The sequence below is a fragment of the Numida meleagris genome, chromosome 3 (genome assembly GCF_002078875.1).
Source record: "Numida meleagris isolate 19003 breed g44 Domestic line chromosome 3, NumMel1.0, whole genome shotgun sequence".
NCBI lineage: Eukaryota > Metazoa > Chordata > Aves > Galliformes > Numididae > Numida > Numida meleagris.
This window is the reverse complement of record NC_034411.1, coordinates 27,823,756-27,928,475: the sequence shown is the minus strand read 5'-3', so window position 1 is coordinate 27,928,475 and position 104,720 is coordinate 27,823,756. Positions and strand designations below refer to the sequence as shown.

Sequence of the window (104,720 nt, the reverse complement as noted above, 5' to 3'; positions counted from 1 at the left end):
TGGCCTGCATGGAAGGCCCATGCCTCTGGCCTGCATGGAAGGCCCATGCCTCTGGCCTGCATGGAAGGCCCATGCCTCTGGCCTGCATGGAAGGCTTTAAAAATCACTCAGCAGTAGGCCTGAGGCCTCTGCACTACGCCATTGAACAAGATGGTGAGGATTTTTGAGTGCAGATCCACACCTCAAGTGGGATTGAAGAGAGGGAATGAAAAGTTATCTGTCTGAGTACTGGGGAAGTGCTTCCCTTTCACCCTCTGCAGAAGAGATATAGATGGTAATAGGCAATCAGCACTGAAGCAGGTTCAGTACAGTGTCCGATGGGCAATAGAGAAGACATTAATACAGCGTGATGACAACAGTTGCTGTCTCAGAGTTCATAGTACTCATCATTACAGTCCCTGGAAGCCCTGATGGGTGGCAGAAGAAGCTGCATGGTCAGAAGAGACCCTGGAAACTCAGTCCTCCACTTTGTTTGCTACAGAAGGCTGCAGCAGGAGGACTGCCACAGAGATGCTCCCAGCAGCAGGAAGGGTTGTGCATGCACTGCCATGCTTCGGCTCTCACAGGGCCTTTCCTGAGAATGCACTTCAGCTCTTTCCATACAGAACTGTCTGCAGCACTTCTACCCTCCCAGAAACAATGTGATTTCTCTAAGATGTTTTCCGTGCCACTGTCTGGCACTTTTTATTCTGCCAGGAGCTAAGCCTTGACACTTCTGCTGAATTTTAAAAGAAAATTCTCTCTTCTTATTTTTCACCTGAATGAGAAGGCTGTGACAGAAAGACTGCATGAAAGGAATGAGCTTACAGTGAAAGGAGTAGGGGGTGGGAAAGTGGTTGACTAATTTAAACCTTGAAGTGGCCTTTCTCCTCCTCCCAGTAGTGAAGGGCTGGTCTCCACTCCTGCCATCCCAGCCACTTTTTTTTCCCAATACTCCTCATGCCAGCACATTCTAAAAAAATCTCCTAAAGCCCCCCGTCCCCACTTCTGCCTTAATCCACAGCACCCCAGAGCCTGCCCCGCTTATGGAAGAGCAGAAAGTGCAGCTGATGCCAGCATTAACTCACAGCGTATTACTGTCTGGTCCAGCAGAGCTGACCTGAACTTTGTGTGATATGAAGAAATGAAAATCTCCAACAGTGGCTCCAGAACTCAGTACCCACAATGAGGCAATTGGCACAGTGAGCAACGAGACTGATGCCATCTGTACAAGACTCTGGGGTACTTGGAGTAATACATTAAAGGAGCCTTTTTAGTCTGCCTGTCTTCACTGTCTATATTAGCATGGAAAGGAAATCTTGGAATAAAGTCAGCACAAGAGCAAGCTTGGAGAAGAAAGTCTTTGGGGGAAACAACTTTCTCAGTCTCTTCTGTCTAATTCTGGACTAAACCACGCTCTGTCTGGATGCTTCATTTTCAATTGACTGCTCTGAATTGGCAGGACTTTTCAGAGTGAGACAACGTGCTGTTTCCTCACTTTCCTGGAAGTTTCGATGCAGAAGCCTTGATTCAGCAGATAACTTTTTGGCTGTCGGCAAGGAGTTAGAGACCATTCTGGGATTTATGGAGCAAGAAGAGCAGAGTCTTTAACACACAGGCATGGGATGAATGGGAATGAATTTTGGTACTTCTGCCTCTCCCCTTCCTGAATAAAAGAATGATACAGTCAAAAAAAAGTAAGGTTTTCTTACCCAGACCAGGATCAGCTCTCACTCTCCTGGCAGGGACATATCCCAGCCTCCAGACCTGGCTTACCCCATCCTGCAAGTGGTCCCATGACCCAGCATTTCTGCCACAAGAAAGACCCCAGGGCCATAATTGCCTCCTCCTGTGGTTTTTACTGTATCAACTGCCCACACATACACAAATTCAACTTCTCTATTCTGCCAGGGCCAGTTCTCCATGACCCTCATGCCACATTTGCCCTGCCTCAGTTGCTACTTGTGGCCCTCAGGAGCTGCCTGACAGATACCACACTCATAGCCACACCCCCCAAAAACTACCCCACACACATTCTGTGTTAATGTTCCAGAAAACCCAGTGCTTTTGCCCTGCTTTCCCTGAAGCCATCCCAAGCAGTTTTCCAGGTCATACTTTTACACATCTGCCTAACACCAGACTCCTGCGCTAGAAACTCTGCCCTCAACAGCACCACTGTCACTTGTGGTGCATCCCTTTCACATATCCACTGTACAAAACACTCCCCACTTTTCCAAAGAGCCTTTTTCCCCACCACTATGGAAATGGATCATCCACCTATATTATTAACCCATCTACTCCATCTATGATCACCATGTTCCTAACATCTCATTGCTTCCTGAGATCACCCAGGTATCTCAGGTGCTTCACATACACTCATACACACACACGTGGGACCATGCTACACTTGCTCCTGGCAGTAGTTCAGGTCAGAGTTCCCTGAGCTGTAGAGATCAGCTGCTTCCTCTACTCCCCTCCACAGAAACTGCACTTTCAAGTAAGAAGGCCACGCCATTCCTGATATCACTGCCACAAATCTCCAAGTGCTGACACTCAAAACAGTTTCCATCTGCTTCATTAAAGAACAGAGCTGTGGGTCAGGCCGTTTATTAGGTACTAAAATTTAAATTGAAGCAGTTTTCAAAGAGCAAACTTTCCCAACGCGGCATAAAAGTGCTTAGATACAAGAAAAAAATCACTGCATGGACAGATTTAGAACCCATCTCAGGTTTTGTTTGATTATTTATTTATAGTATTGTTCTTTTTAAGACAAGAGTAGTTTATCTCGTATGTTAGCTCCAGTTGGCTGGGAGCATAGGGACCTACCTATGAGTATATTCACCTGCCTCTGAAACAACAAAGGCCTTTGTACCTCTCCAAAGCAACTCTGCAAAGGGGCCTGTGGACAAAAGTCCCAACACTTAAGACTTGCTAGCATTTCTCATTGAAAAGCAGCTTCTACTTTGTGCGCGTAACTGGTCTAGACTGTAATTATCTTGACAAAAATTCTCCTCACAGATCTCAGCATCAGGCTGAGGGGGCCAAAAGAGGACTATGCACAGTTCAGTACCAGTGGTAAAGCTACTGAATGACTGGTACCAAAATAGGATGAAAGGGAGCAAAGGACTTGGCATAGCCACTTTTATTTCTATTTATCTTGACTTTTGTGCTTTTCTCTGATTACAGAGTAACAGATTGTAGTCTTTATAGTAATGACTTTTTCTTTAGTTTCCTTTTAGTTTGTCTTACTTCAAAGCTTTTTGGCCTGCTTTGTTCAATGTGTAAAGCCAATATTTACCTACATGTCCATTAGAAGACAATTTCTCCTCAGTATTTCCAAAGACTGTTTCCCACAGATATGCCAGTATTTTCCACTTCGAAGGAGCAGCTCAGACCTAAGATTCCTATGCAGAAAGTGTCTGTTTCTCTTTTTTTTTCCCCTATAATATTCATAATCAATCTGGGTCTTATGGGCTGGAAGCTGTGCCTTGTCCAGCCTTTGTTTTTCATTCTAACCTACAGCATAGTTTCTGTTTCCTGTTACCCCCTATATTCTCATTTTTTCCTGATTGACTTTAAAGTAGGACTTCTGCTCTTGGTTCTAAACTCAGAGATACATATAAGGGTTAGTCCCACTTTAAAGCTTACCCTCTCTTCAAAGATCAATTTCATTTCCATGAGTAGAGCAAATGCCAGAGTGGCTAAGGGCTAGAACTTGGGAACAGGACTCCTCTGAAAGCTCTGTTGAGCAAATTCACTCCTTTCCCAAGATCCATCCTTTCCCCGTTCTAGCCAGTGAAATAAGCAGATGTTTTAATAGTTTCACCCTGCCTTGAGACAGACCTCTATGCCGTAGAGTTACGCTGATGTGCAGCCAGCTACCCAATGCTCCTGCCTCCTGCTCTTCCCTAAGGAAAGCAGCTTCAGCTTGCTTTGAGCAACAAGCAACAGATGTGAATGTTAGCTCAAGCTTGACCACTTTTGGCAACCAACATTAACTTGCAAAGTCACCTGCACAGATGAGGGAATTCAAGGCTGGGTATTAGGACCTTTTCAAAGACATTTAATTAGTCTGACAATGGCTTAGTTTTGCAAAGTGTTTTTTACCTAGTGGCCATTATAAACCCTCCATCATCCATAGCATTATCATTTATAGTTATGGTTCTGCGTCCCAGTGAATAATTTAAGCTGCACGGACTGTGAAAGTTTTATTACTATGTTAACTCTTCATATTTTTTTTCTCTGGCAGTTCTTTGAAACATAAGCTACTGATGCAGTTACTGGTGACTCATCGTCTCAGCTAGTATTTTTGATGCAAAAAAGATCAATTATTAAATTGAACATTTCTTTTCTTGAGAAACCAGTCCTTTTAAATTTCCTACACAAGGCAGGCACCTAGCTATTTACGAGCAGGAATCACATTCCTTGAATCTTCTGGTATCTCTAAGCACCTGAATTTATTGGATTTGAGCACAGGAAAATCCAGACAGTCTCAGTTAAGAAAAAACAAAATCCTATTAGGGTGCTCCTTCAGCGAATGAAATATATATTTTTTAAATAGGTCAGGTCAGATGAAAGGTTTGACCCTTCTGAGATTGAATCAAACAAAGCCTTTGAGCTAGTGTTTGCAAATTTTTGTACCCACCATAAAAGCATCATTTTCTTCAGTGTTGGTAGCAGCAGAAACAAGAATGTTGGCACATGGAAGAATGAGAATGCATTTAGCATTCCTGTACTCACGTGCCACTATTTGGCATAAATTTACCATAGCATGCCACTTACATTGTGTGCTAAATACCTGGTTTCGGAAGACATGCATGCCAGTAGTGAGACATCCTGCATGGCTAAGAATTCACTGTTAGTAAATAACTTCAGTAATTCTCAGTGTGCTAAGTGACAGAAGCCAGAAATTCTAACACAAGTTTGCTTTCCTCCATCATTCTTCTATCTAGTGCCATTAAAGCTTTAGTTACATCCTTTCAGAGTGCAATCCTATTCTCTTCTCAGCCTTAGGGCCTTCTACTGGATTAAATGGAATTTCTGGTTCACAATTGCTGTGAGATACATATAGGGCTAAATTGCTCTCTCCAAGGAGCAGCTGAAACCCATAACCAGAGATTGCATCACTGTAGTGACTGGAAAACAGGGTCATTTCTTCTCTGGAGCAGTGATTTGAGTCAAACTCAGGGAAAGCTGAGAGGAGACAAATTATGGGTTGAAAGCAACACATCTGGTGGCTCTACTCATCTCAGCAGATCTGTGCCAGCTCTCCCACAATCTAGCTCCCCTGGCTTTAGTGGTTAGGAGTCCAATCAGAAGCAGACACCAACACTGAGCTCCCCTCATCCTGGGAATAAGCAGGATGGCTGAGGGTGTCTGTTGAGCAACTGTGACAGCACCTGCCTCCATCGGTGCCATCCAGGCACCACGTGGCACATCTCAGAGCCTGAGAGCGTGCATGGGGATATTGGTGTCTGGGACAAGATGGCACACACTCAGGTCTTGCTTTAATGAAATATCTGAGTGTACCTGAGCCTCCGTAGAGGTCATGCTCATCCCACATACCACCTCAGTTCTGAGAAGAACAAATTACTGTGCCACCCAACCTGTCATTAAAGCACTGAGACTTTTGCAAGGGATCCAATTGGTCAGAGGCTCTCAACGCTCTCTGTCCCATGAGTACAGCCCCATAATATTTCTAAGATGCAGGAAATGCCTTACCTTGGAGAGGACAAATTATGGGTGGGACAGTCATAGCTGGATGTTCAGGACTGTGACCCACCGGCTCCCATAGGAAGACAACATGGCAGACCCTGCTGGGAATTTATTGCTAAGGCAAGCTGCCAAACATGCAGACCAGTGATGAGCTTTGTTTGCAGTAAAACAGATAAAAACTTTTTTTTTCATCATGCTAATCCCTATCCATTTTATATCTTTACTCAAGGACTGCTTCTAGGATATTACAAACAAATGGAGAGGCTGTACAGATGGGGACAGGCTGATGAGAGCGCACCCCGAACATAAAAAGGATATAAGCTTCTCAAGTACCCAGACCTACAGAAGGAAAACAAACAGGGACACAAGAGCTGAAGAGCCTGTGTGTATTTTTGGATTTCACTCTTTTTCTCTGAAGCAAATGCTCTCTGGGATATAGATTAAGTTCTCTTGTTCATTTTTCCAGCTGCCTCAAAAGCAGAGATGACAAAGTCTCTCATAAACTGATTGAAAGGTCATTTGATTTCACTGCTACTGTATCCAAGTACCTCTGTATCCTCCACTGAAATGTCATCGTGTGCCTTCTTCAGAGACACTACTTACGATTACCAGTTAAGATACATTAGGTGTATACGGAGCACTACAGATCGCAGGCCAACATCTGTTCTTAATTACAATAGTATACATTTAATAATCCCATCCCTGTTCACAGAAATATAAATGAAAACACAATATGGCCTTACAGTTTAGACCTTAAATATAAGGTCTATCTGTATTGTCTGCTGAAAATTAGGAATATTAGGAGCATTGCAAATATTGGTAACTCCGTAAGAAGCAATTTCTAAGTCACTAGCATTATATTATTGTTCCCTACAGTACAACCAGTGTAGATAAGAGACAAAGGTTAACTAACAATTTTTCAGTACAACATTTCCCCTCAAAATAAAATCCCTCTTTAATCAGAATTCAAATTTTTTTATAAGTATGAACTTACCATTACGTCATTCTGACTGTTCTTCATTTTGAAATGGTTTTTATTTATCCCATTATAAGGGTAAAAAAAACCCACAATATTAAAAGACATTTTTATTTTCTCCTGTGTAAACTATTAATTGGTCAAGAATTAATTTCACAGTTTTAGATGTTTCTCATCAAGTCCTAACAATGAGAGTTAGAAATGTTAAGACTTCTTATGAAAAAAGCATTTCTTTTTTATTTCATATAAAATGTCTTTATCAAAATGTTGTTATCTAAGGACTTTACCTAGATATCAGGTGCATTTTTATTAAAAAGAAGAAAAGAGTGAGAATTAGACAGAGGAGCATTTTCACAGATTGTCTATATACCGTTGTATGCTTTGCCAGCAAAAGAAAACCAAGATCAAGTTGCACAATTTCCCACCTCAAAAGCCTTGTCCTTGCTCACTCAAGAAACCAGGTTAAAAAGAATCTTATCTTAATTTAAGCACTGAAGATGTTGCATAGCAGCAAACAGTAGGAACTCCTGGGAAGCTCTTACCACCTGAGACCCCTGTGTGAGCTACCATCACCAAAGTCTCCTCAGCTGTGCTCCCAGCAGAGCCGGAAAGTTCACAACATGTTAGAAAGTTGACACTGGTATTTATCTTACTGGCTAATGCAGAGCAGCATCCATCAAGAGGCTATAGACAATAAGTTTCTTCAATGCTAGCAAAGAAAAGCATGTAATAGCAGGAGGGCTTCAGTAGCATAATTGCTCAAGAAAAATGTTGAGGAATATTTTTGGAGGGATCAAATGCGTTGAGTAAAAGGACTAAGATGCTTCTCAGTCACTCTCCAAAATCTTGTTCAGTCTCTTAAGACCCCGAGGAACAAGCACTCCAACTTGAGGTTCAAGCGTGAAATCAATTTGGAAATAAAATTAGAGGCATTATGCAACCTGTATGAAAGTAAAGGACTGAAGATACACGTCAGAATGAAGCCTTTCATTCGAGTATAAATAACATCAAGAATGGGAGGAAGCTGTGCTTGCAGAGTTATAACTTCACAGTGTTTGCTTGCAAGTCACTGTACTATTCTAAATGCTTTTCACTAAGTTTTATTTGAAGAGTAAATTTTAGGAATTTTATGATTATTTCTTATCTAAGTTTGACTGAGAAATGTTGCTGTCTTGGATTTTGGTTACAACAATGATTTTTAAAAGTCCTGGAAAAATAAAAAGGATTCTACTCTGTGCTTTACAAGCTATTAAAATAAAATACAGTGAAAAGAAACTGTAAAAGAATTATGCCTAGTACTGCTTGTCACCTCCTTCCCTTTTGTTCAGAGAATGAAGAAAAAAGGATGATGAATCTAAGGTATGTTTTTTTTGAGTCAGCACAAATTTTGTTTGCTGCAACACAGGAAAGACACTTGGATAATTCCTTATTATTTCTGTGACTTATTCTATCTATTTATATGTTTATCTAAATGCCCCTCATAACCACAGCACTTAATATTTGAGGATTCATTCTGAGTCCTTGTTCCAGATAAGAGATAAGAGAGTTCATCTCTGTTATAGGTTTGTTTACAGGTGATTACTTTAATACTACTGCTGCTTGATATCTTGTAATGCCCTGAACCAAGGATCATCTGTTACATTCATTCTAAGTTAAAAAAAAAAAAAAAAAGTTACACATAGGGGCTATGGAGACAAATAATTATAGAAAGAGCACCATCTATTGTCAGGTAAAAAAATATTAATGCTGTTTATAGGATTAGAGCTTCAATAGCGTGGTGACAGCTGTGGGATTGGGATCTATGCCAGCAGCTAAGCGGAAAAGTATTCTGAGTGCTTTTGGCCCCAGGATGAAATGGCCTAGGCGACACAAATGTCTCGTGTTATCTCTCATAGAATATGAGCTGCTGAAGCTCACATGGGGCTGGGAGGTTTTTATGCAGCTTTCTTTATAGGGACCTCTTAGAAGAAGCGAGCCATGAATGAAAATCAAGTGGTAGCACACTCTGCGGGGACAGTGTGGTATTTAATGGGATATTCAGATGACGTGGGGCAGAAAAGCAAGGTGTGAGATGTGCTGGCTGACTGCAGGCAGCACTGGGCATGGTGCAGAGTGGCTGGTGCCCAAGGCAGCAGGAGCATAGAGAGGCAGCAAGGCCTACCTCACAGCCAGACCCAGCTCCGCTCCCACAGGGCCAGGGCACAGCTGGCTCTCCCTGCCAGTCTCCATCACTTGGCACAGGACAGCTCAGGCTGCTCTTGCTCTGCCCTGCAGACATTGCTGATAAAGACCCTGGAATGGCCTGAGCTTTTGCCAGGATTGTGTCTGGAGAGGGTCAAAATTGAAGCGAGGATATTCCTCGGTGGCTATTTGGAAAGACAGACTCATCCCTGGCAGCAAGTTGTAATGCCAAACAATTCGTAAATCATTTATTCAGCTCTCTGAGTTTTCACTAGACAGATTCATTATTGTTTTAATACCTTGATAAGAATGAAAGGCAGTGACTCCCCAAACTAGGTTCTGTGGCCTTTCCTGCTGCAGCCAGTGGCAGAGGTGACAGAAGAAGCTAACAGGAATGAATTATATTCATAGAATATAAGAAATAACTTCCTCCCCCTTTCCTTCTCAAGCTTTCCCATGTTGCTGATCCTACACTGGGTCTTTCATTTTGAGGCAGCAGATAACAAAATAGAATAGAAGGCTGCAGTTAGTGGAATGTCAGACCAGCAGAAAGAGCATCTCATCAACTGAATGCAAGCTAATAACTCATCGGCTCAACACAGGCAGTGGTGCCCCTTGGAAGAGCATTTACCATTAGGAAGGGTATTCAGCTACAGAGGCTAAAGGAAGACAAGTAGGTGCATTTGTAAAAGAACTTGACTCTACTTAGAGTGCTGGACTTGGAAGTAAAATAAAAGATAAACAGTGGCCCAAACCATTAGCCAGAAGTGAGCTGTTATAGGTTTAACAGACAGGAGGGGACAACTGCAGGGATCAGGGAAAGCAAGTACAGGATAGTCCAGAAAGCCAGTGGGATACTAACACCTACCTACTCTGCAGGTATGCAAGCACTGTATCACGTGGGCACAGAATAGATGAGGGATGTGGAGATGAGGGAAAGATTTATACTTCATCTGTAATTGCACTGATGGACTCCTTTTTCTCCAGTGGCACTGCTTTTGGAGAAATATGTGAGTGCAAATTAAGGCAAGGCAAGCAATGAGTGAAAAAAAATATGCTCTGTCTTTAGCACTTAAACCAGGCAAAATATAAGAACCAAGCAAACTCCCACTGTAGGCAGTGACAAGCGAGTTCTTAACCACTGCATCAGCATACATAATCCAAAGAAGGATTATTGCAGTGGAAATATTTTTTTAATTTTTGTATATGCAGGCTACATAAAGTCAGATCTTGTCTTTCCCTCAAAACTTACTGGACCCAAGGTAGAGTGGGATCAATCTGCTTTAATCTAGTAATGCTTCTTTCTCTTTCACTCTCACCTTCTTTTTTCCTCTTGATTATATGATCGACTTACACAGCCTTTTTCATCAGTAGATAGTAAAGTTCTCGACAGTGATGAGGAGCGTTATAGTCTGCATTTATTGATGAGCGAGCCAAGGTAGAAGGAACTGCTGAAACTCCACAGAAGCAGAGCTGAGAGTAATACCCAGCCTTCCAGTCCCTGCTTGGAGCCACTCATCTACATCAGCTAATGTAATGGGTTGTAAAGCAATACAATGGAAATATTCAGGCTCTCATTTCCTACCTATTGTATGTTTCACTTGCAATTGAATTATATAAACTTGACAAAAGAAACATCATACTGTAATAATAATAATAATAATAATATAGCCTCTACAGAGGGAAAAAAAAAAAAGAGGAAAAGTAAGAGCAAGGTTCAACTCAACCAGAAATATTCTGATAATTCATACATACCAGAAATAATACAGAGAAGAAAACAAAAATTTCTCCTCTATCAAGTGGAGCAAGCTCCAAGCACACTATATTCATTTTGTCAACTGAGGTTTATAAAGGAACTTTTTTGTGCGTGTGATAAAGAGTGAATTTTCGGTGATTATTATTTATTTGTTTGCTAACTCATTAATATTTCTAGATATCATTAAAATGCAGCATTCTTTCTGATGGAACTCCAGAATGGAGTACTTGGGATTCAGGGGAAATTACGGAGAAAGGGGACAATAACAGCTGAATTCTCAACTTTGCACAAAGCTAAGTGAAGCAGTCCTACTTGGAGTTTAAGTTCTGATAAATCATCATTCTGAGAAATTAACTCCAGTGACAGTGAGTGAGTGCCACAAAGATCTCCGTCAGTACAGCTATGGGGCTCTTCACACTGAGAAGTCAGGGGATCTGGACTGTTCCCTAGCTTCAAGACAGAGAAAGATAAAGCTGTTATGGAGCATACAGATGGGAAGTGTAATGTTCAGAAAACCTGAAACCACCTCCTGCTTCTCACCCAGATTTTTCAAGGGTTTGGGGAAGTAAATAACATGTTCAGTTCTTTTTAAGTAAAACAGCGGTCAAAGACTTCTTTATCTCCCCATATTTATTATTAGGAGCATAATCTCACCACAGCTGGACTGTCTCTCACTAGCTATTGCTGCAGAGTTAACATCCATTGGAGAGAGGCTCTGAGCACTCCTGCTGATTACTGCAGTGTAAACCATAAAGACAAAGAGCACATTGCCAAAAGGGCTTTCTTTTCCAGGGCTGCCAGCTCAGAACCTTTTGCCAGCGTGGACTTTGTCTAAAAAGATAGACACCAAGGGAATGGCATAAGCCATCATACCTCCTGGAAGCATGAGTGAGCATGGACCAGATCCCAGATGGGAAGGCAGCTGGTAACAAGTCCTCCAGGAAGCTGTGTTCAGCAGCAGGCTCGTCTAGTGTGAGAGGTGAGTGGTGCGTGACACCTCAGAAGACCTTCCCAGAAGCAGGCTGTCTTTATTCCCAGAGAGACAACAAAAAAACTTATCCCCTCTCCGCATCCACAGTGCAACAAGCCTCCACCCATTGGGAGGCAGAATACAAAGGAGTACAAGACAAGCTACTTGAGAAAGAAGATATATTTGATTTTCAAGACCTGTTGGATATTGCTTCTAGTGTCTACACACAGTGGAGCTCCTTCAGGAGGATCTGTCAGGTGGAGCTTCCACTAGCACAGTCCTATTCTGTTCAGGTGGATAAAAAGCAGTCAGCCCTTTCTGAAGGGCCAGTTCCTCAGCTTTCCAACAGCTCTACTCACCTGGGCAAATTTCTTCTTAATCCTTCTTCAACTTATCTCTCTTTAGCAATGAAATTTCTTGGTTTTCCCTCCCTTTAAGTGTCTCAATGACTTTGCTTAATGACTGGCACGAGAAGTCATGTCCCACTACAGCAGAGAGAGATATGACCCAATATATTTGGAATGCCTAGCCTGGAAGAAAAATGGCTGGAAGGGATGTTTCACAAAATGCCAACTCTTCTGTGTTTTCTAAGCTTATCCAGTACTGGCATACATGGTGAGCACTTGTAGGAGCAAAATGTCATGTCTACAATCTTACAGTATTTCTTAAAGCAGCGCACTAAATAGCATGGCAGCCAATGGTTCTGGACCACCTCTGGCGGAGGAATGTGGCAGCCATTTCAGCAGCAACAGCAATAAAGGCAAATGTTTCAGGAGAAGAGTAATAACTCTCACACGCTTGGTTCTGCTTGCTTCTCCAAGCTAAAACATTAGCTCTCTGTGGGATATCTTGAAATAAAAATGTGCTTTCACAGTGGAGTCAGCTATTCGGAAGGAACAACATCAAGATTGCATAAAGGAAGATCTTAGAAACAAAATCAAGTCATGCTGATCCATATGACCAGGGCAGAGGTATCTTCCTCTGCTGGTGTGACTTGTGAGCAGGGCGATGAGGAAGTCAAGGACACCATCTGTAAAGAAAAGATAAAATTCCCCAGTAAGTCAGAGATGATGATACACAGTTACTGCAGCCAATGCTTTTTGAGAGCAAAGTATCAGTAAGGCATGAATGAGACCTGCTTGCCCTGAACTCCCTGAATTCCTTCTCTTTCTAAAATAAATAAATAAATAAATACCACTACCCTATCTTTCCATACTTCTCCCATAGCTAAATTAATGATAAAATCTTCATGATTATGTTCTGGCTTCTGGGCTAAGGCCCAGTTCCCATGAGCTGGATCCTAGCTGGGAATTACAGGGAACATTTTGGAACAGGAAAGGTATTCCCCTCCTCTTCATTTCTTCTTTTTCTTCTTTTTTCTTTTTTATTTTTTTAGAATATATGTCTCTCATTTTGAAGGCTGATGGAAGGGAGAGAACGTGGGAGGGGAAAAGAAAGAGAGGGAGCTGCAGCTGAGATGAGAATGAATGAAAGGTTATGGACAAGGTGATTTGAATAAATTTTATGTCCAGGACTGGAGGAATTATGGCATCTCTGCACGTCTTCAGGCCTTGAGGGACTGAATCTTTTGAGAAGAAATTCTAGAGACTAGAGGCTTAAATGGGAGGGGAATGAGAGCTTTGCAGTGTGAGGGCTTGAGCATGCATGACTGTGTGCGTCTGGCATGAAAATAATTGTGTCTTTCTCCCTCCAAAAAAGAAGAAAAGGAAAGCAGCCCAGGCCATGCCTTTGGGGAAATCAGCATATGGACAGAGCTAGTATCTTGGGCATCTGCTCTTTCCAGCAGGGAACAAATTTATTCCTTCGGAGCTGCCTGGTGATTTTCCTCTTCAGAACAAAACCTCTTCAGGGGAGGGGGATTTGACATGGTAAAAGAGCGCTCTACTACTGTTTCCTCAAAACTTGGATTTGACATTCACTGACCATTTGACGTATTCAAATATTTCTCTTACCTCCAATAAGTAATACACACGAATGTAATACTTTTGCTACTCCTTTCTTCAATAATACAATTTATATGAGGATTTCAAGGATATTTATGAAGAAATGCTGATATCACTATGGGGAAAGACTAGAATTCAGAAGATAAGCCATTTGTTCAAGGATATACAGTTTTGCTGCAGCAAGCTCAAAACTTGATACCAAATTTCCAAATTCTCTAAACCTGCTCCAGATCACCATTTTGGGCTCAATCTGCAGCTGCAGCCTGCTTTGAATTACAACAGAGCCAACACCAAACAGTGGCAAACATTTTGAAACCATCACGTAGCAAACATTTTAAAATTCTAGTCATGATGAACTGGTTTGAACTGAGCCATTTTTAATATTCTCTTCAGCATTTTCACAGGTTTTAATTTTATTTTTCAATATTATTTTGACACATAGAAATGGTTTTTCTTATTTTTTTTAAGGGAGAACCAAGTTTTTTTTCTCATTCACTTAAAAGGGATAAGCAGAGAGGGCACAAACCTACAGAAACAAAGGCCCCAAAACCACATCCTTGAAATTTGTAACAAATAACTGTGCAAGCAACTCCATGCTCCTTGTAACATATGCATGGTTTCAAGAGCTGCAAAAATATCCAACAGCCCAAAGGACTGAGCTGAGCCCACTACTCATTTCAAGACAACTCCTCAGAGTGCAAATGTTGACAGCAAGGTGAACAGTCTAAAAAATCACCTTTGTTTTTCAATACACCTTTTTCATGACAGAGAAAAACACCTTGTTCTTCATATACCACTTGTTAGTTGTATAACTCTGCTGGTTTTCACATTAAATATCTCTGAAAACATGTTGGAGGTAGTTGTGTGCCCACCCCATGCACTGCTTGGTGCTTTGCCCTTCAAGGAGCAGGGACAGAGACTCCTAGGGCCACAGCTGAAGGAGACATATGTGGGTGGCTTCCACCTGTCTCTGAAAACGCGTGCCCAGTGCTTAGGCAAAGTAGCTCTGCTCTCTTCCCTGATGTTTCTTGAAACTCCCCAGGCCTCAGTGTGTGCAGTTAATTGCCAGCCAGCTAACAGGATGGACTCTTTAGCAGGAGCTGGAGAGGCTCATCCAGTCCTGCCCACAAGATGTTAGTCATATCTTCAAGCACTGCCAGCACAGGGATATGATACAAACCTGTGCAGAAGCAGTTGTACCAGAGAAAGGAAAGACATAAATTATCACAGTCATGATGCAAACATGGCTCAAAACCCCAGTAGGGTAAGGCTCACCACACAGACATGGACTGCATCAGCTGTAGAAACGTCTCAACCCAGAACAGGCTCAAAACTGTAAGAACATTGTAAAGAGAAAAAAAGAAAACCATATTCCCACTGACAGTACAGGCAATAAAAAGGTCTCATGAAGCCTTCTTGTCTTTTGGATTCAGGAATAATTTAAGCTTGAAAAGAGAGAAAACCCTTGCACATATCAGAAGCAAACCACAGTCTCTCTGTGTCCTTGCAGACCCCACCACAGGGACCTGTACCCAGTTGTGACAGCAATGAGCACATCCTGGCCATCCTATGCCTCAGTAACTCGGTGCAACACAGGGTCCCCTAGCTCCAGGGAAATGCAGAACAGCCATCCTCTGGTTTTCCTTCCAGCCTATGCCTCTGCCGGGGTGGCTGGCACACTTCCACAGTCCACACCACTGCTGCACAGAAGCTCAGGCAGCCCAGCCCCAGCCTTGGCTGGAGCCAAGGCACCTCCAGGACAACACTGTCATGCTGGTACCACATTGTCCTTGTTGGGTCTTCAACAAAGGGTGGGCATTTGTAAGACTGAATGCTACAGGACTGTTTTCCTTTGTCATACACAGTATTTGTTTAGCTAGATCCTAACAGTAAGAACCCTGCTGGAGCATGACACTTAGTCCCAGCTGGACATGTTCTCCAGCATGAAGAGTGTGCAGGAACACTAACTTAGCTGCCCCAAGCAGCTGCTCATAACCTCTTTCTTCTACCTCTCTTTGTGTATTTGTGTCTGTTCTTACTCTAGGATTTGCTTATGGTAAAGATTTTTTCTTTTTGCCCATAAGTTTGTAAATTGTTGCTTCTTCAGAACAGTCAGGACTGGAGAAAGGTTTGGGGGAAAAATTTGCTCACCCCAAATGTATAAGTAAGGAGAAGAAATGTCACTGGGAAAGGAATGAACAGAAAAACAGAAAAGTTGTATTCTTTGAAGAAGCAGTGGCAAACTCACAGCATCGCTTGGACTGTGGAATAAGCCTTCACAGTGGGATCCAGCTGCCTACAGCTGGAATGAGTCCAGAGCCTTAAGTAAATGTGCAATAGACTACAGGCTGTATTGACATAGCTGGGCAGCCCAGGATGGTATCACCAGAGCAGCCAGGTGAAATAAGCTGTGAGGCCTCTTTCCCACTTTGAGATCCCATAATGCTTGCTTTTAGCCTGCACTGAGGCATACCTCTGTTTTTGCAAATCACCGACCCGAATTGCCCTGAATTCCCATAGAGTGTTAGCTTTATTTCATAAGCCCCTTTCTGAGCAGTGACTGGAAGCTGCCTTTCCTCCTCTGCGTTCACATGCCCTGTAGAGCCAATTTTGGGACAGGGAATATTTAAGGTAGTCATGCAGAAGCAGAACAGCTTGCACTGGAGGGGCAGAGAACTCTCTCCTGTATACACTGGCATCAGCAATGATGATGGCTAAAACATTGTGGGTTTTTTTTTTTTACTGTCTTGGGGAGAGGGATTCAGTTCCACCCTCTGCCTGGGGAGGTCTGTGTTCCCTGCCTCCAGCACAACTGCTGTGATGAGCAGCCTACAGCCAGCTTCAGGGAGCAAAGGATTCCCAAATCCCAGCTGAGAGTGGCTCCTGTCGCATCCTCTGATGAACCCAGCTGGCATCAGCTTGCAGGAACAGCCCCTGTTCCTTGCAGAAGTAATTTCTGAGAAATTATCTCACATTCTCTTAAGTGTTCACACTGAATTTCAAGTATTGGCATTAAAAGATTTTTCACTATCAATCTGTACCTGGAAATCATGGCCCTACCTGGTAATCTATGTCCCCATTGTCATTGCAGTGAAGTGGGTATAATTCTCAGTTGTTACAAAATTGTGACTGCAGCTTGGGGGGAGGGGAGTGCAAGTTGTATCAACTGGTTATATATTGTCTTCCCTTTTACTTTATGGAAAAACAGGATTTAATGCTCTACCGCAGAAATAAGGCTCCTTGGGTTTGCAGAGCTCTCCAAATCAGGAATTAATGACTACACTCTTCATCCTTAGGTACCAAAGCACTCTGTTTAGATCACTGATTACATTGTTTCCCTCATCTTACCGATGGAGTCTCTTAAACCTCTCGCTGTGATCTGCTGAAGACCAGACATCAGGTAAATGGCAGATGAGCTAAGACTCCTAATTCCTAGTCTGTGCTCTGTTGACTGATGTTATGTGAGGGTAGGAGACTGAGACAGGGAAGAATAGGTGAAGAGAACTGAGGCTACGTCAAGCATTTAAATCAGTCTCCAAACACTCAGGAAAATACACTCTGCCAGTGTGCCCACAAGTGCTAAATGACAGCTGAGTGCTTTGAGGGAGCCTGACAAATATGGGCATAGCCATCCCTTAATGGCAATTAAAAACAAAAAAAAAAGTGGTGTGCAAGTGAACTGCCTGCCACTTTGTAATCAAAGAGCACTTTGGAGTGTTTATCAGTTCTATGGCCAAGAACATATGAATTTTTTAATAATAGCTCTGTTCATATCCTCACCACTGCATAATGAACTCAGACCATTCTAAAGCCATTAATTAATCATTTATTACTGATTACACTTCACAATGGCACCTCAGATTGCTCCTCTGGTAGTGGTAGTAAACATGTCATGTTTACTACCTTTGCTACCCTTGCTTCACATTCAAGAGGCCAGCACAACAGCAATCCCTAACACCTCATTACCCGGAAGGGCTTCTGTGACTCTTTATTACGGTAGCAGCTCTGAAGTTCAGGGTAGCATAAGCTCATGGTATAATCTTGTTCCTGAGGATGTATAACATGGCAGTAAAACAGTCACAGATTGTCCATTCCACCACTGTGGGTGCCTTAGAAATATCTTTTAAAGCCATCTGAAACAGCTTCCTGAGTCTGCCTCTTCCATTAATTCTTCAGACCTCCTCTAAGACCTTCTCCCCTTTGTTTCTTCCTCCAGAATTGGTTCCTTCTTGCTCTGTTTTGGTTTTTGTAAATTATTCACCCTGCAGCATCTCTCACACCACCATTTCCTGTAATTTATTGTATCTACTGTGTTGTATTATTTAACAGTGAGAAGCATTTCAGGATCCAGCTTGAGATGTAGCACAGAAGATGTAATAAATCATGTTGTGTTGTGTAAAAGCCTAGCCAATAAAATGGAAAACTATTAATAGCTTAATGGTTGTTGTCTTGCTAATGTCTCTGTCTTTTGTGTTGATAACAAGCTTGTCACATTCATTCCACTGAAAAGGGGGCAGGAGCTTTTAAACTTGTTTGCCTCCTCTCAGGGAAATTGCTTTGTTCTTTTCAGTTAACGCCACATGCTTGTTAATGGAGTATTAATAATATCCATGCGATAAGCTTCCTCCATCAGACAGTGGAGTCCACTAAATAATCTCCAGCAAAGTCTTAATTCTAGATCAGAAGTGCAGAAGGTAAGGACACAGTTGCTGGCAGCTTATTCGGCTTTCATCATAATGTCATATCAGACTAAATTATTGAAGATGACTGGCAATTTACTTATCTCCTCTCAAAATTCAAACAAACTAGAGTTCCTATCATCACATTACATCTCAATGCATTTATAAATCTAGACTAGTAATCCAACCTATTTGCATATTATATAGTGAGATGAGTGTAAGATAAAGTTTTATTTGGCAGGTATGGAAGAATGGACATTTATTACCGGCGGCATAAAGACTATATCAGCACCTCATGCTTGGTACAGGATATATTTTTTAAAGACTCTTAACCCCTCTCTATTCTATGGTTATATCACCGACACCGAGTGAATTTGCCCAACATTGTGCTATTAATTTTGGTTGGGGGGGGTTCTCTGTCTTTACATCAGAATAAGAAAGAACAGGAATAAGTTTATTGCCTTATATTGAAAGGAGCAAATAAGAATTATGAATTCAAGCTAGATTCTATCTCAAATAACAACAATGATGTATTAATTATGCTGTAAAATTCTCACTGAATCTGTTATAAATGTAAAGTGCAAACACCTTCTGAAGGTGGATCAGGTATCCTCTTTGCTGCAGCTTTGACAGCCCGAGTGTCAGTAGCTTCTATTCCATACTCATGTTCCAAAAGTTTTCATTTAAAGACCGGGATAAAAACACATGTATTATCCACAACTGAATAACAGCTTTCACCAGCCATAGTGACGGATAGGATACGTGTGTTTTTTACATGCATTGTAAATGTTTGGCTCAACTCCAGGTCTTCAGTAAAAATCTTTACTGAGAGATGAGAAACAGAATTTCAAACCCAGCTCCTTAATGAAGGTATCTAAATGCAGAACCAGCATCCCTGCTTAAGCATCCCATTACATGGTTTCATTTTCAGAAAAGCAGATCACACTGGATCGGATTTTGTCTCATAGATTCTGAAAATGACTGCTTCTGACATGCCTTCTAAAGATGTTTTATGGTTTTATTCATCTATTCACTGCTTTCATTGGGAGCAATTCACACTGACATTTTGAAAGAGAAAATCTAACCAATGTAGTCTGAAAAAAAGATCACCTTTTTATGTGACTGTTTATCAGAAACATTATCTCAGATTTTAGTTATTCTGCAACAGCAACACTCATTCCACAGGGAAGTTATGATCTTTAGTTCCTCAAAAACAGCATGAGTCTGTTTTTCATGTTTTGAGCCACAGTGAGTTCCTTTTCATTCCTTTAATAATACGCTAGCCTCATGCTTACCGTCCCAATTGTGCGTTGCTTTGGTTAACTACTTTTGGTTAACATGTGAATGACTACTCATGATAAGAATACACTATCTAATATTTGTTTTAGCTTGAGATTGCTGTTATTTCCCTTTCTAAAGCTAGGAGGCATAAGATTGAATTAAGTGATGACTATCTTATCCACAAATAATCTTGAAGAAAAAAGCATTGTAAATGTACTAAAATGTCTTAAATATGTTAAAACAGAGTTGTGTAGGAGAAGGTAATGACAAGAACACAAAATATAAATTATTCCTTTCCATAGAGATTTCAAAACTCGCCATCTTGTAGAATATCCCACCTGAGCCCTACCTTCAAAAAAATTGAGATAAATAGACACAAGAATAAAGTGCATGAGAAAAAAAAAAATTAAAATCCAGCACACAATTACACTAGGAATGTGCATTAGAAAAGTGGTAATTTCTTACTGTTAATGCTTAGCAAATTATAAAAACTGGGGACAGATAAATCTAGCATTATCCCCAGAAGAACAGCAAGTAAGGAAATTACAAGATAATGAAAATTAAAAGTAAACAACACAAGGCCAGATAGGTACGTTTCCCTTGCTTTTTTGTCTATGAGATTGTGGGATATTATTGATTACATCGTATCATAGTACTGGGCTGGGAAAATGAAATGAGTCAGCAAACTGCAGAATCAGACAATAGCTATCCCGAGCAGCCTGAGCCCTCTCACTGAAGGGCATCCCAGTAGGAGATTTTTCCCATGTAGTTTCTCTTTCCAGCTTTCTAAAGCAAAATTGTCGGAAGAATGATGTATTTAGAAAGTGCTAGGACATGGAGGTTTGTGCAGCCATTTGTTCAAGCAGTTAGTTTAGGGTTGATGAAATCCCAACAGTTTATCCAATTTTTCTGACTAAATAGGCCAGTCTAATGAAAGCTATTACTTATCCTACCAGTCTGGCCTCTCTTGTACCTGCATGTCCTCCCACACTGTACCTCCAGTGCAAGCTACTGCCCCTTCCACTCTGAAGCATGGGCTGGACAAAAACAGGCACAGTTCTGCTGCTGGTGATGATTTTGCTGCAGAAGGCTGAATTGCCAGAGGGCAAGAGCTTTCATGTTCTTCTCAGTCTGTAACTGATGTGCTCTAGAGAAAACACATACAGAAAAATATCCTTGTGCATTTGGTGTGGAAGAGAGGGACTCAGGAAATTTCTCCTCGAGCAGAGTAGCAGTCCTCCTTCACTCTCTGCCTCCCTCCTCTTTGAAGCCATTACTGTCCCCCTGTTCTTTTCAGAAAAAAAAAAAATGCAGGAGTTTTCTGGAAAAGCCAAGGCTTAAATAAGCCGTCATATCTTCTCAGATAAACTTAACCCAGCTCCTTTACAGGTAGCACACAGAGTCATTATCAACACAAGCATAAAAGCAGATTTCACTCAAATGGGTTATAAATCAAAATCATAAACACCGAGGAATGCCATGGTACTGGGAGTTAAATCTTTTGACTTTGTTATGCCATGTCACTGAGGTCAGTAAATAAACATTTTTTTTTTTTTTTAAACCAGAAATGATGTATCTATTGAGCTTTTAACATAAGGCTAGGGAGATGCTCAGTCTTTGGTAAATGCAGCTTGTAGTCTTCTAGGATCCTGCTCTCTACAACTATCTGAAAGGAGATTGTGGCAAGGTGGGGGTTGGCCTCTTCTCCCACGTATCTAGCAATAGGATGAGAGGGAATGGCCTCAAGTTATGCTAGGGGAGGTTCAGGTTGGATATTAGGAAAAATTTATTCTCCTAGAATAAATAGTGGTCAGGCACTGGAATGGGCTGCCAAGGGAAGTGGTGGAGTCACTGTCCCTGGAGGTGTTCAAAAAATCTTTAGGTGTTGTACTAAGGGACATGGTTTAGTTAGGAAATATTGGTAGGTGGACAGCTGGGCTGGATGATCTTACAGATCTTCTCCAGCCTTGGTGCTCCTATGATTCTATACAAAAAGGCAATAAGCAAGAGGAAGAAGGCTTACAAAATTTAGTTGTCTGTCTTTTAAGCAGTGAAGTGATATTCCACAAAGTCCACAGAAAATCACTTTCTTGTGACACTGTACAAATAATACTGGTGCAAATATATGATGTGTTATGATGATGATCTTCAGTGTAAAAGCTGTTTTTATCGTAATTTTCTCCTATATGTGCATCAATTATTGTACATTGTCTTCATTTTTATCACTGAACTGAACCTAGACATCATGACAAATAAGGAATATCCTACTGCATGAGATTAAAGGAACCCAAATTGAAAAAAAATCACTGTGTTACCATAGATTCTCCAGTTCAGGTTCAGAAGGACAAAAACAAAGAAAATCCCAACATATCAGAATCTGAGATGCTTCCTGATCAAAAAGGAGAGAATATTGCTATGGTTAAAAAGGGATTGTATTGCACCTGGTTAGAACAACAGAATTATCATGACAAGAACAACTGGCATTTCCACTGGGAGCTGTCTGTTGGCTGGCAGTTTTTCAAGAAGGCATCTTGTTCAACAGCATACGTTACAAGCATTCCTGAGAGAAGGGTGGAGATTTCAAGAAAACTGAAGGATTTGATAACCTATATTCAGGATACTTTGGGCACTATACAGAGAACACTCTAATACTGTTTGATGTAATGATACATGTTTACTCCACTGGTGACAGTGCAAGACATCAGCAAATATTTCAGCCCACGGATCCAACCAAATGATCACTGCTCGGCACTCCCAGAGCAGGGAGACAGATTTAGCTGTGTCTTGGTATGAAGACCTCGATAATGAACAGCAAAGCCTTTATGTTTCATAAAGGACTAATTGCTTTTCCACATCTGAAATCTCTAATGCACTTTATAGCAGTGATCAAAATCATTCTGGTTCTTGAAAATATAGCCTACTCTCTAAAAAAAAAATTCTAGGTAGCAGGAGTTTAACCAGACATTGTTTAACCTCAAGCAGTAAGATATGTAGTTCATTTTTATGAAAACATACCATTACGTTCTATTTCTAGATAATGTGAAAAGTCCTTGACAAGCTACATTACGTAGAAAATAGTATAACAACAAACTAATTTTAAAAATGCTAATGGAAAGCAAGTTGCTGGAAGCTGATGTTGCAGTCTGCTTTTCCTTTTAGTGAGACACTTGAAGATGTACCTACTCTTCTACAATGAGAATGCAGAAACTGAACAGTCACCTTCTTCAGCCAGCACCCTCCAGTGCTACTCCTCCCCGGAATTCAATTTCTCTCAGGAATTATAAGACATCTTGCCCTTTTGAAAAGAGAGGTAGCTGTGGACTGAGTTTGATGGGAAGCAACATTTTTATATCCTACTGCATTTCTCTAATTCAGTTCCTTCTCTTCTTCATAGAGAATAATAAAATAAAACAAACCAGAGAATGCAGGAGTTGCTACTACAGGTCAATTCCAGGTGATTTTTTTAGGATTATCTGATAGGTAACATTAACAAAACCCCTCATAACACCTAGTGATACATTCATGGTGAAGGAAGCTATTGAGAAGTGGAAATGGTCATGCTTGTTACAAAAGACTTTCAAGAAACTGATAATTTAACTGAGGCCACATAAGGTTCAGTAGTTACGGGAGAAAATGGCAGCAACAGAAGAGGGAAGATAAGATCAGATGAAAGGAGAAAAAGCATAGAAAGTGACAATAACACCAAAAAGATGCTATAATTGGGCTTTTTGATAGCTATTACCTCCAAACTGCATCTCCCTGGGACACTCTGTGGCTCACCCAACTAGAGATTTCTTTGTAGAACAATTTTAGCCTGGACCTTTTTTTCTTTTCCAAAAGATTTACAATATTTTGTGGTAGATAACACTTCTGCCTTGGGTGGAAAAGGCTTAAAAAGCAAACTTTCTGATAAAAAAAATAAGTATTTCAGCAGCATCAGCCTCACCTCTTGGTTTCTTTTAGGTTCTTCTTAGTTTTCCTTCCCCTAATTTTTTTGTCAGAGTGTCTATAGTATCTGTGTTGTTTCTTTAGCCACTGATTTTGCAGCTGAACAGATGTATTGGTTGACTGTATGCTGGGGAAGGTCAGATCATGCACCACCCAGCAGAAGTCACTGCAGATGCCTCCACTGGCACAAAGATTTCCCTCTTGCACCTGCATTTTTATTGTGTTTTTTTCTGAGCTGGACCTTCATATGGTAGAAGCACTGACAGACAGACTTAAGCTAAATAAGAACCTTTGGGCATAGTCATCAGTCCCTGACTCAGTCTGAGTGTACTGTGACTCCATAATAAGCTGGCATGAACAAAACAGCTGCAGCTTCTGGATCCCACTTCTGGACAACTGAAATCCATGAGAGATGGAGGCAGGTTTTTCTTCCCTGGTGTCATGGTTTTATGATCTTTGGTTATTGGGCATATGTACTGCAAGTACACTGCCCTGGATGCTCAAAAATCAGCGATGTGAAGGACTACCTGGGACAGAATAAGGACGACAGGTTCGTGCATTAACATCTCCAAGCCTCAAAAAAAAAAAAAGAAAAAGAAAAAGAGGAAGCTTTTGTGCAATGGCTCACTGCTATTCACAAGTACTAGAGCCTGATCTCCTACGACATCTGTGTTTGAATTTGAAATAGATAATGAAACAATTCCTCTTCTTTGTCTTTTTTTTTTTAGTGGGATTTTTGTGTGTTTTTGTTGTTTTTTTTCCCCTGTAACAAATACTGTTAAGTTATACGCTAGAGATTCCCATGCTTTAGTTAAGCAACACAGCCATTACAGCCAGTCAGCTCCTTCCTCCTGAACAAACTCAGTATTTACCTCTCCTTGTGAAGATGAAAGAGACAGTGTTACTTTTCTTCAATTCTTTCACCAAAGACATGCATTTAAGAAAAGGAAAAAAGGAAAAAAAAGAAAAAGGGAAAAAAAAGAAAAGGAAAAGGAAAAGGAAAAGGAAAAGGAAAAGGAAAAGGAAAAGGAAAAGGAAAAGGAAAAGGAAAAGGAAAAGGAAAAGGGAAAGGGAAAAAGGAAAAGTTAAAAAAGAAAAGGAAAAGGGAAAAGGAAAAAGACAAAAAAAAAGAAGGAAAGGTAAAGCAGAATATTTTGTGTGTGTCAGGCCACCATTTCAGGCTGTCAAAACTGTATGGATTTCATCCTTATTGCACAGAGTCTGATAACATATCAGGGTTAGAGTTATCTCCCTATGGGCTCTTTTTTCTTCCTTTAGCTTGGTGCTCAGAACAGCCCATGGCATTGAAGAAGATGGCACCATTTCATATGGTCTGTGCCTCAGCTGTCAGAATGTTACAGTATGTTTTAGGACTTTGGGGCTTCCTAAGCCTTACAGGCTGGAGGTGTTATAATGAACCAAATGCTGATCCACTCACACATTTACACCCCAAACTTGCTACTTTCAATCTCAAAGAATGAGAGTCAGAGGTAGAAAGTCTTAAAGTTCAGATTCCTTTGGAGGGTTCATCCACAAAAAAGTTTCACTTGTTAAAGGTGAGAATCACCTCTCTTAACTGCAATAACTTAAAATCCTTAAACAATCTGACAGAAACAGAAAAAAAGCACTTCAGGAAGCAAATTCATTGCTCTTGCTCCAGGTACCAGGTTGTTGTCTCTCCTCACTGTGTACACAAGTCCAGGTCATGATCTGAGGCTAAATTTTAAATGGATGACATTAAGGAATGTTATTCCTACACTTTAAAAGGCGGTGGGAAAAAGAGGTTTAGAGTGAGGAGGAGAGGGGAAGGGGGAGAAGGAGAAGGCTCCACTTCCAAGGTCCAATGACTGTTTCTCATCAAGGGTTGTCCATATACAGTAACTCCCTCTCAGGACATCTTCCTGATGGAAGCCTACCAAAGGCAGCAGTTTTAGCTTCAAAGCAGCCATTTTGTAAAGACTGCTTCTGGGATCCCTGTCTGCCCTCTGCCATATTCTGGGTCCTGCCATCACCCTCATATCCCTTTCTCCTTTTCTCTCCTTAACCCTTGGGTGCTACATGTCTGGTCAGGATTCTATCTGAAGCCAGTGCTCCTCTGGGTATCTGTCCCCATGAAGAGCAGATCTTGTTTGAAAATCATTGTGCTTTTGTAATATACTTGATAACAGGGGACAGACCTAGCTTTTCTTTAGCAAATCAGTGCTAGTTGAAGGTAAATAAACAATAGAAAGAGACAAATCTTAGTAGCTGCATTTTGTCTCTGGGATGGTATTACTCGTTTGTATCACAGTTTTACTTGAGTATCAGCAAACGTAGAAAGCTCTTTCTTCTGTAAACACCTAAAGTCATAAGACCGATTCAGCACTCCACTGTGCTGCAGTAACTCTGCAGAGTAAATATAGCAAAAGTCCCGTATTTTAAAAAATGGGAAAAAATGCTCACTAATCTGGATTCTTATCCTGTATGTCCCTGGTACACTGAAACTGAGATTTGTTTTGGCATAGTTGAGATCAGTTCTGTTCTGGTTCATAGTGTGAATCTTTCAAGAAACTACTGAATAAATATTAAATATATTTTTCTGATTATTTATTTTCTTCCTTTCACATTTTCTTGTAACTATTCATAGGCATGCTCAGGTTATTCACTTGTTTGTTAATGACTAAATGTAGATGAATAGGTTTCATCTGGCAGCTGTGTGTGACAGGCCAGTGCATTCTCCTCCCCTCTCTATTCCTGGTCATCTTTCGTACTTAAAACCTTTCAGTGCTAAATCTTTCCACATTCTGCCTTACTAACTCAAGGTTGCTTTGAAAGCTGCTGACAATTCTGCCATCATCTTTCAGCTCTTCCCTTTTGCATCTCTCAGCAGAGATGATCTGTAATAGTGACTGCAATTAGAAACCACTCCTGGGCACTGTGAGGTTACAGGGCTTTGTTCTTTTGTTTTTTAGCTCTGAAAATCTCACAGTTACTTGTGTTCAAGAATAGAAGCTGATCTACTTTGCTAAACTATACCAAAATTATATAAAAATGCACTTCATCTATATTTACATATATATGTGTGTGTGGCTTCAAAGGCGTGTAATGCATGTATATACACATTACACATCTTTGAAATCACACATTCAAGTAATTGTATTTATATGTATATATGCATGCACATAAATATAAATATTTGAATGTATTTGTGTCACTTTATCTACTGCCACATATGCATACAGTTTTATTTGTATTTAAGACAGCAGAAAGCAGACAAGTTCCAGTGATTTGGGGCCAGCCTTAATCTAATGAATTTTTTTTGAAACTGAAAGTAATTTTTATCCACATTTTGGTGTTTTTTGGGTGATTTGTGTATTTGTTTTCTTGTTGCACCTCAGGCTGTTCTTCAGTCAGCTTGCTCTTGCCTGGCATTAAATATTTGGTGAAATTTGTGTTGAAACACAGCAGTTGTTTTTCCCACGCACAGGAACTGGCAAAGATGTGGGACTCCAGTTGTAGCCTGGAGGTTCCCATCCCACAGGAGTGAGAACAAGGTTAGCAAGGAGCAGGCTCTAATGCTGCCTGTCCCAACCACTCAAGAGAGACACAGGCAGATGACCATCCCATGCATAACTAGCACACTTTTCTCTTCATCAGATATATCCAATAGGGAACATTAGATATACAGAATTGCAATGTAACAGTTTGGAGCACTGCAAACTGTACAGCTTCTGTACAGACAGAAAGATGTGTACTTTGAGTGACACCTCATTTCAACAGGACTTATTTCTCCACTGCTATCAGACATTTCAAGGTGTGGCCACTGCCTCCTGCAAGCTTTTAAGGTTCTTGTCTGTTCTATTGACTTTTCTTCTCTCTCAGAAATAATGGCAAAACCCTCAAACACAATGACTCTGATAGGTGACAGGAGCTATGCTCTTCTGATTTGAAATCTGTAACAAGAGAGTACACAATACTGAAGTCAGATGCCACTTCTTTACAGAACTTGCTCCTATACAGACATGAGGACAGCCATACATCACAGGAGGGTGCCCTCAGAGGTTTTTGCCATAACCATTCACAAAGGTTTTCAAGACCCAGTTGCACAAAGCACTGAGCAACCTGCGGGCAAGCTGAAAGCTGACCCTGTTTTGAACAGAGGGTTGACTGGAGATCTCCTATGGCTCCTTCCAATGTGACTTGTCCTCTGATCCTGTGACATTTCACAGTGTTTCTAGTTAATAGGTTGAAAGAGGGGAACATCTTAGCCTTTGGTAGCCATGCTGGCAGGGATGTTTTGCTGAATTGTTGGTATGGAATATATTGGAAGCTCTGCAGCTTGAGCTCCAGAAATAAACAGTCTGGTAGCTCCTTGGGTATGCAGTGAGGAGGAAAAGCAAGTGATTTCTGAGACACTAGCTAACAAAATATCATTCTGTCTTATTAATCAGATGAATTCAATCTGATAGGGGATCATGGCTTTACTTCTTTGCCTTTCAAACCTGAAAGACCAAGGACTGTCATAAATGTGCACTTATCTATAAGGAAAGGAAAGGCAGGACACTGTGGCTTATGGCAGACATTACTCAAGGGGTGTGGTTTAAAGAGAAATCCGCAATGTGTTCTTTCTCACCACACCTAAGCGAGGGAAATCCAAGCCTAGCATTTGCAACAAACAAGGTTCCTGTTTGGAATACAGATACATAAATAACTGAGATTTGTGGACCATTAAATTATAGGACCTAATCTCTACCTGAACTCTAGGACTAGTATTCCGCTCTAATGTGTCACCTAAGCTGATCCTGCAGGAGGAAAGCTGTCATGACATCATAGCCTCTGTGGGATCAAAAGCCAAAGTCAGAGATTACAGCAGGAGCATGCAGAAATGACTAAAAATGGGGACACTGAAAGCTGGAAAATATAGAGAAAGACAGCTGCTCATGTTGTGACACAGAAGAAGCATTGCATACACAGCACTGCAAGCACTGTAAACAGTGGTGCTTTCATTTTTTCATGCAGGAACATTGTGCAGACTCCAATTCCAGCCTACCACGCTCCTTCTGCACTCTGGTGCAGGTGTCCATGGTCCTGTATTTTCCAAAAGTAGGTAGATGTCTCCTGTGTCCTGCTGAGGACATCTCATAGGAAATGGTTGAGGCAGTTTATCTCTGAAGTCCACAGGTGAGACAAAGAATGCAGTGGAGTTTGACGTAAGATCTGTCTGCACCAGAAGAGGAATCTTACCTGAAGCTGACACCAGCTGTACTACTGTTTTGCAGAAAAGCAGTTTTGAGGAGGCACATATGCTGAGTACCAGAAGAAGAGATTTTAACTAGGCGTACGGTGCATGATGAAAGCAATTCACTAAACACAGGCATTCCAGAGATGCAGAGACTAGAACTATTAAAACAAACTGCAGTATTGGCTAGTACTGCAGTACTGGGGCTACATGTGTGGCCTCTAGGGATGGAGACTGGGAGAAAGGAGATTTGAGGAGAGCATATGGCAGCACTTCACCCCATGAGCAAATATTTCCACCATCTTGTGAAGAAGAAATGGTGAATTGAGAATTTAGTGATTCCCTAAAAAGAGACTGTTGGGAAACATTGCATGCCTGGTGGCGCGTAGCTGACTTTTCTCAAAGATTTACGGTATGACCTTAGATAAGAAGTAAGCTGTGTATGTGTGGAATTTACTGCTTGTAGTGCTTTAATTAACAGCAGGTGCCGTGCTCAAAAATAGCCTGGGAAATGATATTGTTTTGAGACACTTCGTTTTGAGACACTTTTGATATTTGTGGGGCTTACCTATCTTGTAAACAAGTGTGCTATATAAGGAAGGGCTGCTGCCCTAATAAATGAAGCTATTTGAACTCACACTGAGTTGCTGCTTCCCACGCGGGCGGGCGGGGGTTTGTCTTTTCCCTTTGCCGACTGTCGGGGTAACTCTGTGTCCAAGTGTTTTCCTACAGAGACTGCAAATCCACTCCTGCACATAGGGCTGAAATTCCACCTTGAAATGAATTGAACCATGAATGAGTTGATTCTGAACATACGACTTTTGGCAGATCTCCTATCATTTTTAGCACGTGAAGAGATCTGTAAGCGCATTTGAGGGGAGGCCATCAGCCTGAGTCATGGAAGACGCAGTGTGCGGGTATTTGCTAATGACTGCTGGAAGGCACTATAGATTTCATGGTTCAAGGTGTTCAGCTCTACCTGTTGGCTCTGAACTAGCACAACAGAACTGATTTTGTTTGACTTCCACCCTTTCTGGTTGGTCTCAGAGCACCTGCTGTCTGTGTTCAGGTCTGTAATGTTGCTTGAAACAGCACCCTTTGGGATCTGTGTGCCGTCACTGTCTGTTGGTTTCTTGAAAAAAAATCTGCTATTAACAATGGCTAAGTTTATTTTGGTATTTTGGGCACTATTTGTCTGCTTGTTTTCACTGGGCAGGGATGAAGACAAAAGAAGGTGCTCTGGGGCTGTGTTTGGATGCAGCTTTTTGGCTGAGCTGTCTGTATCAAATCCATATAAGGATTCCCACATGCAGGGGGATGTTCTATTTCAAACATGTTAAAGAGGAAGAGAAGAGCACAAAATGCAAGTGCAAATTCCATACTTGTCTGACTCCAAATCTCAGGAATTCTTGAACCAGAGATTTTTTAATCCCTCCCTATATCCTTGGCTTGAATACAGGCTGAACGCTGAAGCACTGTGTAGCAGACAGCAGTGAAGAACATTATGGAAAGATCTGTTACTTGGGACATCCCAGAATCTTGACATAGAGCTAGGTGCTTTCTCAAGTGCTCAGATCAGCTCCTACTTCCCACTGACTTCCAGGAGATACAATTGTCCTGATAGCTCTCAGAGAAGTTTGGTCCCCAGCTGTGTCATAAGGCAGCAAGATTGAGCCTGTCCACTTTGTTCACTTTTGAAAGTGTACCCAAGCAGCCCTGGCTCATGCAAATCCATCACATCTACCACCCTTTTGAGCCAGGAACATAATCCCAGAAGGATCTGAGGCAATACCTCCTCATATCAGGTCAGACTACGAAGCAAGTGATTTGGAATAGTTAAGCAGTAATCAAGAGATCCCTCCCCATATGGCACCTACCATCCCAGTGTTCATTTCATTTGTTACTAAGGACGTATAAGAGTCAAGGACTACCAAGTTATCCATAGTACCACAGATGACACCTCCCTTCAAAGAGAAGTTGTCGTGTAACTAAGTCAGGGAATGGTCCAAGCACTTTCTAATGACAGGTAACTCTTGATGTAACACTTGCTGTATACAAAGCAGAGGAAGAAAAGATTGGAAGCACTGTGGAAATAGGTTTTTATCTTGAATCATAGGTGATTAGTTTTACCTTATCTTGTGTAGCTCAAGTAGTCATGAAGTATCTGTCCTTTATCAAAGTCTGAGCTTGCCTGAGTGGCTTTCTGCAACAAAGTCCCATTGGACAGCTATACGCTCCTGAGACAAATAGTCATGTCAGGATTTTTGTCTTCCTTTAATATCATTGAGCAACTTCTTGTGCTTATGTTACTGACTAGTGTTGAATGATCCAGTGATCTGAAATTGCAGAATGCTCTCTATTATGTATAAAATAGAATACATAATAGGGTACTACTGTCCTTATGTTACTAACATTTGCATTGCTAGTACTGGGATTCTAAATCAATGGATTTTTGACATCACTGAAAGGAGGTGTAACACCTTCTGCTCATCCCAAAGATTATTCATCTTCTGCAAAAGAGGCAGACATCACTTTTCAAAACATGCAGTGTTTTCGGGCAGCAAGACTTTTGGTACTCTCTACTAAAAGGAGCCTAATATCCAGAGAGTACTTAACACCTGGCAGCTAGAGAATCATTATTTTTCTATGAGATTACCTATTCTAGATCCCTAGATGGAGGTCTTTATGGATTTAAGTATTTTCATTAGAGGATTTTACAAACTAAGGCTGCTAATGTTTGGTCATACACTGGTTACAGCCTGAAACATCAGGAATTAGTTTTCCTCCAGAAAAATGTATTTGTGGGTACCATTTTCTTCCTTGCCTCTTAAACAAGCACCACTGATGTTTTTTGGGAGCATCACAGTAACAGACTAGATGGATCATTAGATAAGGCAACGGCTTGGTCAGTAGGTAAACAGACAAGTGTTTGCGGAGAGTCTGCAAAATGTAACTATGTAATGGTTTTTTTTATAATATCTACACAGCCCATTCATTTCTGGACTCATTTTTAGGTTTCCAAATACATGACCATGTTGAAAATGGTTTTTTAGAGTCTCAAGAAATATTTTCTTATGCACTTCACAGCGCTGTCTTTGCAAATGCAGAGCACTGTGTGCCATGCTGCATTTATGCACTTCAGGTTTGATAGATGAGGGATGCTAATGGAATATAAGCTATTAAATTAAAAACTTTCATATTAGGGATGCCAACAGTGTTTGCTGTACCTAGGAAAGTGGGATGGTGCTTGCAATTTTTCTCTGCTTTTTAATATGATGTAATCTGCACATTCTTATATGACATTTTTTAAAGAAAGGTAATGGTACAATTTATCAGGAGATGTTCCAGATCCACAAGAAATTGTGCATTATTTTTGCATTAAGCACATTCATTCTGCAGCCTGCAGAAACTGCCAGATGACTGTACTTTGCACACAAGCCTTAAACCTTATTCTTTACTCCCCACCTATGTGAACAGTACTATATTTTTACATAGTTTATTTCAGTGGATACTTTGCTCTTGTCCTGCAATAGGGACTGAGCCAAAAGTGCTGCACGTGTCTGAACCTACCTATATGCAGGTGCGTGAGCAGCGGATTTCTGTTCCAACCATCTCCCCGCATTCCTCACCAAACTAGTGACATCAGGTGCATCTGACTCTCTCTGCATCAATAAGTATTTACTTATTTTACTTTACTTTACTCGAACCCCTCTACTCTGCTCTCATGAGATCCCACTTGGACTACTGTGCCCAGTTCTGGAGCCCCTAGCACAAGGACACGGAGTTGTTGGAGCAGGTCCACAGGAGGGCCACAAGGATGATCAGAGGGCTGGAGCACCTCCCCTACAGGGACAGACTGAGAGAGCTGGGGCTATTCAGCCTGGAGAAGAGAAGGCTCCAAGGAGACCTTACAGCAGCCTGCCAGTACCTGAAGGGGGGCTACAGGAAAGTTGGGGAGGGACTTTTTATAAGGGCAGGTAGTGACAGGATGAGGGAAATCGTTTTAAACTGAAAGAGGGTAGATTTAGACTAGATATTAGGAAGACATTCTTTACTGTGAGGGTGGTGAGACACTGGAACAGGTTGCCCAGGGAGGTTGCGAATACCCCCTCCCTGGAAGCACTCAAGGCCAGGCTGGATGGGGCTTTAAGCAACCTGGTCTAGAGGGAGGTGTCCCTGCCTATAGCAGGGGTGTTGGAACTACATGATCTTAAAGTTCCTTCCAACCCAAACCATTCTATGATTTTGTGAAAAAAATATCTTAAATGTAATGATTCTGTTCACATAAATGTACTAGGAATTGTTACCCTGGTATCCAGCTAGGTTTGCTATATAGCTATTTATCTTTAGAGTAGAAGCAGAAACAAGAGGAAGATCTTTAATGATTCTATGACACAAGTTTAAGGTTGGAAAAGACCACTAGGATCATCTAGACCAACTATCGATCCATCACCACCATGCTCACTAACCCATGTTCCTCAGTGCCACATCTACATGTTTCTTATGTCCAGTACTGTCTCTCCTGTACATGCCAGGGACTGCTATGGAAAGTCAAGAAGTGATGAGCAGTTCTGAGTCACAATCTCAGCCCATGAAGACCAGATCAGCTTCATCCTTGGTGGAGAAGTTGGTCAGATGCTATCCAGGATAAGAAATGGGATAAGAGATAGGACATATGACTGACATGGCAAAGCACAGCCTCCAGATATGCCACCATGCAAGATGCCACTCATTTGTATCCCATCTGGAAAGAGATAAGCAGGGAGAAAAGGGTAACTGGGGCTGAAACCCCCCTGTTTTTGATCAGGTCTCTGATTTCACTCTCTCCATCTTTCTTGGCCTACAGTTTGCTAATCAGATTGCAGCTTGCTTGCTGCTCGCCCACCAGAAGTCAAAGGAAGAGAAGTAATTAGTGGAATCTCTTTCAATAAGTGTTTGCGAAGGATGGTGAGGAGTGAGCAGGTAGGGAATGTTGGCTCTGCAAAAGGCTCCACAGATCAGCTTGCCAAGGACTCCAGAATGGAAAGGGACGGTAAACATGTTAGCAGTGTGATGTAGCTTTGGGCATTTGTTCCTCCAGCTGTCACTGGGGAGGGTAATGCAGTTCAGCACAGCTAACTGCAAGATTAATGGAACTGTTCAAATATTTAATCCTATAAAGGTATTACATGAAATGCTGACAGTAGACTCTATGTTTTTCATCTTGCCAGCAATGCATGTATGTGTGTGCACACATGGCTTTAATGTGAGGTCAGGGTAGAAAGGGAAAAAGAAGAAATCTCCCACGGTTTTTGATGAATAAACATGGTCACAGCTTCATATTTCTTAAATGGAGCTGGAGTAAAGAACTACCAGCTGCGATGTGAGCAGTGGGGAGGCTGGAAAGAAAGAGATATATAATTCTCTTTCTCTCTCAATATATTTTTTTTAATTTCTGGTGTAGAAGTACGTCCCTTGTCCAAAAAAAATTTTGTTCAGTGTAGGAGACAGGTGTAGGCACAAACAAATAGTCCACTGTTATTACAGATCTTGGCTTCCACACTCCTCAACCCATCACCAATCTGTTTTCTCATCTGAAACACTCTCACTCAGCTGAATAATTCCTTAACTTGCCTCCATCAAGGATGCCCTGAAAATGCTGTTCTTGCCAACAGTTAGGGCAGGCTGTGTTCATGTCCCAGTCCCAGCCAAGCACACCTGAGCAGTGTCCCACAGAGCAGCCACAGCACAGACAGCAGATGCCATTTTATTACACCATCAGTTCCTCAGCTGTTGCCTGCTGTGCCACTGTCACACTGCCAACATCACACCCACTTGCTCACAGCCTCTGCAGGAACTATCCTAAAGCCAGGGCATCAGAGAGAATGACTTACTTATAGGAGGCTAGGAAGCAAGCTGGTGATGAAAGTCAATAAGGAGCATCTCATATCTTCCAGTCCTGTCAGAGGAGCAGAGAAGTAGGAAAATACAGAATCATAGAATCATAAAGTCTGGAAAGACCACTAAGATCACCTAGTCCAACCATCAACCCATGCCTGTGACCGCTCTAGACCATGCCAGTCAGTGCCACATCTGCCCTTTCTTGAAAACCTCCAGGGATGGTGACTCAGCTACCTCCCTGGGCAGCCTGTTCCAGTGCATCACCACTCTTTTGGAGAATAATTTTTCTCTAATATCCAGCCTGAACATCCCCTGGTGCAAGTTAAGGCCATTCCCTCTCATCCTATCACTGTTACCTAGGAGAAGAGGCCTATCTCCATCTTGCCACAACATCCCTTCAGGCAGATGTAGAGAGCGATAAAGGTCTCCCCTGAGCCTCCTCTTCTCCAGACTGAACAATCCCAGTTCACTCAGCTGCTCCCCTAAGACTTGTGCTCCAGACCCCTCACAGATGTGTTGCCCTTCTCTGGACATGCTCCAATGCCTTTCATTAATGAGGGGCCCAAAACTGAAAACATCTTCTAAGGCAGAAGATTTTCAAGTAAACAGTAGCTGATTGTAGCCCTTTCATATTTACCACATGCCTTCAGTGAGAGGCTGGCCCAAAGCCTCCAGTCCATTTCCCAGAAGGGGACTGATCAGCCACCAGGCTGCCATGGTTTTGGACTACTCCTGAGCAATCAGCTGTGCTCTTATTATTTGCAAAGTGGCCTGGTCTTGCTTTGGACTTTGCTTCACTGCTTTTCCAATTACCAACACATCACAATTTATTGCATTTATTCAAATGCCTCATGCTTGACAAAGCAGAGTTTTAGGACGGCACTGCTCAGCCATCCCAGACTGTCACTTATATCCTGCATAGAGCAAAGGCCTCCAAGAGATGGGAAACTGCTTCTGGTGGTGAGAAGCAGCTGGGGGATAAGGCGTTTCCATCCAGAATGACTCTGGTGAGCATTTTGGTTCTCTTCCTGGCTCCACTTAATAAATAAAACCACAGATAAATGCAAAAGACTGTGATGTATTCAACAGCCCTTAACTCACAGCAGGTAACCAGCCAGAAAGCCCTGGTCCAAAGTCTGGATGAGAACTTGATGTAGCACACATACAATGTGACCAGACAGGCACAGAAGCCCTTTGCTCAGAACTTCTGGATTTAAAGCAGTCCAGAAAACTCAAGATGCGGTTCAGCTTCTCTTTTTCCCTACAGAAAATTTTCCCATCAAATGGAGAAGCCAGCCATGACAGGTAATGTTAATTGGAAGAGGGAATGATATTCCCTCTCCACTCACTATCTGAACCCAGCAGTCCTTCCCACACAAAGTGAGCTGGGCAAGTGTTCCTGTGGAATGAAGAGAGCACAGAATAATTCAGGTTGCAAGGGGAGGCTGATGCTGGCTGCTGCAATCCCTGCTCTTGACAGGGCAACTTCAAAGCAGGATGCTCATGGCCTTGTCCACTTGGATTTTGGATATCTCTTGTGGTAGGGATCCCACAGACCCTCAGGAACCCCTCTTCCATCACTGCTCTTTGTAGAGCGATAACTGCCTACTGCTGCATTAGGGGTGAGAGAAGCAGAGCTTCCTGAAGGCAATGGGGATGCATCTGGAGCCACAAAGAAACAAGGCAATCCAGGGTGGATATGGGAAGAGTAACAACACCCAAGGTCTTGTGCAGACAAAGAGAGGGTTACTGCTGGGTGGGGAAATGCCATTTGGAAAACACATTTGTCATCCTGTTTATGTAAGTCCAATAAATCAGTGTGGACCCAAACAGGCAGGCAATCAGAAAGCTGCAGAAACCTCAGCAAAGGGCAGGGCAATGACAGCCGATAGCTCTTTAAATAATAAAAAGTGTTTTTCCTAGGGGACCCCTGGTGCATATCACTGCTTTCTGCAGCATGCAAAAGATAAGGTTCCCCATGCCCCACAGATGGCTCCAGTTTTCCAAATAATTGATAGCTGCAACTCTCCTTAGAGAAATGAAAAGGAGCATTATAATGGCTGTGTTTTTTGTTTAGCACAAAGCTGGGCTGGTTTGCACCCCAGCATAGGCAGCATTGACTGTACTGAAGCAATGGAGAAGGGGAGGACTGACAACAAGACTGGGTCCTGAATCTCCCAGCCAACAGCCCAGGCCTGCGCCTATGAACAGCTACGTAAATAGCTCAGACAGAATGACTGTGAAGTAACAGGAATCTTGATTTACTTCAAGGAAAGTAATGTATGGACTCCTCACGCTGTATTTCACACCTGCAGTCAAACTGTCTTTAGAAGAAATGAGAAGAGATGTGGAAGGAGGCGTGGGGTGAAAGCCAGCTTAACATGAATATACAAGAACAACTTTTTCCTCCAACTGTAAAGAAGACTTCCAATCAAACAAAAAAAAGAAGAAAAAAAGGTAGAGAGAGAGAGAAAAAAAAAATCTCACTATATCTTCAAGTTTCTCTGCAGATTATGATGAGTGTGGCAGCAGGAAGATATTCCCACCTTGGAGCTATAAATCCAAAACCTAGAAGGACTGCAATGTCAAGAACAGGCAAAGACTATTCTCAGAAGTGGGATGTCTGTTTTTGTGTTGCAGAAGTATGAGGTGTGTAAGGCACAGCATTTAAGCACATGAACAAGGACAAGTCTTGTACAATGGCTACAGAAAGAGAACAACGATAGTCAATTTTAGCTGCACCGGGACTGGATAAAAAGCTATCCCCAACTTACTTCTGCTGACTTCAACACTTCCACTTGCCCATAGACTAAGAGGAAAAAAAGTCTTGCTGAACCTGATGTCTTTGCCTAACTAGATGGTTCAATTCTACTTTTGTGTTGGAAAGGTAAAGTACATAGGGACCAAAGGTAATAGCTTGCATTAGATCACATTATTTTTCTCTCTTGCTCTCACCAAAGGAAAGAGAGTACCTTCATGTTGAATTTTTGTTTGTTGCTCTCTTCAGATCTCAGACTTTGGAGCCTTTCTTCCTCAATGATTCCCTGAACAACATCATCTCCTTCCAGTTACATTAGCACTATTGTCACCATGACAGTGTAGCTGTTGGGCCCCAGGGCTGAGACTGTGATCCCACACTTCTGGAAGTGGATATTCATTACCAACCTGAGGAATAACTTGCACTGGCAGCAGGTGACATCAGTAGTGGGTCTTGTGTTACTGCCGGGCACAAAGGTTGGCAGGCAGCATCAGTCCACATTTGTGCTTGCATGTGTTACGCAGCATCCAGTACTGCAACCTAGATTTGCCACAGAAAATAGCAATAAGATCCCATCAAGAAATTTCTGTAGAATTTGGAGGGGTGATGAGCAGAAAGGAATGTTTCTCTGATCCTCTTTCTCCTTTATGGCTTTGATGCTGCTGGATGCAATTTGCCCACTAGAAACTGAAAGGTCACTCTGACCCTACACTCATTTACAAAAAAAAGAACAAGATGCACCCAAGTGCTCTCTTGTGTTTCCATTTCTCTGCTCTTCTCTGGAAACAGCAAAAATAGATGTTTTATTTCTCAGTTGAAACCATTTGAGCAATATAGTTTAAATGGCTAGGACTGCTGCAAAGCATCTTAGAATCATAGAACAGTTTGAGTTGGAAGGGACACTTAAGCCCACCCAGTTCCAATCCCCTGCTGTGGGGAGAGCCCCCCACCAGCTCAGGCTGCCCAAGAACCCATCCAACCTGGCCTTGACACCTCCACAGATGGGGCACCCACAGGCTCTATGAGCAACCTGTGCCAGGGCCTCACCACCCTCTAAGAATTTCCGCCTAACATCTAGGAATGGGCAGGATTATGTGGGAGGAGCCATAGGCGAGATGCAAAAGACTTAATACAGTGGAGACCTCATGCATGTCCTAGCAGGAAATCAGTGCAATAGCTGGAAAAAAAACAAAAGCTCTTTCTCCTTAAGTGTAACCCAGGGTTGAATTTGTACCACAGAATGAGCAATGCAGCAGGAGACTGATGGGGATAGTATAACACAGGTTGACTCTTTCCAGATGCCCGTACCACACTGAGTACCTTTCAAATATTGCCAACACTCAGAGAACTTCTAAATTGCACATTCTTGTAAATACAAGGAAGGAGAATCCCATAATGATTTCTGCCTATTACAGCTCATGGAAGGGTATTGCAACAAAGGCTGCTGTTACAGGAACACAGTAAAAGAAGGTGAAAGGAATAACCAAAGTGTTATTCCTGTGTTAACACTGTAAGTGAGTGTTAAGGACAGTGGGAGTTTTAGTAAAAGGAGGTAGGAAACCTCAAAAAGCTTTTTCCCCATTTCCTTTCTTTTTAACTTGGGTTTTCTTCTTATACTGGCTCTGTTTTAGAAGGAATGCCTTTGCTCCACTGTATCCAGACTGGCTTGCTAATCTGTAGAGACCAGCACTGGTGGCTGCAGCTCTGCTCACAGCATCCCAGCTTCAGTTCTGAAGCACTGACTGGCCAGCAGCTACATAAAGGCGTTGATCCTCTTTCTGAAATGCCTCTGCAGGTCAGGCGCTCCAAGCAGGCAGTGAGAAGTATATAGGAACACCAGACGATATAGTTTTTCAGGCCTCTTAAAGTAATATGACATTGATAATATTGTCTGCATGCTTAATCCCTCTAAAATCCCCTGGCTGAAAGACAGCCATGGCAGGGGTGTATGGGTGGTGAAGGAGCACCACAGAGTGCTTAGAAAGAAAATACTTGAGGAAAAAAAAGCATGGGAAAGAATAGACCTGGAGTGAGGAAAGAAAGAGACAGATCTGGTTTTATCGCATGGCATAATTAGAGGGAAAAACAGCCAATGGCCCTGGCAGCTTCTCCAATCTGATACTGTGCCCAGGAGCAGCATAGGCTGAGGCCAGCAAGCAGAGATCCAGGCTCACGTTCAAACCGTTTTAGCCCTGCTAAAAACTTGGGCTGCTTGCTGGTTGCTCAAACATGCTTTGTAGAGGACTTCTTATCCCAACGGGAAAGTGAATGGCTGGATGGGCAGAGAAACAAGAGGTGAAGCTGACCCTTGGTCCAGGAACTCACTGCTGTGACATTTGTCTCTAGCAGGAAAACAAGCTGAGGTCTCCAGAAAAGGATGTTACTGGCTCTGTCTGGGAGGAGATTGCATGGCTTGGATATGACAATCACTACATCTCCCATAGTAGAAACATTTACATATGAGAGAGATTATGTATTGCAACAATCAGTAAGAAGAATAAAGATAGAGCTTGTTGAATTCAGCATGTTAGAGACTGAAACAAAGTAATTGTCCTTTTTTCCAAGGGCTGAGCCACACAACAAAGTTAAACTAGCGGAAAACTATTAGACCATTTATAGGACTGCTCATTCACACGGTGTGCAGGACAATCCCCAGAGAGCCTAGTCACGTCGCCTCGGATTATTAAGTATATGAGCTTAGCTCCACTGGATCAGCAAGCAAAGTAAGAAATGGAAGGCTCAATCAGGTTTGCCGAAGGAGGAAAAAAAATCCTGCTATTATACGTGCTCCTCAAGTGGAGAGGCAAAAGTAGAAAGCAATAATAGCTCAAGGAGGAATGCAGCGTAGTGAATAGCAAAATGAAATCCAAATCAACAGGAGAGATCCTCCTGGGGTAGGCTGACTTACGGGACAAAAGTTTTCTTATGGCACATTCCTGAAGCTAGTATAGGTTTTGTGGTTTACACCCCTGGTGGAGCTGGGCCACGAGGCCAGCCAGCAAAGGGAGAGCATTCATGGCTGGGATAATGACAGCTTAAGAACATAATCAGCTCTGCAGAAAGTATTTTTTTCTGTAATGCTAATGAAAACTACCACATATGTAGAGCTGGCCAGAATATTTTTTGATTAAACATTTGTACTGAAGCGCTGTGTTTTGAAACATTTCATGGAAGCACTAGTTATAGCTAAGGGTTTCTTTTGGCAGGAAGATCTCTGAGAGGCAGGCTGGAACCTCCCATCAGACCAGAAAATAAACGCTAGTAGAAAAGGGAAAACAAAAAGAACTCCATAAGCTTTTCCAATTTGAAAAGAAGTGTTCCTATGCAATAGTTTATACAGTTTATAGTGGGAAAAGTATTCACAGGGCTTTGTTTTCACCCAACGAAGAAAAAAAAACATTATTTCTGAGTCTCTGAAGGGTGCCTCAGAACAGCATTATCCATCTCCAGCTGCCTTTACATACAGGTCCATGTGCAACTTGAACCACATACTTCATTTTCCTAGGAGAGGCCATAGAGTACTGGCAAAGCTCCATCTCTCGGTAATCGGCATACTTGCGGGGATAACTGAGCTGCCATAAATTTTGGAAATAAGAACCACATGCAGATACATGCAGGAGTAACAATTCCCAAAGAAAGAAAAGATACAGGGCACATGAGATCTGGGGCTAAACTTGAGAACAGCCTTTGTTCACAAATACCACCTGTTGATGACATTAGCAGCAAACCACATCAACCATAGCAGTGCCAAGAGATCTTGCAAAACCTACTACAGTGGTGTCTGGGGCTATGCTTGCTGACTATCCTCTCTTCCTGGCCCTTTTCACTACTCCAGTCTTATGTTCTAGCACAGTTGCACTTCCTTCTTCATCCTGACCATTTCTCTCTCTTCTTGGCTATTTGCTATGACTCCCTCCTTTAGTTCACTTTATTTCCCTTAGTATTTCATTTAGTATCACTTTATTGTCCCGAGTTTGACACAAATGTTTACAACAACCTTGAGTAAATAGACAGGATGAGATTCATCAATGGGAAAATGTAATACTAGAAATGTGTCATCTTTAAAGGTTACTTTGGGGAGGAAAATCTTTTCTCCCTTATTTTATTACACAATAGTGTTTGTTATTCCAGGGGTCAAACAAACACAAGGGTTGTATGAATATGCAATGTGTAGAGATTCCATATATGAAGACAGATTTCCCTGTTGGTAACTACTCCCAGAACTCTCTTTTTTGTTGGCTTGGACCCTAAGTCCAACAGGTATGAATAAAATGAATCAAACTTCTGTCAGTATCGCCTTTTGTTTAAGAGATAAGACTTACACCTTCCTCTTCAATCCAGTCTCAAACAGTTTCTGCAACATATGGGCACTGCAGGATCCAGGGGATGCAGTCATGGCAATGGTTTGAGAGGATGCTCTGCCTGGAAATCAGCACCCTTCTACACCAAGAGACAAATTTAAACCCTGATAAATCAGTGCTGCAGGAAGATTAGGACGGAGGTGTTCCCAAAGATGGTCAAAGCCCACTTATTAGCACCAGCAGCACAATTCTAGTACATGTGAGAAGGAAAATGCTCAGTAACTATATGGACTATATTTTCATGGGGTTTGCCCACAGATTTTTCTTTTCAAAAGGTGTTGTCATCTGTCACACGGCAACAAAATGTAACAGAATATTGATGGGAAGGTTCAGCCTCTACTGCCTCAACATCCACCTCTGACATTGTGGACTGACATAATAAAACAGCAGGCATTACCTTCGGAGTAGTCATTGTAAAAAAGTACCATTTGAGGGGTCTGTTTTATTAAATAAATATCCGTTCTTTCCTTCAAAAGGCGTTTCAAGGAACATGCTCTATGTCTGGCTGGTTTAATAAAAGTATACACAAACATTCCACCCCAAGAGTGAACTATGGCTCTTTTTAGATTGCTTTCCATGATTGTCCCTCCTTTTTATATCATCTTTTCTATATTCTCACCTTTGCAGTGCCAGTCATGCTGCCCTCACCACTCATTCATTCATAGTGCCACAGAAGTACCTTTACTCCTCTCCCTGCACAGCAGCATCACTTCTTTCTTATCAGTACCATTGCCCCCCTGCTTCCTCAGGAACACTAAGGCACACTCTGTACCTGCTCATCTCAGCGGTCAGAGATTTTAAAGAGAACATTTATCCCCCATGGGGGTCCCACTATCATACATACAAGCAACAACAATGTTTTTAATGGACTGCCTTGAATGGAAGCAATTCGGATCCTGTGCCTTCAACAGCCCCTCTTGAGTTGAAGGGCTGAGCCTGCAGAGTTCCTGCAGTGGAAACACTGTTAGAAAGGACCTAGCAAGAGACTCTTTTTGCAGCTAATAATAATACTGCTGAAGAACTAAAGCAGGGAAGATAGAAGTCATTAGGAAGGAAGAGAGTTATTTAAGTACAATAAGAAGGTATTTTGGAGAACTCACATTAGCAGGGGGAATGCTGATGAAAAAAATGCATCTACGTGAATAGGCTTATGATTAAAAGCTAAATTAGTGAACACAGTTAAGAGGATTAAAAAGAAAGAAATTAAACTGAAGAGTTGAGTCAGGACTAGGGGACTGTAAGCTGGCTGTGATCTACCAGCCTACAGTGCTTGCTCCGCAGAGCGAGTATGCAGAGGAGCGATTTGGACAGAGCATCTCCTCAGGACTTCTCCCACAGGCACACTCTGGCAGTAGTGGGAATGCACCAGGTTCTGGAAATAGAATTCCCTCTTTGTAGGGTCTGTTCATTTCATTCTGCTGGAAGCAGCATCTCCATGCACAGCATCTCAATAGGAATCAAGGAGAGCATTCTCAAACATAAGTGTTTGCATTTATTGCCACACTCTTTCTAGGTGGCGATTTGGACACTTATTCTATTTGAGCATGTATCAACAGCAGCCCCCACACAGTATAGGGCTGCTCCAAAAGTAATACCTCCTATTTTATTATGTCAGCTGACAATGTCAGAGGCAGACGTTAGTGGTATGGCAGTAGAGGGTGAACCTTCCCATCGATATTCCATCACATCTTGAGGTTGTCTCAAAGTCACCACTGATAACATTCAGTTCAAGGATGTTCTCTGGAAACCACCCCTGGATCCCAATCTCATGACACAGACCACTGATACCAGTTAATCTGTCTGCACTTCAGCATTAGGACAGAACGCATGACAGTGGTGAAAGACAGTTTGAGAGCTGGAAACCCTTGGCAGCATATCTGACAGCTGCCATGAAGCCAGGCTGCATGGAAAACACTGGCACATTAGCTTCTGTCTCAGAAGGACGAGAAATCTGCAGGATTTCTGTTGCTGGAAAATGTCACTGATACCAAAAGCTAATTGTACAGAATTTCACCAAGGGGTTTGTCAATACTGGGATTTTCCATCCGAATCAGGGCTTTTTTTCCCCCAGAAGTAAAATTGATTCAGCCAGCCAGTTCTATTAATTATGATGAAATTCTGCTTAACCTGTTCTGCTGACAGAGACAAGAATATTTCTCAAGAAAATAAGCACATTAGCATGGGAAGGAGTACAGGTGAAGAAGTAACTAATGTGCTTCTCCTGGAGAATCACCACACCAGTGAATCATTGCAGACAGGGGTCCACTGCTGACACAGAGCTATTTCATGAGACACAAATTCAGGTTGGATAATAAGAAAAATTTCTTCCCAGAAAAGTGGTTAGGCATTGGAACAGGCTGCCCAAGGAGGTGTGGTGCCACCACCCCTGGAGGCATTCCAGAAATGTGGAAATGTGGCACTGAGGGTCACTGTTAGTGGGTATGGTGGGGATGGGTTAGGATTAGATTAGATGATCTTAGTGGTTTTTTTCCAAGCTTAATGATTCTATTTCTATGAAATTCCAAATTTTCTTACCTCTTTAGTACCACTAAATGTCCCTTGGCACATTTCTACAAAGAATATTATTTACACCAGCTTTCCACACAGAGAATTACATTATTTCCAAGCTAAGTTGTTCAATCAATCCACTAGATAATCTGTTGTTCTTTGCTTGGACAATTGAGCAGCATATGCTATTCAATTGTGGCTCAATTTCTTAATTTGTGATTATATCTTATATGGGCTAATTGTGTAGCACCTGTAGTACAGGCTGCTAAGGACACCACATACACAACCTGCAGAGCCAAAGAGTTGCCTGGGGAGAGCTCTTTCTGGGTACACAGCTTGTAAGGAGACCTTCAAAGAACAAAACAAACTACTGAAATAGCAGATGTTTGTAATTCTGAGTGTGCTCTGTGTTCTAACAAGATCAGAGCCTGTTTTGTTTGCTGAACTGATCCTTCGTATTCACCCAGTACAATTAGGCTCCCATTTGTTTCATTTATGCACCATAAGCACTCCAAAATAACTGTGAATAAACTCCAACCCTCCAGTACAATTTGTTGTGGCAACTGCTTTCAGACAGAAATCACATTCAAGAGCAAAAAAACTATATGACTGCTCTTTCAGTTGAAAAGGTAGAGTTGAACTTAGTTAAGAATAAACTCTGACTCAGAATCACCATCATCTTTGGTCTTGAAGTGGACATGCGCACCACTACAGAGGGACATGAAGCAGAACTAAACAACCTCCTTTAACTGCTGAAGTCCCCTCTCCTTTCCAAGGCCAGATCACTATGGCCATTGAGCCAAGTGGCATAACTACCAGACCAGAGGAGTCACTCGTGCTTCCATTCCGTAAATCCCTAGAGTCCAGGAGATCCCCCAGAAGAGAACACTCCTTTCCCAGAGGAGCACAGAGAAGTGGGACAGCAATCCCACCTCACTTGCTCTCCCAAAAAGTCACTTGATTAAATTTTGGAGGTATGATGCCATAGCTGCAGGCTGGAAACCAGCTTCTCATTTTACTGTCTCTTTGCTGGGGGCTGTGGAATCAATCAAATCTGTCAAGGTTGGGGTGGGAAGGCAGGACTTCCTGTGCAAGTACAGACTAATTTTCACATGCTTATCATTCCTTCTAGTAGAGCCGTTGATTGTTTGTGCATAGATTTTGAAATGGAGCTGCTAAAGGAGGGAACCTCCAGCACATCCTGGACTAAGTAATTGCAGTGCTTGACAGGCACATCCAGGCCCTTGTATACATACAAGTCACCCTCTGCATACACAGTCAGCTTGGCATATCGTGAGCCTGTAGTTATCAAAGCATGGATAACATTTTTTGTGCATTTTAACCTAAAGACTAAGGTTTCAATAAAGTTTATTGGAAAAAAGAAGAAAAAAGGAGGTTTACACTGCTATTGCCTGCATCAGCTACTGACAAGTAAGCTATGTCAAGCAATAAAATTCATATGAAAACAAGTTCTGTTAACCAGAGGAAAAACAGATGTCTGTAATTCATGGTTCTGTGTACCCAAGCAGACATTATGCCACCCCAGAATCATAGAATCATTAGAGTTAGGAAAGACTGCTAAGATCACCTATTTCAACCCATGCCTGTGACCACTCTATACCATGTCACTCAGTGTGATGTCGATTTTTCTTGGAAAACCTTAAGGGATGGTGACTCCATCACCTCCCTGGGCATCCTGCTCCAGTACCTCACCACTCTTTTTCAGTATAAGCCTTTCCTAATATCCAGCCTGAATCTCCCCTGGCACTACTTCAGGCCGTTCCCTCTCATTCTACCACCATTATCTGGGAGAAGAGGCTGACTCTCACCCCACCACAACCTCCTCTCAGGTAGTTGTAGAGAACAATAAGGTCTCCCCTGAGCCTCCTCTTCTCCAGGCTGAATAACCCCAGCTCCCTCAGCTGCTCCCCATAAAACTTATACTCCAGACCCATCAGAGCTTCATTGCCCTTCTCTGGACACGTTCCAGGGCCTCAATGTCTTTCTTGCAGTGAGGGACCCAAAACTGAACACAGTACTTGAGGTGGTACCTCACCAGAGCTGAGCACAGGGGGACAATCACCTCCCTGCTCGAAACACTATTTCTGATACAAGTCCAGATGCCACTGGCCTTCTTGACCACCTGGGCACACTGCTGGTCACATTCAGCCAAGCACTGACCAGCACCCCCAGATCCATTTCCTCCACATAGTCTCCCAGCCACCCTGCCCCAAGCCTGTAGCGTTGCCTGGGGTTGCCTGCACTGTGGCCAAAGTGCAGGACCTAGCACTTGTTTAACTACATCCCCTTGGCCTCAGCCCAGCAATCCAGCCTGTCCAGATCCCTCTGTAAGGCCTTCCTACCATCAGGCAGACCAACACTTCCTCCCATCTTGATGTCATCTGCAAACTTACTGACGGTGCACTCAATCTCCTTATCCAGGTCACTAAAAATATTAAATAGGATGGGCCACTATATCAACCCCGGGGAACATCACGCATGACCAGACACCAGCTGGATTTAACTCCATTTACTGCCACTCTATGGGCCTGATTATCCAGTCAGTTTTTTACCCAGTGATAGAGTGGATGTCACTGATGGGTACACGGGGACCGCCCACCACTCACACTCTGTGGCATCTAAAACATACTACTGTGTTTGTAGGCAACATCAGCACTTCCCATGGCCAGTGAGACGTGCAGCCAGATCCACACAGAGGCACATCCTGCTCTCTGACAACAACACCCAGCCCTTGTAGAGATTTGTTTTGTAGCTTTTCTCCTTCTCCACTTCTCGGGCAGTGTTTAATGGAGACTACAACAAAAAAAACCGATCCACTTCGTTGCTTTTCAATTAGATAAAAACTCCCATTAGTGATGCAATTAAGGCGCCGACTTCAAGACTGTTGTTTAACAGCCTCCTTGACATTTCACAGAGCTCATTTATTTTGCTTTGTTTTTCCATTTTCACAAAAACAGATGCAAAAAATGATTCACTCGCAGAAATGCAGACAAAGCAGAAAGACTCAAATGACTAGGAGCAGGGTGAGGTGGGCACGCTGCAAGAGCAAAGGAGGAAAACGAGAGAGGAAAAACAAATGCTTATGCTGTCCTTAAGGGGAGGTCCTAGCTAAGAGGAATAAGATAGAGAGATTGAAAGAGACATTTTCCTGTGATTCTAAAGGACTGGTAGCTGCTGGAAAACAGCAGACGTGCCAAACTGTTAGAATACAATAACAGAGTATAGAGCCAGAAATTTACTCCGGAAAACTACGTATTTCCATTACATTTCTTAAAGTAAAATGTTGAATAGGTTGAAATTGTGCCAAAAGAGGTCGTATTTTCTTTTGAAAAATAAAGTTTAAAAGAAGGAGCCAAACAGTGTAAATCTATTTGGGATTAAGTTGTTGGGTTTTTTTGTTTGTTTTGTTTTTGTTTTTTAAAGAATAAAGCACTGATCTTTACAGTTGAACAAATACCTCTAACAACAAAAATGGTGTTTTATGAAAAATATTTTGAAACTAAACTGAATCTGAGCCTTACAAAGACACAAATCACTTCCCTTTACACTTCAGAGGAGGAAGAGGAGGGCAGAGCCCACCTGAGCTCAGTGCCACAGAGGTGAAGAGAAGCAAGCACATTGCTCTGTGGCATACAGCACTTAATAACAGTAGGGCTCAAAAAGCATGCCCCTTTCTGTTCAGGCATACCTAGAATTTATACATGGTTGTGCTGTCTTTGCATCCCCAGCTTTCTATCTGACATTATCTGCTGTTTTTCTTCTTCATGCAGATGTATGAAAAATGTTTATTCTTGTCATTCAGAAGGAATTGTTTTGCATGAATTCTGACAGCTGATACTTGCATCCCTCTGGGAAAAAAAAAGGAAAGGAGCTTGGTTTCAGCACCTGCTGCCTTTAAACTTTTATGGTGCTGCAGCTTCATCATGCCAAAAAGCAGCAAAACAAAAAAATCCTGTTCTGAAAACAGTTTTAGATTAAAGGCAAGTGTTGCTAGAGCACTTAGTGAATATAATGCACAACCACAAAACTGTAAGTCTGACAACAGCTCTCATCCACTTATGACCCATGGTCCAGGAGATATGAGGAACAATTTAGCTTTGAGCATGGACCAGCATTCCCCTCTTGGCTCTGTCAGTCATTCCCTGATGATTCTAGGCATGAGATTCCTTCCCTAGAAACACTAGGGTCTGCTGCCTTCAAAATCCTTCCTAGAAATATTCACAGTTTTGCAAATCCTGGATGGCCTCAGACTCGTCTCCAACACATCACAGGGGCCGAGACCTCAGTTCAAAGCTCAGTGCAGCTCGGGCTTACCTGTCTCACAGATATCTCACCATCGCATCTCAGCTTAACTCTGCACGGCAAACCTGGTGAGCAGCCCAATGAAGCAAAGAGACTGGTGTGAAAGCCAACACATTCTGCTCACTGTCTTGTTCATTGTCCATCACTCCAGGCAGATAGGGCTTCAGAGCAGCTGATATTAGTTCTCAGGGTGATCTATAATGGAGTGACATTTTCTCCATTCTCTTTCTTCTCCTCCAGTCATGTAACATTACAATATTCTTCCCTGATTACCAGAAATAAGCAAGAGTTCCCTTTAAAATCCTCAGGCAATGGAGTGTGGGAGGTACTGAGCAGGTGGCAGCACTGCCGTTACATATCTGTGCCCTTCCTGATCAGCAGGACAGGAATACTACAGGTGAAAACTAAAAAGCAGTTCTGCTCAAGTAATTACCCCATTTCTCTATGCATGGTACTCCCAAAAGGGAAAAACTACACCCTCTTTGGAAACAGAAAAGTCCTTTACAAACACATTGCCTGTGAAAGAGGGGCTGAGGCAAGGACCTCAGTGACACTGGTACAGCTCTTTGCACTGCAGCCCGCTCCTCCAGCTTCTCTTTTCCACCTCTGAGGACTTGGTCCCTCCTTCTCTTGGCATACAAAGCCTCGTTCAGCAGCCAACATCACCCTCCTCCAGCAGTGACAGGAGGCATTCCCACTCTGTAGCTCTTTTATATGTGTCTGTAGCTGAAGGGAATGATGGACTTCTCAGGAGCAGTTGCAGTAGCTTTGTTGAATGCTTTGCCTGAGGGCTCTTGCCAAGCCTCGCTCTATCTGGCTGACTAAATCCAGATTAAAGATGCATGGCTCTGCCAACTGCTGCTTTTCAGTTTAGATGCTTGCACCATATTCTTATTTATTTATTTTTAGAATATTGATTTTGTCAGAAGGCAAAGCAAGGGATGCAGGAAAAAGCGATAAGTCTGACAGTCGGAGGTGTTAGACTTTTAAGACACTAAGGAGATTCATTTCTTAAACGCAAGAAATGTCAAATGCACCAGTTTATTTGAACTACAGCATCCTGAGCCTGCTCTCATTGAGGTCAGCAATAAAGTGTCATTGACTTTGTTGGGTGCAAGTCTGGGGCAGGAGGTACTGCTAATGAGTAACAAGGCAGTCGGTGTGGGAGTGGATTATCTGAGTCCCCAGCTGCGTGAGCTGCCTTTGCAGGGTTCTTTTAGACAAAAGTTGTGTTGATATGCATCTCCCCCCATTAGCTTCTCTGAAATGAAAATCAACATGAATTTGTTGCAGATGCTTAGCTGGTGGTGGGAAGGAACCCTACACACACACACACACCCAGGGCTGCACTTCCCAGAGCTGCCAGCAGCAGACACAGCATTGACAGCACAGTACCAACCACACCATGTGAGCTAGGGCAGCTCTAAGGGGTCCTGTGGCAATAAGATAAGGAGTGATGTGAGTAAAGCAGCCTAGTTCTCTTGACATGTATTTCAGGATAACAAGACCACAATTCTACCAGTCCCAACAAGCATCACCACTTTACCTACACCTTTTGTAGCACTAATTGTACAATTACTTCCTTAATATATCAAAAGAACAAGAAAGTACTTACATTTAGCAGGCAGCTGGAATCAAGGTTGTGGGCTTCTTCCTTCAAACCTTTAGAACTATATTTGCTTGAAGTACTTCAGATGTTTTATTGCTCAGACTACAGTACATAACAAAGTAATTGTGTAATTAAGAGATAATGTCAATGCAATAGAACATTGTTGACAAGATAATAGTCTCCTACTGCTATAGAAAAACCAAAGCAATGCAGGAAGAACACACATACAGAAAATGAAATGGGATCATTTGTTTTTAAACTAAACTGGCAGGCTCTGATTGGCCTAACTATAATTCAACAGAGGTGGGACTCCCTCCACTGCAAAGTGCTAGTTTATGCAAAAGGGGCCTCATACAGCAGGAAAGGGGGATGAGAGGAAGAAAGACACCCTTGCTAATTTGGTATTTGGTCTTCAAGGACAGCTGAGGGAGTGTTACCAGAGAAACAGCACCTGAAAACCCCAGGTGATGAGATGCTCCATTTGCTATCCTGTTAATGCTCTGTGAAGCTGGTACAGCACTGGGTGGTTTGACTCTACATTCTTCACGTACCTGTAAAGAAGTCAGGATAGAAAGCACTTAAGCTTCAGTTGGATTGTATCCTAGTTTCATTTAGTCCTAAACCTCAGGGTTATACCACCTACTGTTTGCTAGTTGGGCACAAGCCCAGACTGCACTTCAGAGAAACCTGAGCTATTCTGAATTATTTCCCCAGGATGTTCCATCCACAGCACCAGCTCAGGTGCTATGTCCCCAGCAGAGAGAGAAGGGCATGGGGCCAGATTCTGTGTGACAGTGCCTCTTTCAGCTGGGAAGTCCTCATTGTAGGCTTCCTGAGACATGCAAGTTGAGCCAGAGAGAATGGCCAAGAGTGTTAATGCTGTTAGAAGCCACAGGACTCTTGTTCACATTAAAATACAGCCCAACTGCCAGAAGTGGGAGGAAAGTCCAGCTGACATTTTTGCCCCCAGATTCTGAAGCAGACAAGATGGAGGAGAAAGATTCTGTACTTCCTCAACAAGGCAGCAGATGGATCAGTGGTGGCTCCTTGTCCAGGAATACTGAGATAAATCCTATATATATCCAGGGCTGGAGGTGGGAGGGGTAGGGCTGGATAGGGATGCTACACAGTGTGACCAGGGAAAGAATATTACATCAGGGACTGCTAAATAGGGGCCACCTAGCCCACAGTGTTCACTGCAAAGCTGCACTAGCATGTCACTACTAGTCATGTGATTTCCAGCATTCCCCTTTTATGAGGGTTGTTTTCTTCTTTTCTTTGAAACCACTTTGTGTACCCAGGCACAAGTAAATTAGTTCTTTAAGTTGTGTATGTGTCTAGGTACAAGAAGTACATTAAAAAAAGCCCATCACACATAACGAATTAAAAGATTACAAAACTGTAAGCTCAAAGACAACAATGAAAAGAGGTCTATGCAAGCTTTCTTCAGTCCTGTGTGGGCAAAGCCCATGGCTTTATCTCTAATTTCACGCCCAAACGTTCCACCCTCACCACTTGGAGTGTGCAGTGGATCTGCTCCCTGTAGAAATAGCTGTTCAGTAGCTCATTTTATCTCCATTTTTCTACGAACAGCCCCAGGCTTTATTTATGTACATTGTGAAGACCTAGTCTGAACACAACATTAATCACAAGTTCTTTACAACATTCATCACTGCAGCATCTGGGTGGTTTGTAAAATCTAGTTAATTGATATATCAAACAAATCTCGAGAAATTAAGTGATATTGTTACTTCGCATGGATACATTAACTGATACACTGAGAAATTACATGTGAAATGTCCTCTAGTGCTGGATGTTTCATACTAAATGGTTGATTTGGTAGGGTTTTGTGTCACTTTGATTCCTTGGAGCGCAGCTGCTGATTTCTCTTGCGTGTTTTACAAGGAAGAGTCTGCAGCTCTCATTGTGTGCAGGCAGGATATGGAAAACACTGTGTTAGTAACTCTCTGCCTGGCATCACCTATGAGTCCTGTGGGTGCAGTACAGACAGCATCAGCTCCATTCTTCCAGGTATCACACTGACTAGACCATGATGACCCCATCCACCATCTTCTCCAGTTCCCACTGATATTTGCTGTGAACTTTCCCACCCAGTTTCAGCAACAGAGAAAGACTGAGCTCATGTAAACTGCATTCTGGACACAAAGTTTGTACTCAGACCCACAGATTCAGGAGCCACCAGAGATTAGAAATATAGCCAAGAGGATCCCACAAGGCAGGCCTAATCAAGCTCACTGATCAAGTGAAAATCCTGCTGAAAAGCACAGCAGTCCATCCTGCAATACATTGTAATACACAGAGGGACCAAATTAGGATTGTAAATCACAGCAATCCTGAATCATTAGGGTATTTCAGCCGTAATATCCCCAAGGCTTCATAGGGTTTAGGGGCATAATTCAGACTCAGGCAGAAAAATTTGCAGGAGTTAGAACCAGAAGACATCTACCAGGCTTGGGAAATAAGGCCAGTGCTGATTGGCAGCCAGAGAAGTCACGTAGCAGCTTACTGAAGGGATAGGGGATCCCAGCTGTCATCAGTGTCACACAGGGGCAGAAATGTGTTTTGAATGCGAGTTATTCCTGCATGTAGAGCAGGCCCAGCAAGAAAATGCAGCTCTCTCCAGTGCAGGGAGCAGCAGACGGCAAAGCGAGGTGTGGTACTGGTGTCTATTCTCCCTACACAAGTCCCATGCTGGCCACGAGATCTCACCTGGAGTGAGGAGCAAGTGGTTTGGCAAACCACCAGTAATAGCAGCTGTCAGATACACACCAGCCTCTCCTTGTATCACCTTCAGCTACAGACCAGTGTCTCTGTAGTCCTTGATGGGAAGCACCTCTTTTTATTACTATCTGCCTGAATTCACGCTCTTTCACTTTACAGTGCCACCACAGGCTGTATGCATCTAGATAACCTGTCCTCAACAACTGTGTTGAATTCTTATTAGTACAGTGCAAGAGGTTCATTCATCTTATTTCCTCCTTGGCACACACTGACTTGCAGTTTGGCTCCTAATTAAAGAGAGAAAATGTCTTTCATTCCAGCAAATGACTGAACCTCTTTTTCTCACATAGTTCATTAAAAAAGAGAGGCTGATATTTGTGACCAGGCAGAGATAGGGAGAATGTTCATATGATCACAAAAACATATAAAAATAAACCTATTATAGAGCAAAAAGTGTTTTTAACTTTCCCCCCCTTTTTTCTTCATTTTATTAAACAAAGTTACATTGGTTTTTTGATTGCTAAAGTGCACCAGGTCTTGCAGCAGATAAAGAGATTGGTTTTTCCGCCAAACCCTGCTACATGAAACACCCACATGTTGAAAGTCTAAAAGGATCATCATAAAGCCTGTCCAGGTTTCAAAGGTGGTTTCATTTATTTTGTTTTCTTTTCCTTAAGAAACTTATTGCTCTAAATCAGCAATTCTCAAGCTCCTTAGATCAGGTTTTCCTCCCTTAGCTCTATAGCAAGGTTCCTCATTTTCCCACTTAAAAAAGTTTTACAACCTCTATAGATACATACTGGGCAGCTGTCTGCCATTCAAATACCTTTCTGACAATAAACAAAGGACAAGCACAAGGAAATCAGAAATACAACCACACAGAGCTTAGAGTAGGATGCAGAAGGCAGGATGAGAATGCCATGGTAACTGAAGACAGGTGGTGGACATTGGTGACACTCACACCAGCCACATCCCTACTTGATGACAGATGTCCTCTAACACTGCCTTGAGCTGAAGATGCCATGCATAGATCCTTGAGTACTGCAACTGCTACCAGGGGCCGGCTCAACACCCAGTGAGATGCCCAAAGTCCGGCACCAGACATCTGCCACCACCCCCTTTCTCACAGCCAAAATGGTATGGGAGCCTGAAAGATTTAACATAAATACTCTGCAGTCAGTGCTCTTACAGAGCAGCTGAAGTGCAGCTCCAGTTAACCAAAGAGGAAAATCCATTCTAAAAGTAGATCATAATGGGGACTACCTCTGTTAATAGATGTCATAATTTTGGTATTATTAATGGTACCTTCTGCTTCGTTATTTCATATTTAGGTTGGATTTGTAGAGGGTCTATTAAAGCAGTAATGAATTAAGTGCCAGTTCAGCTAAACTCCTAAGAGTGGGCTTTAGTAGGATTTAATCATATATTTAAAGGCTCTATTAAGTAGGAATGTCCGTAAATGCACACCTAGGTTAATGTTGAATCAGGAACATAGTCACATTTTTAAATGATGTAATTATTATTACCTTAGAAGTGGAAAAGGCCTTCAGATTATAAATTAACTAACCTTGGAACCAACAGATTCATTGCCTAGACTTCGTATCTGTTTATAGGTTTGTGATTTTCTGCATGTTTGTCAGAATGCTTCTTAAAAGATGTTCACTTTAGGGAAAGAAAGTTGCTTCTGGAGAAACCTTAACAAGGACATTTCTGAGGGTTGCAGCAACTTACAATGAAAGGTGAGCAGATGAAGCACCAACAATGAGTTGCATGGGGGGTGAGACAGTGAGAGGAACCTCTATTTGTGTGGCAGTGGCTCAGTAATATGCAGTTAAACTGACAGCACATCTGCTGCTTTTTGCAAAAGCTACTAGTGGATGTTAGATCAGCAGGTTGCATCAGGCTTTTCCGATGGTTTGGAGCTGTTCTCCCAGAGCAGTCTGCAGCTCTTATTCCCACTAAAAACTTTGGTGGAATTTCACTGACAGTTGGTTCAGACACCATTTCACAGATACTAATGATGTGTGTTCATCTTGTTTATTGACCCACTTGCTATAGACAGGTAGACTGCTTTGCATCCTGTATGCAGAAACCTGCTTAGGAAGAAATATCTGCAAATATATCCTGAGATTCCAAGGTAGATAGATAACGTCATACATTTCTGCAACTACTAATTATGCAATGTAACTTAAAAGCAAGACGGCAAGGAGAATATCCAGTGGGTGGGCAATGATTTCCCTCCTGTATCAGCTCTCATTTTATGGTGTGTGAGAGTTTCCCTGTGGCTGAGACATATCCCAAGGCAGGGTTTTCAGTCTGATACCCTATTAGTCAAGCCATGTGTCATGACCTGCATGACTGTGTTTGTTTGATAAATTTGAGGACTAAGTGCAGTGGTCTCCATCAGCTCCAAATGAGTCAAGACCTTTGGTGAGTTTTGTAATTAACCTCAGGAATCATTCCAGTCACTCACATGTATACACTGGGGTGTGAGTAGGCACAACGCCAACATTGGCTAAATATGTGAGCAGGGATTTTTTTGAAACATGCAATTTACTCAGTTACTACATCATACTTGGGTGCATGTTTTAGAGTTATTTAGCTGTGTCTGTTATTAACCCCTCCAGACCTCTCTGTCAACACTCATGAAGTCGGTACCTCAGCAGACTGCAACTGTCAGTTTTCAGCTTCTACCCACATAGCCCTTTCTCTAATTCCATCTTGAATCATTCCGGGACAGATTAAAGGAGCAGTGTGTGCAAATCCCCTGTCTACAAAAGGTGTGAATACCATTTGCAAGAGTGGGCACAGAGCCTGCAGGGACGCCTGGGGACGCAGGGCCTATGGGAGGTGAAGGCCTCTGCTTTTGTTTCCCTGCTCCAGGGCTCAGCTCTGGTTGGTGCTGTGATCCTTCAAGCCTACTGAATCTGAAGCCAAAGTCAAAGTGTAGGAACTTGGGGGAATCCAAAGGGAACGATTTTTCCAGTGATGTGTGGCCTGACCTTCAAGGCCAAACAGGGAGGCAAGCGCTTCCATCAGACGTCTCATACAAACTGGTTGCCTGGAGCTCCCCATTTCTTTCAGAAAAATCTATCTTATTTCTCCCTGTCAGAACCAAGGGGCTGATCCTGCTGCCCTTTGTAACCTGCTCAATTTGTACACTAGGTTGCAAAGCACAAGGTTGTTCTTATATCAGTAACTGTAAAAGAGTTAACAAAAATTTTGGCAACCATCTATTACTATCCCATAGCTGCAATCATCTGGTCCTAAAAATAGGAGATCCCCTCAAGATGATCAATATTCTATAAGCAAACACCATCTTATGCAATAAACCATCACAGCTTTTATGGGTTTATTTCACTCAGCTCAAGCAGAGGTCCACATGAGCACTACTTTCTGGTTTCCTGACCATTTATTTCAATGAAAGCTGAAGAAATAGAGAAGATATAATTAACCAACAAAGGATAATTCTTCAGGCGAACTAAATACAAGTTTAGCTTGCACATCTAACCACCTCTCTAGATTTGTTTTTCTGCTGTAATAACACCTGTATTTTAATCAGAATCAGCTCTTGACTATGAAGTCACTGAAAGTGTGTCTTTTATGACACTCAGAGCAAAGGGAGGTTCTGTCTTTTCATTTGTACATAAACCACGGAGACAATCCTATCTTTTTGTTCACTTCTTGCAACATAATAACATGCTGATATGTATGTTTTACTTTCAGTGCTCCCTGAACTGTATCTTCTACTGTTTTGCTACAAAGACCTTGATCTGATAAACATAAAGATTGCTATGGCAACCCTGACAACCTGCCTCTGTCTGAGGCCATGGCCAGAACACATCGAGTCTTCTCTCAGATCTGACACGTGGAAGCCCAGGCTAATGTTCCCTTTCAATTTCAGGAGATTATTTCCCCATTATAGGTGGCTTCTTCAGGCTGCCAAGCATCTGTTACCTAAAGCGTTATGCTTTCTGAGTAGAAACAAGGCAGGGGTCCAGTGAGGAGCTGGGATCATCTGCATTCACTGCAGAGACTGAAAAGGAGTGAAATGTTTTGACAAGCACACACTGGAAACAGAAAAGAAAATGCCATATGAGGCAAATCTCCAGACAAAGAACAAGAATGGATTTTGCCAGTTTTCATAAAAACTGTTTTAGTTAATGCTCCAGCTGCTGGAGCATTTTTTTTTTCCTTCTTGTCTCTCTAGCTCTCATAGTGGCTGAGATGTGACAATATGACCCCTGAAATACACAAACTTCTCAACAATCAGAGCCAAGAATATCAAAATCATCAAAAGATCTAAGATTTGTTATTATAAATCAAAATCATGACTTTAGGGTAGGTTTTTTAAAATACTTTTTTTACAGTTTGGAGCCGTCCCAGAGAGGTAGAGCTGATAGTCCCGTCAAGGTATTCAGAAGCTGAAGAGGTAAGAGGGGGGTCTATCGACATTGTTGACAAAGAGGCTAAGCAGGGCCATTTTAAGTTTTGACGATCACTGCAGTGTTGAATGTCCATATGTTACATGTCACAAAGGTTTCTTATAGGTCTGCTGCAGGATCTTGTTGGCATGTTTTACTTATCTCCAGCCAAACAGGAGAAATAATCTAGGACAAATGTAGGTACTGATTCCACTTCAGCCCTAGGTGTCATCCTGGTATTTCATTGGAATCTTCAAAATTCACCAGGTTTCAGAAGGAATCTTATAACTGCTCAGTGTGGTTTCCTAAAAGAAAGCACACAGACACAGATTGGATGTGATGAAGAAATAACTGGGCACCATTAACTTCTGTTTAGGAAAGATCTTTTTAAAGAAATCTCCATTCACTTTTATTTTCCTGCTTCATCTGGGGTCAAACAGGGACTGGGAATACTAAAATGCCATAGAAAGGCCATTCTTCTTGTATTTCCTGGCTAAATTTGAAAAAGGAAGCTTTGGATATCTCATGAGAAAGTCTGGTTTGGTTCCACTGCTGTTGGCTTGGAGTTATAGGCATGGAAGAGGAGCCAAGCAAATATTTCACAATAAATAAATCATACAGTGAGTGTTGCCATTTCTGTGCTTATGAACTGTCCAGGGGTAAACTGGAAAGCTCTCAGATGTACCTGTTATTCACAGTCATCCAAAAACTTTTATTAAATAGTTAGTTGTTGACAGTTCACTCCAGTTGTGAGCAGTGCACAGTTAAACTTACAATTTGCAACTCATGCCCTAACTTCCATAAACACATACAAAAGTAGAACGAGTGTAGGCAGAAGGAAATATTAAGGAGGGCAGAGCATACTTCAAAGCTAAATTCACAAAATTTATACAGGACTTTGGAGGTATGCAATAAAAAGTGTTTGGGAAGCAGAAGGAAATACCACTGTAAACAAAGTAAAATTCACTTTGCTTGCATGGATGCACTGACATCTTTGAAGATGTGCCTAATGCCAGAGCCTCCAACACTAATCCATGAGCCATGACCCCCTAAAATAAATGATTTATTCCAGTGTCATTAAAATAACAATACAATGTTTCTTTCTTGCATCAGATCAGATCACTCAACAGACAACTGTGGCCATGCAGCTATGTGGTTCATCTCCAGACATGGCTCCACTTGTGTCTAAGGTTAACTACAAACCTGCTCCACAGTAGGAAGGTGAGTTAACAAACTATTCCATCCAGTCCTATGCAGAAACTCTCATCTCTGTCCTAGGAGCCACAGATACACCATATTTTACAATTTATTTCAGACATTCCTCTTCCACTGGCACTTCCTTTTCCAAAATCACTTGAAAAGCAGTACAGGGAAGGAACATCAGCTGTTATCCTCACTTCTTCCCTCTCATTGCTAATGAGAATTAGTGAACTGACCCAATCATCTAGCAGTCTGGTTTTGGTTTTCTGATTAATGGAGTGATTAACTGATGGCTTAAAGTGCCATAAACTGCTTTATCACCCTTTTCCTCCCAATTCCTACAGATCCACTTTATCACATTTGTCATTTATTTTCCCCATTGCCACCTGTTCACTCCCCATTGAACATGTAGCTGCACCACAGATCTCAAAAAGAACCCACATATCTGGTTTTTCCTCCTATTTTTCAGTGAATTATTGTCTAGCTAATCAGTCCAGTACAAATAAGTTTAAAGATGAAATCTTTGCATTTCATCAGGGTTAATCTCTCATTTCATGAATAAAACTTCACAGGTTCATGTATAGACGAAAACAGTTTGTGCATCGCTGTTCCACTTACTTCTTGGCAATCCTAACATAGTCCAAAACCTTTTCATGAAATAGAGGCAGCAAAAACAGCACCAGTGAAATTCTCTCTTCCTTATCCTCTGTGCAACATATTGCTTTTGTAATAGCAATCAGAGGCAGTAAGAGGATCAGCTCTCTTCAATGATCCAGGCGCTCTATGATTGCAGGAAACACTTTCTGTCCAGAAATCTGACAGAGAAATCCAAAGCCAGAAAGACACAAAAAATAGGGAAATAGGAAATGCTTGTGCCATGAGGTGATAAAAGCTCTTGGCCACTTGATGCACACAATGTCACTTGCTGCAATGCATACAGTATGCTAGGAATACTTAGCGAAAAAATAATTGCCCCTCAGTCTTCCCAGAAAGTGTACCACAAGGACTCACATTTAGGATAGTATTTACATTAACCAGTTCAGTTGATTAATCCATTTAGGCTCACTACAGAGACCACAAAGAAAGAGGCTTCTCATTCAGGCAGTGCAGAGCTTTCCAACACTAAAGGTCTCCAGGGAAGTTAGCAGACAAATTAATCCCTTTTACTAGGTGTCCCTAGTGACATGAGTATTCTCCCTCTTGCCCCTAGTGTATACTTTTGTGGTGCAATTTGCTACTTGGGTTTCTGTCTATCCTTCCTATCCCTTGTATTTCTGAAAAGCAAAGAATTTGCCAGACTGGGCTAAATCTGAATGGACGACTTTCAAGGTGAAAGCCTTTGTTCACTACTATTAATCAGGCTCTTGAACCATCCACTGTTATGGACAATGATCCTTTTCCATGGTCATGGCTTACAAACCTTCATTTACAAATGACTCTCACAGAAAGCCTGCCTGAAGGTTCAATAAAGAAATCTGTCACAGGCTGGCTTCTGGGCCACGGCACAAGGAATACAAAATCAGATTCATTAGTTCTCAAGCCTTCGTCAGGTTCCTTGCTATTCTCTTCAACAGGAGAAATTATGACACTATTATGTAAAAAATGCTTTAAAAATCAATGTTGATTAATAAAAGTAATTTCAAGAAGCTGTACTGAAGAGTATTCAATTTCAAATTAATTTCCCCTGCTTAATTGTCTGAGGATACCTGCATGATGGTATGGGAATATGAATGTGTTGCCCATTCTGCCCTCAATAAGCCTATCTTCTTTGATGGCAAAAGTCCCTCACAATTCACCAACCCATTTCTGGTCTACAGCTGGTCAAGGGCATCTGACAGGAATTATAGGAATTTTGTTTATCCTGTTTTGCTGGTGAACAGTATTAAAACTCACTTTTTAGGCGAAGCACGAGATATAGGTATAGTTTTAAAACAGCCCATGAGAAACGAATAAGCACATCTGATAACCTCAGAAACTGTAGTTGGCTCATAGTAGTCATGAGATTCTTAAAACCAAAAGCAACAAAAAACATGCATGGTCCATTGATTACCAAGAGACCAATTTAACGCTCAGTTTCCTAAAAAAAAAAACACAAAAAAACAAAAAACCACTTCTTCAGCCTTCTCCCTAGTATTAGTACAGATCCTTCCACGTGATCTTCTGAATGACAGTGATGGCTCTTTTCTAGTTGTCCAAAGTACACAGAGCCTTCCAGCACTACCAAAGACTACTGAATCAGCTACAGTGAAGGGAATGTTCTGGAAATACTCAATATATTTATTAGCTTTTGTGAATATCAAACAACAACAACAACAAAAAATACGAGCATAAGATATACAGACAAAGTACCAGCAAGATCCACAGTGTTGAAAATAATCAGAAAGAGACTCCAAATGCAGAAGCTGGAGCCGAATATCAAAGTTTTGGAGGTTATCAAAGATTTGGCTGATGTTTATTCTACTGCATTATAACCCTAGTAACATTTGAACTCAGAAATGCCTTCAAAGTCAAGCCATTTTGACAGGCTCCTATCTCCAGAAATAACTTCAAGAACATCTTTTTTCCAAATGCTTTATGGAGGTAGGGCATACACAGGGACAATTTCATGAGCTGAGCGACACCCCTCAAGGAAGGAATGTGTTAGCTGTTTAATAGTGCATCAGAACAGAATACAAGAATATATGATAGGAAGGGAAAATCCATGGAGGAAGCAGAGAGAAGAAAAAGAGAGCGCTTCCTGGGAAGGAAATATATATAGCAAAAGGCTTGAAGTTCAGTCGAGTGTTACCTTTGAGTTTACCATTTTTCTCTTTAGTCCCACAGTTTTTATCTATAAAACATAAATGACAGCACTTTTTGATCATATTTGCGCAATAGTATGACTTTAAGTGTGAAGTCTTAGTATAATCAAAATCAGGTAAGAAAATGATGGTGATTTTTTTTCCATCGAACGTGTTTTAAAAGGCATACAAGCCCATCATAAGTCTTATTGACTCCTTAGGGCAAAGTCGTTGACTAATATTTGTTATTTTTTCTGAGTATAAATTTGACTAAGATAATACATCCATCAAGAAGGACAAAATTGCCACAGAATGTTCATGACCACAGATATTCAGGAATGGGTTTTATTTCTGAAGTCTGTTCAGTTATGGCCAAAACTGTACCCCCACAGAAAAGAAAGACAACAGAAAAAGCTGCCCTTAAGTTTTCTCTGCAGTTAAACATTTCCTGTGTTGTATGGGATTGTGCCTGGCTCCTTAGTCTAGTTACAGAGTGAAGACCATGTCCCTTATCGTGGCATGTCGTCTGCAAGCAATGGGTGATATGTTGCTTTCATCACAGGCAAGTAGCTTTCCTCAGATTGGAAAATAATGCTCTAGACTCTATTACCAACAGTTTTTTGTCATCCACACTGTGGGGAGAAGGATGGGGGAACAGCACCCTGGAAATACAAGCTCTGATGTACTCTACGAGTTATCACTCTTAGCTCTTCAGAAGATAAATTCCTTGAGAGGTTCCCTTTGCTGCCTTAATGGGGAATGCAACAGGAACAGAAAACAGCTGTAGAGAACACAAAAGAGAGTCAGTATTATGCAGCATGAGACTAGAGGAGAAGAGACAGGAAGCATCAAGGCTACACGCTTCTGTCAGTGGTGTGATGGGGAGTAACATTCATGATGAGCAAGGCACCAATACAAGGAGTCTGGAAACTCACTGCAGCACACCAGCCACATTGTTATGATTACCCATGCATATGTGAGCTCTTAACCTGTGGTAAATGAGAGGCAGCTTATTCCCTGTAGTAAGAGGGGCACATTCTTTGCACATGCTGCAGGGAAGAGAGGATGCACACAGGCACCTGCTGTGAAGATGCTACTGTGCAGTGGGATGTAAGGTGTTTGTGTGCCCCTGCCCTTAATCTCTGGTGTTCAAAAGCATAAGCAGTCCTTTGCTTTGCAATCTTTATCCTTTGGCAAGCTCCTTAGCAGCCCCTTGAAATTTTCCATATGGGAAACTGAAAGCATAAACCCTTTGTTTTTTTGCAGCGTCCTTGACCCTCAGAATAGCAAGATGCTCAACAGAGAAACAAAAGCTAAGCAGGAGGAAACACTGAGTTCAAAGGAGAGATGAAAGTGGCTGAGAGGGAGGAGGTTCCCCAGTGCTGAGTAGCACATACCAAAGAGTTTTCTCAGCTATACAGAAACTCAAGGACAGAACAGGTGAAGGCACGGCTGGGATCAAAGGATAAGGGGGAAGCATGAACATAAATAGGTGGTGGTGCTTAAAGAGAAATGAAACTGAATTCAGGCAATCCAGCTGGGCCTCTACAGGAACAATTATCTAATCAGAACTCATTCTGAAAAACAAACCAAGATTTGTTTTCTTTTCAGCTCCCACCAGCCATTCTTACCCCCATTCCTGTGCAGGAACACGGAGTGTTTCAGCTCTGGCACCCAGCTGCACATGAGAGGCAGCCACACAACAGCCATGACTTGAGAGCACTCCCAGTTGACATCACTTATCTGCTCCGCACCACCACTTACGTGTTTGCTGAAAGGGAGAGAGAGGCAACTGCCAAGCTAAACACTGCAGAAAAAAAAGATCTCTATTGCAGCGACTTTCCTAAGGGACTGTTTTCACGGGCTCTTGTATTCTTTGTTTGAGGATGATAAAAAGTGAGACAAAGTCAGGCAGTTCTTTGGGACTTCTGCAAATGTGCATAAATCACAAAGCACTGAATGTATCGCTGAGTTGTTTTACTCCATCTCTGTTCTAAGGATCCAGTGGTACCGCGGATCCCATGTATAACTGCATACTTGGAACCTCTGGTCATTGTCTGCAGTGAGCAGATTTAGTAACGACAACAACAGCAGCATGCAGTCTGCAAACCTCTCTGCAATCCTTTGGGATAAAAGGAGCTTTCCAACAAAGTTTATTGCTTTTAATTATTGATTGTTCTAAACAGATTAATAAAATATGACTCCAAAATCTCTTCATGTTAGGCAAACAAAGCTGTGAATCTGAGACTGCCATGTTCAGAGCTGCGACGAGTTCTGACAGAACTGCATTGAATATTTGAGGTAATGATTCCTCCAAGAGACATGAAGCTAAGGAGAGCCGAGTGCCTGGATTTCTCCTGCTTTTATCTAGGGAAGAGGAAACATTAAAGAATCATTGTACGCCTATTGGGATACCTTTATACATCTTTAGCTTTCCCCTGAGGCATCCAGTGCTTGTGCCAGACCAAATATACAAGGCTAGATGTACCTCTGAAAATAAATCATTGATTCCTACTGGCTTTAGTAGCTTTTTAAAAGACCAAGACACCTTGGTCACCTCAGTACATATACACCTACTAAAAAGCCTTCTGTATGCACACTTCATGGCATTAAATAGCATCAAATGGTTGTAAAACTAGTTGGTGCATTACAGGTGAGTTTGGCAACTCTGAAGCCCCTAGGAATTTTGTCACTGATTTCACATGATTCATTTTTCAGTCCCACATTTTTTTCCACCAACTATTTTCTAGAGAAAAGACAGTGAGTTTGATGTCTACTTTTGCTTACTTGCAAAATGCACATCTCTCTGATAGAAACCAGGAGCTGTTACACATCAGCAGTGGTGAGTGGTGAACAATTACATTTCAACAACCTTGAAGACAAAGCCTTTTCAGTCACTCTCTACCTGGCAATGAGTTTGATTCTGTAACCCATCAGCACAAGCTCCTACATGGCTTCAGTTTTGGATTAAAAGTCACACTTCGTTATACAAGGTAGGATTTTCAAGCATTCAGAACATCCATAATTAAGGTCCGATTTTCAAAGCACGCACACAAAGTACAATACACTACAACCACAACACCAAGCAATTCTGCAATTTTTTTTCCAAACATGGTGCGAAGAGTCTTTACCCAAATATTTCTTCAGGACACTTGAAGAGCTCTCAATCAATATGGCCTTGCTCTACAACTCACAGTTGAGTAAAAAAGTAGAAACACTTTCCAGTGTGGCTGATTTGCAAGGCTGTGGGTCAGCCCATTATTTAGAAACAATAAATCCAATAGGGTGTTGGTTTGTCTTTCTGAGTAATGTAGGCCCAGTAAACACACTGAGAAGCTGCATTTACATTTGAAACACTTCTTGAGCAGGAGTCCACAGAAATCATGGAACATCATTTAACAGTGCATTTTCCTGGCCTGTTTTCTTCCTCCAATTTTAATTTTTTGGTAAACACATAAATCAGCATCATCTATATTCATTAGGTTACCCAACTTATTCTGTGCAAAATTAGTGGTTTTGCATGATTTTTTTTCCCCCTTCTGATTAATATAAATGACTTACGTTAATTGTGCTTCTCTTCATAGAAAAATATATTTGTCAAACTGAGAAAGCATCAATAAAAATAAACTTGTAGATTTTACAAGAGGACAGACGTGCAAACAAGATCCACATGGTTGAGTCCCATCCCCAAATCTTATTTCAGAAGTGGCAACACTCTCTTTTCTCTGCCAAGGAGACCTTACCCTCACTTAGTTTAGAACACTGGATTGACCTGAGATTGATGAGGCCAGCAGAAAATAATTAACCCACTCACTTCTACACCATTAGACTGGAGCAAACACAAGCCCTTTGCCTTCTTTGACTTGCATTAAATCTACAAGATTTAACCTGAAAATATCCCAGAATCTTGCTCTGATGCATCTGCAAGGTCAACTTCATTTCTTTGTTCCTCATGGTCTTAAATACGGATAGCTCCTGAAACTGTCTCTGAAAGCTTACACAGCTACATCTGCTTGCTCAATTTTCACTCTCAGGAGCAGCCCATAGAAGAAAGGAGAAAGAATTACAGCCGAAATATTTGAGCTTTCTCCAGGCAGTTCTCATTCAACATTCCTTTTCCATCCTTCTGAAGCATAAACTTCAAAATATAGTAAAGTATAATTAAATATAAAAATAAAATAAATCTGAGGAGAAGCAAAAGAAAAGAATAGACTGAGAAGGAAGATTTTCCATTGCAGACATGGAGCAGGGAACAAATCAGCCATGGCTAAGTGTTATCAACCCAAGGTCAACTGTTTTTCTCCTGAATACTGAATACTGAGAGCTGGAAGGTCTATAGTCTGTAAATATGACCTATTCTTGCCTCCAGATTTTCACAAATTGCAACAAAGGGAGAAGAGAATATCATCTGTGCTGCTGAAGAGATGTCTCTATGTCCTCAAGCCCTGAGAAGCAAAGGAAATTAAGCAGGGTGTTTGCAGGATTGTGGACAACTGCATCAAAATCCTTTCAATATTCCATTCCCCAGAGGAAGAATCCCCTAGGCTGTAAGTGCATCCAGATAAGAGCTATGCCCTATGCAGCAGCATCCAGTATAAACTGGAGACTGAAAAACCGAGCCTAAAGCCTCTTTCTTGTCACACCTTTTACAAGTGTGAAAATCTGCACTCAGATCCCATCCATGCACTGAGCAGCATAAAGCTGTGTGACAGGCTCATGAATCTGTTTCTTCAATTTGAGGCACAGCACCCACATAAGAGGCATTGATTTATCTGCTCACCAATGGACTCATATGGGACAGAAAACTGAGGAGCCCTTCAGCTGTGGGGATATGCAAAAGAACATTTATTCATCTAAAGACTGCTCTAGCCTTCAAAGCCAGTCAAGCCAGGCTGATTATTAAGTCCGAGGGTCGGGACAGTTTCCATTTGTTCTAACTCCACTCTCCCACCTTGCTTTATTCCACGTGGCCAAAGCAGCTTTACATCTGAAAGGTCAGTGTGCCTGACACTGAATTTAGTCAGCCCAAAGCCAAAATAATTATTGAAATCTGTTAAGGGAGAAAAAAAAGCATTGGCACCTGATTGACTTAATCTGTTCAAGCAAAAAGTCTGCTGACCTGGACTGGAAATCAATCTGGCCTTCTAGGAAACAAGACCAGGTGTGAGTTGCCAGCCAGGCTCTTAAACGGGAGAAATCTGCTTCAGAATCCTCTGTTGTAACCTTTCAGCATCCCTGAAAAACTGAATATGGAAGATGATGAGCCTCATACACCTGATAACAAATCCATTGTCGCTGCTGTCTTAGATACAGGTTGTCCTTTCTTACCATGAAGTGATGATTTTCCATCTCTGACTGAGTAAACTATTCATTACAGGTGTTCATTGTTTACTACACACAACTGCTTGCCTCCAGCTGCTCTAAAAATAACACAATGGAGCTGGTTTCTTTTATTTATTTATAATTCAAGTCCCATTCTTCTGTGCTGTCATAGGTGAACCCAGTACAGGCTTTGCTATGATTAAATTGCACACAAACCTACTGCTGCCACCACAGTCAAAAGTGGAAGTCCAACATGTACCACAGTGATTGCATTTCATCTGTACAGCTCCAGTGCCAGATATGCCAGTCTTGTTGCATGTAATAGAATTCAGCTCTGGTGTTTCCACAGCTACCATCCATCCTGAATTTCTGGATAGCTTCTATTACAGAAGGAGGGACAGACGAAAGATGGGAGCTCATTGACTGTACCAGTAGTCTGAAATATGACTTCCAGAAAGAAAACAGTTTGGTTTCCAAATCCACATTTACTCAAAGTACAAGATTAGAGCAAGAACCATCTGGCTAACAAAAGGAAGGTTTCTGGTTCAGAGCCAGGAAATGACACACTGAACTTTGAAATGCTACAGACTGGGATTTCAAAACAGACGTTCCAGCTTTATACCCCTGGTCCTTGTAGACAGTTTTCTCTATAGCTCTTCTTTTAGAACAGTGGACATTATTACAGCATTTTACAATGGAGAGATTTCGGGGCACAGCAATGCAGGGTGTTTTTTCAAAAGTACAACTAAGGGTGATGCACCAAATTCTCCATTAATTTCACCTTTCCAGGAGTGACTTGTCCAATCACACAAAAAATATCGGCATTGAATCTGGCAGCAGGATCCAGCATTCTTTGCTCCCTGTCCAGAGATCTCAGCACAAGACCACACCCTTTCTCTGTCTGGTTTCTACCAGAATCCAAACAGCATGTCTCTGCAGGTTTTAGCATCCCTCCAGCTTCTGATGTAATTGATATTAATCTCCCAGTGTCGTAGATACTTGCAATGCACCAGATGGGCCATTGTTTAATTAATAGCACTGCTTTTATTCAGTCTGAGCTTGATTAAATGAAAACTCCATCTGTGGGGAACCAAAACCTGCAGGCAAGATGCAGGAGAGTTATTCTGCTATCAGTTTTGATGATCTTGAACAAAGAAAAGTTGTATGGGGTGAGGCTACATTTCCAGTCATTTTGGGGTAGGAATAAGGGGTTTTCACTTTCTATGTTTACACAGAGTAACTTGACAGGACAAATGTTCCAGTGCTAAATTTTAAATCTTTCTTCTGTTTCTGAAGCCCAAGAAAATCTACTTTATGGCAAGGAACACAACAGAACTCCCAGGACTCACCATCTTCCTCAGCTTCCCACTACCAGTTCTGCTCTGCTGCTCTCCCACAGCTTCCGCATTACTGGGGAACAGACAGTTTTTCTCAAGCTCTTTGGTCAAGATAATACTATCTGATAAGCAAGATCTTTCTCCATTGCTGCTCCTCAGAAGAGAGCATTACCTGCTTGCACCTGCTCAGTGATTCATCAGCAGACAACCTAGCAAGTGAGGATTTCTGAAGATGTTTCACAGCAACATTACAAGATCACAGGATCTGCCTGATGATAAATACTGTACAAGAGAGAATAAAAAGGAATTCTTCAAAAAGATATTGTGAAAGTCTCTATGGCCCAAACACTCACTATGACCAACAAGAGTTACCAAAATTATTGTATTATGAAATTGTGTTACGATATTTAAAGTGAAATTAAACAGGTTGGATACCAGAATGACTTAGGGCCATGCAAGAGATGCTATTTGTCAGTGTAGGAACTTCAAGAATGTACTCAGCTCCTATATTCCCCAAACTTTATTTTATAAACCAAACAAACGAAAGTTCTTGCTGTAAGAAGATACGCATGGCACAGACATCCATACCTCCGTGTGTATATGGATTTCCAAATTAATGAAAATTTCAGGCATTAGCAGAAAAGTGGTTTCAACCTTCATTTTGCTTCAGGTAGTTCCCACCTCATGCTGAGCATGATCGTGTTCAAGGCAAGGCTGGACATGGCTCTGGGCAGCCTGGTCTAGTGGTTGTCGACCCTGCATTCAGCAGGGGGGTTGAAACTCAATGATCTTTGAGGTCCTTTTCAACCCAGGCCATTCTATGATGTTGTACCCAGGCTACCATGTCTTGATACTAAAAATCAGTGAGACATGGGAGAGCAATAGGGAAGAGCAGCAAAAAGCTCTGGGCCCAAGTATCTGGAAATGTACAGTTTTTTCTTAGATCTGTCATGAAACCTTCATGATGAAATCTCTTAAAAACCTTCTCGCTTGTTTCCTACATGCATGAGTATAGTTGCTTAGTCTGAAAACTTGCCCGAGCACTGTCAGTCCTATGTGAAAGATGCTCTGAAGATGTAAAGCATGTTGCAGAAGTTAATCGCTGTTCAAAAAGGTGGAAAAATTCACGTGACCAAAGCTTTCAGAGGATGTTCGTTTTCCCTGTACCCTGCAGGTGTGGACAAGGGGAGCTTTCCAGGGTTAACAAAGCAGTCAGTGTGTCTATGGGGAGTGCATGGGAGCCAGCAGGCTGAGAGCCGCTATGGTTTCCACAGCACCTTCCTTGGTACGGACACCCCTCAGCAGACTGAGCAGGGGGATAGCTGGTTGGTATTCCTCTGCACACTCCCATAGTCATCCTCTGAGCTTCCCAGCTGGCTTAATTCCCAACACTCCTTCTTGTTTTCTTTCCCCCTCTTGTGGAATTTTATTTCAAAGAATTAATTACTGTCATCTTGCATTATCCTTGACTCATTACTTCCAGATGGTTCTATTTATATTTTTTCCCCAGATACATATGCATGTGTTTGGCCTTCACTGAAATTAAGCCAGCAACAGTAGGGTAAACAGTCCCTCATCTATGCAACCAAAGAAGTTAAAAACAAGAAAGGCCTTTCTAGTTTTTATCAGTTTCCCAGTGTTTTCCTCTAACTGACCCTATACGCTCCAAGCCTCTGATTTCAGTATCTTTTTTGCTTCACTTCTACACTAGTTGCTCATGAGGCATTCCCTGCTATTTGTACTATTTCTTTGCTTGCTTGCTCTTCCCGTAGTCTTGTTCCCATCCCTTCTCAAATGATGGGTAATTATCATTTCTCTCATGGTACAGATGGGTTGGCAGAGGATGAGACATTAGAGAGCAAGGTAGATAAGACAAGCTACTAAACACAGGAGAAGATATCATAGCTCATGTCCACCAGCAGCAGTATTCAGACACAGTTCTGCCACCTCTCAGCGTCACTCAGTATTAGCAGACTTGTGTTCCATCCTAGGGCCATGGGAGGCTCTTCCTGCCCTTAACAGCTCCTGCAGTACCATTACCCTTTCCTGAAAATAACGAGTGAGCTTACTGAGACAGAGATAGGATACAAGTGTGATACAACTCTGTTGCAACAGAAATACATGAGTGAATGGACATTGCTTGTAGTGCCACACTACAAAACTCTCAGGGGGGTAAGAGGTTCACAGTACTTCTGCTTAAGAACTATCTCCTTGGATGATCTGTCCTTCAGGGCCCAAATTCATCACTAGCTAGTCCTAGAAGGAGGAGTAATATTCAAAATTAAGCTTCCCATGGAACTCATAGCAGCTACATCTCTTCGGCAACTCCTCTACATACCTTGAGTTCTGTTATGTCTCAAGTAAAACAGTGGTTAAATAAAACTCACAAAAGCAAACACTTTCTCAGTTTTTCTGTGTGTGTGCTTGTGTTGATGAATTATTCATAAACTAATCAAGGCATTCAGTATTCATAAGCAGGGATTTAAGAAGGGAAACTCAAGTGAAGCAAACATTCTCAATCTCTACTAATTTTACAGGCTCATCCTACTTGTAAATTGCTGCTCGCTCCAGGTTTTTCTGGTCTATTTTCCGGGTCTTTCACATGTGACCATCCCCATGCACACATCTTCTGCAATCTTTAATAAAGTATTGAAATGAAATACTATTTTGGTCATCACCATTCTCATGCTCATTATGTTTCACATGTAGGGTTCAACCGAGATGAATGAGATAACTCGTGTCTTTCAGGGATTGGGCTATTTGTGGGTTCAGGAATACACTACTATATTGGATATATCTTGCCCATATTTTCAAGAGTGGCACAGGTAAGAGACTACAATGTTATGTGTTTATATATAATGTATCTTAATGGAAAACAAGATTCTTGGACAGATGAAGAAAGCATCAAGGAAAAGTACTGGCTTGTTCTGAGCATGCTCAGTTCAGCTCATGCTTTTTAATAAATCTTTGCTAGTTAATACAGATACATAATTTTCAGGATGTAATTTGTTCACAAATGGCTCACTTTTATTCCCAGTCATTCATGAAATGCGAACAACCATTTGGCATAACTTTTCTTCTTAGGCTCAATGATGAGAATTGTGAGATATGTCTCCAAACACGAGACCGCTGAACAACAAATAGCAAATAACTCATTTTCAAAATGTGTTCTCAAAACATTTACAATTTTCAAGCATTTTCATAAATTCCCAGCAGCCTCTGGGATATTGGTGAATAATGAGTGGCAGTGCCTCCGCAAATAGCCAATGAACCTCATTCTGGACAGCAGAGTCATACAGGTTTTCTCATTATTCAACAGCCATATCACACAATATCTCTGGATCTATGTGCTAAATTCCAGAGGAAGGTTAATCATTACTGGCAAGGATGTACAAAAATATCTGGGTTAAATTATCAGATGCTGGGTTAGCTTGGAGAAGATGAGCCCAGTTTCCTGCATCTGGAAAATTAATTTGCAAAGCAGAAGTCAAACACTGCCAGATCAGGCTAAAAGCTGTTCACGTCCACATGTGAAAAGGAGTTAAAGAGGTCTTTTTGAGTTGAGTGCACATGAATTGGGTGCAGAAACCACCTGAAAGCCTTTTTCCACATACATCCCCACGTAGATTATGATAGGAGCCCATCATTTTTTATCCTATAGATATGTAGAATATATGTTTTGCTTTTTAGTCCCTAATACATCCTCCTGTTGAGCAACACTAACATGGAAAATATAGACAATAATGAAATAATGAAGTCTGAACATCACCAAAGAATATATGTCCAATGGCAATTAAAAAGGAAAAGGGAAAAGGAAAAAGAAAAAAAAAAAGAAAAACATCTTCACTTAGAAGTGATTGTAAAAAGATGAATGTGCTATTATAAAAACATACACATGCCAAATCCTACTCCCACATCTATCCCACAAGAGGCAGAAGCAGCGGGATGCTCCAAGATTTCTGGTATTGCTTCCAGAAATTCACCAGAGGCTGATACAACAGCAGTGTTTATTTAATAACGGAAGCACTCAACCAACTGAGCTAGGCAGGGTAATTAACACAGAAACAGCTGCAATCACAAGGGGGAAGGTGGAATCACAGGAGAATGTGGTGCTGTGGCTGTAGTGTTCTCCATGGGACCCCAGGAAGTGGCAAGATAAGAATTACAGCTTATAAATGTAGGAAAAAATTATTTGAGTCTTTATTCTTTAGTACTACAGAGACTGAAGAACATCAAAAGTCACTTTCCTGAATGAAGTGGATGGCTAAACTTACCATTCCCTAGAACAGGGAGATAGCAATGGGGTAGAGAGAATGGTCCAGTTCCCCACTGGAAATCAGGATGCTGGAATCTGGATTGAAATCTCCCAGCCTTGTGCTGTCTGTGGGAAAAGATGGTAGGTCTGGATGCTCACACTCCAGCTCTGTTCCATTGTACAACTGCTGCAGGAAAGGGTGTAAATACTAAGAGACACTTATCATAGGAAGATAAAAGAGGGCATGGGCTGCACGTGCAGGTGATGTTGGAAAGCAGGGAAGTCCTGAGGGTAGGTTACACTAGCAGAACTGGGCACCAAGGAATGCCCTCACCTTGCCCAGTACACGGCATAATTCTCCATTTGCTGAAATCTCTCCACCAAACTGGCCTTGTGCAGCATAGAGGTGATCTTGGAAATAGTCCGGGCTTTTCTCTGCTCCCAGTCACCACCAGCACACACTGCCCTCCTCCAGACCCAGCTGTCTTTGGAAGTGGAGAAGTACAACACCAACCTGAATAACTGCTTCTACCTCCAAGGAAGAGAGCCATTTCCCTCTCATTCTCTCCACTCAGTAGGGACATGACACATTGGTCATTAATGCAGCTGTGTATCCTGCCTGCCCTCCTGCCACATAGCTAACCTGCGGACAGCAGACTTCATTAAGCATCCAGATATATTCAGGCTCAGGGGATCACGCAGCCTGTACAGCATGCAAGACTCAGATGGCCTCAAGATGCAGGGTGAACCTGCCCAATGGAACCATGGGGCTTACAGAGAGCCAGAGTGCAGAGTAAAAAAAGTGATGCTTGTTTAGCTTAATCTTTAGCATTTATTTAAGAGGAGATAAATTCTTTCACAAACAATACTAGGGGAAGCAGAGAAAAGAACTCATGCTGCCATACAAAGCATGTAAGGCAGTACAACAGCTACCTTTTCGGGTCTTGCCCTTAAGCTGTCGAGATAGGGATGCTACCATAAAATGGTATTAGTGCCTTCAAAAAGTAGCCTGCATTTCCACTGGGGTATGGATCTCTTTCATTTTGTATTAAAGCAAGAAATGACTGTGGAAAAGGTTGTTGTAACTGAAGTCATCTTGCTTTGGGATTAATTTACAAGTTGTTATTTACCCCTACTCCATTGCACTGCCTGCAGCTTACTTCCGTGGTTCAGAAAGTTAAGCAGGGACTGTGGGGAGAGCAGGAACTTTAATACGGAAAATAAAGCAATTTAACAGCAGAAGACTGAGAATACACTACGGCTCACATGATGCTCTGCAACAAGAAGAATGAAAAAGTAAACTTTGAAATGAGAGCTCTGAACAGCACGAGGATCTGATCTTGTGCTGATTTGAAACAAAGATGCATCCACAGGACAGACCACTAGCTTGTGGGACACAATGCAGCCACGGATGGATACGAAGGCCTGAAATATTCCAGTAGAATAGGAAAAAGGAACTTGTTTAAAAAAAAATAACTAAAAAAAATCCTGAACCTGCTTTGGACTGAACAAAAAAGGTGTGCCAGTGGAAACCTGAGCAAGGAGGAAGTGATATGGGGCACCATAATAAAAACAGGCAACATAATTAAAGCATTACATGGACTGCTACTGGCATCCACATCTGCAGCTCACTGCCCAGAACTGCAGCCTGTGTCTGAGAGTGTCAACTCTGAAGGGTTTGTTCAGCAGTTCTTCCCTGCTTCTTCAATTTTAATTTCTGTGCTACTCAGTTTTACTCCAATGGACTTTCATTTCTCTTTCTGGTACCACATGCTCTTTCAGGGGCTGTCACAGGGCACCTGGCTTGCCACCTGCCTCCAGAGGCAGGCAGGAAGCGCTGCATTTCTGGTGCATCTGAATTAGCTTGCTTCCCTCATGGTGTCTCCAGTTCCTTTGCACATCTACCCTCTGTTTTCAGGCAGTGACAGCAGTCTCATGTGCTCCTCAGGAGAGCTGAGGTGCATCTTCTCCTCTGAGTACACAGGGGCAGCCCCAGCCTGGGCTCTCCTCCTTGTTGCTGGAGCTGGTGTCCTGTCAGGTACTGATGCTGTACACGTGCACTCTACTGCAATGTACACCTTTCCTTAGGGATCCTCCTGCAACACTCTGCTCGGTCTGAGCTGCAGGCTGACAGCTGGCAGCCAGTAACATCCACTGCCCTCCCTGGGGAAGCACAGAAGCACAGCTGGATGGCTCTATTGCTTGCCTGTTAATTTTTCAATAGAACTTCTGTGCACAGACAGTTTGAATTTTGAGCCTTGAGGAGCTCGTATGCGGACTGCTCTTCCAGTGATTAAAATGCTGGTGTTTACTCCACCTTGTAGGTGTCAGAAAAGGCTTATAACTTGCACCTAGACAAAATAAGACAACGGCCTTCAAGTTTTTTTCTCTGTAATTAATGAGATGGCTTATTTTTCCGGGCAATGTGAGTGGCAGGATGTAGAGACCTGCCAATCAAAATGTTAAAAGGATGTAGTCAATGTCACGCTTCATCCTCAGCTCTCTGTTGGTTTGAACACAGAAACAGTGTTCAAATTACAGTGCTGCTGCATGCCAGGTGAACACAACAGGTCTGTCCTATGCCTGCAGAAGTCTGGAAAAACTCAAGCTGCTGTTTTCAGATGAAAATACAAAGTACAGTTGGAATACTTATTCTCCATGCAGTGAACACAAAGTAAAGTTTTCTCCTGATGGTTTATCTTCATAAAAAATGCCATCCTAAGCAAACCGAGCCAACAGTAGGCAACATCCTGCCACTGGATAAATCAGTGCTAGACTTCTGATCAGCTTCATCAATGGAAATTTTTGCTGGTGGTATATGACACCTTCTGGAGTTGTGTATATGTTTTCCTAGGGAAACCCTGGGGTAAACTCAATCAACACATGATTCAACAGTCTTTGAGATTTCTTATGCTTTGTAGATTAATGGTTAAATTAGTCATTTCTGTCACAACCTGCTCTGCAGAAAGGCCATCCACATCCATTTTCATAGCTTCATAGACACAGGTTGGGCAGAGAATGGCTTGAGAGCAGCTCTGAGCAGAAGGATTTGGGGATGTTGGTTGATGAAAGATTCAACATTAGCCAGTGCACTTGCAGCCCAGAAGGCCAACTGTATCCTGAGTTGCATCAAGAGAAGCATGACCACCAGGTGGAGGGAGGTGATTCTGCCCCTCTACGCTGCTCTCGTGAGATTACACCTGAAGTACTGTGTACAGTTCTGAGGCTCCCAACATAAGAAGGACATTGAGCTGTTGGAGCAGGTCCAGAGGAGAGCCACAAAGATGATCAGAGGGCTGGAGCAGCTCCCCTACAAGGACAGGCTGAGAGAGCTATTCAGCCTGGAGAAGAGAAGGCTCCAAGGAGACCTTACAGTGGCCTTCCCGTACTGAAGGGGGGCTACAGGAAAGCTGGGGAGGAACTCTTTATAAGGTCATGTAGCAACAGGATGAGGAGAAATGCCTTTAAATTGGAAGAAGGTAGATTTAATCTAGATATTAGGAAGAAATTCTTTACTGTGAGAGTGAGACACTGGAACGGGCTGTCCAGTGAGGCTGTGAATACCCCCTCCCTGGAGGCGTTCAATGCCAGGCTGGATGAGGGTTTGAGCAATCTGGTCTAGAGGAAGGTGTCCCTGCCTATAGCAGGGGTGTTGGAACTAGGTAATCTCAAAGGTCCCTTCCTACCTAAACCATTCTATGATGAAAATACATATTAATGAAAAGTATTCAGTGTAACACTCCAGAAACATAGGTGCTATGCGGCAAGCTCTGATTCCAGAACAAGCAACACACACAGAGTTTTGGATTCATTCTGAGGAGCAGAGACTCATGCTAGAGGCATAGTATCACAGGCTACCTCACTCCCTCAAGAGGGTAATATTGGAAAAAGGAAAGAATAGTGAACAGCCTGATCTAGTGGGTGACAACCCTGCCCATGATAGGGTGCTGGAACTACATTAGCATTAAGGTCCCTTTCAACCCAACCCATTCTACAATTCTATGACAATGAATGAATAGAGGCCAAAGGAGATGCACATGCTTTTTCCAAAACCGACAGCTCCTCCTCATAGGCAGGCTTGTAAAAGTATGCTCAGAAACAGCATTTCCTTTTCCAATATGTAGCAATTGCTGTCATTGCTACAGGATTGTGTCAATACCACTAGCAAGTCTGTGACAATTCCCAAACAACATGCAGATTTGAATACAATTCCCAAAAAAAGAAAGCTCGGAAGTCTCTAAGCACTGTTGAGAACAACATTTTCCATGAAGTTTTTATGCAGTAAGGTAGGTAACGTACATCTAAACCATTAAGCGCTGCAGTTCAGCCCTCTCTTCCACACTATGCTGAACAGTTGTTTCTGTGTTAGCATTCAGGAAATAAAATTTATCTTTTAATGGGTCCTGAATGTGTCTTTGCAAAGCAGTGATGCTGCCACGGTGACACCCCAGAGTGGGGTGTGCAACCAGTCCTGCTATCCTTAGTAGCTTCCAGCCTGGCTGCAGCCAGCTCTCACTCTTATTTTGGGAACATATAGAATTCCTCAGCTGCTAATAGAGTTATCATGTGCTATAATGTGGCCAAGAGTACCCTGAGATGGTAGAAACAGTGAGATAGCAGATTTAGGATACAACACATTATTAAAAGAAATTATATTTTCTTAGCATCCACATTGCTCAGGCTCTGTGAATCTCAGAGAAAAGTAATCCATGTCCTTCTTCACATCCATGTCTTGTGCAGCTCTGGAGATCAGTTTGCAATTCCTAGCACATGTGCAGCCCTTTCCATCCTGCTGCTGTACATCCACACCTTGCAGCTGGAGCCTGCTGGGGACATGAGCAGGTCCTGTCAGAATCATCTCTGTTCCTGTGAGCTTCCATTTGTGAGCTCTTTCCTGAGGAAGAGTCACTGCTCTTTTTAATCTTTATTCATTTTGGTTTTGCTTTTTTTCCAGAGTTCTCTCTTTAAAAGGAGTGACTCACACTGCCATACTGCAGACACAAGTTGGTAAACTGTTCATCTCTGGTTTGGCTCAGGGAAGCTCTTAAAACTATTGTTTTTCTCCTGACCCTTATCTCTCCTTTTCTAAAGGGATTTTAAGCCACTCTGTTGCCCCATCAGCCAAAGGTGGCTCACAAAGTGGTGCCTATAATATCAAACACTATCGTCCTTCCATTCGATGAGACCCATGTTTCCTGTCTGCCCGAGATTTTATGATTATTTTTTCTTGTTTTCAGCAAATCACTAGCACAAAACACAGACATTTTTGTAAGTGAAAACTGGAAAGAATTTGAACAGGTCATTTGGGCTGCACCAAACGAAACATTTTTAAAACCAGCATCTGATCAAATATGAAGGAATTTTAACTGCTTTGCCGGTCGGATCCCAGCTACGCTCTCTTAAAAAATGCAAACAGGGGAGCTAAAGAATGTGACATCCTGACTATCTGCAACGAGTCAGAAAATAAATGACACCAACAATTAGGTTAGATTGATCTCTAGGTCGAGGATTCTCATTCCCTGTGTAAATCACATCTCTTCCTGTGATGGGACGTGCTCCTCTGAACTCTGCCATGTAATTATTGCTACTGATATTAACATTTTAGCTACTGATCAATCCCAGACAACATCCACCACAACCAGTCCCTCCACAGGAAAGATTCTGTCAAGGAAAAGTACGTTAGAAGTATGGTACTGTCAAAACAAAACTGGTAGCTTATTTCTTGACATCTGTCCCTTTTCAGGCAGCACTATTCAAGGTCTCACAGCTTTTATAACATCCTGATTGATATCACACAATTTTATTTTCACTCAAACATAAATGAATACTAGAGGAATCCTAATGGAGCTGACCCAACCTGATCACTGTGTTTGGCTACTGAGAGCATTTTTCACAGAGGAAATAAAGCAGGAGTGATGGAAGAAATGCAGGGGCTGACTGTGTTAGCTTTATCTGAAATGGAGTTAACAAGAATGGTAGGCTGCAATGGAGCAGGAACTTCTTGGATTACTTCTTCAGTGAAGCCAATGGTACTTACTGCTGGCACTGAGAACTTAGGTATAAATATGTACAATTGCACCTCCACTGCTCCTGTAACTGTCAACTTCCTGGATGACCAAAGATGGAGGTTAAAAAAAAACACAACAGCACAGCGGCCCTTTGAGGTATGCAAGGCAGATGGGAATATTTTTCTCCAGTATTGTGCCTAAAGATCTACTGTCATTGCACCAGGCTTTCCTATTTCTCATACAACAGCACCTTGGGAGACCAAACATGACCAGGATTCTGGGTCAGCGAGTCAAGTTCACACTAGTTTTGTTGGGCCACGTTCTGATTTACACACTGTTCAAGGCCAGGTTAAATGGGGCCCTGGGCAACCCGATCTAATACTTAATCAAGTGGTTGGCAGCCCTGGCCATTGCAGAAGGTTGGAATTTGATGACCTTTGAGGTCACTCCCAACCCAAGCCATTCTATGATTCCAGTATTCTATTATTATTATTATTATTATCCTTTTCTGTCTTATTAAGTTGTCTTTATCTCAATCCACAAGTTTTACCTTTTTTCTGACTTTCTTCTCCATTCTAAAGTCAGAGGGGTAAGTGAATGGCTGTGTGGAGTTTAGCTGCCTGCCAGGTTAAACCACAAATAAAGAAATGGAAACAGAGAAAATTTATATCAGGTAAGACAGGTGCTGTGGATGGAGCAGCAAAATGTTGCCAAGATATTATTTACTGCTGGTGACTTTCCAAAGGCACAAAATAGCCTTCAAATGGTCTGGGAATAACTCACTTCCTCCTAGTATCAACCACAACTCTAGCACAGCCACAGAAATAAGCTGGACCATCCCTTGTTCTAGACTTTCTGCAGATAATTCTTCATTGCTCTAGAGAGCATAGGGAAAATGAAAAGTGAATACACGCAATTTGGAATTTGGGGTGGTGGTTCACAGGACTGCGTTCCTGTTCATTTCTGCTCTGAGAAGGAAAATGCAGAATGACTTTGTGCTTGCCTTGTACATTGATCAGAACGTCATGAGAAACTAATGTGCACAATGATAAATTTTTTTGTTTCCACTCTGACTAGCGACCTGAAAAGCTGTGGACTCATTGTGAAAGAACGGTTAGATCAAGCTGCTAAAATGGCAAACAGTTGATGTGAAATTCAGAGTCTATTTAGACAATGAATATTCATCTTCTATCAGGACAATTTCACATTCATGCTTAGGTAATGCAGATTTATGTTCACACACAACAATGATTTATGAATATTTATAAGTGAATACCTGGACAGTATTTGACACAGCCGTGACTATTCACGATTACATCTGAAAGAAAGAGAAACGCTCTAATGAAGTCTGAACTACAGACACAAGAAGCTAATCCTTAATCTGCATTGTCTCCTAACAGCAACACAGAACAGCTGAAAATGGCATAAAAGAAGAAATTAGAGGTCTAGGACTCAGATCACCCAAAGGATCAGTAAAAAGTCAGGAACATTTTCTAAGCTGCTGAAAGAATTCCCTTTGGATTAGTCTTCTGTCAGAAATCAGGTTTCTGGAGCAGTGGTTTTCTATATGAGAATTACCTGATTGCTTTGTTTTGTTTTCGCCCAAGACAATTTTTTCAGGCAAAAAGACTAAAATATTTGTCAGGAAATAAAAACCAAAACCACAAAAAGCACAGGTGTGAGTGAATGTCTGTACCCCTATAAGTGTGTATATTTGAGGAGTCCTTACATCTGTGCCTTCAAGTTTCATGTTTAAGTCTCTGCTGCTCCAAGCCAGATCCACAGTTCTCATGGAGAGGTTCTCAAAGCCAGCTGAGATGAAGCCAGATCATTGCCTGAGGCACAGGTGAGTTCTAATAGACTCAGTTTAACTTCAGACAAGAGAATCACAGGATATGGATTGGTTTTAGTGATAAGGGGTTTCAAGATAGAAATATAGACTGGGACTCCAGGAAAATAACACTGGTAGCAGAGAAGCTCAGGTCAGGGCAAAGGCAGCTGCTAGCTTCACATGTGCTTATTTACATGAATTGTCCTCTTTGCAGATAAAAGTCATCTGGCATTGGAGTTTCCTCTAAGGGAAGGAGAACAGGAGACCTTACCAGGTGTGACTGCAACAGTAACTTTGCTGACAAACCTGACGTGTAAAATCCCAATCTTAACCTCAGTGCTGTCTTCAAACTCCAATCCTTAAAACTAATCACAATGTTCCGATAAATAAGATCCTCCAAGTCTTCTTCTCTATGTTATTTCCACAGCTGCTCACCTCCTTCTATAATATCTCATTAATGCGGGAGAAATTAAACTCACTCTCCCCACGTTCACTGGGATCAAAGGAGTGAAGTCCAATTTCAGAGACTTGCTAGCAACCAGAGCATGGAGATTGAGCTGTGCCTGGTCACGAAGCATTTGACCATGCTTTGTCACATTTCATCCTGTCTCAGTGACTGCAATGAGAGGTGGGACAACAGAAATTCAATAAATGCCATCACCTTTACCCCAGTGACACCCAACAAGCGTTTTCTATAGCCCAGTATTGTCTGGACAAAGCTGTATACCAGACTCTTTGACCTAAATTTACTGAGACAGTTGAAAATTACAGCAGTTGAAAATAAAAGCATCTCCAGATGGGTAAATAGCTCACTTCTTTCAATTTCATCAAATTATCTCAGCATCTGGTACTTCTCTGCTGAGACTGCCTCCCCATGAGAGAAAAATAAAGCTCAGCTCTGCTGGGCCACTCAAGTAGACGGTACACAGCAGTCAGATGTCAGGCCTGGGGACTCATTTCTGCCCCAGGCAGAGATGAGCTGCCATGCTCCTCTCCATGCCTACACTGAGCTTCTACTCTGATGCTTCCAACTGACTCCAGCATTACCTATGCTTGCAATGACATCAGTCAACCTGAAGAACTACCCCTTAAAAGTGTCTGTTCTCAGCTTGTATTGAGCAGTGGGGTGTATTGAGATAGACTGTATCTCTGTGGTGGGCTGTAGCTAGCTGGGGAGGATGGGTGGATGGTTTGGACTCACTTGGCCCCAAAACTAGTTCCTCACAGCAGCAATTGGGCATGGAGCAACCACCAGCTCTGATCGGGCTGATTCTCTCCTGAGAATGTAGCACAGCCTTTCTACACACAGAATATTGACAAGATGGGGGGCTGCAAAAGAAGGCTGGGCTGTCTGCACCAGTTATTGTCCAGAATACAGTACGTATTTATATTCAATCCTGTATTTAATATTGAATATTAATCACAAAGGATTATACAACTGAAAGCATATTAAGAAAACCCCCAACATTAACACTTCAAAGCCCCCTGATTTTTAAGACAGTCTCATTATTACAGGATAAATTTCACAGTGTTTGAGTAGTCAGCACTGGAAATAAAACACTATTTGACGAAAAATATTTTTTCTAGAGTCTTCAACTATGTTGTACTTCCTATAATCAAAACAGAAGAATTTCTGTATCAGACAACAGAGCCTTTTGTCCAGTCTCTAACAATCACCATCTGCAATTTAAGAGGAACAGTAACATCCTTTCACTACTCCCTAATTTCTGAACATACCTTGGATACATTATTTACCTAGATACCTAATCCTCATGAGGCAAGATTCTTCCCAAGCTTCCTCTTTTTTTTTTTTTTTTTTTTAAAAAGTTCAAATAGCAGTATAGAAAAAGTGAAATACAGTGGCATTTGGTTACCAATATCCCCATCCTTTCTTTGAGCATGTATGTAAATTTTTAATACCTTAGAGCCGGAATTGACTCTCTCCACATGGTCAGTACATCATCTGCGGCAGAGAAACTCCAGTTAAGGACATAAATTGCTCATTGATAGATGCTTAGTAAACAATGGATAGTGTCTCTGACAGACTCAACTCTGGCAAAAGGACAACTTTATTTTTTACCAATGATTTTATCTGTCCTTCAAACTCTTTTGCAAAAATCTATCCCACAGCAGTTAATTTAATGGGTCTGTTACATACTGTAGAATAAAAGTATATGCTTTTGTTGCCTCAGTAAGTGCTGCCCTTTAGTTTCCCTGTGTGTTTTCGATGTTTCCTGCTGCGAAGCTTATAATGGGAATCCTTGTGTTGCTCCTATTTAGGCATTTTCTTCAAAAGAGCCCTTCACCTGACACCTTGCAAACATTGTCACCTTGTGATCACTCAGGGTCAATTCTTCACTTAGGTGCACAGCCGAAGAATTTGTCTAAACCCTCTTTTTCAGTGGACTGCATCAGACTCATGCTTGCGGAATACAGCAAACAGGAGCAAGTGTCAAACACTTCAGTGCTTGAATGTTAAGTCTCAGCACATGGGGGCTCTTTTTCTATTTATTTTTTGCTGTTGTTCTTCTGTGCATCTCATATGCAAAGAATTAGCAACATTTCTGCAGTATTCATGGTATCTTTTAGAAATGGAAGAGGGAAAAAGTGAATACTCACCATGATCTTATCTTTCCAAGCCCACAACATCCAAACCACAACAACATTTGAGCTTGCACTGATCTCTGGGGATTCCTGAAGACCAAAGGGAGATCCATTACCTTCAACTTTAATAGGAAAGCCTAAAGAAAGAGGTTCCAGCCTACAACACTCTTCTGTTCACAGCAGCTGCCAGTTATTGCAATAACATCTGCCTTTACTTCTGGTGGATAAAGGCTTGGAGAGGCAAAGCCATCTCTTCTCAAAGAAGGACCACAGAGTCATAGAATCATTAAGACTGGAAATGACCTATAAGAACATCTTGTCTAACCACCAGCCCATCCCCACCATGCCCACTGACCATGTCCCTCAGTGCCACATCCACACAGTTCGCAAACACCTCCAGGGGCAGCCTGTGCCAGTGCCTCACTGTTCTTTCTGAGAAGAATTTTTTCCTAATATCCAACCTGAACCACCCCTGATGCAACTTGAAGCCATTCCCTCTTATCCTATTGCTAGATGCACCACCACTTCCCAGCCATAGATCCCCCCCCACCTGCTGCCTTGTTAGACCATGAGTGGCAGTGGCTATCAGCCACCTCCAGCTACCAAGCTCCTGCCTGGATCTCCACAATCACATTCTGTCTCAATTCCTATGCATTCCCACTGAGCAGTAACTGAGAACATCATCTGAAGTGGGAGAAGTTGTACTGCATTTATCTTCCTATGACACCTGAAACAAAGCAGGCTGGGAGGCATATATTAATGACTTTGTCTTCAATACAGATGGTCTGGAAATGCTTTGGTGCAATCAGCTTTTCATTAGAATACACTGAGTTGTCAAAACTGCTATTTTTTCAATAAAGTGCTGGGCAGGAAAAGTTTTTGAAATCTAGAATTAGAGTCTCTGGAAGACAAAGAGAAGGAAAGATGGAGAAGGTACAATTTTCATCCTGTTGACTTTCCAAGGCCAAACCCCCTCTGTGAGTAAACATCTACATCCCGGGATGCTGACAGTGCTCATATGGGGCAGCAGTGTGGTGGTGGCAGGAATAGCACACCATAAATGACAGAATTCAGATTCCATTACTGCCAACACGCTCTGCAAGCATTAAAATCATGTGCACACCGGGAGGGAGATAAAGTACCACATTTACTCACAGATTCTTAATAAAAATGTCGTTCTGAGTTTAATTAACACACTTTTTTTTTGTTTACAAAATCACCCCACAGCTGCAGCAAAACCTGCTTTTCTACAGTGTTCCAGGGCCAAGCTCTGCAGCAGGTTATGCCCAGGTGCATCTGCAGGGCGGCTCATTCGGGCCAAGTCAGTATTTACAACAGCACAACAGAGCAGACTCTGTCCCTTTGAAGTTCATCAGCTATCCTTTCCTTCCCACAGTAGAGTTTTTATTTTTAGCTTGTCAGCAGCAGAGGTAAATATAATAAAAGCTGCCAGCCAGCTGGCAGTTCCATCTCCTCTTGTCTCTCTGGCTGCACTGGTACCTGTGCTTGTGCTCCCTTTCCTCAGAGGCAGATCTGCTGAGAGCTGAGGAAGAGCACCACCAGACATTTATTATTTTGGGGTTGCTCTACTGAGATAGCCAACTGTGAACTCAGCTTCCTCAACTCCCTGACCTGCTCTGCCTGGAGGAACAACAGCGATCTGGGGGGAGCTGACGGGGGGAAAGGGATGCACAGATGAAGGAAGTAAGATGCAGGTTGATCATTTCATCCGTATTGTCTGGGTGCCATCGGAATACATTAACTCCTTCATTTATCACAGCACTATCATTAGAAATCTCAATTATTTCTGAATGCCACACTGACAAAATGTTTAATTAGCTACTTTGTTGTTTTAATCACTTCTCGGATACAAGGAAGAACTGGAAACACCAGTGCTGGGCCCCATTATTTCTTATAGAAATGTGTGGAGATTGAAGGAAGCTGTAATAAATGTCCCCATCGTTACACAGAGATAAAGGTCAAACAGTAACACAGCATTCATACATCTTAAACCTTTCACAAAGAGAACATACCCACCAGCTACAGCCTTCTGTACCATTGATGTGAGCTGAATGTGAGCTGCCTTCAGAGTAACTCGCAGAAAAAGCTTGGGGGTTGCTATTTCCCCTCGGGGGGTAATGTGGGGGGATCAGCAAGCTAAGCAGTTAAGCAGTTCAGACATTACCATCAGGAGCCTGCTACAGTTAGATTTTCCCAGGCTTTTTGCAGAATCAGACTGAAATTGAAGGCAACAATTTCATAGTCTGACTGTATTAGGAGTTTCCTTCTTACCTTGAAGTCACTCCATCCACTAATGAAAAGGCAGCAACCATGGAGAAGCCTGATCAGTATTCTCACATGCCCCAGATCCAGCACAGGATGAAGAACAGCACACAGATGCCCCACCAGCTTGTGCAGATGTAGAGCACCCCAGTGGAGACAAGTTTGCTTTGGTGCCCTGATCTACAGAGCCTTTCCCTCTGTGCAGAGGCAGCAGACATTGGAAATAGCACAGATTTTTCTGTTTGTATTATGTTGGTCATACTGAAAATAAGACAAAAGGTCACTTCTTAACATGGAAACATATACCTCTGAACAGAATTAGGTTAACATTTCATATAAAACACAGCCTTCGAGTGACTTCAGATGATGACAGTGCACCTCGGGGCAAGACCATTTAGCCTACAACCCATTTTAATGTGAACATTTGGCAATCAAGGCTGGGAGACCAACACAGACAGCACCTCCCAATGCTTAAAATCAAAGAACACAATCATTTTGTATGACCAGAACTTTCTAGCTGCATGGGTTCTCCAAAGTGTTCTGACCAGGATTAACGGGGGCGGGGAGAAATGTCTGTATCCTCCAAGGGACCCAATCCACCAGGTGTCTTCCTCTCCAACCTTCAGCTATGGTGGTGTCTGCACAAAGCACAGCAGTCACAGTGATAAAGAGGGGAGAAGGACTTGGTGGTGACAATGGCCAAGTTCTCTCATAGAGAAAGCACTTCTAGTTCCCACCACTCAGCTGAAGATCTCCACTTACCCTATTTGCTAGGGTCATGTCCTTGCAAAGTGTCTCCTCTCTTCCCACAGATAGGGAGCCAAACTCTACAGCCTATTTCTGAGACTCTTCCCTAAGAAAGAGGTATCTTAAGTGCCAGACCCCTCCTCAGTGCTGTTCATGCATCCATACATTGAGTTTATTATAAGTTTAACAGGCCTAAGGTGTCTGACTGACTTATCAGCAGTGGTTAGTAAAAAGTGTCTAGCCTTTTTTCAAACCCTAGTCAGCCCCACACATCACTGATGCATCTGTAAATTACTCATGTCCATGTTGCACCCAAAATCCTTCGTGATGCCATCAGTCTTCTTTGCTTTGAGGCATTAAGACCCGCCAAACTGGGAGAGGATTAATGTCTAGAAGTGGTATGTCCAGCTCAGGATACTCCCGGGTATCTGAGGAGATACCTGCAATGTGCTTTACTGCCTGAATAGGTGCTTTTATGAAGTCCTTAATTACAAGTATTGTAATCATTTCAGGAGAGATCTTTAGAAGAGTTTTTGAAGAAGACAGATATGGTGGTTTAGCTCAAGCAATACAAAACATTGAATCCACTGAGAAACTTCCAAATCATTGTTTCAGAAGGACAAAAAATGCAAAACTGAGAAAGACTATCCACAAGGAAAATGAGTTACGTTTCAATTTATTAGTCATTTCCACATATCCTTCTTTAAAGCACTTTCTCTCAAACAGCCTCAAAGTAAAGCCATTGAAAGCATCTGATTTCTGCAGCAGACATATTTAATGCAGGGAGATGTTCTGGCTCACGAACTCCAATTAGTTCTAATATTAGGCCGGCTCATAAAACAGGCTCCCTTGTTTTCCACAACCACATCGATAAGTATTATCATAAGGGGATATAAATATAACTCATTAGTTTGTTGACACTCAATGGTTTATCTATATATGTAGTGCCATCCTGCCATTATTGATGCTTTTTTAATGGCACAGTATCATTAAGCAGTAATGTTGTATTTCTATTATTATCATTTGGGCTGGTTCTTAATAACTATGCCAAAGTGACTGCAGGATCATCCACAGGACGTGGATGAGTGCCTAATATATTTCTCAGCACATCATCTATAATGTTCACCATGCTCCACAACCAACAAATCACAAACTTTTTACCACTCCAGATGCTCACTCTGGGACATGTGGAGCTCTGCAGAGAAATCACCTGCCCCAAAACTTATCTGTTTCCCAGAATCCACCATGCAAAATTGTAGCAGCAAATTACCACTGTTTGGTGGACAGTAGTCCACTTGCACCACAAACAGACTTGCACAGGTACTAGCTAGTGGCTGGTGGGGTGCTGCTGTACAGCAGATCTTCTGTTGTAAAATGGGAACAGGACTGGAGTTGAGCTATCTTGGTTGTAAAATGCAGGACCTGAAGGTCCCTCTACCTGGGTTTGAACTTCCAGGAACAAATCTTTGCACCCAGCTGCTGGCAAGGAGTCAACTTTTTCCCATTAGCTACTCAGCAGCTCTGGTGGGAGCCAACAGACAACACGATCAGGAAGCCCGCTCTTCAGCAGGCAGAGCATTCACCTGAAGACTTCTTTCAACTACCAAAAGGAAGACAAATAGAAAGGCAGGAAGCAACAGACAATATCCCCCACAATAACACTTCAAATTACAGGAACACAGATTAAACGAAACTGTCTACTAACCATCAGCTATTTAATTACATGCTCTGGGCAGTGTACAAAGAGGTTGATTGCTGATATCATTTACCCCACTGAGCCCAGTGAGTTATTCCTGACCTATACCAGTTTAAATTAAAAGAGTTTTAGGCTTCTTTTGCTTTTTCCAGGAGGAATACAGGCACCAAACACTATCAGGTTTTGCGTTTTGTGTCGGTGGGACTGTTCAGAAAGGGCTCCAGGCAATCTCTTCTCCCAGCACCCACCCACATCCAAACAGTGCTGAGAGCAAGCTAGGGTACCAGCCATTGGCCAGTGCTAGTGTGTGCTTTGGGGATATAGCCTCAGAACCCATCTACAAGGCTGACACTTTGCAATTACCACAGCTAGTATTTACACTGAGTTCAGCTGTAATCCCTCCACAGCAGATCTGTAGGTGAAATATATTTTGCATGGCGCTGGTGTTCTGCAGTTAAAATGTTTCAGTCCAATCATTTAGGTCTAACATTTCCCAGTGCAACATGGGTACGGTTAATAAAATAGCCTTTATTTTTAAACAAAGCTTCTTCTCATAGGAAACTTTGCAGCTTTGTACATCATATCGTGTTTCTTTTAAATAGCATGGGAGATAATACTCTGCTCATTCTACCAGCTGAGGGAATTGCTCTTTAGCTCAAGTTGTAGAAAGCTGTACATTGACATTACAGTCTGTGCTTTAAAACCTGTCTCAAAACCTGTTTCTCTGCCAGGCAGCGTGGGATGGCATTAAATAAATCATTTTCTGTTCCTTAAAAGACAAACACTCGAGCTGATGTAAAGTAAAAGCTATAAGAAATGCATAAAATGTTCTTTAAAGATGAAAAGAAAAAGAAAAAAAGAGAAGAAAAAAATGAAGATTGTTCACACCTCCTATGGTAAAGCACATTCATAGGAGTAACAGGCTATGCACAACTGCAGGTTTTGTAAATGTAGGAGTGAACAAGGAACCCCTGAGACAGCCCAGTCTGGCTGTGGAGAAGGAAGACAGTACAAAACTAGAGAGGACTACCCAGTCCTGCCAGCGAGCCTCTACAGCGGCCCTATAAACACATCTTGGGTACCGGTTTCCCCAGTCATACCTGCAGCCCACTCAGGAGTGCCTCCGTTCTTCTGAAACGGAACATACAACTCCCCCTCTAGAGGTAGGGAAGAAGTTCCTGGTCACAAAATAGCCATCAGATTCAACAAAAAGAACAATCGTTACCTTTACAGCTGCTTGATGAAGGTACATCCCTGAAACAATTGAATGGTTTACAGCAGTTTTGGCCTTGTATGGGTTCCATCTCACCGTCACACTAACAAACGACTCTGTAACCCCCAAACAATCATTTACATCCTTGCCTAATGCACAAGACTTGGGAGTTTCTTTTTCTTCAGCTGCCATTGCATCCATCTGATTGGCACATCACAGCATTTATTTACTTTACTGATAGAACCTAATTGGATGTAATTGCTGAAGCATCTTAAATAATTCTAAATACAGGAATTGATTTGGGGATTAAATGGAAGATGATAATTGCATAATTGAACAAAGTAGCTGGAGTCCTCACCCAGCTAAGTGGATTTCATGATTGTGGCTGATTGCATCAGAATATAAATCAGCCTCATTTGCATGGCTGACATGAGTTTTCCCCTCCTCCTTTCCAGAGCTGGTTTTAAATAGGTCACATTCTGCAGAACAGAGAGTGGAAATAAAGATCTTGGAGGGAAGTCCCCTGGATTTGGTGCTAGATGATTGAGTGCTCTCTGTTCTGCAGGAGATGATTGAGACAGGTATTTTTCATGAGGATTTTGGGTGTTCTAGCATCAGCTAGGAGCTGTTAAAGCCCCACCTAGGTCTGAGGGAGTTCAAGATGCTATCTGTTACCTTTTTATCCTTACAGTTCTGGATAGTTAGAGCTATGGTTTCCTGGGAGATCTTTCTCAAGATCGCTCAAAGTAATTTTCTACAGAAGTGATTTTGTTTAAGTAACTTCTCCCTGGGGGAAGCTGAGTAGCTCATAAGGCACTTCGTGAAAGAGGCTTTCCCTTGTAAGGCACTTTGTGGAAGAGGCTTTCACTCTCAGGTGTGCTTCTAGTTCCAGCTGGGTTCATCCACAGCTTAGATCTGTTACATCTTGTCTCATTGGAGAATTCCAATTTTCCAGTGGGAATTGGCCAAAAAAGGTGGCTGAAGTTAGGATAGGGCTTTTAGAAGGATTAGCTCTATGGCCCTATGCCAGTCTAATTAAGAAGGCTGTAAAGTGTGTACTATTTACAAGTGGTTCTACAGGTGCTGTTGATGCTCTATGGATGTTTTTAAGTTCAGTAAAAAGCACGTAGTTCAAGGTTGGGAGTTTTGCATTGTCAAGGTCATTATTTATGTTTGATAAGTAATAACACACACAGAATAACATTAATTTCATTTGAAAAATCAGTATCTTCCCCAGTCTTTTTTCCTCTTTCATATTGTCTGTATGTTTAATTAGGCTCCAGCTACCTTACCATGGCAGCTTATATCCATAACACTCTCCACATAAACATTTATAACTACATTACTGGCCACTAATTGTTTGCTAGCATTATAAAATCAAGAATATGAGATGTGTGTATTTGTACTAGGAGGAATATGAGGAATAGAATTTCACCTCTGTACACAAGTTGTTTCTAACATTAAGAATGGCACTAAACTATTAATTGTATGCTTATGTATAACTTTGTTGTCAGTGAAGCAAAAGAGTATTTAGAGGAAGATGGAAGTTTCTTCTATTAGATCAATCAATCTGGACTTGTCATTGTTCATTCCTAAGTCTTTTTGTTGAAGGGAAAATTGTCCTTCTTTTCCCCTAAGACCGGCATATTGATTGCTTCAGTGCAAAGAAGACATTAATCGAAGGAAATTAAGTCCTGAGTATCTCATTGAAACGTAAAAAAAAAAGTCCCCAAACCATAAGTTTGTTGTCAGGCTCTGTGCTATATATCGTCATCTGTCAAACATGACTAATTTCACACGATACATTGTGAAATACTGTAGAGCAGCTAATGTCACCCATTTCGTATTTTTAACTCATTAAGGCATCAGCGTTCACATAAGGGGATAGAAAATAAGATCAGAGGGATTTCATATTTCTGCTTTTAATATGTGGTACACAACTGTTGTAAACAAGAACTTAAGATTTAATGTATTTCAGATTAGTGTACAGAAGCTTGCATTATATGCAAGTTTGCAGTTCATATAGAAACTAATTATGCAGTTTCAAAGGGAAACTGTAAATAATTTTGGTTTCTTGATGGATCTTCTTGATTCTGCTGAACCAGGATGAATCATAGAATCACCAAGTTTGGAAAAGACCTCCAAGATCATCCAGTCCAGCCACCCATCTACCACCAGTATTTCCCCACTAAACCATGTTCCTTAGTACATCTAAGTATTTCTTGAACATTTGTATCTGAAAGGCCTAAGTGATACTTAGCAATTTTGGTGCCCATTCCAATATTACAGAACCGAGGCTAAGGACTGAACCTTTGAGAAGTACAGAATAAGTTAAGATTTGTTTGCCCCCCCCCCCCCCCCATTCTAGAATATGCACCAAGAATGAGGGATGATGTTTGCAAAGACTGAGAGATTAAGAGGATTTTCATCTGTCTTTTGTTATCCACCCTTAAGTAAACCTTAGCTTTAATCTTCAACTTTGCTTGAAATGTATCACTGCTCAGATGATCAATATGGACATGCTGAAAAATTCTCTTGATGAAGTGTCCTCACATTCAGTCTATTGGACTTGAAGATCCAGCAATAAACTGATGCTTTTTAACCTCTTACTTACAAAGCCTTAACACTGTCTATGAAAGTGAAAAGAGCATTGACAAAACAAAAATGTATGTCCCTTCCTATCTGCTAAAATTAACCTGCTCTACAGGGCTATTTTCTGAATTGTTTTCTTGCATTTACTGCCTTGAAACTGTTCAGACACAGATTACTCATAGAGCTGTAGAGTTTGGATTACTGGTGAGCTCTGTCACATTAGTACTAGGTGAGGCTCAGGAACTTGACTAACTAGTTTCAGTGTATCTACATTTGCAGTGCTTCTGGCTAGTCCTACTGAAGGATGGTTTTAACAAGGGGCTTGAGTTAAAAAAAAAAATTAAAAAGAGGTGAGATTTCCTTCTTGCTCAGTTTGCAACAATCTGTAGAAGCAGAGAACATCAGCAGTTCTGTGAAAGCTAGAAGGTTCAGTGCCTCCACTGGTCTCGTTGAAGTGTTTGTCAGTCTCTGTACTGCTCAGATAAAGGCTTTACTAAGGCACTAACTACTGCAGGCCTTATAATAGATGAGTGGTTTATACCATGGTGATAACAATACCATGAAATTGAGTATCAACACCCTAAGCAGGATGCAGATAAAATACAAGGTAAAGGAGGACTGACAGTACATACAGAAAGTTATGCTTGTGCTAAATTTTTAGAATAAGATATTCTTATTACTCCACAGATAGAATAAGAAATCACATCTTTGTGTTGATCTGCAAGATGTAGTTTGGAGCTGACACCTTAGTGCAGGCATCCATGTGTTAATATCTCAAAAGAGCACGTGAACTCATATCATACTAGCTCTCATGATTGAGATCTGTGAGGCTACAGCATGCATTCAGATTGAGGACTGAAGACCTATTACCGTTCCACCTAGGAGGCAGCTAAAAGTTAAACATGCCTCAGAAACGTGACTATTTCTTTCCAGTGTAGAGATTTCTGGCACAGCGTCAGCCCTCTGTTTGTCCAAGTTTTTGTCTCAGATAGTATTACAAACAATTAATTCAGAGTTCTGCAACAATGAGAATAACCACTTACACATGAAAGGTGGCATATCAAATCCTGAAAGGTAGGGCCAGATGTTTCTACGCACTGGTCTTCAATAAGTTCTCCCCTACATGACTTCTGTTGGAGAGACGTGTACTTTTCCCAAATAGAAGCAGGCTTCAGAGTTTTAAGAATTACTTCCTGTACCAGGAGCCATCAACACTGAAGACAACACTTTCACCTTCATTTAGTGATGACTAAAACCTCATGTTATCTGGCTACTGCATTTTCTAACGAATTGCTTAATGACATGTTTTCATATCTCTGTCCACACACTCAGGTAGACATTGTTTATATGCAAATGAGCCAAACACTCATTCATGGTGTTTTTTGGCTTGATTGGTATTATACTCTTCATTTATGTCTTGCCCTAAGGAATACTTGGATGCCACTGAACCCTGAATGGGTTCAGAAATATGCTTGAAAAGAGAAGAACTAAGTTCCAGCAGGATTAGCAATTGGAAATACACAGGTTGGCACTGGAGTAGCCACTAGCGGGAATGTGCTCATTCTGCATCAAATTCTGTTCTCATTTCAACTACCCCAGGTCTCGGACTGAGAAATAGACCTAATGAGAAGAGATCAGGCCCTGAGATTTTGTGACAATTCATTTTCCTGACAAAGACAGTAACAAAAACTGAAAATGACACAACCTTAATCTCTTTCTCTGCCAGTTTTAAGGTTGTAATGGGAACTGTCAGCTGGAGAAAATGTTTCTCTTTTGCTTCTGAAACTGGAGTCTTGTGTCACTGCTATGGAGCTCTAGTGGCATGCAAGAAGAAAGAAAATCTACGTACCCAAACCACCCCCAGCCTTGGTCTTTCATGAAGAGAGCCACTGGAGCTTCTTTATGTATATTAAGTATAGCCTCAGGCACAGCTGTAGTGTGTGGATAATTAAGCTAGAATACCTGCCTTCAGATGGAGGTTTCCCACTATTTGCATCTCAACCAATCCAATGTATTTCTGCCAAGAACACTTAACCAGTTTGAAGAAGGAGCCACAAGGAGTTGTACCAGCATAGCTGGATCTAATATTAAGTGCATTATTGTGGCCTGTGAAAATGAAATTAACAGAGGAAGAGGGTCACAAAGAGTACACTAAAGTAAACATGTTAATTGTCTACAGCAGTTGTTGTTAGAAAGGATGATAACCTATTAGGTATAGCATGTGACAGATAGGCAGGCTCTGTAAAGCAATAGATGTGAAAATTAACAGCCTCAGTCAGAAGCATTCTTAACCCATAAGAAAGGTAGAGGGTTCAGGAGGAAAGATTTAGTTTGAGAGGAGAGGACGGAAGTAATAAACTGTGATAGCATGTACACAAAATCACTTTTGACAATGGAGAGACTGCCTGGGAGTTATCAGGAAGCAGTTTTACACCAGACTTTTTTTGGTACATCTTCAGGATGAGATAATTTACACAAGTGCATGAACGATAGGGACTCTGTACATATACACATAGAGGAATATAAATTTACATACATACATCTATACACATGGTATGTAATAAATAATTCAATAGTGTAGTGGAGAATGGAATTTTTTCCAAGCTATCTGTGTCAATGAACAGCAGGTCAAGCCCAAGCGCAAGAAAATAATGAGACAATACAGGTCAGTACGAGAGGTGGTGGACCCTGTAGATCAGGCACACTGACCTTTCTGCAGGCTGCGCAAAGGGGAGGTATAATGAGAGACCTACCAGAGGATAATGAGGCATTTGTGCCTGTTTACTTGAAGTCCTACCTAAATGCAAAGCATAACTTGGGGGGGGGGGGGGGGAAAGGACTTGCTGAGCCCCTTAACCAGCAACAGGAGAAGAGACAAGATGCAAATTCTCTACTTGAAAGGGAAGCTAAGCTCTTTTTTGATGCAGGAGGGAAAAGGGATACCACTCCTGCCCCATCATTCTTTGGTGACTTCCAGCATCCAGACCTCACTCTTTTCCTGTTTTGTACCCAGAGTAACACTTTCCTCAGGTCTGATTTTTGCTCTTGCTAGTCATCTCTGTTCTGACCCATGAGCTGGATTCATTGTTCTGATGATTTTGGCTATTACTATGCATTCCCCAGGGTCAGATCCTGTGTTTCAGCCCATGTGACTACAAGGGGCCATGCAGGAGGAAAGCACAGAAAGACAATAAACCCAGCGCACTCCCAGAGCATCCTGGAGAGGGCATATCTCCTAGAATAAATGATAATCCAGTCCATGTCAGCTCCTGACGTACAAAAGACGACAGCTTCCCAGTCCAGTCTCTGCAAATATGTTCATACAATCATAGAATGCCTTGGGTTGGAAGGGACCCCAAGGATTATGAAGTTTCAACATCCCTGCCACAGGCAGGACCACCAACTTCCCAATCCGGTACTAGACCAGGTTGCTCAGGGCTCCATCCAACCTGGTCTTGAACACCTGGAGGGATGGGGCATTCACAGCCTCTCTGGGCAAATCTAGACCGCTGCATCATTTCTTACCAGCATTTGCAGTTCATTGACACACAGTTTTGATGGGAAGCCACATGAATTTTTGTGCTTTCAGAGTTTCACCCTGAACTTGGGAGTCTTTTCATATGATATGACTGTACAATTAATCACTTGGCCTGAAAAGTCCAATCAAATAATGTGAGCTGACCTCTGATTCACAACCAGAGGACTTCTCCAGATTCACTGTTCAGTGAATAGAATCAGCATCAAAAGATAAAAAAAAAATCCTGCCTAGATTTTCCAAATTACAGTGGTGAATTTTGTCTCATATTCCTTCTATATCATTATTATTTTTAATTATTCAGTTGTAATAAACCTACTTAATATTCCCAGTAAAAACCAAGCCAGTTTTAACTTCCAGTCCTTGGCACTCTTTGTCTCACAGGCTGCCCACATGACTGAGCATAGACCAGACCACAGTATCTGCTTGAGCCACCTGTATTGTCAGGATGAGAAATAGGCCCATCTCCAGTGTGGTTCATCTCAGCCCCAAGATAGACACTTGTTCGGATATCTGCACTGCAGAGATTGAAAATTAAATGAGTGCCATGATCAGACCGCTCAAGCCTCACTTTAGCCTTCCTTCTGGAAAAACTGAACAGATTAAGCTCCCAAAGTGGCTGTCTTCTTTAATCATCCCCTAGGCTTTTTTTTTTGTTTTTAAACCGTTTCCCAACTTTTCTCCCTGTATTACCTGAATGTCTTCCTTACAAAACACATTGATCACAGAATGCAATCTCTGAGATTCTGTGCAATCCGATTCCTTTCCTTCTGGGCATCATAGATAGCTCACTAAGAGACAGGCTTCAAAGTTAAAGGAAAAAAAAAACAAGAGCTGTATCAGTTGCAGGGAGAGGACTCAGCATGGCAGAAGAAATAATATGGAAGCCAGGAAGAAACTGAGCTTAGCTCCGTGCACTCAGGGCAACTTATTGTTGTATTGTACATGATACATTCTGCATCAGCACATTTTTCTTCCATTTTAAATGCCACACAACAGATGCTGTTAGAATTAGAAAATTATGTGAAGTACCCAGAAATCCCTTCTGACTTTTTGCAACAAGGCAGCTGAGGAGATCAGCTCTCCATAAGCCCTCCATAGTGGGGGAAGGAGGGCCGGTGTAGGCACTGCGGCTTTCCTTACAACCACCCCCTCCCCTGTGCTCCTTTCAGCCCAGTGGTCCAACTGCAAATAAAATTAGAAAAAAGCAAGACAGTGCAGATCAAAGGGAAACAGGCAGGCTTCAAGCAGTTTCGCAGAGATTAAAAAGTGATTTTCATTTAAAAAAGTAAAATCTCAATTTGAAGAAAATGTCATGTGTGTCCCCTGAGGGCTGCCCATCTGCTGCACTCAAGGAGCTGAAGATCACTGCCCATACCAACCTCAGCAGCAGGGCTGATGGATGGAGCACCAGCCATCTGGAGCACTCCCCTGGGATGACTTGTATCAGATAATTATAAGATGTAGCAGGCTTCATCTTCAAAGTACTTTACAAATATTTATTAATTAGCCCATACCATTCCCTCATTAGGGACAGAACTGGTGCAGCCTCCATATGTGCAGAAGGGAGGAAAAGATGAAAAGATGTAGACTTGATGACTTTCTCAAGACCATCTGAGAAGTCAGCAACAGGCACAGGTGTGCCTGGCATGCAGTTCTGGGTTTGCTCATGTTTTCAAAGTTCCTTCAACCCAACATGCTCTAGATCCTATTCCACCATAAATGGGGCAGGCAGGCTTTGCTCTGCTGCAACAACACATCCACAGCATCTCTCTCGATAGGACGAGAGGGAATAGCCTCAAGTTGTGCCAGGGAGGTTCAAGTATGAACCTATCCTCAGAAAGAGTGGTGAGGCTCTGGCACAGGCTGCCCAGAGATTTGGTACTGTCACCATCCCCGGAGGTGTTCAAGAACCATGTGGATGTGGCACTGAGGGACAAGTTCAGTGGGCATGGTGGGGATGGATGAAATGATCTGAGATGTCTTTTCCAACCTTAATGACTCTATGATTCTGTGGTAATCCTGAATCCAACTTTGCACTGGAAATAGAGAAACAGCAAAAAGCCTTCATGTGCAAAAGCACATATAACTTTTGTTATCAGAGCAGAAATGATGCTTCTTGCTTAACAGAGAAGCAGAAGAAGAATCTCACATCCTGGAAGCTTTTTAGTCAGAATAATGTTTCCACAGAAATAGCATTACAGGTTGGGGAATTGATGGGCAGCTGGAGGACTTGACCGGTGCATTGAGCAAGGGCTGCCTGAAGTGCCCTTGTCTGGCAGGATGAGTCTCCATCTTGTTTATATTCCACTTAACAGTAACACAGTGGTGTCATTCACAGTGAACGTATCCCTAAGGGAGAGCAGAGCTTGCAGGAACCCAGAGAGGTGAATTTTAATGAAAGACTTGAAGAGAAAACCTGTTGGCCTGAAGTCTTCAGAGGCAATTTAATAGCTGGAGACAAGGGTCTCAGCTGAGGTAAATCAGATTGCATTAGCTCACACTGACTGACAATTTTTATGCACATGTATGTAAGAATCATACATCTGCTTTAATATGCGACTGCTTCAACCAATTCACAATTTTATGCTGTGGCACATTCTAAGATGACAAAATAAGGATAACATTTTTGAGGAAAATTATGTAGGAAGAGAATATAACTAATCACCTCACAATTTAAAACTATCTCAGAGTTACATTTAGTATTTATTAATAAAAAGTGAAAATTGATAGCCAGTCACAGCTTATCATATCTGTAAATGGCAGCATCAGTGCCACAGCATCCTCCAGTCTTTTCTTCAGATACCTCTCCCTTCCTGAGAAGGCTGTCATCCCTTGGAACCAGACCTCAAATTCACAGCCTTCTCAGAGGACCATTATCCAAGGACTCATCCAGGCAACTCCTCAGGTTCATAGTTCTAGTAGGATCACCTCTGACAGCAGTGGTGCCTCAGAAAGAGCAGTGAGGCACTGGCACAGGCTGCCCAGGGAGGTGATGCAGTCACTGTCCCCAGAGGTATTCAAGAACCACTTGGATGTGGTACTGAGGGACATGGTCAGTGGGCACAGTGAGGATGGGCTGGAATCGGACCGGGTGATCTTAGAGGTCTTTTCCAACCTTAATGATTCTATAATCGTATAATTCATGGCAGGAGTGCACATAGTGAAAGCCCACACCGATAAAACCATGGGTGCTAGGAGCAGCCCCCCCCCCCCCACCTCTCCACCATGCCTACAACTTTCCGGTTCTTGAAATTAACTCAAAACATTCTCTGTCACCAGGTTTGTCCTGCATATTTATACTACTTCTCAGTGAGGGTTTCCTTCTGCTACAGCACCTTAAGTTTTAAATTAAACATCACAAGTAACACAAGGGGTAAAAGAAGCAGCAGTCTCCTCATGGCATTTCTAAAGCATTTTGCTGCTGCGCCTATCCTCTCTCTTGACCCTTTTATAACAGCTCATGAACAACAATGTTGTATCTCAAAAAAAGACAAGATAACTCAGTGACACAAGAGATAGTGTTGGGTGCTCAGCTGCCACTGAAACACTCAGAGAAATTGACAGAAGTGGAATTCAGAAAAAAAACTATTAGCCTGATATCTTCCTGAAGTGTTTTGAACTTACATGTTGCTAATCACCTGTGATATCCAGGCCTTTAAAGGCATACAGAAAGCGGCCCATCCCCTGATCTGTCAGATTAAACTGACTCAATCATATATGGTCCTTTACACTATATGAAAGCAAGATTTATCCTTGACTCTAAACTCCCATTTTGTTGCACTAGCACTAGGCAATAGTAAGGCATTGCCTATTAAGAAGGAAAAACAGAATTTACTTTTCTTCTTTATTTAGGTACAGTTACATTCTAGTAAATCATAGGATCACAGAATAGTTTGAGTTGGAAAACATTGGTCCTTAGAAGCAGTGAAACTGCTTCTGATAAGTACTTTGTGATACCAGGCAAAGCATCATCAGGAATATCAATGATCATATTTAGGAAAAAGTTGACTCACCCAACTGGTGAAGAGGATCTCTGGCTACAAAACACTCCTTGTCAGGAAAAGACCTTCATCCAGGAAACATTCTCCTTTTGGAGGCTAGCCCTTAAGTGAGCCCAGGGAGCTCCGGTGAATTGCTTGCACCTGTGCTCCCTGGGCCAGCCACCCCCTTCACCAGGTGCTCAATCATCAGTTCAGGCTGTGACATAACAGTTCCTCTACAGAATGGAACCCTTAAAGATCATCTAGTTTAACTCACCTGCAATGAACAGGGACACTTACAGCTAGATCAGATTGCTCAGTGTCTCTAAATGTTAATTGCATATGTCAAATTTGTTTAATTATGATGTGTTTGTTTTAAGCCCATTCAAGATCTCCACACATCTCCTTTTTCTGAGACACCTGAAAATGTCGTCTCTCAAGAAGCATCCTAAAATAAATGTCAAGCTCACTAAATTATTGCATTTGTAAATAAAATGACAGCATTTACCAGTCACGTAATGAAAAAGTGGCTCGTGCATATATTGTCCAGGATTGTCCTTCTGACCTTAAGAAGGAAACCTCATACTCAGGTGCTTTCTCTGAATGTTAAGTGACAAGGTCAGATAATAATATTCTGCATAGAGATAACAAATCCACTGCAGAGAACTCTTAAGTTGCTCCATTAACCAGTTATGCACATAGCAGAATGAAAGGCAGATTCTAATGCAATAGACAGCAGCAAACTGCAAATAAATTGAGCGCTGGTACACCATTCATAGCCCTTGGAAGACCGGAAAACAGAGATGCTCCTGTCTGGGAACTCTGAAGGGTTTGATCAGCTGAAATATTTCCTTTGAGACAACGTGGATCTTCCTTGACATAACTGCAACAGGTAGTAAACTCAAATTTACATACATACTATGTATAGCTTGTGGAGCTATACATAAGAGCTCTAAAACATAAATACATGTCAACTAGCAGGATCCGCAGTTTGGAGGTTTCTTTAATTTTAGCAAAATGCTTCACATTTCATTTTACACTTCCAGTTCAGTTCTGTGTTCACTTCAGCTGACATAGTGAAATCTTTGTTTAAATTAATAAAAACACTAAAAGGTCCCTTGATATTTTCCCCAATGTGAGTCTTCTTCTGCAGAGAAAGTTGCTATTCTCATACCTGATTCAAAAATCCTTATCCCAGTCATGAACACAAGCTCTGTCAGAGGCCCTCTAAACCACAGCTGACTGAAGGGATTTCAAATAAATACAAACACAATGGGAGAGGTTTCAGTATTAGGTACTAAGTGATATGTCTTATTTCCAGTCATGAAGAGTTCCAACGGGGCTTCTGCTAAAGCAAAGACATCTTTAAGGAGCTTGCTTTGTCCCGTTACAGAATTCATGCCTTCAGTAAAATTACTCCTGGTTTACACCTGTATAAGTGATTGTGGAATCAAGAGTAAGATATCCGAATTAATGTTTATGGGGAAATCTCTAAAGAGTAAATCGCTTGCACCTGATTCTTTAGCAGTGACACAGCACTCATATTTCCTGCAATTAGCTGCAAATGTTTGCACACAAAGCTACCACCATAATGCAAGCCTTTATGAAATCATAACAGTGTTTAGCCTTGAAGTATGCCACTTCTGAAAATGTGTAGGTGCAATTATGAGGTGAAAAAGCCAGCTCTCCTGGAATACCAGGTTTTATAACCACACTTTGTAATAGAATTTTTTGCTCAGTTCAGGGGGAAAAAAAGGTGAACCAACTACAGTGAGGGCCAAGAACAGGCTTCTCAGCTGATGCAAATCAAATTATCACTCCTGAGTTTGCTATGGAGATGAACTAATTTGTAACTGAGGTGTCCTTCTTCTTTTCCTTTTTTATCTTTTTTTTCCTCCTGTCCTGTAAATAGGCAGAACTTTCTGCCTTTGTATTGCACGTACAAATTTCCTGAAGCTTCTGGGTTAAAAAGTATAAATGGATACTTTGCAGAAAAGACTGAGATCTCCCGTTCCTTTTTGCTTTACCTAATGTCCTTTTGCAGCCTGGGTCGGAAGAGCACCATGATCAAAGAATTGAATAGATCCTGAAGTTGCCAGTTGGAGGAACTTAAAAATCAGAAGTTAAACATCCAGGAATCGCAAAATCAGCTGTAAAAACAATGAGACTTCTGAATAAATGCTAGTCTCTTTTTATCTCCCTTCTTAACTGTGAGAATTAGAACACAGCTGAATCAGTCTTTCAAGCTTACTGCTATAACCTGAGAAGTCCAGAGCTTAATTTTTATCTTATTTTTTACTTTTAAGGAAGGCAAAGAAGCTGTCACATAACATCTCCAGTAGCTGTGGCTTGGAGAGGTTCCTTGCAGATCACAAGATTCCCATTGAGCTCAGTGGTGATTTAAAGCTTAATTCATGGAGCTATCCAGCTCGTGGAAAATTATCATTAATTAATTAGGTGGTGAGCAGTGAGTTCCAAGGGTTTTATTACTATTAATTCAAACTGGAAATTAGAAATAAAAACAAAGGAGTAAAACAACTGAACGTCCAGAAGAGATGTTTTCATTAATCCCTTCAGTTCAGTACCACAGAAGATTAATGAGTTCTGTTCAAGCTGAGATAGGCATCCCATACAAAACCTTCCAAAATGTATATTTCAGAGCTAGTCTGAGGAGAAATTGCTTATATAAAAGAAAATTATATATCTCAAAATAAAATTGAAAATGAGATGAAAAATGCTTCAAATTTGCAGTGATTGTGTATATTTTCATATGCATATCCAGTGATCATCATTTATGACATAAAGATTCTTCTCATCATGATTCATCATCACTGTGGGTTCTATATGAGTGGAGGAAACACTAGGGAGTTTACTTAAAAATTCTCCCATAGCCGCCTCCCCTTCCTCTGATTTTTGACCTCTGACTGTTTTATCATACCTCATTTCCTAAGATGCCATTTATCTGCAGGTAAGGTTTATCTAAGGATCTATTTCAACTACTAGAATTTTAACGAGATTGAAGCGAACTGAAACATGAGCATGCAAATAGAGTTTTCTTTCTTTCTCTCAGATGCATCCAGAACAGCTCGCTGTTCTTTCTCAGACTGTTGCCTGCAGTTCACTGGCTTTGCCAAACGGAGTGTACAGCAGGCATCTTCCACAAAACCTACATATTCAAGTCTCAAATCAGATACAGTGCAAACAGCTGAAAGTTCATTCGTGCTCAAGCTTTCAAACTTAGAGGTGTGAACTCAGTGCAGAAGGTCAGGAACACTGGGACAACCTCAGTGAGACACGCAGAAAACCATGACTTCCCTAAGACAGCCTCACCATGCTTGATACTAGGGTAAGCTTGGGAACCAGCTGAGAGCCTTGAAATTCAGAACCTTCAGTTCTGTGGCATCCTATTAATTTCCAGTAGCACAGTGGCCCCCTTCATCTTCATGGCTGTCCATGTTGCTTGCAGAGCAGCCAGGAGAGATGACTTCTTGTGACAGACAGAGCCACTGTGCAAAATGCCAAATGGTTTCTGGGGGCTGTGGCAGCTCCCTTGGGAAGAACTTGCCTTGCAGTTTTACTTTCCACAATAAGCATGTCTCTAAGAAACCGAGGGCACATACTGAGATTCACAAACTAGGCAATAATTTAAATCTTAAGCAGCTGAAACAGAGTGAAGATAGAGTAAACAGGAAGACAAAGCCAGGTCTGTTGTAACAGAATCAGCTGTTCACAGTAAGACTCTCCAAGTTACCTTGTGTGACCTCAGGCAAAAAAAACCACCTGAGAACTCATTGTATGACAGGAAGATGGTTTATTTAACACCATGCAGCAAATCCTTTGGCATCAAATAATGCTGTCCTCATCTCCTTAGACAACGCAGTTTTCTATAGTGGACTCAAGTTACAAACAGATAAACATTTCATGATTCATGCTCTGCTCACATTTCTCCTCAAGCATTCTGCCATGTCCTATCTCAGCCCCCTTCTCACTTATGATATTTCTCTCACCTGTGATGCCAGTGAGGTCTCAGTGATTTGATCATGCACACTTCTCACAGCTGTCTCCTGTCCTGGTTCCCCCACCTCTGTATGCATGTCCTCCAAGCAGCGGCCATCTTCTTGGTTCAGACATGCTCCTTCAGTTATACCCCCTTGGAAGATAGGCAGCATTCCTACTGGAGCAAGCAGGATGTTCCCAATGTGATCGTAAAATCCCATTGCTTGTATCTTTGTCATCCATCACTTTTTTTGTGCTTTTTTCCATTTCTCCATGTCCATAACTGGACTTTTAGTTCCAGTTGCCATTACTTCTAAATGGAACCAACAGTAGCCTCTAACCTGTGAAAATAAGAATAAATAATAAAATGAAACTTGCAAAGCAGACTACAGGTGAAATGGAGAAAAGTGATTCCAGAATCACCCTCTGTGAGGCTTTTACGTTTCACTTGAAAATATTTCATATCCATGAAAATGTTTAGCACATTAATCATAACATAGGCTTGACAAGGTCTGGCAGCTGCTGCTTTACTAGTTGAACAGATTAGACTATTTCAAATAATCTCACTCACAAAAACCTGTTTACTAAATACCCTTGAATTTCATCAAAATGCAGGACCCTCTCCCCATTCTCTAGCAAGGACTGAAAAGCAGAATTGGGATCCTGAGGTTTCAGACTCCCTTAGGAATGTAACTTGTACTTCAGTGGATTCACTGACTCACTGTAAGTATTATGAAAAACACATTAAACAAAAAAAATTTCAAATCAATTCCAAATCTAATACATCATCTTCAGTTTTCCTTAGGGGACACAGTACATTTTTGTATGTACACTTGTTTAACTAGTTCACAAATGTATCGATCTGCCTTCGGACTTGAGTGCAGTTTATTGAGGCTCTTCTCCATATAAAACCAACATTCCAGCCTGCAATAGTAAGTATTTAAATCAAACTTCCAGCACTGTATGTTTTTGACAAGTAATCAGCAAGTCCCACATGGAAAATAAAGTTCAAATCACAGATTCCTTGAATGTTGAATGTCTCACAGGAACATGAAGTAGCCTTTACGCACAAGGCATTTTTCTGGCAACCTGGTACAGTACCTGAGGGTCTGGCTGACAGAAGCACACTGTCTAGGTCATTGTCAAAGATGTTGAAGAGCACTGGTCCCTAGACTGACCCCTGGGAGACGCCCCTTATAACCAACCTCCACCTGGACATAGAGCCGTCAATCACAGCCCTACAGCAGTGAGCATCCAACCAATTCTTTATCCACTTAATAGTCCAGCCTTCAAATCCATCTCTTTGCAATTTAGAGATGAGGATGTGGTGCGAGACCATGTCAAAGGCCTTGCACAAGTCCATGTAGATGACAGCAGTTGCCTTCCGTTTGTCCACCGATTCTGTTACTCCATTATAGGATGCCACCAGATTGATCAGGCATGATCTGACCTCGGTGAAGCCGTGATGACTGTCTCAGATCACCTCTTCATCTTGCATGTACCTTAACAAATCTTCAGAGCTTCTACATTAAAATATGGCAATTATGGTCATACGTCAAATAAAACTGACAAAAGGGTTGCAGTTACATGAAGGTGACATTATGTGCAGTCACTATAATCTCCTCTTGCCCTTGACTATGGGCTGTCAGTTTTTGCGCTGCAGTTTGGGCAGCTGCTTGTTGAACCAGTTCTTGCATTGCTTGGCCCCTCTCCCAGCGAAGCAGCCTGGTCTCGCGGAGCTGGAAGCCACAGGCACAGCTTGTAGCCCATGCAGAACCATCAGAACGACCTTTTCCTAAGTCAGCAGTCAGCTTCCCTGCCTTCTGGTCCCTACACAGAGTACAATTGTTCCAGTCAGCAAATGAAACCATAAAGCACTTCCCGTTGCAGCACAAGACTCATGCTGGTTCACTGCAATGGCTGCACAATGCAAACAATTTCCTCTTCTCCAGCTCACTGACTCCCATTGCAAGCAGGGAGAAATTGAGGCTGTCTGAATGTCAAAGTGAATTTACACAGCTGTAACACGTAGCTGAGAGCCATGATGCCTCTCAGGGCTGTTTCTG

The 104,720-nt window shown here is 41.9% G+C and overlaps 1 long non-coding RNA gene across 3 annotated transcripts; it reads right to left on the bottom strand.

Moving 5' to 3' along the window:
• LOC110397053 lies at window positions 11,386-98,840 on the bottom strand. 3 transcript variants are annotated; one of them, XR_002437504.1, is made up of 4 exons: window positions 98,692-98,840; window positions 50,558-50,657; window positions 50,113-50,208; window positions 11,386-12,607 (listed from the first exon to the last, which is right to left on the bottom strand). It is a non-coding gene; the product is annotated as an uncharacterized LOC110397053 (long non-coding RNA). The 3 variants fall into 3 exon arrangements; XR_002437502.1 differs by lacking the exon at window positions 11,386-12,607 and adding an exon at window positions 47,557-48,762; XR_002437503.1 differs by lacking the exon at window positions 11,386-12,607 and adding an exon at window positions 49,452-49,758.